The sequence below is a fragment of the Acipenser ruthenus genome, chromosome 2 (assembly GCF_902713425.1).
Source record: "Acipenser ruthenus chromosome 2, fAciRut3.2 maternal haplotype, whole genome shotgun sequence".
NCBI classification, from domain to species: domain Eukaryota; kingdom Metazoa; phylum Chordata; class Actinopteri; order Acipenseriformes; family Acipenseridae; genus Acipenser; species Acipenser ruthenus.
Genome location: NC_081190.1, coordinates 54,952,944 through 55,097,122, shown reverse-complemented (window position 1 = coordinate 55,097,122; position 144,179 = coordinate 54,952,944). Strand labels below are relative to the sequence as shown.

Below are 144,179 nucleotides of genomic sequence, written 5' to 3'. Positions count from 1 at the left end.
AGGAATAGAATTAAATTTAAAACCAATATATGGCATCATAAGTCCAATAATGACTCCTTGTAGAATATATTAAAAGAATAAAGATGTTCAAATGTCTCCTTGGCCATTGACCAAATGGGGGAGTGCGAACATATTCTGCCGAATTCATTTTGATATAATATAGACAAAGTAATTGTAATATTTTAGATTTTTCATATTTTGATACATCTTAAAGCACATGTAACTAGCTAAGCAAGACATTTGCAGTCTCTCATATCTTGGCGTCCGGGCAGAGCGCCAAAGTTACCAGGTGTCTAATCAAGACGTGTGGAGGAGTGGAGACACCATGTGAAAACAGACCACAAACAAAGGACTAGTTTGAAACGGTTTCTAACAGATTAGGTTAAGATAGTCTGTAAAATACTTAAATGTGACGCACTATAGAATGTGATAGATTTGGGCAAGTTTCCCCCCTTACCAGGAGGTGTGTTGAAGGTGTGTGATAGCAGGGTGGATCCATACTGATTGGAAGAGAGTATGAGAAATGGGGTGGAAATGCTAATATATTCATAGTATTTAATGTAATGTTTTTGTTTGAATCATCAGTCAATTCTTTGATTTGACTCCAAGGGCATGCTGTGTTATGATACAAACGTATACATTAGGGCATGCTGTGACCTGCGCGTCTTTGCTTGCTTATATTAACATTGTTTTCTTTTATACATACAAGGTATTTTTTATTTTAAAAAAATCATTTACCAGATTTATTTCCCTACAGTACAGTCATTCATTTTAATGAGGGGTTTTACAAGACACAACCAATGAATGTTCATTATCAAATGAAAAAACATGTCTGTGGTTCTTTTTGTTCTTCACAAAAAATGAATTTTTCAATTTGATTTAAATTGTATCTTTCTAAAAACCCTATATTAAAATACAATCTTTTTTCTTTTTTTTTCAATCAATGCTCTATCTCTAATCTCACCATGTAAAGTATTACACATTTTACCCTCACCAGGAATCAATTATCTCTGACAATTTTCAGGTATTTCTTCACAGTATTAAGGTTAGTTTTACCCATAGCTACTAGATCTACGTTAGAAAGTGCATATATTAGTATTAGTGTAACAGTGTTCTTAATAGGGAAATCTCATGCATTTTCGTGGCATGGTCTTACAAACTTACAGTGCATCATTTATCATGTGTGCGAAACATGTCTACTGATTTGAATATATGACAATCAGCATTCACAGGAATAGAATTACTGTAATCTAACGAATAGATTCAGTCTAATTCACTTACAGATCCTTGTGACAAACAATATACAGCAACACAGACCACATCTATCATGTTTTTGTGGGAGGTATGTAAAATACCCACCCCCATATTTTTTTGTTAAAACAGTACATTTATTCAAGTTATGTTGGGTGAATTGCAAAAGCTTTTATAAGTGTGGTTTGCTGGAGGACAGTGCAACTGCATCAGTAGAGGGAGCCACAGGATTGCGTAACAACTACTGCTCCGATCAGTAGTGTAGGCTGTCGGTAATAAGAGAGACACTGATAATATTGCGCTGTACTAAAGCAATGCATTTTATGATTTTCAGGTAAGCAAACCGGCCCTGATTAATCGCTGTTATCGTTGAAGTTGTTAGGAACATGTGAAGTAATAGAAATTCGGTTTATTTGAATAAATAAATGTTTACACACACACAATATTCTTGCCGCATGGAAGACCGCATGGTTCTTATTAGCCTGCACTTAGATTGCATGAATGATAAAAGGCCTTCCTTTTCGTTTGCTTGTCTGTGTTTGTTTTGCCAGTTTATTTTAAATCCTTAATGAATATGTTCTAATGTGATTAATTGCATCATTATAGAGTTTGTGGTTATCTAGAATGTTCGCCGATTAGAACTAAGACGTTTGTGTTGAAACTGAAAGTAAAGTGTAACAACTACTGCTCCGATCAGTAGTGTAGGCTGTCGGTAATAAGAGAGACACTGATAATATTGCGCTGTACTAAAGCAATGCATTTTATGATTTTCAGAAATAAACGAAGAACATTCTTTTCTACAACACGTTTGAGTCGTCTTGATTTCAAGTGTGTAACAAATATTGGCGAGCCAGCCAGGAGAAGAAAGACGCGTGAGTAAAAAAAAAAAAAAAAAAAAAAAAAAAACACGTTTCTTTTCTTTTAACGCGAACCTGGGAAACAAAGCAGAACTGCGTGACAATCTGTTGCTGAGAGTACACCATGGAACTGGAAAAACTACAGGATAGGGTGAGTGAAAGCCTCATCCATTTGCAATTTAACCAGTTAAAGGATGTGTGTATTAAGGGGAAGATTGCTGCAGAAAATGACATAATGAATGGGAATAACAGGCGTGCATTGATGAGAATAATAAACACGGCGCTGGATGATACAGTAGAACAGGAGGAACAGGACTGTGCTCAACAGTATCTTTTGGATTTGCTTGCATTCATCAGTGAAATTAAACAACAGGATGGGTCATGTCAGGGAAACACAGGAGATAACACAGAGGCTGAAATTGCTCAATTAAAGGAATTGAAAATACAGTATTCTAAAATGCAGAAGTCTTTCCAGGCATCTACTCAAGCCATGGAGGATGAAATTAAATACTTAAGTGAAAAACTAAAAATAAATGAACAGAGCACAGCTGAATCCCTGTCTAGACTGACACAACCCAACAAAGGGAGAGTTCCAGAAGTGACCATTAGGAGGGATTTCAAGATCTCTGGCCAGATTGGGGAAAGGGGCCAAAAAGACAAACTCTCATATACAAATTTGATGCACCAGGTTGACACAGGCCTGCAGAAAGGCCACACTGAAGTAGAAATCGTTGAAGCTGTGGTGAAAGCTATTAGCCCTGGACTTAATCTTCGAGACATGCTGGAAATTAAAAGTGACCTCACCCTTTCCCAACTCAAAATAATTCTAAAGGGTCATTTTAAGGAAGACGGCTCTGCTGACTTGTACCATCGTCTGGTCAGTATTTCGCAAGACAGTCGTGAATCTCCACAAAACTTCCTGTTTAGGGCAATTGAATTAAAAGAGAGACTCTTGTTTGCTTCCAAAGAAGTTGGGGCAGATGAACAGTACAGTGCAGAGCTCATTCAGAGGAAGTTCTTGAGGTCGGTGAACACGGGACTGTTAAGTGACCATATTAAGTTCCAGCTGAAACCCTACTTGGATGACCAGGCTGTAGCGGATGAGGTGCTTATTGAAAAATTGAATGAAGCAGCCAGCTTCGAATGGGAAAGACAGCAAAAACAGAAAAAAAAATCTATGCCATAAAATCACTAAAGTGAATGAATTGCAAACCGAAGTACAAATACATCAGCAGAGTGGTAACAGGACAGAGAATTCCAAGTCTCTTCAACAGGTTGCACAGGATAACTCCCCAAGCAGTGGCACGCCTCGACCGGAGAAAAGCAGGAAAGCAGTGGAAACGGACAAGAGGATGGATCCAGACCTTTATGACATAGTGATGCAGCTGAAGGAGGACATGGCAGAAATGAAAGAGATGGTCAGCCTCTCAGTGAAGCACAGCCACAGACCCAACCCCCAAAAGCGAGGATGCAGGGCTTGTCAAGACACAGGTGAGGGTGAGATGTGCAACCATTGCTTTAAATGTGGTCAGCAGGGCCATCTCTCCAGAGGCTGTAGAGCACAAAAACAGCAGGGAAACGAGGGAAGGTTGCCGTCACGGGACAGACAGTAACCTCTTTCGAACCAAAGTCCCATTGCTGCCAGTGGTGTGGAAAAAAAGAAAGTCACTCTCTGCAGTTTAAAAATGTTCAAGAACCCTATGCTGTGTTCTACTGTTCAGAAGTCTGCCAGGAGCAACACAAGGAAATGCACAAGAAAGTACGTAATGGCATTAGTCAATTAGAATCCATGGGGGCAGAAAAAGCAAAACAAGACAGTAAGAGCGAACTCACAGGGTCCTGCTACATAAGCCACATTACACCAAAATGTCAATCAAAGCTGCTAAACTTGATTGGGAGAAAATGTTTAATCTGGTGTTCCTTAGATGGCATTGCCACACAAGCACTATGGGACACAGGATCCCAGGTCTGCCTCATCAATGAGGAGTGGAGAAAGAAACACCTACCTGGCACCAAAATCAGAGCTGTGGAAGACATCCTAGGGCCTGGTACACTCACAGGGAAGGCAGTGAACCAGACAGAGATTCCATTTGATGGGTGGATTGAATTAAAATTCCAGCTCGGAATAGAAAGTAGGTCCCAACCGGAATTCAGAGTTCCTGTCCTTGTGTCCTGTGAGCCAGGTGTGGCAGAAGAACCAATCATTGGCTACAATGTGATTGAAGCACTAATCAACCTGGATATGGAGGCTGAACCGTCTGCAGACATCATCATTGACGCGATGAGTTCAGCCTTCTCTTGTGATTCTAAGAAAGCAGAGGCATTGATGAAGCTGATTAAAAGCAACGATCCTGACAGCAGTGTGTGTGCAGTTAGAGTGGGAAGACAGAGAGTAATTATCCCAGCAGGCCAGACCATTGGTGTCCGATGCTGTGTGCACACAGGGCCACTTTTAGGGAACCAGGAAGTGCTCTTCATACCGGATGAAAACCCGAGGTGGCCTGATGGACTAGCCATTGCGGAAACTCTTCTTTGTCTTCAGAAGGGCAGCTTGTCTAGAATAATAATTCCTGTTACGAATGATACATGTCATGATCTCAGGCTTAATCAACGCTCTCTATTAGGACACATCCAGCTGGTGAAAGCAGTTTATCCCGCTGCAGCCAAACCCGTAGAACCCGTTCTAAACCAGCCCTCAACATGTGAAAAGCAGCTGACCAACTGTAATAGTGTTTCAGAGACAGTCCATCAACAAGAGAACAAGGACAGCCCGACCCAAAAGAAGGACGACGGTGATACCTTGTGGGACCCTCCAGTTTCAGTGGCCCACCTGACGACAGAACAACAGCTGGTGGTAAGGAAAATGCTAAGAGAAGAATGTGGTGCATTTTCTAAGGATGATAAAGACATAGGCTGTATTCCCTCTCTACAGTTACAGATCAGACTGAAAGATGACACCCCAGTGAGGAAAACGTATATGTCTGTCCCCAAGCCACTACACAAGGAAGTTAAAGAGTACCTTGAAGACTTGCTGAACCGGGGGTGGATCACCAAATCAAAATCGCCGTATTCCTCACCAGTTGTGTGCGTGCGGAAGAAGGACGGGAGTCTACGGCTGTGCTGCGATTACCGTGAGCTTAATCAGAAGTCCATTCCAGATCGCCACCCTATTCCCCGAATTCAGGATATGCTAGACAGCTTGACAGGGAGCTCCTGGTTTTCAGTGCTTGACCAGGGGAAGGCTTACCACCAAGGGTTCCTGAAGGAGAAAAGCCGACCGCTGACAGCCTTCATAACTCCATGGGGACTGTACGAGTGGGTCCGAATCCCCTTCGGTCTCAGTTCTGCCCCTGCAGAGTTCCAGAGAAGTATGGAAGAGTGCTTAGCAGGGCTACGAGATGAGCTATGTCAACCATATCTTGATGACAACTTGGTCCATAGTAAGTCATTTGAAAACCATGTAATGGATGTACGCACAGTGTTACGTCGCTACCAGCAGCACGGGATCAAGCTGACAGCAAAGAAATGTGAAATCTTCAAACGGCAGGTCAGGTTCCTTGGCAAGATTGTGTCTGAAGATGGCTACTCCATGGATCCAGCTGAAGTTGCACCAGTGCAATCCCTGAAACAGCAGAAGCCAGCAACAGTGGGAGAGCTTAGAAAGATCTTAGGGTTCCTCTCATATTACCGTGCGTACATACAAAACTTCTCTCGGATAGCAAAACCACTCTACGACCTGTTATCAGCTGAGAAGACGGTTGGCAGTGGGTGGAAAGCAAAAGCATCGAAGAAGCAGAAGGGTCAAGGGCAGCTTTCTTCTCGTCAGCCAATTAAATGGATGGGAGAACACCAAGAGGCCCTCCATCACCTGATAGATTGTTTGTCTCATCCACCAGTTCTTGGATATCCTGATTTCAGAGAACCATTTATCCTGCACTGTGATGCTTCTCAAGAAGGACTCGGTGCAGTTCTGTATCAGCGGCAGAATGGCAAGCTGGTGGTCATCGCTTATGGCTCAAGAACACTGACCCTACCAGAAAAGAACTATCACATGCATTCCGGCAAACTGGAGTTTTCACCCCAGTCATTTGTCGTCTACACAGACAACAACCCACTCACCTATGTCCTCTCCACCGCTAGGCTAAACGCTACAGGGCACAGGTGGGTGGCGCAGCTGGCGGACTTTAACTTCACAATTAAGTATCGTCCAGGGAAGACAAACGCTGATGCCGACGGTCTGTCCCGCATGCCTTTAGACATTGAACAGTATATGCAGCAATGCTCACAAGAAGTCCACCCTGACGTTATAAGCAGTACCGTGCAGGCGATCCAAATACAACATGAGGAGCTAGTGCCATGGATGTGCCCTGTGACCCTCACAACTGCAGTAGTACAGGACGATAGTGTCAACTTACCATCTCCAGTTGCTGTGATAACCAAAGAAGCCATGAGAAAGGCTCAAGAAGATGACCCTGTAATCGGAACTGTGTTGCGGTTTAAAACCAAAAGACAGCGTCCGCCAGAAAGAGGAAAAAAGGGTGTGCCAGATAACACTGCAACACTAATGAGAGAGTGGAACAAACTGTCAATAGATGAGAATGGGATCCTTCACCGGAGAACAGACTCACGATCCCAGTTGGTTCTGCCAAAGAAATTCCACCAGGACATTTACAAGCAGCTTCATGAAGACATGGGACACCTGGGGGTGGAACGAACCATACAGTTAGTAAGGGACCGATTCTACTGGCCACACATGCAGAGAGATGTGGAGCATTATGTTACCAAAGTATGCTCTTGTCTCAAGCAAAAACGACCGAATAAACCAACCAGAGCACCACTATCAAACATTGTCACCACCTATCCATTTGAGATGATCTCTGTTGACTTTCTGCATCTGGAAAAGTGCAAGGGGGGGTACGAATACATCTTAGTTGTGATGGACCATTTCACACGCTTTGCACAAGCCTATGCAACCACGAATAAATCTGCACAAACAGCAGCAGAGAAAATCTTCAATGACTTTGTGCTGAAATTTGGTTTTCCCACGAAGTTGCATCATGATATGGGGAGAGAGTTTGAGAATCAACTGTTTTCTAGGCTTGGGAAGTACTGCGGAGTCAGAGGTTCACACACTACCCCATATCACCCCCAGGGCAATGGCCAAGTGGAACGGAACAACAGAACGCTCCTGAGTATGCTGAGGACCCTCCCGGAAGATGCCAAAGCCGATTGGAAGGGTTCTCTTGCTAAAGTGGTGCATGCTTATAACTGTACACGTAGTGAGGCCACAGGATTTTCACCCTTCTATTTATTATTTGGCAGAGCACCCAGGCTTCCCATTGATCTCATGTTTGGACTCTCATCAGCGGAAAAGGGAGACACACATGAAGATTACGTGGAGAAGTGGAAGAGGAGAATGCAAGAAGCATATCAGTTAGCGTCCAAAACAGCACTGAGAGAAGTTGGAAGAGGCAAGGAATATTATGACAGAAAAGCTTATGGTGCAGAGCTACTCCCTGGGAACAGAGTCCTGGTCAGAAATTTGAGTGGGAGAGGTGGGCCTGGTAAGCTTCGATCCTATTGGGAAGAGAGAGTTCATATTGTTACCCAAAAGAAACACCAGGACACGCCAGTTTACGAAGTTATACCTGAGATTGGCATTGGTAGACCCAGAATGCTGCATAGAAACATGCTGCTACCTTGCGATTTCCTGCCTGTTGATGAGCCCCTCCCAAGTAGAACTAAGAAAAAATCACAGAACCGGAACAAGGCCGGTAAGAAGACACAACCAGCCCCACAGCAGGCTGTAAGTGGAGCTGAGAGTGACTTGGAAGAGGAGGATGATCAGTGGGGATTTATGATCACACCAGAACAGCACATCACCCCCAACCAGGCCAGCCATCAGCTAAATCCTGATGCAGAGGAGTTTGAACCCTACCCAGCTTCAACAGAAACTGGTTCGCATACAGTCATGGACACAGAGGATCGCGGGACACCTGCCGATTTCAGAATAGAACCAGGCCAAACTGTTGAGGAGGTGGACATACCTGATCCAGGAGCAGGTTCAAATGACCACAGTGACTTAGAAGAAGAAATTTATTCTCCCCCCAGAAGAACATACCCCAGAAGAGGAAGACGACCGCCCAAAACACTGACTTATGACAGTCTGGGGCAGCCCAAGATTGTGCCAAGAAACTTTTGACATGGACTGAGATATGGACTGTGACCAATTTCTGACATTGACTTGAACTACGGACTGTGACCAGTTTATAGACTATACTGTACTATTGACTCCACTGCACTATGGACTGTTGAACTGTTGAAAACTGTATAGGACAGTTAAATGTTAAGATTGTTTAATGAAGGGGTTAAATACTGTTAATGCAAAGGGGGTCAAGTGAAAAGAAATACCATACACCCTTTATAATGGATCAAGGTCAGTAAAGCACGTAGTAGTAGGCCGCATCAGACAGCAAGAGCGATGGTTGGGTTCATGTTCAGGTAAAAGGTAAAGGAGACCCACCTATGATCCGTTATTCTGTGATTCAAGGTTGAAGTGTAAATCACTTACCTTTTGTGGACATAATTCCCTGCATAAAGTGGCAGAGGAAACAACTAGATATCATAGTGCACGATGTTTCTAGGTGTTCGAAAACAAGAACTGTTGTAACATAGGAGGTGTCCAATAACCACCACTGAATCACCCCAGTCTGAGGACTGATAGTGTTATGGGAAATTTATCGAATGTCGAGTCGACATTAATTAAGTAGGGGAGAGTGTGGGAGGTATGTAAAATACCCACCCCCATATTTTTTTGTTAAAACAGTACATTTATTCAAGTTATGTTGGGTGAATTGCAAAAGCTTTTATAAGTGTGGTTTGCTGGAGGACAGTGCAACTGCATCAGTAGAGGGAGCCACAGGATTGCGTAACAACTACTGCTCCGATCAGTAGTGTAGGCTGTCGGTAATAAGAGAGACACTGATAATATTGCGCTGTACTAAAGCAATGCATTTTATGATTTTCAGGTAAGCAAACCGGCCCTGATTAATCGCTGTTATCGTTGAAGTTGTTAGGAACATGTGAAGTAATAGAAATTCGGTTTATTTGAATAAATAAATGTTTACACACACACAATATTCTTGCCGCATGGAAGACCGCATGGTTCTTATTAGCCTGCACTTAGATTGCATGAATGATAAAAGGCCTTCCTTTTCGTTTGCTTGTCTGTGTTTGTTTTGCCAGTTTATTTTAAATCCTTAATGAATATGTTCTAATGTGATTAATTGCATCATTATAGAGTTTGTGGTTATCTAGAATGTTCGCCGATTAGAACTAAGACGTTTGTGTTGAAACTGAAAGTAAAGCGTAACAACTACTGCTCCGATCAGTAGTGTAGGCTGTCGGTAATAAGAGAGACACTGATAATATTGCGCTGTACTAAAGCAATGCATTTTATGATTTTCAGAAATAAACGAAGAACATTCTTTTCTACAACACGTTTGAGTCGTCTTGATTTCAAGTGTGTAACATTTTCTTGACATGAGATTTATACTGACAGATCTACTATTTTAGACACAGTACACATACCAATATCTGTCACCGCTTCAGGTAGTCCTGAAGTATCAGTGAGCCATTCTTATATAACGGTGAGAGTTACATCTTACAAATTTCAGTTCACTTTAAAACAACAATGTTTCATTGATTATAGACTTCTCCTAAGTCAACAACAATGGAGCGCCATTTGTGCCAAAACTATCCCGCTGTTAGTTTGTCAATTTGTTTGTCAATTAGTTTGTCAATTCATGAATTTGTCAATTTGTTTGTCAATTTGTTTGTCAATTCGTGAATTTGTCAGTTTGTTTGTCAATTCATGAATTGGTCAATTTGTCCAGCAATTCGTCCATACATTTGTCAATTCATACAGTAATTCATAAACGTATTTGTTAACTCATCTAATAACTCATTAATTAATTTGTCAATTAAATAATACGAATGGCTGTATGGACGTGCAAATTTCCAATCAACCAGACAAACTTCCCAACAAACAGACAAACTTCCAACTGTCAATCTTGCACTGTGCCGAAAACACTGCAGCCTTTCTGTGCCGTTCTGATTTTCAGCATGCAGCCGAGTTGTTTGAGATACTCTGCTTTTACAAGTAAGAGCTGGGTTTCTGGGTCAAGCTAAGTTTACCATTAAAATGTACACCTAGGGGCAGACCAAATCAAACCCCAAGAGTGTTTATGCGATAATATCGCTAGTTTCCATATCGCATTTTCTTTATCACGAAACCAAAACTAGCCATTTCCAATCCGTGAAATCAGCAGAGAAGTTTCCACGACGTCTGCAGCATCGTGCTGCATTGTTCCGCGCATGAGTTGTCTTTTCTTCTTGAGAGTAACACAGTATCCTCCTCGGGGCCAGGCCTGGCCGTATCCCCGCTGTCGAGTGACCCAGCCGCGCTCTCCTCCTCGGGGCTAGGTACTGCTGTATCCCCATTGTCAAGTGGAGCCGCCGGGCAAACGTGACCACTGCGGTGAGTCGGTTTGTGTGCATTCGGTGTACTCTCTCTCTCTCCTTCACTTCTTTCTCATTAGAAATTGTGATATTTTTTGTCTGAATAAAACATCACCCATCGCGGCTTCGGCCTCTGTCCCCCCCTGGTACACGCTCCACGCTGACCAGGTGTGTGTGTTGACCACGCGGTTAGGGTACGCACTTTGCGTAGCGGCTTCTCCGGTGCTGCGGTACCGTGGTGCACACATAGCCCGTGATTCTATCTCGGTGCGCAAGTGTGCAACGCAGGTTGCATATTTTCCAACGCCCCAGCGTAGGGCACGATAGCGTAACACGCTACATGGTGTACGTAGTGCCCCAGTACGCAGTGTACGCAGTGCTCGGTATTCACGCAGGTGCTAGTACCCCTACCTTTCTAATGCAGTTACGCACAGTGCGCACGGTACACGGTTCACGCAGTGTATGGTACCCACTGTGCAAGGCGTTTGGAACGTTCGAGGCAAGCAGTGCGGTGCACGTTGCGCTCATTGCGTAAGTACTGCTCTACTAGCGCATAGCTCGTGGTGCGGCACGGTAATACCAGTACGCACGGAGCTCAGCTCAAGTGCTGCACGCGGTGTACATAGTACACGGTGCAGGCGTAGTTGGTTGTGCACTAGTGCCCATACGCTGCGTAGTATTAGTACCTGTGGGTCAAACGCAGTAAAAGCAGTGCTTAGTGCTATACACAAGCCAGATGTCCTGTCTCAGGACTCCCTGCCTAGCATCCCGAATGCAGTACACAGTGTGCTTGGGACGCACGGGTTATTGCGTAAGCACTGCTCAACCTAGTTGCCCTCTGCCTGTAGACGGTGCTCCACTCCGCAGTAGGCTACGCGCTGCCCTGGTCGTGTGACTGCACGTAGTCCAGGCTAGACATCCCTGTCCAGTTACTACGCTGTGTTTACTCTTTTTCTGTGTAACAGCCTACATCGCTTTGCAATTGCAGTCTGCTGAAAGCCTTACAGCAATCGCTGTTTGGTGTTTTCCTCTGCTATTGCAGTTTAAAAGAAAAAGAGATGCGTGATCCTCCATCGGGCCCCGGCTCTGCCGTGCCCCGCTGTGGAGTTGACTCTGCTGGACTGCCTCAGCCCACCCTCTCGGTGTGCTTAAAAAATTAAGTTCACCCGCGTTGCCGTGGTGTCTGCTTTATTACCCTCACAGCTTGCTGTTGTGTGCGTGTATGTGTGGTTTTATGTCACTGCGTTGCAGTTTTAGGGATAAAAAACGATACAAGCGCAATTCCTCCACCGGGACCTAGCTCAGCTGCGCCCCGCTGTTGAGTTGCATACGCCGGCTTGCTTCAGCCCACATACTTGGTGGGCTGGAAAAACAAAACAAAATCAGTTACCCGCGTTGCCGTGGTGACTGATATTTTTACCCGCACAGCTTGCTGTGGTGTGTGTGCGCATTCGTTTCTTTACTGCCCTGCAGTTAGAAATAAATCTAATAAAGCGTGATTCTTCCAAGGGAACCCAGCTCTGCTGTGTCCCGCTGTTGAGTTGAATGAGATGCAGGCGTCTGCCATACTCGCCAGGCTGTCTGGCCAGGCGAATGGTTTATCATACTGGATTGAAAGAACACGGATTCCACGTTCCTATTCGTCCAGCGCACAGGAAGTATCTCCGCTTCGCCTTACAGGGGAGCGTCCTGAGTTTTCTGTGCTGTGATTCAACCTCTCCTTAGCCCCCGCACGTTTCAAACTGCACGGATGCCATCCTAGCTCCCTTGAGGCTGCAAGTGATCAATGTGATGAATTAGCTGAATGACTGGTTGATCTGCTCAGTCGCAGGAAGGAGCAGTGGCCCACACAGTGCAAGCCTACCTGTCGGACGACAGTGTAGCTGCCATTTGCAACTGTCTGGCCCTGTTTACAGTACAATTGGTGTTTTGTTAAAAACTATTGGATCTGATGGCCTCGGCTTCATCACCCTCCCAACTAGGGTTACTCCACAAGCGCCCGATCCAAGTGTGGATCAGTGCCTTCGGTTGCACCCCAAGCGCGACAGACACCGTCAGATGACCGTGTCTCACCTATGCTGGGAAGCCATACGCTGGTGGAGGCAAGCCTCTCATCTGAGCGAAGGCGCAAGCATAGGAGTGATACACAACTGTCAATTGGTGATGACAGACGCACCCAACTGGGGGGGCGGTCTGGGCAGGTAGAGGAGTTCGTGGACCCTTGTTGGATCGCTGGACATCCCTGCACATAAATGCGTGGGAGCTGAAAGCAGCCCACGAGTGGCCCAAAGCGTTTTTGTACGCCTATACCGATGCTCCTGGCTTTTCTAGAAAAAGTCTGGTTAGAGAAAGCGTCAGTTCTCTTAGTGGCTCCCAAGTGGCCCAGGAGAATGTGGTTTTCGACCCTGTGCCAGCTGTTGCACGGCCAGCCCTGGGAGATTCCACTTCGTTGGATCTCCCCAGCCAGACGAAAGGCTCTCTTTGACACCCGGAACCAGGCAGGCTCCAGTTATGGGTCTGGCCCCTGTAAGGGACCGCTGGCTAGCCCTAGGGCTATCGGACGCAGTTGTGGGTATGATGCAGAGCGCTAGGGAACTCCACTACGTCTTGTATACCTATAAGTGGAAGTATTTTCAAGCTTGGTGTCTGGCTAGGAGCCATGACCCCATCACTTGCCTATGCCAGTCATATCGCAGTTCGTGCAAGAACTGCTTGATGCTGGAAGATCACCTTCCACCTTGAAGGTGTATTTAGCGGGTATCTCTGCTTGCCATGCCCCAGTAGATTCTATGTCTCCGGGTGCGCATTTTTGGCTACCCATTTCCTTAAAAGGCACGGCGATTACGCCCTCCTAGGAGGACTGTTCTCCCCGAATGCAGCCTTAATTTTGTACTAGAGGTTCTCACGAAGGCCCCGTTTGAGCCCTTAAACTCCATTGAGCTGAAGTACCTGTCTATGACGACAGCCTTCCTCTTAGCTATCACCTCCGTTAAGCGGATCAGTGAGCTGCATGCGCTGTCTGTGCACAGCTCCTGCATGCGCGTGTGGGAGGATGGAAGCAGAGTGTCGCTGCGCACCAACCCCACTTTCCTCCCCAAGGTGATTACAGCTTTTCACATTAACCAGTCTGTGGAACTGGAGTCTTTTCATCCACCTCCGTTTGCTTCAATGGAGGATGAGAGATTGAATTTCCTCTGCCCAGTGCGGGCATTGAGATGTTACGTGCTTAGGACAAGAGCGCTGCGTCAGTCTGACCAGCTCTTTGTCTGTCACGGAACACGGACCCTAGGACAGCCCCTCTCTAAGCAGCGTCTGTCACACTGGATTGTGGACACAGTCTCGACTGTGTATAATGGTGCTGGCTTGCCCCACCTGGTAGGGTAGCTGCACACTCAACTAGAGGGCTGGCTACATCTTGGGCCCTTTTCAAAGGTGCCTCGATGTCTGACATTTTTACTGGGGCTAGCTGGGCTACGCCGCATACTTTCTCCAGGTTTACCGTATTAATGTGGTAGACCTTGCCTTGTCTTCTGTAGGCACAAGGGTCCTTGATGTTTCATTTAAGGGTGCAACAAACACAACATATATTATGATAATAATAGGAATAATACATATATTAATATTTGATACTGTAAATTATGAATTTTAAATTATGTGTGCAAGTGTTTGATATATGACGTCAGTGGAGCGTCTTGAGGCGTGTACTGTTTTTTTTTTGCAAATATCAGGATGCTTAGTGTTATTTTTTTACTATTTGCTTAATACACGATAGCTTTCGACATGTTCGAAATTGACTATAAAATCTGGTCCTGCGAAAGGAGGGGATTTAGCTTATAAATGGCATTCCTGTCCTAGATGAGATTGTCAAAATCTCTATTAGAAATACAGTCAATGGTATTTTCTCATTTAAGCAAGTATAAATTGTACTTTTTATATCACATGCTTATGTAGTGCCAATCAATGTATAGTCATGTTCAGGGGGGTTTAGAGCTCAAAATTAATAGAATGGTGGAGTTCAACATCTTATTGACACTGTCTGTCATGTAAGCAGGTATTTCCTATGATCTATTTTTAAACATAGTTCTGTTCAAATGTTCATTTATTTACAATGTTTTGGTTGTGCAGATGTTTTCATAATGTAGCTGAATAAATCTATGACTTAAATTGAATTGTTTGTCCTTTCATTATAATATTTATCTGAAACAAAAACACATTGGAAATGTGAAAAAAATGCCAAGTTATCAAAAGCGCCCAGCCATTTAAAGTGGAGATAACAAAAACACAAGCCAAGTTTCAAGAAACCATTGAGGCAACCTTACCGAGCACAAAGCAAATAGGCAGAACTGTAAAACCGATGTTTTTGCCCCAATTGTTTCTTCTAACTTGTGTCAGAAACACAAGCTAAGTTAGAAGAAACAACTGGGGCAACCTTGGCCAGCACCAAGCAAATAGGCACAACTGTAAAACTGTGTTGAACACTGACTCTGCAGAAACTCTCTCTCCAGGACCATTCTTGCATCTGCCTTTACGGTAATGCCCAGTGATTTGAGTGCTGGGACAGCGCCAGTCAGAGATGGGAAAGTTTTAACACCAGTGTCCAGGAATATTATCTGTTTCTTTCAGTAACTTGATTACCTCTTGTTTTCACTGTCTCTGCAGCTCGGGGGAGTTTCCCTTTATAAGTGACATCCCTTTGCTTCCAGGCCAGGTAGAAAAACGGTTTATTTTACTTAAAGTCTGATTATGATCGAGCGAGGTGGTGCTGCAGAATCCTTCGGTTTAGGGGTTAATGCTCGATGTGCTCTTTCCAGTTCAATATTTAAATCTCCCGGCAGTTTCAGAGTAGATTGGATTAAGGTTTTCAAGAGCATGTCCTTTGATTTTGATTCTTCTGAAACTCCAAAGATTCTACATTCTGTTTTCCAGCTCAGTGTTTTTTGCCGTTAGGGAGATTTTGTGTTGTAATAAGTAAAGCACGGCCCTGTCTTGTCGGGTGATTGAGTCTTCTGTGTCTCCCATACGTGTTTCAACCTCTGTCAATCTTTTGTCCATCTACTTCATTTAGCCCTTTATTTCTCCTATCGACGATTCTACTCGTGATAATGTAGATTTTGTCTCTTGAAACGAGGTTCATTTTCCTTTCTAAATCGTTTCAGTTGAAGAAATATGTCTATTTCTCTGTGACAGAGAGCATATGAATCCTAGTCAACAATCTCCCTCCCAAACCTGTGAGGGCACGGTATAACAGGAACAGTGTGCCCCAGACTGGATCAGTCGGAAGTCAGCCATCCAAAAAGGGTGCGAAGCCACAATACTAGAAGTCAGCGCCTTACTGCAGTAGGCAATGTGTCAGTCGTGGATTGGAGGAGACGTTACTATTTAGCCCTTAGCGGTCCATTTATTCAGCGCGTCTCAGGCGCGTCGGGTCCAATTTATTTTCACACGCACTGTTTATTTTACACGCACTGTTTAAAAGTATTTAAAAGTATTTTTTTTCTCAGTAAAACAGGTTTAAAAGGCACTGCATATCAACACCCCTTGTTTGCTGTATTTTTCACATACCTCTTCATAGTCGTGCATACTGATAAATCATCTCCTGATCATTTGTCATTATTTTATTACTATAACATCTCAAAAAGCTCTGCAAATATCTTTGAGCGCTGGATGCGGAAGCAGCTATCTTGTTTGTTTTTTTTTTTTGCTTCTCTCGGCTCCTATCTGTCTCACTCGGCCATTGAATGGTTTTCTTGGCTTTTTCCGGAGAAAAAACGACTAGGACCTGTGCTTTACGTCTTTTTGGACCCTGTCCGACATCAGACCGGAAAGGGAAAATTGTACTGTCGGACCTGGTCCGACATAGGACCGCTAGGGGTTAAAAGCCCTTAATAATGCTTTGTTATTTACCATTGAACTGTTGTTGGACTGTTGTTTCTAAGCACGGTATCACCTCTACACCTGTGCACTACAAACCACTTTGCCACACTCTCCCATAGATTTCCCCTGGTTTTCCACTCCTTGTTTCTCTTAATTTTGTTTTCCTTGAGTCACTCATTTTAAAATAAATACGTGTTACACATTTATTTAAAAATAATAATAACAACACAGGTAAGTAATGTTATAAACACATTTTTTATTATTTATCTGCTTTGCTTGTTTTTTTTCACACAATTTACAGTACCGCTGTTTGTTATCTATAAGATGAAATGCGGTAGGTCCATGGGAAAAAAAAAAAAAAAAATCATAATGTAGTGTAAAATGTAATTGTCCATAACTGTAGGCAGATATTGTCTTTAAAAATACATTTAAAAACAATTGTAATTGTACTGATACAGTTCTTAAATTGGTGAGGAATCAAAAATAACTTTTTATATCTCCTTATTTCACAATCAAACAAGAACTCCGATCAAATGCATATCAGTGTCAATCATCTGTAAGAATCCCCATATTAACCAGTTATCATGAGTAAAGAAGTAGCTGGTGTCACAGATAGCCTTGGCATAGAACCTGTGTGCTGTAGATCACTGGAACCCTTTGCATGGCAGGTCTCAGTTACTATGGTGAGCAGTTCTTCAGCTGACCCAGATTCAGTTACAATGAGTCTGCCCACTGATGATGTGCAAAAGAGAAAATGTTGGGGACCAAGTGATGTGAAAAATAGTGAATTCTGGCCCACTCCTGTATTCTGGATGGAGGGAGTGCCTCCTAAAATTACCCTCTGTGAGCAACATGAAATGTATCAAGGAAACAGTGATAGAGCCAGGACTATTGTCCATGGTAAAGAACTAACTCTGAACAGAGCAGTTGAACGCAATACTTTTTTAACGTGTGAATGTGACAAGTGTAGCTGTGATAAAGGCCAAGGTGAATTACCCCTGACCAGGTTCAAACCCTGCCCAGCCTGTAGTCACTTAGTCAGACACTGCTGCATTCTGTTTGAATGTAATAGTCCTGAAGGGATGTCATTTTCACACTTGAATGTAGACCCACGGGATGTAAAGAGAATTTAATGCGTGGGTTGTGACAGTGGTCATCCAGTGACATGGGCTCATATGGGAAAGTTAGAATGTGAGGAGGGTGTTCCTGCCAAACGTGTACAAGTGTCTTGCAGGTATCAAGTGAAGACCCTGGTTGCCCACACCTCTGGTGTAAAACGCTGGATGCACAGGCCTGTCGTGGTGTTCGCAGAACCAGACCGAGCTGAGCCTGGCGCAGAGTTTGAATCCTGTTGGGAACGTGCTGAGTTATTAGAGATGGATTGGATGATTTAAACTGGCCTGTATTGATTGAAATAATATGATATACTCTTTGTCAATAATTATAGTAATACTGTATATGTTCCTTTCAAAAAGATCTGTAGACTCAGTAGAAAACAATGGGTAGCTGTTGTGTGCAGTCTGTAAAAGCACCTGCTGGAAGGAGTCAAACTTGGCAGGCTCTTATCATAAGACCTTGTTAGCATATTCCAGTTTATGAGAAAAAGTAGACAATTTCTTTCATTGCTTTCAGATAACAGAAGGTAGGCGTATTAGAAAATGCTTATGGTAGTGTCTCATACTAATCAACACCAAAAATTCGCAAAAGGCTAGGATGTCTTAACACTTGCTTCAACTGGATTTTGTATGAACAGAGAAAGGGCTCAGACTTAATTCAGTAAAATAATATTAGCAAATGTTATACAGAAGTAACTGAATTAGAAATACATGTTATAAAATCATTTAAAGTTAAACTGCTATACAAATAACATTATTATTTTTGAAAGAACATATTACAGTTAAAAACGAAAGAAGTTCAGTACTAACTGACACTGTCAGAATATTGTAATAATTGTACTATGTATTAAATAATATAAAACCAGCATAAATAATATTGCAGCAAATTATGAACAGGTTACAATGATTTTAACTAAGAAAACTGAACAAGTGTAGGAAAAAAAAGCTTGTTTATGTGCCTTTGTTATTAGTGCACATACACTCGTGGAAGCCGGTCAGACTATTGCACGTGGAAGTATGTAACCTTGAAAGAAGCAGGCATCTGGGGGAACTAAACACGGAGGCTAGGTATTGCAAATTAGTAAAAACAAAAGGGTAACGCTTTCTAGACAGAATGATATTTGAAACTAAAAATACCTATTTGATTTTATTTGATTGTGTTGTTACTAAGCATAGAGGTTTTAAATAAAGTATTTTGATCTAATAAGAGTGACAAAACTCTCTGAAGAGAAATAATGTTTTAAGTGTTTTGATCTAATAAGAAATAGAATATTTAAACTAACAAGTGTTTTTGCATGTAAGGCTCTGCTGTAATTCAAATAGACTGTAAAAGCAGTAGCGAACATTTAATTTAATCAGTTTAGGAATTAGTTCAGTTTCTCCAACTAAACAAAAAATCTTTGACATTACAATATACATTAAATTAAAGAATATAAATGTTTAGTTTATATAAAGGTTTTACTGCAATAAAAAGCAGGAACTGTTAAGTTGGAATATTATACAAATTAGTGTAAACCGTGTTCAATAATTTTAGTACACAAAAAACCTACAGAAAATAGCCTTGCCTTTATCTGCTTGCAAGCAGAGCGGTGCCAGATATGGAAGGTTCTTTTTGGCAGTCACAGTGAGTTTTACTTGTAGTCCGCAGTTTTGAATCCAAGGTCTTTCTATGATAAAACCTGGCAGTCGTACCGAGCATTCCACGAATTGGGGGAGTTGTGTCCAGTGTCAGTTCTTATCAAATAAGTAGCGACTTTCTTTGAGAGAAAACTGACTTCATGCTGTGAATTTGGAGAAGTTCTTACAATGGTGTTTCATATTAATCATATTAACTGACCACTGTGTGCTTATTCAAAGGCAGTCTTTGAATAAATAAATATAATACAAATAATAATAAACAGGGCATATATATATATATATATATATATATATATATATATATATATATATATATATATATTACTCATTTCTAGAGCGGATTGGTGATGTCAAGCAGTAGGTAAATATTTAGCAAGTTCAAGCAAAAATGCACATAATACGCCAAGTAAATATAATTATAATGCATTAGTTTGAGTATATATAAATCATAAGCTTATCACATTTAATTAATACGTTTAGCATTTCAATTATGCATCTTGTCTTAACACCTTCACAAAAAATAGACCTCAGCCTATTTCCTCAGAAACCCGCTTCTAGCGAGTGATATTGCAAGACCAGACCACACCCTGACCTTTTGACTGGTAAAAATACACTGCCTAGATGGCCATTACGGGGTAGAAGTTCATTTTTCAGAGAAAATGGGTAGTTAGAAAAAGTCCCCAGCTCTTGCCTAGTTTACATAAATTAAAGGTGTTGCTGCTTCACCGAAAAGGTATTGAAAGAAAAGACAGCTACAGTTCATTTTTCCGAGAAACTGCTGCTAGTGACCTGAAAGCATAGGTTTATGTTTAATTGTAGAAAATGCAGTATGCAACTATACTTTATGAGAAACTATTTAACAACAAGCAAGCAAGTTCTTCTCTTCAGGTCAAGAGGGACCCCATCTTTTTCTATTCTCCTCTTGTCCCTCAAACAGTAAAACTGGTCCCGGGCACCCAGTATCTTTCATCACAGGTAGGGTGAGCTCTCTCTGGTTGGAACCTCTAATGTACTGCAACTCCCTCAGTAAGCTCCCTACACTGCAGGCATACCATGCTTCCCATGGCTCTCCAGACTACTGTCTGTTTACACCCGAGGCAGGTTGCTCTTATTATTTCCTTTGCACTGAAATTAAACACTGGCTCTCCTGAGCTAACCTCAGTATAAACACAACATCTTCCAGGGGAACAAACTGTACAAGCTCTCTTTTTAAATTTTTCCTGTCTTTGTTGGCACTTGTCACAACTATAATCTGGGTGTCTTGGAGACGCTTGTTTATTCCTGGAATTTATCACTCTCAAACCAAATCTTGTGGAATCCCCTGCAGGACAGTTATGGAAAGTCCTGTACTTGTCCATCTCAGTCTGCTCACATAAATATACTAATCTGGGCACACCATGGGCCATTTTAATGTCTCTAACATAATATGGACGCCTCCATGTCTGCCACTTTCCACATCTCTGTGCTGTATTCACTGTCAGTGGGTATTTGCAACAACAGATTAGACAAGGAGCCTACCTGAACACCAGTATTTATTTTATGTATTCTCCACACCTTGCCAGGCTCAAGGGTTTTGATCAGCTCCGTGGCAGTGTCACTCTCTGCGGGATGTCTCTCTGTTTCTGACACACATGTCTTCTGTAGTTCCTGTTGTATTGATGATAGTTTTTTTTTCAGGTACTCATTTTGAGTCTGGAGTTCACTGATTTGAGCACTCTTGTTATTTAATGCTGTTTTGTATTCCTGTTTAATTTTGATGATCTCATCTCTGATTGACAAAGTAGAGTCAGTTTCAGCTATCCTGGCCAGGATGCTTTCTTTAAATTCCGCCTCCAGAGATGAAAGACATTCTTTGATGGAATTAAATTTAGGGGATTGTGGTGAATCAAACCTAATTGTATTGTTCTGGGTGCCACTTTCTGGCACTTTCTTTGTCTTTGCTGGTGTGTTCATTTCTGAGCTTTGTGCTTCTGTGGGGTTGTTGTTTGTTCCCACTTCTTCTTTTAGAAGTTTTTCAAACACATCCAGGCTGCTCTCGCTGTCCTAGATCATCACGGTGCCATTGTGGTAAGTATTGGCTGTGAACATGACGGTGTCCAGATCATTGTCTTCATACACCGTCAGTTGTCTCCCGTTATATATTCCCCTTTTTAGAATTAGTAAAATCATATTTGTGTCTCCCTTTTTCGCGTAATCTACTATTAGTGTCTCTGGCATTTCTTTTAAGATCTTTTGGTTAAAGGCCAGGTATTTGGGGTATAATGTAGGAAGGGGTGTGGTTAGACCGCAGGTCTCAAAACTAGAAGCCATAAGAAAGTGGCCAAAGCCAGTGAATAAAAAACTGATATGGGCATTTCTAGGGTTGATGGGATGTTATAGAAGGTTCATCCTGAACTTTGCGACAGCGACAGCCCCTTTATCAGACATGACCAGAGCTAGAGGACCCAATATGGTGAAATGGGATGAGAAGGCTGAGATAACCTTCACCACATTAAAGGATGGTACCATTTTAACTGTTCCTGATTTTAATAAGGAGTTTGTGGTTCAAACCGATGCCTCAGAGGTGGGTCTGGGGGCAGTTTTATCCCAGTGTGTCAATGGCATAGAACACCCAGTATTGTTTTTAAGCAGGAAACTAGAGCCCCGAGAGAAGAATTATGCTATGATAGAAAAAGAGTGTTTGGCAATCAAATGGGCCCTAAAAGCCTTGAAATATTACCTGTTGGTGAGAAAATTCACACTGGTTAGCGACCACGCTCTGCTCACGTAGATGCACAGGTCCAAAGGCAGAAATGCCAGGGTGATGAGGTGGTTCCTCAGTTTGCAGCCCTTTAATTTGAATTGGAACACCGGGCTGGTAAAGCCATGGGGAACGCAGATGGGTTGTCAAGTGTACGTAGCTTCTTGGTAATGGTCGCTCGACCCACAAGGTCTGAGCTGGGGGGAGGATATGTCAGGTGCTGGATGGGCGCTATGTCAGGGCAGGGATTTTTCAAAATCGTATCCTTACACCCAGAGTTAAGCACTACAAGTCACAAAATGGCCACCCTAGAAAAACTACATTCCTCATAATCCCTAGCGGTTCCACAGGGAGGGGACCAACACACCTGCAGAGAGTTAAAGTAATGGGCTGCCTATTGTGACAAAGTGGGGGGGAAGTTTTGTCACAGACTGTCGAACCACAGTCTTCTAGTGTAAATAATTGATTTCTTTGACAACGCAAGTTTGGTTGAACGAGACGGCGCTCGTATGTTTATTATCAGTCTTTGTTTCGGCAGGTTGTTCAAACACTGACATACATATGACTTTTCCAAACAAAATAAATTCAAACAAAACAAACGCCTACCTCCTTCATGGAGGTCTACCTAAACTTGTTAGAGACTAAACTGAGTTCTCGGACGGCTAAGCCATTTACTGAGTCATAAACCTAATGTAATTGTTTCTACAAGAGAATTACAATCGAAAACAATACTTTCCTCAGTAACACGCCAGGTCTGTGTGCAGGACTGAGCCTTGTCAAAAAGCCCTGCCAGTTTAAATACCTGTGCTAATTGCCAACAGGTGCCTAATCAAATCTGGCACTTGTTCAATTAGAACCTGTCTTTCAACCTGGGAAGTGTACTTCAGTAGGCCACGGACACTGAACTACATTTCTCTTAGAATCCAGGGTTAAATTGTACAAATCGGGGCCGAATGTATATCCCATCCATTACCTTGCCCCGTACTTTGTTACACTATATAAAGGACAAGCCTGACTCAGCATATTGGAGAGGTAGTAGAAGGAATGTGTTGTGGACAACAAACTGTATTCTAAATTCTAAATACTGAAACTTACTGAAAGAATCTCCACTAAACCCAGGAAGCTCCCATTATTCGTAATGAAGAGCTTGTCAGATGAGCCTTGGAAAGCCAGGTTATTTTTAGAGAGATAAGCATTATTTTCATGAGCCTCTGTAAAATGTTCTCCCAGTGCTTTGTCTCTTGTTTAATGACACGCTGAAGTTCCATATCGATGCAGTTATTCAGTTTTATTCTTTGCTCTGCCTCGACCTACGTTCGGTAGGAATTGAAATGACTAGGCGACTTTTCATGACGGACGAGAATCTGACAAGTGCTTCCAGTCATTTGACCCCATTTATAAGCTTTCTGTTTAAAAATGCCATAGAAAAATTATGATTCTGCTCATCCAGAGGAAAATCTATCTCCTTTACTTTGGGCCATAAAGCAGGATCAGAAACTGCATCACTAATGCCTGTAATAGGAATCGTCTCATGCTCCCTCTAGAGGAAAAAAAATACTTAAGGGACAATTGCTTATTCGGACGTTATCGCACATGCTATTATACGGGCAGCAGTAAGTTACACTGAACTCTTTGAAAAGTTGTTTTTTTGTTTGTTTGTTTATTTTTTTAACTCATGGCGCGGTGCGCCCCAACCACGGAGCCCTGGGCGACTGCCCACGTCGCCCCAACTCTAATTAAACATGAATAGGACAGCTAATCCAAAACAGAAAGATAGGAGACCCAAAAATGGAAATGGTACCAAGTACACTAAAGATAAGACAGAAGACATATTATTTAATTTATCAAGTAAAGCTTTAACCACATCCCAAAAAGCAGTATTGAGTAAAGATAAACTGGCTACCGAAATTAAAGGAGTGGGAGAGAGGCATGAGATTAGCAGAATATTTTTTCAGTGAAAATATCTCAGATTCAGAGGGTAATTATGAGCATGGGATTAAGGTTAATAGTACAAGCACTTGGACTCCTCCGGATGGAAGAGATAAATGGTTAGATATGTATATTGAAGTAGTTAAACAAGAAATTATAGTAGGACTAAAGAAAAAACTTAATTTAACCAATATTGAAGAACAAGCGTGACTGAGTTGTTAAATGAAGATGAAGTGTAAGACCAGCAAAGAAAGGTTCAGGAATAGCAATAATGAACACAGATGACTATAGGAAATCTGTAGAATGTGAATTTAATAATACAGATACATATAAAGAAGTTAAAAGCAATAAGATCAATAAATCAGTAAAAGAGGTTAAGGAAATTGCGGCAAGACTATACAATAAAGGCATTATATATCAAATAACAAAAAATGCATCAGCCACATAATGCAAGAACAGGCCGTAGCAAGAGGAAATCCTAAAATGCACAAAGAAAATCACCTTATGCGAATGATAGTCAGCACGATTGATAATCCAACACACATAATAGCTAAAACAGCAGAAAAACAACTTGCACCTGTACAGCAATAAAAAGTGGTTTATTGTGTACAGGTGCAAGAGTGATGCAGTGTGTAATTAACAGACAGAGAGGTTTATAATCTAGTTGGAAATGATTTATTTTTATAATCCAGGTCTGGTGACCAAATAATAATCCCCGGCAATACACAACAATGTGTAGGGCACGGAGTAAATAATAACGGGGTTGCAGTCTCAAAAAATAAACACAAATATCCATCCCACAATATACTAACACGGTCACCAGTCCTGGGTGCATGCTGTAGTGCTCGTGGTGGGTGATACAGGTTTATAAGTGACAGTAGTGCAGTGCTGTTCCAGGTTTTGTGCTGGCCCTTGGCGACGGCTCCGGAACGTGTTAGCCGTCTAATAATAACAAACATGAACAATTATAGACAAAACAAACAAACACTCACGATACTTTTTATCACTGGTTCTCTCACAGGTCCTTTCAGGTTCAACTCATAAACCAAAAAGTGAAGGAACAAATTGCATCTCTCTGTCCCCTTTTATGCTGTCACACCTGACCCCTTGGTAAACGAGTGCAGCCGTCCCTCCAATCTGCGACTGCCACATCGTTTCCCTTCCGGATCAATGAGTTAATGTACCGGAGTTCCGCCCCCTTTCTAGCTGGCCGACTTCCCTTGAACCCTGGGAAAGAACTGTCGGGCCAGCCCGTCCAAGGTACTCTGTTCTCACTGCTTAGCGCCCTCACAGGTCGGGAGGGAGATTTACTACCAAGAATCATTGTATTTCTGTCATATCCCACTGCTCAGAGTGGAGTCGAAGGAACACTCGGCTGAATCTACCTTTTCCATTACTCCACCCTTCTGGGAAAAATAATCCGCATTTTGGTGTTCTTAATAATAATATTATTAATAATAATAATAATAATAATAATAATAATAATAATAATAATAATAATAATAATAAATAATGTCAGTTGACAATTATGCTTAATAGGAAATTAAAGTAAACAGAAATCTGGAAAATGGACCAGAATCAAAATTCATTCATCTCAAAGGTTGTCTTGGGTATTGAGTTAAGTTTTTAAGTAAAATTTTCTTGACTTAACTGTGAGTTACAATCAGCCCACCACCTATTTTCCAACCCCACTGAATCTAATCATTCGGACAGATGAACTCTTATCAGTGTACTAGCTTGTGCCCTTGGTATTCTTTTCTGGTTTACCTTGCAGGGAAAATTCTTATTATAATTGAATGTACTAGGTAAAATGACATTTCAAAATGTAAACTATAGGAATGAGATGATGTGATGTTAATTAAGTTGGTCTTTCCATTCCTTCCCCCCAAAACAGCCTAGACCTACTTCAAAGGACTAGATACTGGTAATAGGGTTGTACAGATGTAAACTGGAGAATGGGTTAGATTACCTGCTGTGCTGACTTGCACTCTTGTCTAAACAAACAAAGCTGGTTCTTATCTTTCCATTAAGAACGTCTGTCTGGAAGACAATATACACTTTTTTCCTATAAAGGGTTAGGAAGTGCGACACCTGGTGGATATGAGGTGTCATGACTCTCTCCCATGAAATGACTAAAAATGATTGCAAACGTGGTTTGAAGAATGAGTAACAATTTAACTGATTAAATTGGTTTTAGAATCATTTTAATAACTAATCTTGTGGATGCAAGTTTAAGAGTTATTTTAAGTATGTTTTCACAATAAAATTGAAATGATTATTGTGTTTTAATGAAGTTTAAAGTAAAAATAATTCTTAAATTATTTTCCTTTAATTATTGTATAACGTAGTAATTTAATAAGGAGAATGAAACTGAAATTTGTATCCTTCAATGATCAATATAACTGGTTATATAAAAAATGAAGTTTTATTCTATAGATTCTATGTTAATGACGCACATTGCTTGTGTAAAAGGAAGTGTCATTCAAAGTCTGGAAGCCAGTTCAGGCATAAACTTCCTGTGTTGACCCGGAAGTGATGGGATCACCAAAGTAAACTCCCTTTCGGCGTTATATTTAAAGACAAACAAGCATTAAATCGCTCTCTTTTGTTCCTGGAAAACATCGCCATGAAGTGACCTCAGAATGGCAACACTAGATGACAGATAGTTTAACCATCTATTTCAATGCTCTGACAAGGGTGCCGCTACCTTTCCCTGTGGGTGTGGTTCAGTAAGCTTCACTGCACAGCGGGAGGAGGGAAAAAAAAAGATTTCCTGCCTACACTGATCAGCGGCCGTTTCCAGTGGGTTAAGTTATGAAGGTTTTTTCTATTTAAAAACCTTCTTAGGGGCTCCCGAGTGGTGCATCCATTAAAGGCGCTCCACGTGGAGTGCAGGATGCGCACTAAAGTCTGGACGTCTGACGTTTGAATCCAGGCTATTCCACAGCCGACCGTGGACAGGAACCCCCAGGGGGCGACGCACAATTGGCCGAGTGTCACCCGGGGAGGGAGGATTAGGTCGGTCAGGGTGTCCTCAGCTCGCCGCGCACCAGTGACCCCTGTAGTCTGGCCGGGCGCCTGCGGGCTTGTCTGTAAGTTGCCCGAGAGCTGCGTTGTCCTCCGATGCTGTAGCTCTTGGGTGGCTGCATGGTGAGTCTGCAGTGTGAAAAAAAGCGGTCGGCTGACGGCACACGCTTCGGAGGACAGTTTGTGTTCGTCTTCGCCCTCCCGAGTCAGCGTAGGGGTGGTAGCGGCGAGCTGAGCTTAAAAAAATAATTGGCCATTCTAAATTGGGAGAAAATAATAAAAATAATTGGCAACGACTAAATCTGTAAAAAAATAAAAAACAAAAAAACCTTCTTTATGACAGTGGTACCACAACAACTACAGTAACAGGTGATCAGCTGTACTGTCTGCATGCAGCGGATGGTCTGGATGAGGTCACTGACTCCAGTCCGGACAAGGCCACGCTCGAATACACCGTTGTGTATGTACCAATGCTGATGCTGTGGGAGGGTTTCACCCTCTCCTGAACGTCAAGGAGTCCTGAGGGGATGATTCTGTAGCATTTACTGCTGCGGACAATAAGCAAACCTCTAAAGGGTTCCCCTTTTATGAGGTGGTCTGGAACCTGTAACTGAAAATGATGGTACCGCGATAAACACAGGAGATCAGCAGTGGACGGTTCAGATGACATCACTGACTCCTGCCCTGATGACAACTCGCTGGAATACACCATGGTGTATGTACCAATGCTGACGCGTTTCACCCTCTCCTGAACGTCATATACCGAGTCCTGATGGGACGATCCTGTAGCATCTAATGATGCAGAGGATAAGGAAACATCTAAAGGGTTCCACTTCCATGAGGTGGTCTGGAGACCCAACCAGCTAGCTATATGGAGAAATCGTCTGGATACATGTATGCTGATGCTGGGATGAGAAGATTTCACCTCTCGCAACGTAAGGACACAGTCTTAAAAAGGTACCAAATAGGTGAGTATGGGTCTGGTACTATCAAATAAATACAAATTATAGAAGGCGTTTTGAGGGCTCCTGAGTGGCGCATCCAGTAAAGGCACTCGCGTAGAGTGCAGGATGCAGGTGATCAATAAACAGACAGACAATTATACAGGTGCACTGTTGTTTAATGGTTGTATTTTGTAATCCAAATTCCTGATGGCGAACAACAGTAAATAATAACAATGTCAATGAGAAGCAATACAGCTGTGTGTAGCTCATCTGTAATCCGCGGGTTGACCCTGAAATAATAACAGTCCCGTTTCAGTTCACCCACACGTAACACATACACAAACACAAACACCAGTCCACAGTGCGTGCTCTAGTGCTCGTGGTGAAAATACAGTGCTTTAGTGCGAACAAAGTGCAGTGTTGTCCAGGTTTGTGCTGGCCTTTAGCAACAACACCTGGATCGTATTTAGCTGTCTCAATAAACACAAACAGTATGATTTTGACACGACAATAAACAAATCAAAACACTCACGATTTTCTCCACACAAAACACAGGTCCTTCCAGGTCGTTCTCTAACCAAAACAAAGGAACAGATTGCGTCGCTCCGTCCGCTACTTATACTGTCACTCATGACCCCTTGTTAAACGATTGCTGATTTCAGACAAATGCTGCGATGAACCAGGTTTCAGTGAACCCAGACATCTTCTTGAAGTTTCATTTCTGCAAGTAAATTGATTTATTGTCATCCTGTAGTACAGTAGATTAGATTATCTTGAAATATCCCTTCTTCATAGACAGACATTTTTTATGCCAGTCCCTCAACAAACCCATCTGTAGAAAAAAACTGTACCACTTCAGAAGTCCACATCCACCCTAGCTGTTGCCCGCAAGGGTCATAGAAAAGCATGGCACCATCAGAAATTTTTTAACTTTATGGGTGAACCTTTCGAAAATTCTTGGTCCTAGCTGCTAGACCAATAGCCAGATCTAAACATATGAGGATGTTTTCCTTAACATCTTAAGGTGTAAGTTCTTAACAGCCTAAACTGAAGTTCTTTCTGACTGAGGGTGGCAAAGGGTTGAATAAAATATAATGTACTGTTTCTTGCACAGTGGTATGAAAAATATAACTATGTATGTATGTATGTATGTATGTATGTAAGTGAGTCAGCGCTTTGCTAAGCATAACAAGGACATCGTCCTTTGGCTGTGTGCCGAGAACATCTTGTGATACTTTGTTTCCTTTTAAGATGAATATACATTCTGCTGCACATGTCTTGTTTGTGCACCAGTATATATATTTTTGTTGAATGTGTATGTGTCAGAGAATCATTTACAAACTGCCTAATAAATTCTGCTTAATAAAGCTGTATTGTTTCTTATTGGCTCTCGGAGAATTTGTATTTAAATTTTGGGTCCCTACAGTGGATTGACACCTATCTGGAGAAGATTGCACCATCTCCACATGTAAAAGGTATGTTAACAACTATAAGGTAGGTCACCGAATATCAATACAAGCTTGGGGGAAGCCTGTCCGTGGCCGGGCAGACATCTGTACCAACTAGTTTATACTAAGGGTTACGGGGTATACATTTGACACTAATGTCACGGCTTCTGACGAAGAACAGCACAGTAGGAGGAGTTATCAGATGAAAACATCACATTCACAGCAGACACACAAATCAAACTGCTGTAATTGCCCCTCTCAAGTGGATCCCTCTAAGCACTTAGTAGGAAGGCTCCCCTGTTCCATAGGAAGGAGGTGAGACAGCTGATCTATACTGCTCTGCAGCTGTGAGAGGTGCTTTCCCCAGTGTGGGATCCTTTTAGGCATTAGTGATTATATTTCCCTTTGGAAGGAAAGCCACTTTCAGCAGGGCCAGGGGTGTGTATCTTTCTATGGCCATAATAATGAAATGGGTAAGTTTACTTCCTGATATTCGTACCTCTACCCCACTTTCTACAAAGCAGGCAAAATATATATTCACCCATATGGTCCTGGAACTGGAATTGACCAGGCTACCCCACAAGATAAATAGCCAACAATACTGAAAACAATTTACACCAGCGACAGACATGTCTGCACAGGTCTGGTTATGAGTTTTAGAAGAGATTCGATCTATGCTCTCATCCTTCCATAAGGTATCTTTAAAAAAAATAAAAGAGAGGAGTAGAGTAATACCTCTGTTCTCCATCAAGACCTATCACTACCAACTCATGGGCTGTTTTCTTGGGGATCTCTATAGGTGAAGTATTCACTAAGTATAGATGAAGTACATTCACAAGGCACAGGCATACAGACATGTCTTTGGAGGACAAGCCTCTCTCAAAAAACAAGAGAAGGGAAGGAAAAACCGTGGAGCCTGTTATGAAGACTTGTTACTTTTGTCTTCCAGGACAGAGGCTTATTGGTCTACAGGGAAATGTTGCATCTCCACAGCATATTCTTGGCTTTCTGCGAATCCAATTCTATACACTTGCAGGAAGAGTGTATTTTAGAGTGTATTTCACATAGGACAGTATGGTCACAAACCATCAGCTGTCAAGCCTCTTCTAGATAGGGGCCAGGCCAACAGCACAATTATTTCAGCAGTCTCTGGACACTAGCAGCAGTAATCTCCTTGGTAAGAAGCAAAACCACAGGTGACATGCATAGGTGTCCCTTTTTTCTTTTAACTATATCGTCCCAGTTTCTCTCAATATCAAGCTTTCTTTGGGAGCCACAACAGGAACCACAAGGTGACAACTTCCATGGAGCAGATTTATCGGAGGAATAGTTCCTACAACTAACACCTTCACTAAGATCACCCTGACTTCCAGCAATCTGCCGTGCGCTGAAAACCATTTAACCAGTTCAAACAAGGACATACTTCAATCAATAAGCACCACAATCCACACAGCCTACTTGCTGGACTCAACAATAGCATGATATGCTCTGCACAGAATAACAGATCTGCCAGGTGCTACAATGCTACAGGGCGTATTCAACTACTAGTTTACTAGTATTTTTTTTCTCTCTCTCACTACAGAGGAACACCATCTACCACTTTAATGGCTCCAGTTTTCAGTGAGGATCAGCCATGGCACACAATCCAATCCATTTCTTTGTCGACTGGCATATGTAGGCATACTCGTCCCTGACAATAGGCCAACTATATTTGGATAGTAAAATATGTGAGGGAACCAGTCTTGTTCTTAGCTCCTCACTAGGCTTAAATGGATTTCTGAGATCCTGGAAATAGCAGAAGCGGTGCTCTGCACCTACAGTGGAGCAGCAATGTGCTGTCCAGAACAACAGGATGATGTTTCCACAATACTTTGTAGTTGAGGATAGCTGCCTGAAGACTGAAGGGCAACTACTAAAGAGTTATAGTTATCTGAACAAGTACAAACCCTACTTGGTCAAGAAAAAAAAACAACACATTTTAAATTAAAGGCAGGTGAATGGAAAGAAGTCATCCTCGGGTGTGATCCAAAATCGTGCCCGACTTGAAGTCTTTCTATCTACATTTATTATCATACCTCAGCTACCTGTTTCTACCTACCCTCAATCAATGAAAACCCTGCAAACTCCAACACACTACATAGCTGGTAATGTCACTTTGTAGGTCCCACCCTAGGGGGTGCTAGAGTGTTTGGTGGGGCTACCACCTAAGACCCCAAGGAAACACATCTTGCCTTAGGTTACCACAGTTCAGACCCTGGCTACAGGAAAGAAAAATGGCAATGCATTTCTAGTGACTGTGATCTCAGTAGAGAGATCAAACAACCAGGGCAGAACTGTCTCCAAACAGACGTTCTGCATCAAGTCCTGTTGCAGCCTTGGAAGGAAACCATTTTCAGTCTCCTTCAAAACCCACGGGGTAAGGTATGGTTACTATGGGGGCAAAACTAAAATATGCCCAATACAGGACATTTGCCACGCTGCTACCTGGGCTGCCTCTGAGACCTTTTTTAGCATCACAGCTTTAATGTGTCTTGTTTTCAGCCTACTTTACTCAATGTATTCTGTGTCTTCCTCATCTAACTAACTAGTGTTTGCAGGCAAGAGATTTTCAAACAATGCAGACGTAAGTTTTATTTACTTACAGAAGCGTTAAATGTTGGGTACCATTATTATTCCAGTGTATTGTCACAAGAGGCGTTTCATCCAGGCATTAGGATACTGAGTCCAGACACTCAAAGCAAGCTCAAATCCAGACCAGAGCAACAGAAACCAGTAGCACTCAGAATGATTGCTAACACCATTAACATGTAGGGAAGCACAACAAATTGAAATTACTTTTGAAGTTACTTTAAATTCAGACTTTTACCCTATATTTTAATATTAATAGTTTTATAAAGCAGTTTTATAAAGCATTAGCATCCTATGCTTATTATACCATAAAGTAACAGATTAAAGACAAGCATTTAGTAAACTTTAACCACTGTTTAATCAAACTAAAAGCAAAATACACCATGTCTATATGTAAAAGGACTACTTTGTTCACCCTGTTGACTATTGTACTCTGCGTTGTGTTTCTTTTTTTTAACGATGATGGCACAAAAACATGCGTTTTCAGTATCACCATTGTTTTTATTCTGCATTGAAAATGAAAAGAAAAGAAAATTGCATTTCAGTCTGGTTACTGCATCTGCATCCACCTTCCTCTGAGACTTCAAAGACAGGAAAGGGAACAAGCAAAACAAAAAAAAAAAATGTTTTTGTACTAACTTTACATTGTCACACATCCATCAAAAGTATATAAGAAAATATATGCAACATTAATGCTACATAGCATTTTAAATTCAGTTATACAAGATTTACAAAAACCAATATCGTATTTAGCTTAATTTGTGAAAAATAATTAAACTGTAATGCTGTACCTGCATTGAAAATGAAAAGAAAATTGCATTTCAGTCTGGTTACTGCATCTGCATCCACCTATTCAGTAATTAAAAGAAACTAATTACTCAAGATATAGAGCCCATACAACAAAAATACAACACTTAACAGCATTTAAACAGCCTCTCTTTTCTTTACATTGAATAGCTATACAGTGGTTTCGTAATGGAGGTTACGTAGTGGAAAAAGGCTGCACTCACACGCACATGTGGGTAGGCCACGGGAGACAAAAATAATAACTTTTAAAACTTTCTTTGCGTCACAATAAACACATTTTTACAACTTACATTTTTATCACATTCATATTATTGTCTAATATTCTGATTCATATGTCCAAAGTGATATACAGTTTTCAGGGATTTTTCTTTATTAAGCATGCTACAAACTTTTTATTTATTTTTATTTTACCAAAACATTAATTAACACCAAACATCCTCTCAACATACTTTTTCATTACCCAAAGTTATTATGTTTATAATGTTGTCCTTCTTTGTTAACAAATGTGCATTTTGAGTGATTTTTATGCAATTTAATAGACAACAGCAAAACAACGTACCTTCCTCTGAGACTTCAAAGACAGGAAAGGAAAAACGATTGCGTTTCAGTACCATTCCTTACATTTGGACTATACCAAAATAACCAAAATGTCATTGTTCCGCTGTTTGTTTATTTTATTTTTTTTCCTAAACAGACTGATCATACAGCTCCATAATAATTAGAAAATTCAAGTCAGAAAATGTTTATTTCCTTAGAAATAATTACTACACTGTATGTTATACAATTCACATTACCCATTACTTGTATAATGGTACTGTCCATTACTCTGAAGCCTTGCGAGGAAAAAATTGTCTGACTTTTTAAAGTGACAGCAACAGCCTAATGAAAATCTAGTGAAACCACTATACTACTGTTACACTCACCCCCACTGACTTTCACTAGATTATTCATTGGGGTAGAACTTCTACACTATAGAACCCTCCAAACCATAACCAAACCAAAGCATATTTCTTTTTTTTTTTCAAAGTATTAATGCAGAGATAGTAAAGATGCATGGCATGTGTGACAAGAGTAAAAAAAAAAAAAAAAAGAAAACCCAAAATAAAAACACTGTGAAAACATTTCACCCCAAGTAATTACATGAACCAATGAAAAACATATAGTCTCTAAACTAACACAGTGCGAAAAAAATAATTGTAACTCCATTATAAGTTACTTCAGCCAAAGGGCTATCCTAAATAAGGATTACGGTGAAAAGGGGGTAGCTAGTCCCCAAAACACCCATAGAAAAATATGCCATATACATATTCGTAAATACAATTCGCAACCTGTGTTTATCTGGCATTGTCCTATTTAAAAGACAATATTTACTTAAAGAAATTTAGTGATCCATAACAAAAATAATATATATATATATATATATATATATATATATATATATATATATATATATATATATATATATATATATATAATTTTTTTTTTTTTAAGAGGAAAATGAGACCAGAAATCATCGACTTACTACTAGAATGATCACTCAAAATAATTCTATTCTTAATTATTCTACCGAATCTGGTACGAATGACATCCCCACTCCTAGTGTCCGAGATGTTATCAACCATAGTGGCACCATTATTAAAAGAAGCTTTAGAGGATGATGCTACTGAACCATTCCTAACCCCCTCATCAGCTACCCCATGGTTTATACACAGAGACGATACCCACACTACTACGATTTATAGAATCTGTGTCCAATATTTGCAATGAATCCTGAGACTCTTCTACTTCACTGGTCAAATCCAAATAGGATGCATCCATTGGAAGCTCTTCCTCCATGTATTCCTCATCTACACTCGTCTGACAAGGCAAGCAGTTCCCCCTCTCACTTGATGCTAGGTCTTTTCTCAGAGAACTCAGCTCGGCAACATCATGTGAGGATTGACCTCCATCCTGGTTCTCCTCTGCAACCTCAGAAAGTGTCTTTGGCAGTCCTGCAATCCACACACCAGTTCTTTCTTCCATCCCTTCAGATTCACTTGCCTGCACAGATGACTCGGTACATCGGCTTCCCTCAGAATCAGACATCTGTTCATCCGATTCATTACAGGTTGGCAAAGGCAGAAAATTCACAGGCATAATTAAATTTCTATGAACAGTCTTAACAACTCCTGTACTAGTATTTTGAATCCTGTAAGTATGCAAAGCAGCATTTTTGCTCACTACAAGGAACACTGTACTCTCCCAGTGATCAGCCAGTTTCTTTTTGCCCCGTTCCTCCTTGTTGGCCAACAAAACTCTGTCTCCGACTTCCACAGATTGGCCCTTTGATTTCCGATTGTAAAAGTCTGCCTGATGCTTCTGTTGTTTTTCGGCATGTTGTTGTGCCAGGAGTATTGCCTCTTTCAACACCTCTCTCAGTGACTTCACATAGGCGTCCAGATCCACAACATCTTCATCTAGTAAAACACTGTCAAACATAACGTCAACTGGCAACCGTGGCGTCCTGCCAAACATCAGAAAGAATGGGGGAAATCCAGTTGTTTCATGGATCGTACAGTTATACACAAACATTAGACTTCTCAACATTTGTGGCCACTTAGTTTTAGATCTAGGGGGTAAAGCACGAACCATGTTGCCCAAAGTGCGATTAAAGCGTTCTACATGCCCATTACCCATGGGATGATAAGGGGTGGTGCGAGACTTCTCAACCCCTGCCACTTTCAACATCTCAGCAATTAACCGACTTTCAAAATTTGCGCCCTGGTCGGAATGTATGCATCCCGGAAACCCATAAACACATAAAAAATTATTCCACAACACACGTGCCACAGTTTTAGCAGATTGATTAGGACATGGATAAGCATTAGCAAGCTTTGTAAAATGGTCAGTTACTACCAACACATCAATAGACTTGTTATTGGCATCCTCGGCAGTCCAAAAATCAATGCAAACTATCTCCAATGGCGCTGATGTAACAACTGACACCAGAGAAGCTTTCGCTTCAGGTGCTTTACTAACAACACACCTCTTGCAGTGTTGAACATACTCTTTAACATCCCGCTCTAGGGTGTCCCAGTAAAAACGCCACACAGTCCCTTGTTGCCCCTGGTGATCAGCTTCATCGTGTACTCCCTTCAACACCATTCCCTTCAATGCAGAAGGAATCACATACTGGAAAGATTTCTTTTTAGTTACAGGGTTCTTAGACACCCGGTACAGTACTCCTAAGCGAGTAGTCAGTTTCCCCCATTGTCTCAAGGTTCTCAAAGTTTCCTTAGACTCATAAACACGTTCCCGTCTAGATGGTCTACGGCGTCTTTCCACAAAATATCTGACCCTATCTAATGCAGTGTCCTGACATTGCTTGTCATACAACTCCTGATGGGAGAGCACAGGGAGTGGGCTCTGTCCCAATGATGTCCAACTTTGTAACTGCTGAACATGTGAAACTGCCCGGACATTCGCACCAGTGTTCCAGTGACTAGGCGCATTCAGCACCGTAGAAACATCCTGACGAGAGACTTGCCCACCTTCCAAATAATTACTTGGGTTATTCACACACACTGGGACCCTCTGTGTCACTGCAGACTGTCCCTCAACACCGGCTACTTGGTCATCAGTTATCTCAGTGGACCAACGGAACATGTCTTGCACCACATCAACAGCAAGTCCTTTGGCCTCCTCTAGTAAGGCTCTGTATGGTGTTCTTGTCAGGCGATGTAGAATTCTGGAGTTGACAAACGGTTCTCTACTGAGAGCATCAGTCACCACATTTTTAGGACCTGGAATGTATTGAATGTCAAAGTCATGGGGCGCTAATTTAGCCACCCACCTCTGTTCACATGCATCAAGCTTTGGTTTCGTCAATATGTATTTTAGTGGATTGTTATCAGTCCACACTGTAAACCGATGCCCTCTCAACCAATGGCTGAACTTATCACCGATAGCCCACTTCATAGCTAAAAACTCAAGTCGATGAGCAGGATATTTGGATTGTGCATAATTCAGTGATTTACTAGCGAAGGCAATCGGTCTAGCTCTGTCAGAATTCGGCTGCACTTGTGACAGAACTGCACCAAGACCACTCGTGGATGCATCTACAGATAGCAAAAATGGCTTGGTGAAATCAGGATGAGCCAACAATACATTGTCAACTAAGGCAGTCTTGAGATGGCTAAATGCTTGCCTGCATTCCTGAGACCAATCCTCAGGAACAAGTCGTCTGCATACAACAGGACGCTTCCCACCTTTTCCTCTCCGGGGTCTCTTTTGACCTGCAGTCAGATTAAACAACGGTTTAGCTATAACTGAGCAGTTTTCAATAAAATGCTGATAATATACAATCATGCCTAAAAAAGATCAGACTTTCTTTGCCGATGGTGTTGCACCGTCAGACTCCATTAAATCTAACTCAGAGACTTCCACAATGGCCTTCACTTTGTCTGGATCACTCGCTACACCCTCTTGAGTAATAATGTGGCCCAAGAATTTAACAGACCTTTGCATTAAATGACACTTTTTGGGAGCCAATTTTAAATTATGGTCCCTTAGACGCCGGAACACCATTTCCAGTCTCTGTAGACCTTCCTCCTCATTCTTAGCAAACACCAACAAATCATCCAAATAACAGAGAAGACTCTGAAAGTTCTGGTCACCAAAGATAGTCAACATCATTCTCATGAAAGTAGCAGGGCTGTTGCACAAACCCTGCGGAAGACGGTTATATTCATGTAGGCCAAGAGGTGTGGTAAATGCAGTGTATTTCTTGTCCTCCTCATACAGTGGCACATTGTAGTATCCCGAGGTCAGGTCCATTGTGCAAAAAAAAACGTTCCCTCCAAGGGAAGCAAGAACATCAGCTTGGTGAGGCAGAGGGTGGGCATCCTTAACAGTACGAGCATTGAGCCACCTAAAGTCAGTACATATTCTCACATCACCATTCTTTTTCCACACCAGAACTAATGGTGAAGCATATTCACTACAAGACTTCCTGATTATCTCTTTCTCTTCCATCTCATCCAAAGTTTCTTTCAGCTTTTGGTAATGAGCTGGAGACAATCTACGATATGGCAACAGAAAAGGACGATCATCAGTTAATCGAATTCGGTGACAAAAGTCGCGTGCCTCACCACAATCTAACTGGTGTCTTGAAAAGATACTCTCATAGCGCTCAATTAAATCCACCAGCTTGGTCTTCCAGAATGGTGAGACCTGACAACTCTCTATAGGCAAGTCTCCCAACCCTAGATCTGGCAACCTGCTATTACCTCCCATTACCGGAGCGCCAATTGTACTTAGAGCAGTCAGACTGCCATGTGTGCTACTACTACATCAATTTTTGACACTACCCAGTTTCCCCACATTTTGATAACATGAACTTGCAGCAACTGACAAGCTCTCTTGCTCCTCGTGGAAACCTTCAAGTGCAATGCAAGGATATACATCAGCCAGTTTAGCATTTCTGCGCAAGGTTATCGGTTTAGCAGTGGGATTGATAACCTTAACAGGGAGCCACCCATCCCCCCAAAGAGGCGTGACCACACGACCTACCAATATATTTCTAGGCATACAGCGAGACATGCTTGGTTCAATAATAACAGTACTGCCCATAGATTATAGTAGACTTTGGTGGTAACCGTCCCCGAACGAGATGTTCTTGCATGGGTTGAAGAGTTACTGCCCTTTTTAATTTGACTGTACCAACTTTATCAGGAATTGAATCCCCCCTCCACCTTTCCAGGTTGGACAACAGACGTAGAAATTGGCTGTTGTCATTCGGGTCTGCAGCATCAGGTTTCCCTATCACTCTCCAATACCCCTCATTACTCTTGAACTGTCTAATCAGAGATTTAATAACATTAGTACCCAAAATGAGCTGATCAACTTGCCCTTCAACAACTAAAATGGGCACACTGAACTTAAACCCATACACTTCCAAATTGAGTTCACACATACCAATAGGGCTTGTCTGCTTCCCACCACATCCTACCAGAACAACATTTGAAGGAGCTAGAAAAGCATTGCTAACCAACCCTGCTTCCTTAAGTCGAGGCACGACCTCAGCACTCAGAGTTGTAGCCATAGATCCACTATCTAGCATCCCTTGTAATTCTAACGAGTCCTGAACCTTAACAGTAGTGTAAAATAGACTGTCATTCTGATTAATTCTCATGGTGTTCTGTACAACAACCTTGTTACCTTTCGGTAGTGTCTCACAATAACATACTACTGTTACATATATACAATACAATTCACCTTTCTATAGTGCCTTTCATCCCAGGAGTCCCAAAGCACTTCATACACACACAAAAAAAGAGTCTCATACAACATGTAATAAAATTTAAATTGAGACAAAAATGAGGTCTTAATTGCAAAATAAAAAAAGATAAAAATAAGATCAAAAGCTAGTTTGTAAAAAAAAAAGTTATAAAATCAGTATAACTGTAAAATTAGAAAAACTAAGATACAAATCCTTAACTTAAAAAAGCTAATTTATAAATATGGGTTTTTAGCCCTTCCTCCAGTTTTTATTTTATTAACCTTGGGAATAATCAACAATCCCACAGTCCATGATCTAAGATTGTGATTAGGAATGAGAGGGCCAGCAGTTTCTGTAAATAATTAGGCGGCAGTCCATTCAAGACCTTGAAATCATCTCTAAATTAAACATGAGCCAGTGCAAGAAGGTTAACATGGAGGTCATATGTTCACTTTTCTTAGTTCTAGTCAGAACTCTAGCAGCAGCATTCTGAACAAGCTGCAAGCGAGACAAAGCATGGTTTGGAGTATCAGAAAACAGAACATTGCAATAATCAATCCTAGATGACACAAAGGCATGCACTAGTCTTTCAGAATCAGTTACAGAGATAATAATAATAATATCTTTATATAGCACCTTTCATAGTGACCACCATCACAAAGCACTTTACAGAGGTAGGCTGTGAACTGTGCATTATATGCAGTGACTTAAAATAGGCCACTGATGTAACATCTCATCTGTAGGATGGAGCACAAGGAGGTTAAGTGACTTGCTCAGGGTCAGTCAGTGGTAGAGGTGGGATTTGAACCAGTGACCTTCTGCTTACAAGCCCTGGACTTTAACCACACTGCCTCCTAATAGGTTTTGTAGTATTTTTGTAATAGTTTTGTAATATTTCTTGGGTGACAAAAAGATGATTTAGTAATGTAATAAGATCTCAAAGGAAAGATGAGGGTCAAATATGATACCCACATTTATCATTTCTAGTTTTAATTCTGAAGAGACTGCTAATGTCCAGCCCAAGTCAGTCAGCATTATTTATGTGGATCTGTGAGCCCAGTAGCTTAAATCTCAGTTTTAACCAAATTCAACATAAAAAAAAAAAACGTGGAGACATCCAACACTTAATGATGGCAAAACAAGAAGCTATAATAGGCCCATGACAAAAATTTTATTACACATTTATGATAATTCTTAACCAGTTTGTTACATCTGGTTAAGAATTATCATAAAAAATCTGCCGTGTATATTTCCTTCAGCTCAGATTGCATACACAATGCTTGACTATAGCTTTTTTCAGATCAGTCCAAAGCATTTCTATTGGATTGAGAGCTGGTGATTGCGAAGGCCATTCCAGAACTTTTCTCTTTTCTTCAAGCTGATTTAGCCATATGCCGAGTCGTTGTCATGTTAGAAGATCTGCTGACCAGCCTACGAGCAGATGGTATCATTGTACTTGTAGAATGTTTTGATACATGACTGCATTCATTCAATCTTCAATCACATGAATGTCTCAAATCCCTGAACTGCTAAAACACCCCCATATCATGATCGAACCATGCTTCTAAATCTTTCTTTAAATCCTTGGCTGCTAAGCTTGTTTTTTTTTTTTTTTTTTAGCTGCTTGGACAATTCTCCTACCTGCTGTACCTGTAATTTTCTTTGGACGTCCACTTCTTTCAAGCGTTTGTTGAATTTGTTCTTTGGTACTTCTTGATTATTGCTTCAATTGTGGATTTGTAGTATTCCATATTTCTTTGATACTATTTTGAAGCCATTTCCTTTGTTGTAGTTTGCTACAAGTGCTTTTCTCAAACGTGAATCCAACTACTTTGTCTTGACCATCATCTGTAACCAAAATGTTCAACAGATGTTGGAAATAATTACCTCTTTCTGGCTTTTGACTTTATAATGCAGTTTAGTTACTGTGTAATGGTTTTCAATCAATTAATATTTAAAATTCGTTGTTATATTTTTACAGACTTTTAATGTAAAGGTGCCAATACTTTTGGCATAAACAAATATTTTAAATTGCTTTTTTTAAGATTATTTGTGAAATTACCAGAAATTGTGTATTTTGGTCTTTGTCATTAGTACCTGATGTTCTCTAATATAGCGTTTACTTAACATGTTTTCTTGAATTATCTTGTATTAAGTGCAGCGTGCCAATACTTTTGTCTGAGATTGCATGTTATCTAAGCTGTCTGAATAATGTTCAGTTTAAATACATTTTAGTTAATCCAAACAGTGTACTTCTCTTTACTAGTAACAAAAAAAATGAATCTATGTCATCTTTAGAACAATGGATATTGAAACATAGTGGAATTGACTTCCTAATTTTTGGTGTCACTGTGTATCAGAGCAAAAACAATGATGCTGTTATGAGACCACAGAGGAAAGTAGATCATATAGTCCTGACGGCAAACAGTCAAATTAGGTCAGAAGATGAACTCAAAGTAGGTCACCAGACTGCATTTTAGCATTGACCCTAACTGACAAAGCTGTGACTTGGAATACCAGCATATGTAACAGTGGCAGTCACTTCTAACACTTACACATCATTTTAAGGAAAACAAGAACAATTGGGTATTCATAAAATGTTCCACTGTTTTTAATTAAGGCCTATCAACATACTCTTGCTCACCGATTGTATAATTAGGATGCATGTCAACATAGATGTAAATGGTAACATGTAGTTACCATTTACTATGTGCTTTTAGCACATTCGGTGATTGTTAGGACAGAACATACGTTAACAACATGCAAGTTATTCTAACAAAGCCATTTACTTCCAAATCTACTGGAATGTAACAAGTGCAAGTGTTAAAATAACGTCAAGGCACAAGTACATATTGCTATCGAGACCAGTCGCAGAAACACAGAAGCCTTTTTAAACAGTTCTCACAGTCCATCAGCAATGAGACCCGTTTCTTGGTTTTATAATGTATTAACGATACACAAGTGTAATAATAACCATTCGATCAATAGCCCTTAAAGGGTCCATGTAAAAATGACATTTTATTTTTTACTCAACAAAACTTAACTCATAAGAACATTTACAGAGAGGCCATTCCGTCCATCAAATTTTAGTTTGGTTCCTAGGATCTGATTGATCTCAATTATTTGTTAAATCGGTTCTTTTATAAAAAATAAAAAAAAACAGTAACACTTATGAACCAGCAAGGACCCATTTCTCATTGAACAGCTTCTGCCAGGAGCCCCATTGTTTGTTTCTAGTTTTAAATCATTATAGCAGTTATTCTACTTGTACTTCAGAATCCATCTTTGATGCAATAAACCTCTTCATGTGCAGTATATCATTTTTTTTTTATTATAACAAATGTTTTAGTTTCAACTTTTAAAATAGAACCTAGAAGTCCTTTGAGGGTTTTTTTTGTATTATTATTTCAAAGTTTTGCTAAGGTTTGTATATCCAACTCCAACACAGGTCATCAGAACTTTCTCGCCACCCTTTCCATCCTCTTCTGGCTTTTGTGTTTCTATCTTAAACATGGTTTGGAAAAAACTTCTCAAATGTCGAAGGAATTCAATCCTGAAAGAGAAACAAAAGGCAACGTTTATAAAAAAAAAAAAAAACAACAACAATACTTGCATTTTAGCTCTGTGGGGTTTGAGTCATTTCAGATTGTATTAAAGGGGGGGAAAAAAAGTTGCCCTGGTCAGTCGGACCCCTAATGTCAAGACCGAAGAAAAATTAAGTAAATAGATACCCTGACTGCAAGTCATTTTCAACACTATCAAACACATTATCACTACTAGAGCCAAAATCAAACATTTCATTTGAGCTTTAAGTTTGGTCTTAAAGATTTTAACTGAAATACAATTTTATGAAGTTATAATGGTATAGTTCTGACATTAAAAAGTCATAGATTCACTGCACTGAGAATTAATTACATTAGTTATGTTGATCAAAAAATACATACTTATTCAGATTAACCTATAAAAACACATAAACTAATGTATATTTATTTCAAATGTATACACACACACACACACACACATCGTAGTCTGTCGCATATCTGCCCGTCACATATCGCCCTAACCAATCTCTTGAGCAACGTTAGTTTATTATTGAACAGAGAAGTTTAGTTCAGAGATTGTAGCTCCTACCAAAGTTTTTGTACACAGTGTTGTATGTGCTCCATACACAACCATTGCTGAAAGTGTCACGCGAGCTGTTCAGTGTGTTGACGCGGTAAGTAAATAAATCCTGTTCGCCTGCGGGGCGTATCAGCTTCAACCTCTGTCTCGCTCTCCTGCCGTGTCACTCAGCAGCGAATGCACGCACCCACACAGCAGACGGCTACTCTGTCACAAGCATTAATACCCTGTATCTTTCTAAACAAGGGATTTAGGAGAGCTCCCTAATAAAAGCTAATCTCAATCAAAAAACTGTCACAACTCCTCCTCCTCCTCCACCACTCGCACACAAGCACACACACATAGTCCTCTGCAGCCATGCAATCTAACTAACCCCATTCACTCCCGGCTGCGCAAGTGGTTTTAAGGTTATATTTTTTATTTTATTTTTTACTGTAACTTTAATATGTTTCAATTGCTGTTATCCCCTTATTTGTCCATCTTATAAGATGTTTTCATTTTTTCAGTTCTTCCATAAATGCAACAGAGTGACTCTGTATTTTATATGTCACACGCAGGAACAACATTTCTGAGTTTAATTTATGTTAAATGGAGCAGAATATATGCTATTAAAATTGAACAAAAATGGTTCCAAGGATTAGCAATAAAAGTCAATGTCTGTCTTCAGCGCAGGGGGCTATATCTTCGCAGGCTTGAATCTAGGCTGCTGGTTTATAAAAAGAAAAAGAAAAAACATTCTGAATAAATAAATAGTTAAGTTAAACTGTGTTTCTTTCTGTGGCCAATAATTAGCTTTATATATGCATCCTAAGCAAAATTACACAATATACTACACTTTGACCTTGACTTCAGTTTAGTGGCCTTGGTGCGTGTAGCAGGGCAGAAGCCCTGTACATAAGGAGGGTGTTTCTATGATTACTAATTGTAAACACTTTGTTTATGTAAACAATGTTGTGTTTATATAATTGTGGGAATGTGTATAAATGTTTAATGGGATGCCTGACGCTGTGTGTGGAGCAGCCTGACTGCTGCGTTTGGTTACGGGGAGAAGCAGAGTGTGTTTACCAGCTGCTAATTCCGAGCTAGCCTCAGGGCTGCTGAAAAGCCACAGGGGTCAGAGTGATGCTGCTGTAAAACCAACCAGACCATCTGTGCTGCAGAAGGACTGGTTTAATGAAACCAAGCAACCAACTCCCATGACGGCCGTGCGCATTATCCGAGGTCAGGGTCGGGGTTGGGTGGTCTGCCCGATGGACAGGGAGTTAATTTTGGGATAGTAGAGCCCATCCAGTGTATCAGACAGGTGTGTAAGTAGGTCCTCCATTATTAGCAGAGTAGCACTCGCCAAGTTCACGGCACCTTTTGTTTGTAGTTTTTGTACTGTGTTTTTATTTTGCCTTTTGTACGCCGGGCCATATGTCCCACGTGAGCTACCATTGTTGGTAGCGTCACGTGAGGTTCCTGTGAGTCTGTGTATCTGTTGACATCTGTATGGAAATAAAACCTGTGCGCCTGCCAATCCCAACCTTCCAAGTCACTGAATACACACAACCACCTCTCCACTGTTGGTGCCCTCTACAAATTTATTGAACTAAAGGACATTTTGACCTTGCTACCAACATGTGTATACGGTTTGCTTGTTTACAATGACGCAAGTGCGGATATGATTTGCTGTAGGAGGGTGCCTGCAATGGATGCTGTCTAAAGCATGCACTTGGAAGCTTTGTGTATTATGACTGGGCGCATTGTGCAACTCAAGAGTCTCATCCAATCACAGGGCTGAAGGGAACTCAAATTTCAATACACTATGTTTGTGGAGGTTCATATTCAACCGCAGATCCAGCTGCTTTGTAATGGAGTGATCTATGTGAATTCAGACACAGCAGAAGTCCAAAGAGGTGCACATAATTACATTTACATCTATTTTCTGTATAAATCTGTAGAGTTCCCTTAAGAACAGGCAACTTGAGTTCATGCGTCTTTTGAAAAAGAACCTACAGTTGTAAACATGATACAACCATTCATTATTGATTGTTAGCACATAGAAATGTCTAATAGTTTCCGTGCACGCCCTTCTTGGATCAGAAACTTTCTGTTCAATATTACACAATTGTGCTCAATCCAAGTTTTAATGACTGTATGTCATTTTTACATAATAATCTACAGAAGTGCTGATCATTTCTCATGTATCTACAGGAGTGCTTTTTCATTTGTGATGAAATTTCATTTGCACATAGATACACAGTATAGAAAAACCTAGGATGCTGTATTACTGCAAATGAACAGAAGGGAGACTAAACCTAAGTCCAAATGTATTGCTAAAAGGTAGTGCTACAACTAAGGCTGGAAGAGTTTAAATGGTAAACTAAATTAAAAAATATTTCCGTTTTACATTTTAAATTATACGTATACCCCTTCCCCTCCTCAATAAATGAAAAATCTAAACATTTCCATTGTTATTTGTACATCCTCTGCACCTTAGACTTGCCCCACCCATCCTCCAGTCCACCATGCGTAATCTTTAGCATTCAGAAAAGACTGGTAGAACGCAGATTGCAAGTGTAATATGTATAGATGTCGTGTGGGTCGGTAGATAGAAGCAAGTAATATGCCCAGTTTGTTCAAACTTGCTAAGGTATGCAGAGGTTCCACGGGTGTAATGCTCAAATCATCTCCAGCTGAAACATCCTCACTACCAGCTAGATGAAGACTCGGCCTAAGTGCGTCAGCCCAGGATAACACAATTTGCACGCCATCGCTTTTGTGATCCGGTAGTAGTGGCAGAGATGATTGTGATTGACTGGTTTACCAGTTCGATTTGTGGAAGGACAAGGATTTAGGTCACCACCTGTTTTTTATTGAAATTGCATCAAACCCAGACATCGAAGCTTCATCAGATCGCATTGAGGACAAAGGTGCTCCGGCAGTGAAGCACGGACGTGAGGATCCGAAGTCAGCTTTGTGTTTTGTACTCGGAAGAAACACACAGAATGCGCCATCCTTGCCAAGTCTGAACGATTGTGAATTTGAACAGTACTTAACTGAACCTGATCCTGATAATCACAGTAACCCTCTTAACTGGTGGGCACTGAGCAGTACAAGATACCAGCAACTGGCTTAACTGGCAAGCAAATAACTTACTGTTCCAGCCACTTCTATACCAGTGGAGAGGATTTTTTCGATTGCTTGGCATATGCTACAAAACGCAGAAAATCTTTGGATCCAGAAAACAGACAAGCTAGTCTTCTTACAGAAAAACAGGAGTAGAAGATTTTACCACTGAACTGGCTTGGATTTGTTTGGAAATTTTAATTTGATTCACTTTTAGTTGACATTTGCCGTAATTTTTTTTTTGTTTTTTGAAGATGACGAGGAGCCGGAATAAAAGGCTGCTTGAATTTATAGATTCACGTGCCTTCACGTGCATTATTTCTGTAAAATAACTTAACGAATGATGAAGTTCAGAATGGCCCAGCTATACTGAAAAAAAAGAATATATTAGTTGATTCCTGAATAAGCTGAGGTAATTTTATATCAGAAAAAAAATTGCACTTGTACTTATAAAGAGTACTTATTAAATATTGATGTTATGAATCGTTTAACCTTTTAATCGTTTAACGGATATTTAAACACTTTACACATATATTAATTTAAAATGTAGATTTACAGCCTTAGCTACGACAAGAAAAGCTCCAACAATTCAGGCCCAAGTAATACTACACCCATACATGACAATGTAGTTCATTGGTTCAATACGATTGCATGCATGGGTAAATCTTAATTGCTGTTACCATAGTATAGCATTGGTTACCAAATTAATTCTATATGGATTATCAGGTCAGTACTGATTTGGCAATTAGGAGATACCTGTTTGGTTTCCCTGAGCTAGAATCTCTGGCATGGGGACATTAAGCATAAAGGGGTACTAAGCTTTTTTTATTGGGAGTACCATTGCTATCCATATACAACCTTGATGCACAAGCCGCCTCTCCCCCTTCTCACATTAATGGCTGTGATCGTCATGTTGTCTTTGTGAAGGCACTGCCAATCTTCAGTTATCATAGTACTGTACTTTTGAAGTACACAGCACCAGTACCATGATAACCGAAAATGGACAGTTCACGCTCGCTGGCTCTGCTGTAGAATTCCTCCTCCTCTTGAAACCATGCAACATGCACTGTGTGCAGAATCATAAACAGTTACGGAAACACCCATGCAAATATCAGTCTGACTATTTCTGTGCCATTCAAATCAGTCACGTGCCACAGGAGTGGCATGTTTGAGCCACTGTCCAGAAGTACAGCAACATTTTGTACATCTACTTGTGCCAAAAAAAAAGTTTGAATACTGTAAATAACTTGTTTAAAACAAAACTACTTTGAGAATAAAGTAGGCTAACCCACTGCAGCCGCTTGTGTCGTTGACAGTTTCCTTCAAAACCATTATCACTTCACAAAAAGATCTTCCTCAGACACTTTGCTTAAGCTGCAATTATCATCGCTTGATTTAAAACCATGCTTGCAGAAGAAAAATGCAAAAGCAAAGTGGCGGTCATGATGGTGATTGAAGGTAGAAGTGGATGGAATATTCAAGTCTGAGGCTCGTAGGTGGGAAAGCTGAGCAGTATTGAGACTTGTTTTGTACAGGACATTAGATAAAAAGGTGTTCATATGAAAATGGCCTTTCCCTTCACTTTCTTCATAGGAACACAAGCATAGCGTTATCCGTTGTATACTGCAATTTTGATAACTGGGGTGTAGAACAACAGAAAACCACAAAACCAGTATACCGGCTCATCCCTACTCCAAACGCAATACAGACTTCCAAAAAACAATCTTTATAGAGTGGGAAGTTTTGAAAATGCCCCCGTGACTTAAATGTCCCTGCTTTGAAATTATAATTAGATAATTATAATTCTGCATCAGCCCTCGGGTATCTTGGCTGCTCTTGTTGACTGCTATCATTATAAGTGCAGCAGCACCACTATAGTCAAGTTGTGTCAAAGCTCCTATTATAAACACAATTTGAGAAGAATAACTCAAAAGTAGTTGAAAGAATGAAATTCGGTGAACAGTCATCCTGATTGTCTCTAAAATTGGATCAGTGCTTAACTATGTTGTGTACATTTTAAGTAACACAGTATAAATGAAGTATATACACAATCGTAAAATAATGTATTAAAGCTGGTGTTGCTGACAGTGACACTAAAGCATACTCACTGACAATGTAAGGGATAATGAAGCATACAGTTGCCATTAAATATGCATGTGTAACAGGGGAGATCTGTGCTGACTGTCTGGCGCCTGCGTGGTACTGCAGGAAGGGGGCAGCATCCTTGTAGATCCACCTGTCAGTCATGGCAGTGACACGGGGAGGTGGCTTTCCCTCTCTGAGTGGCGGGCCTTGGGGGGGGGGGGGGGATTGCTGACCCTGTAAGATAACGCTCTGTTGTTCCCTCAGCCTGCCCCTCCAAGATGAAACGAGCCAGCTGGCAGAAGTTCTGCTGCCGGACCGAGCACGGCCGGAGAAGAAAGAGTACAACAAACTAATTAAAAAGAAAAGGATTTTTTTAAGAAAAACTTGGGCAGAACCCCGAACAGTACAAGCAGGTTGAGGGAACGGGTGAGTGGAGGACAGAGACCCGGGCCATGCGGATAGCAACGGTCGGGGTAACGCTGCTGAGTGCAGCACCTTTATTTTGTAGTTTTATTACAGTGTTTTATTTTCCCTTTTTCTTTCGCCTTTTGTTTTCATTATTCTTTTGAGCACCTGTGAGTACAAAACATTGGACTACCTGTATTGGTATTACTGTGGACCTGACTACCGTTTTCGGTATTCAGGCCACAGACAACAGCGCCCTCTGCGGGCTAAAGAGCAAATAAAGCCTGAAAAAAAGAAAATAATTTATTTGTTGCAAATAAATCTTCTGCCTCCTGTGTGTCAGTGAATTGCCCACCACCGTTCCACAGCATGATATGTTCTGGAAGTATTGAGAAGGTATGCGTTTAATAATTGTTTATAAAAAAAAAAATGTGTGTGTGTCCGACTACTTTTAGTTATCCTGGCGATGTTTTAGGATTGTGTACATGCAGGCAGTTTGAACCGATGTACATTACGGCTTATTTATTATCACCACACTGTAGTTGGGTTAAGTTTACACTTTTATAAAGTAAAAAAAGACTGCTGATCTGCCATTTATATAAAAAAGCTAACATAAAAGTTAAGCACAACAGTAATACCATAGTTAATGCTTACATGTTATACTTGTACTATGTTCCTGGGTGTCTCGATTAATTTTCACCAAGTTCGCCATGGTGGCAAAGGTTTTGAAAAACGTACTTGTGTAAGACTATGCCAGCATGATTACTTTGAACATGTGCTGGTAGATGAATCAATACATAAAGCCCTGCGCAGATACAAAAAATTGTATCCGCAAGACTTTAACTTGATCCGATATGCGATTCGCACTCCTCCTGATATATCCATCTGCAAAAGTGCACACAAATTGCAAAAATATGTTTGAAGGTGTTGTGACTGTGGGGAATAATGGGCTTGTATTAAGCGTGTGTTGTCTGTTGAGCTGCCTGCTGTCACGGAGCATGCCTGGTCTCTGTGTCTGTTCTCTCTCTCTCTTTTATGAGTGTGTGGCCAGTTTGCCTGCATGTGTATGCAAAAACAAAACAAAAAAAGGCAAATTTGGATAGCCTAGCTGTATTTTTGTAAATGTTTTATTGCAGTTATTTCACTATTTTAGTAACTATAGATTGTTAGTAATTTAACATAATTTCCAAAAGCAAGTAACTAACTTCCATTTATAAATCAGGAAGACATCTAAGGTCCCTTTTTTTTTTTAAACAACAATTTTACATGAACAGCAGCTCAGTAAAGAACACTGACATGCCTCAGAACTAATAACATTTTACGTTACAAAAAAGAAACCACTCAAGTCAATAATACTTTCGGTAGCCACAAAGCTGAGCTACAGCAATAGAAGACAGCCACCTATAGCCTATGCCTACCATCGGCTCTGAATCGTGATCCCAATTCAGTTTCATTTGTATGTTTTAATAAGTTTGATGTACCTGTTTTATGGCTACTGAAAGCAGAATTTCTTGCATGAGACACAGGTGACGTATCCAGCCACAGTGTGTCAGTTTTCATCGACAAGTAATCGGAATATTTTCCAAATTGATGACTTGCCTTTCTCATTTTCCTTTAAGCTGTATTCACCTGTGATTAATTTCTTGTAAATTTGGTTATACATATTAAAAAAAGAGTTTGAAAACATTTTCGTTCAGAAGCAAAGTCAACTAAGGAAAGTGTAAACAGGTGACTGTGTCAGCTGACAATCATGTCACATGTTTATACTCACTGTACTCTGGGCTCGCAGTGGGAAAAGAAACTGGTGGCTTGACAAGGCAAGATAAACACAAGCTGAACTTTTATCAGCTGAATGTTAATAATTACATCTGCATTCGATCCGCCATCCGCAAAGATGTAAAACAATACACCTGCGGATATGAAGCAGATATCCGCGGATTTGCCGGGCTTTATCAATACAGACTTTGTTTAATTTTATTTTGCCCAATGAAAGCAATTTAGCTTGATTACATAACGTACGCACCAATGCTGGTTCTAGTTAGAAACAAAAACATGACTGTGATAGTCACAGTCGCTGTTTGCTCTCTCAGTAATATGCTGAAATATAGTTTGGAAATAGTAACAGTATGGTTCAAAGAAGATTCGGAAGAGGCTGTGGTCCAGCGGTTAAAGAAAAGGGCTTGTAATCAGGAGGTCCCAGTTTCAAATCCCGGCTCAGCCACTGACTCACTGTGTGACCCGGAGCAAGTCACTTAACCTCCTTGTGCTGCGTCTTTTGGGTGAGACGTTGTTGTATGTTCACACACCCTAGCCTCTGTAAGTCGCTTTGGATAAAGGCATCTGCTACATAAACAAATAATAAAAAGAGGAACAATTACTAAAAGACTAAACACATTTATTATTTTTAAAAAGGAGGATTCATCTTGCTACGATTTGAGTTTTAATGTCTGAATCAGTGCAATATTACTGTTAGTAGTGCCAGGTGAAAAAACACGGTAAAAAAAATCGCCGTCGTGCTGTACAATCCTACTTAGTATTACAAGCTTGTGTAACTAGAGCTGCGGCTGGTCAGGGTGGCATTTAACATACACTTAGTGTTCCGCGTTTCCGGTTTATTGTGAATTTTACAGAAATTACAGTGGAGAATGGTAGAGATATTTACACATGTGGGTTCAGGGTCGGGTTGCAGGTCTGTCTTATTAAGGCAAGTCAGAACGCGGGTAAGAAGACGGTGCTGCAGCGGGTTGCAGGTTTAAGAACATAAGAAAGTTTACAAACAAGGAGGCGGCCATTCGGCCCATCTTGCTCGTTTGGTTTTTAGTACCTTATTGATCCCAGAATCTCATCAAGCAGCTTCTTGAAGGATCCCAGGGTGTCAGCTTCAACAACATTACTGGGGAGTTGGTTCCAGACCCTCAGAAAGTTGGTCGGACCCACGCAGGACTCCAACACAAGCCATCGGAGACCCATAGCAACATTTGTTTTTTTTATACCACCATACATTGTTTCCAATGCCAGTGTTAGCTCTCAAAATAGCCCTAAAGAAATTGAAGACTCCATGGTGCTATGCTGCATTCAGCATTTCAGAAGCAGCCTTTTGCACTTTTGTGACAGTGTTGAAAGGGTTAAGAAAATGCCACACATAGAAACTCTGTTTACAGAATGGAATTTCAAGGGCCAAGGTGGAACTTTGGATCCTGCAGTGAGCCAAAATTGTTGAAAAATAACTTACGTGTATGGAGAGAGTGGGCCCAAAAGGACTTTGGAAACATCCTGCTGTCCAAGGGTCATGTACAACAAAGCCAAGCTCTGATTTATTGAATCCACACAGCCGCCCTGCAAACACAAATTGTTAGCGGTTACAAGCTCAGACCAGTCAGTTCAAGTTCATGCAAAGTATAAGAGCATTTATTTAATAAACAAAAATGTTCAAACCTGTAATAAACTCAAGTTTTGGCTATCCCTTAAATCAGTTAAACACTGATGATGGACTAGCCGAAACGTGTCTCGACTTGACTATTTTACACTTTTGTGAAGCAAGGTTTTTTTATAGTTTGTACTCAGTTCAATGTAATTTTGACTTTATAATTATTTTAACCCCCTAAGAACAGCTCACTGCAGTAAAAGTGGAGCCAAGCATGGTAAAGCACTATACAAGGATACAATCCAATGCAAAGCAAGTGAGGAAAAAGCATGGTAAACTGAACAAAGTTTTGCTATCCCAGTTGCCCAGTGGTTTACCCATGTTGCTGAAATCAGGGATGGAAATCAGAATCCTATTGCATAGCAGTTTGATCCATTCCTGGTTTTACTATGTTAAGACACACCTGTGCTTGTTACCTATACACTGGGTGAAACTGCTATGCAATACGAGTCTTACTTCCATCCCTGTTGAATGGATACAGATTGGTATCCAAAGAGAGACAAGCTTCTGCACCAGCACCAGACTACGAATTCTGTTAACTTCTCACCTCCCGAGGTCACACCAAACATTTCAAACAGAAGCAGCTGCAGCAAACTTGCTATTATGAACCGCCTCCAAAGCCTCCTTCCCATATTCAATACCTTGACCAATCTTTAAAATGTTTTAAGAGGCAACACAGAACACCTGATTGACCAATCTTTAAAATGTTTTAAGAGGCAACACAGATCACCTGAGCCCAATTTTAAATCTAGGGTAAATGCTTTCAGTTGTTTCAGTTAAGTATATTATCAAATAATATACTTACTACACGTGTGGATTAGGTCTCATAAAATCAATCTGTTTACTCAGTTACCCAATGTCTTCACATCCACATTGAAGCCCAGTGATGTTGAATTCTAAAATAATTGATTTTTTTTTAACCTTTAAAAGGAATGCATCTTTAATTCTAAGTATCTAAGCTCAGGTTATCCGTTTTGTTATTTTATTTGTTACAAGACTGTTCACTGCAGCCTAATCTACGTACTGTTGCCTCTGTAACTCCAGGTAGATAAGGACAGGTAACGCTTAAAATCTGCTAACATACAAATAAAACCACCACCCAAACTCAAACATCTGCATGTGGTTTTTATTAAATTAAATGCTGACCTTTGGAAAAGTCCCTAAAATCTGCAGTCTCAACTTACACCTTAATTTACAATCAGGTTTTCCCCTTTGCCTGCAAATCTATATTATTACAAATACTCCCAATTCAATTCAAGAAAAAAGTTGTATTTCTAAGATGTAGTTTAAATTTAACATTTACTGAATGTCTCCTTTTCAAAGAAAACACATATTTGCCAAGTGCTTTGAAAATGCGTTTGAAAAATAACATTAGATACATTTGTTAAAAACAGACTTTAAAAGTTTTTAAAGTTAAATGTTTAGACCACAAGAAGGCCCTGATCACTGAATTAATATTATTTTTTTTTTATTATTTTTTTTTAAAGCGGCGACTCCTTACTTTTAGTTAGATTAGAGTATACTTTAAATGCAGGAAACTGAAGCGGAACAGACACTTCCCTGATGTAAATGTTAATATTTTACAAATATATGTTTTTTTTTGTTTAATATCTGAAACAAAAACATTTCGGAAATGTGAAAAAACAGCAAGTTATCAAAAGTTCCCAGCCATTTAAAGTGGAGACATCACTTTTATCGCTTTTACAGTTGTGCCTATTTGCTTGGTGCTGGCCAAGGTTGCCCCAATTGTTTCTTCTAACATATATATGCATGTTAAAGTTATGTGTGCAAAAGTATGTATGTTCAATGAAAGTGTCACTCATATCAACTACATTTTTTTCATATTAAAAATGTGTTTGTTACACATGAATAAAATACATTAATTTTTTTTTAAGTTTGCAATATAAACCCTGTGTGGGAATTGACCCCAAGCCATGCTTTCAATGCAGTTTGCAATGCAGACGCCCTAGCTTTCACACCACACAGTTTGTACTTCCATTTCACAACATATGCAAGTAGTATAGCGGTAAAAGTTAGAGTTTAACAAGTAATGAGACCAACAAGATTTTGTAAATAATGATTATGTATGATCCCGACTGTATTGAAAGCTTTCATCTGATTTTGCAAACTATCATAAGCTTGATCTGTTCATTTAGTATATTGTAACGTTTTCATGTTTAAGAAGTAGTACACAGGGTGTTGAATTCTCAAAATGTTTGTTTTATTTGAAACTACAGATAATTCCTGTTCGGGGCCGGTTCTTTTATATATAACCTCCCGTTGTTTCCCACCGCTGTCCAGCTCATCAACCAGTGAACAGCAACACACATTCTCCCCACTCATTCACTCCCTCCCCCTTCCCATGTTAAGCAACTGCATGACCCGTTCCCCTTACAATACATGAGACAAACTGAACAGACAACAAGTCCTGCAACAAAGCAATTGTCTGGGTCGTTACAACATATTTTTTAATTTGAAAGTAAAAATATGAAAGCATGACGATATTTATGTACAAAAATCTTCACTAAATATACAATTGAACAAGAACTGTTGAGTATTTATTTTCGTTTCATACAGTATTAAATGGCAATGTTTATCTTGTAGTGAAAAATATAAATAAAATGTCAAGATAAAAGAAAGAAATGTCTATGTACTGACTTATGTATTAATTTATTTACTATTAATGTATTCATTTATGTTTCTTTTACCAAATATAGACTATCCTTCAGCATTAGCTAATTCTCAGAAACTAGCACTCCTTTTTGTTCAGTTGGGACAACAAATAGCGTTACTCTCATCGACCAGTATCGAGAGGAAACCGTACTTCCTTGCACCAATAGGGACCACAATGAGCATTACAGACAGGAAACCAACATTTTTCAGAGATCAAGATCAGAATCTCAGAATGATGATGACGAAAAAAATCTCCAAACTCTCCAATTAACAAAGTCCTGAGAATCTCAGCAGGCTGGTTTCATCTTTCAAAAAAATACTGCTTGTTTTCTCAACTAATCATGTAGCACTGATGACAGTGTAACACAACACACTTGCAAATGGAAGGTTATAGTTTCATCAAATCCCACGCATGCCAGACCTTTTTTATACTTCTATAAAAAAATATTTTTTGCAGACAAATGTTCCATTTTAAAACCAAAATAAATAATTAAATATAAATGATAGACGTCACAATAAGTGTGTTCCCTAGTAGGTTTCCATGTTGACAAAACAAGTTATTTGTCATTAAAACTTGGATGTCCTGTAATATACATATGCGTGGATAAAAGTGCCTGGGGTCTGCAAAAAAAAAAAATACACTGGGAGAAAAAGACGACATTTTTACCTTACTTTAGCGACTTATTTCTCTTACTGTATGAAATGTATTGACTTTTTTTCTACATTTCACCTAAGAGTGTTGGGAACTACATATTAAAAGTGAAATGGTGCTCTTGGCTGATTTACGATTCTTAAACTATCCTTGCTGTTTAGTCTACTGTTCCTCTCAATTAGTATCATCTGTTTTGGTGCGTCTTCATAGCAATTCTCATCCATTTCTCAAGCACTTGCAAGCCTCAAAAGCCAGCACAGCACGTCGACCCAATTACATGAGATGCTGCTAAAACAGGTATCTTATTGCTGTGAGTATAATCTGGAATTGGATAGTGCCAAGCCAGGCTTGAGAAATAAACAATGCATACATAAAACTTTGGAAAATCAAAAACAATGCATTCACCAACACACATTACACACTAAAAACTGTCAATGAATGTACTGTATGGAGGATTATTGAACAATAACAGGACTTTATCAATAAAGGCGATAGAGCCGATCAATAAAGAACCAGCTGTGATCCTGAAACTAAAGGCAGTGTACGATGTAAGTGCACTGTTTTTGTGGTAGCTTAACGGCAATAGTTTATTACAATCCTAAACATTTTAAACCAAATACAAATATATTTGTTTAATAATAATAATAATAATAATAATAATAATAATAATAATAATAAATAATTACTCAAATGATGAACAAAAACATTAATTACTTAGTATGACATGTTCAACTGTAAAAAACTGAAAAAAGGTTTAATCATTTAGTCCAGAGCTTTCCAAGCCCTATTGATTACAAAGGGGGGTCTTCTAGAGCCATAGTAACAAAACTGATCACGAACAAAAACATTAAAGTTTAAGATTCATAGTAACTGCTTCAGTAGTTTTCTGCTCACTAAATATTACAACACAAAATCGCTCAGCAATCTACTCAACCCAAGACTACAGATGTTCTTTTTTCAAGCCCATTAAAATGGAATACTTCAAGAGCCATATTGTGGCAGTCAACCATTTCATGGACAGCTTCAATTACATTAAAATACATCCCTGAAACTTGCCTTAGAAATAACCATAATTTTTTAATTGAAACCTGTAATTATTTAAATTTACACAATCTTTTAAAAACACCAGTTTAGGTATACAGTACCGTCAAACTGTCAGAATAATTGTGTGCATGTTTGGCTTAAATTTTAGGCTGTTTCTATGAAAGCTTGTATTATTTATTTTATTCATGTTACCACTTGACTCCAGCTAAGTTCAAAACAACCTATAATACAAATTACACTATCATAACAACTCTGATTTGCCCATGTACATTACCATGCACATCATCATTTGAAAGAGACATCTACAAAAAAATCAATTACAAAAAAATAAAAAACAGTACTATTTTTTGATTACACAGACTTGAAACAGAATAAAAAAGTAAAACATAAGACATTTCATGTAAGTACTGTACGATAAGTACTCTGGACAAATCACTAACCTGTACAGGGTCCAGTCCCAACTTGTTTGGATTTGTGACCGTCTACTGTAGAACTATTGATATTGAAACTTATGTTTCTGAAAAAAAGTTGGTGCCACTGTATGCTGTATACGTGATAAACATGCATACACATGTAAATATGTAATAGCTTGCTGAATTAATTTTTTAAAGTGCTTAAGAGATTTGAACCCAACACGATCATGAAATCTGAACGAAATGGGAGAAAATACATTTTGGCAAGATGCCTCATCACATTTCAGTCTGAACACTTGAACGGGTCAAGTTTACAAAACAATCACCAAAGCTTAGTTTAATCTTACCAACATAAATCCATAAAAAAAAGAAAGAAAAACGAAAAACCACACAACAGTGGTTGGTACTTACTTCAAACACAGCTCGAGCACTGTGCCTGCAACAGCAATGACGCAACAGCCTGTTTACTACATGTTCTGGGCTTGATGGTTTTTTTTTTTTTTTCACTGGTATTAATTAACTAAAGTCCAAATAAATCAGTGGGGGTATGCCCATGAACAAAGTTACTGCAGGTTAGAATCATCACTATCTGTTTCAAATATAACCTTCTGTCACCCTCCTCTCTCTCTTCTTCCCAAGCAGAAGGGAGAGTGTTAACATGCTACGCAATCAACCATTAAAAACAACACTCAGCAACCAGACGAAACATTTCGTTTTTTGGAACCAACAAGATTCACATGGTTTACAAAAGGTTGACTTCTGAGGAAAGGAAAAAAAAAAGGGGGGGGGGGGAGGCGTATAATGGAGCCTACTCAAACTGTTAAGGACTATTTTGCAGTGACGGAAATATCTGAATACCATCTGCATTAGACCATAACTAACTGTCAGTAAGCAGACAAGCCTCAGAACATTGGGTGGTTCTGGGTACGATCCCAAGACTAGAATGACTCAGCCTGGATTCAAATCTAAAACTAGATAATAGACAACTGCTCATATCTGCATTTCATTTTATTTCGTATTTGCGAAAAACAAGGGGCTCTACGTATTTGTATCAAAGTTGGCCCACTCTCTGTTACAACTGGGTGTAAAAGTTACCTTCTGTATGCAAAAAGTACAAGAAGATTATTGTACTAAATCTACTGTGCGACTCAATTGCTTATCTGAAAACAAAATGTCTAACCCAGATATTACATTTTGATATCAACAGCTGTGGTTCCATGTTTTAAGCACACAGCTACAGCTGCGTTGTTATTCCTTAGGCATTTATAAAACAAGTTTAACAGTGAAATAAAACCATCACCACAACTGCAATTAAAGCTACCAGTAACAAATTACATAACCAGAATCTACATCCACAGTATGGGCATATACATTTGTAAGTGTAACATACAGACATGTCAACAAAATATGCATATTTTATTCAATGGAAAAGCTTGAAAAGCCAGCAAATTATCATACTGAAAGATGCTTTTCACCACACCCATCAATTCTCAGGACACGATCACATGCCGGTCACTATATGCAGTACTGGATTTCATCATAAAATGTCTCCTTAATACAAATACCATCTGATAGTGGTTTCACTAAACAAGAATTATATGAAGCTCTTTTGAAAAAACAGCAAATGTATAGATCAGGGAGGAAACTTTCACTTAATAAAGCAAGTCCCAAATTACTGTACAAACTAAAGCAAATGGATGCCTAATCCAGACTTGGTTTTACTGCATTGGTCAAAAGCTTATGGACTTTCAAGGATTATTAACTGTGCCTACGCCAACTGTTCACATATTTCCACTGACAGTTGATACCAACACCTCTCAAAACTGAAAATAACCCATTAAGACACTGAGGCTTGGCAAACTACACTTTCTGAAACGCCACAAGCAATCCGTGATGTCAAAGACAAGTTAAAAAAGAAAGTTGTTTCTTAACAATACAAGCTAATTTAAATGTTATGTGCCACTAGAAATTCGTTTTTGTAAACAAATATTACCTTCATGGTAGCATTATCTAAGGGGCATGTCAAATCAGATCAAATGGTTTGTAAACATGAAGTAAAATGGAAAATGTGAAAAAGACTGTGTACCAACTACAGTCTTAAGGCATGTGTTCTGTATAGTTGATATGGCCAGAGTTTAAAGCAGCAGTCACCTGACCTCAATATGGCAGGCATATTACATCACAGGTCAACGTGAAGGGTGCCATTCGATTTTGCCCACAGTTTCCACTGCACTCAAAACCTGAAGTTTCCTTCGTAGATGGTTTATGACAAGGGTGTCCAATCATAGTCATGGAGGGCCATTCCACTCCAGGTTTAACAGGTAAAATGAGACCATCAACTACTTTAGGGTCTGGATGGAGGTTTAACTGGTTCTATCAAAGACCAAGGCTTGAAAGGCCAACTTTTGCCAACCGTGGTTTACAAGATTGATACACTCATACAAGGGATATTTAATTAATATTAAAAGGCTTACTCTGTAGATTTCTTCAAGTAGTAGCTTGGCACAGTTCTTGCCAAGTTCCTCTGGGAGGATGGGTGTCCCTTGTCCCGGAGGGTTGGAGGCCATTTCAGCGCTAAGGAAGGTCCCATTCGTTGTCTCTGCTATTAATGAAAGACCAAATCCTGGGGACCTGAAAATGTCAACAGTTCAACTAACACCACAATGAAGAAAATATTTACTAGTTTTATTAAAAAAATTATAATAAACAATCACAAAAGCAGCATCTCTGGGTTTTAATCAATTAATCTATCTTCTAGACCTAAACTTTAATGCAAAAGTTTTTAATTTACAGATTGCTCTGATAGATCAATTAAAGTCAAACAAGATTTAACCCCCAAATCATAATTTGTTCATGATTAAAAAAAAAAAAAAAAAAAAAGATATATGATAGTTATGTTTCTGAAAAACTCATACGAAAATGAGGATTGAGTAAAGCACTTTGAGAACCTAGCACATTGCAACACAAATAACACACACCCCCTACCTCAGCTGTATAGTAAGTATACTTACTTTCCTGAATTTGCTCCTTTCATGTGGTCTGTGTAAATGTATATGTCTGGTATAAACTGGTTCAAAATGCTTCTGGCAGAATCTACAATTCTGTTCGCAATCTGTGGGGAGACTCTTACTGAAAATCTGTGATAAATTGTCAAGGAGCCGCTTCTTTGTGTAATTTCTCAAAAACAGTACTAGGTGGCAATAGGTACACCATAAACTCTACATTTATAGGAGCATAAAACTTTGAGAAAAGTTCCCTATTCAGGTTGTGTGTGCTGCTAATTGTTATAAAATGGTTTGGTTGCCATTCTCTGATGGTGTGTCCCATTAATATAAAGTTATTTTGAATGGATTTTTGCATACAGTAAAACTGTATAAACTTGGTTCCATAGTACTACTAAATGGAAAGGGTAATGCAATGGTAACAGCTGTAACCGGCACAGCTTGCCACGTGGGACAGATTGTTCATTCAAATCTTTAAAGCATTTGCAGATGATTACCAATTCTTACCCCCTTTTATTGTGCCGACAATCTTTTGGCTCAATTGTTTTTTTATGTTAATTCAGAAAATGAAAATATTTTCAATATAGTGCTGTGCTGTATGTAAACTGCTTCTTCATGGTCTGATTGCAGATCACTTAAGGAACTTTGAAATGCCAACATATCCCAAATTAAAGAAACAAAACAGAGTTTCAACACCTAAACCTCCTTTAAAATCAACAGTCTTGGGACAGTAAGTGAAATAAACAAGTTAGAAAAAGGATACGCCATGCCTCGAATGCGCTTGACTTTGCCAGGGTCTGTTAACTGCACTGGCTTTATAAACCTCCTCACGGGACAGGAGAAGACAACCTCCCCCCCACCACCAGGGGGCATTCCTCTCCTCAGAACCTGAACAGACAACAAATTAAAACAAGCATTAGTTTGATTTACCACACAAACACATTATCAAGGTTTTGTCTTTGAAGGCGAGACAACGTTTAAACCAGTGGTTTTCAAAGTTTTTGGGCCGCTGGCATGTTCACAAAAAAAATGTCAGTTTTGCATCTATACTTTTAAATTCCAAAAACTTTTAAATAAACGTTTAGTTAATTAAATATGTCTTAAAACAGTATCTCATTTACAGTAACTCGTTATAGCACCTACAATGTAACTGCAGCAACTAGGAGAACAACAAAGAAGGCCTTCTAATCAGTTCAGTATTTATCGCTCTTATGATAAGCTTTTCTAATCTCTCAGTTTTAAGACTATGGTTCACAACATAATACAGTGGAACGATCACAGTACTACCATGCGTAATTGTTGGGCAGTTTTGCCATGAGTGAAATCTGTAACAATAAAGCCGAAACGAAAATGATTTTATTTGCTTCAAAATCACTTCAAACTTGTTAATAGACTAGCAAGCACTGGCAAAATCAGCTCAGTTTTATACAGTGCAAAACGTTTTAATGTTTTGTTTCTGGACTTTGCGATACCTGCACGATGCCTGCATTAATGGTCGTATCTACAACTTATCGACAATAACAATCAACCATTTTGTTACAGACTTTCTACAAGTTTGACACAAACCCTCTGGGTTTCTGATTGCATCATCAATTCCACATTTTTTTAAATCCATTGTCCGGTCTACTTTTAATGTTTTCATATCCAATTTGATATCTGACATTATTTCTCTTGTCCAGCACTTCTTTAATCTGTTCTGTATACTAGTGTGACAGAGGGCGGGATCACTACGAGTACTGTATGCAGCCCTCTAATTTAAAAAATAAAGTATCCGCCCGTTATATGCTATAGCCTAGGTTAAGATGTGCGCTGTAATTAAAAAATAAATACAAATTTAATTAAACAAAAAAAAACCCTGAACCTTCCAACACCCCCTCCCCCTTCCCCCTTCCCCCTTTTCCCAGGACATCTGGTAGCCCTATTCACATCACAGCACTGACAACGATATACTTTGAAAAATAAAGGCTATATATTTCCACTAATTAAACTTCCATAAGCTTGCAGCTTTATTTTTCAAATTGTATAATTGTTAGTGCCATGATACATATAATTAAACAAGCCCTAAGCACAGGTCTAAAAAGAATGTTACTTTTAAACAAAGGACTGTAGTCGCCCCATGAAGGAAACCTTTCATTTTCATAGCAAAATTACTGTAATTTGTTTAATTCTAGATAGTTGCCCACAAAACCGAACATTTCCCAATACTGATACACATCTGTGGCAGGTTACACCCGCCGATGTGCGTATTTTATGTTTTATGTGGTGTGTTATTGTTTGTATGTATGTATGTATGTATGTATGCATGCATGCATTTGGGCACCGTGGCTTTAGGTCAGCAGGGAAGGGTTAATCCCTACCAAAGGAGCTCACATGCAGACTGTGCTGGGGCCTGACTGAATGATTAGCAATCGAGTCCCGGCACAGCTGCATAAAAGAGGCATGGATCACTCACTCGGGGCTGGGTGTTCAGAGGAGAGAACGTGAGAGAGACGGGAGAAATAAATTAAAAAGAAAAAACAATTGCTGGAAGGACCAGCACGATACTTATTTTGGGGTTTGGTGTTAGTGTTTTGTGTTTGCAAGTTGTTTTGTTTAAACCTTTATTTTGCTCAGTGAGCTGTTCTGTGAAACTGTTTTGTCGCAGTACTGTGTCCATTCTCTTCCTTGTCCGACGTCATTCCTGTCACAATATCAATATACGATCACAGGTAAAGTTTGTAGGTATGTGTGAAAAATAGTATTTGACAATAAAATTTTGTGGCAACTAGGCTTGTTTCAGATTTATCCCACATTAATTATTAAATGTCTTTTCACATTATAGCACAAATATAAGTCTGTTTGTATTTTAGAATCCCCTGGATCTGTCTGTTTGACGTTGAGAATGCAGGCACTGCCCACAAGTGTACTAGGAAAATGTGAGCCGTCTCAGTAAACTGACCAGACGTCCCGTTTTGGACAGGATAGACCCACTTTTGGAAGACTGGTCCCAGTGTCCCCAGAACTAATTTGTGTTATAAAAATATTTAAAAATTCAGAATTTTAAATTTTAAAAACACAAGTGTTTTGTTTGTCATTAATAATACTGTTTGTAATTATTTGGACGGCTAACACAATCCAGAGCTGTCGCCAAAAGGCCAGCATTAAACCCCGATCAACAACACTGCATTTTTGTTTAACACTAAAGAACTGTATTCACCACGAGCACTAGAGCACGCACTGTGGACTGCGTTTGTGTTTGTGCATGTGTACGTGTGGGTGAACTGAAAAGGGACTGTTATTTCGGGGCCAACCCGCGGATTACAAATAAGCAATACACACCGCTGTATTGCTTCATTACCATTGTTATTATTTACTGTTTTGCCATCAGGCCAGTGGATTTAAAAAAAAACAAAAAACATTGCACCTGGATTATAATTGTCTGTCTGCTTATTGATCACCTGCACACTGCTAACCACTTTGCCACAGTATGTTATTAAACTAAAATAATAAAGTAATAGACAAACTAAACATTAATAAACTAACTGTCAAACTAAGTTTGTTGTTATGCAACTTGAAGTTTTCCTAGCAACTGTTCACTACGTGGTGAATTTGGTTATTGTTGAGTTTTATAACTAGGTTCAATAATGTGTTAAAATTGAAAAATAAAAGCCTTTATTTTACGCCAAGGTATCTTAGGTCAGGGTTTCCCAATCCTGGTCCTGGGTCCTTACTGGTCTTCTGTTTCTCATTCCAGCTGAGTTCTCAACTACTTAAATGAACCCTTAATTGAACTATTCATTAGTTTAATAAGACATTTTAATTGTTTTTAGCTCGTAAAACAGTTGGAGATCAAGTTAACTATACAATTTTATAAGTAACTTGAAAAATCGGCAACTTAATTAGCTGAGAACAATTAAAAAGGTCTAATTAAGCACATTATTAGTTCAAGTAAGGGTTTTATTAATTGAGAACTCAGTTGGAGTGAAAACCAGAAGACGCCTTAGGTAACTTTTTTGTACTTCTTGTAATGTTTAAAAAAAACTTCCAATGCGTTTTTAGCAATGAAAATATAGCAAGTTATGACGAGGAATAAAATAAAACTCTACTGTCTCAAAAGTTTTCTATAGCTCTTTAAACACATAGTGGTAAAAAGCGTCAAAGAATACTTGGCTGTGGAGTTACACCTCTGGCAAAACCGCTTGACTGTAAAGGGGTTAAATATATATTTTTTCTTTGCCTGCTTATTTCTATATCTTTAAAGTGGCTGTAGCTCACATAGCTAAGGCCGTGTATAAAATCGCGATTTCACGGGTTGCACGGAAATCGTGAAATTAGCCCAATACTGCGATTTCTACAATATTCTTAAGAACTAAAAAATAATTTTTGTATTTCATACAAAAAAAAAAAAAAACACATTAACAAAACTGTACAGCTCTGTGTCTGTGTGTAATATTCACCATGCACAGAGTTGTGCAGTGATTATGTCACGTCACTATATGCAATATACGCAGGAAATTAAAATACTGCATGCTGTAAACAAGAAAATGGATGTCTCTAAAGGCAAAATATGTGTCTGCAGATCACGTAAAGCAGTATCAAGCAGGAGTTTTACACAGCGATGGAGGTAAGCTCTTGTGTATGTCCTGCAACGTTACTGTAGATCACTACCGAAACTCGTCTGTTGACAGGCATTTAGATTCACTGAAAGAGAAAGGCGGAAATCCAGAGCAGTACTGCGACTGCTTTACACAAAGAAACAAAAAACAGTGACTTCCATATTCCAAAAGTCCACTTATTAAATTTTGACCTGACTGAGGCATTTGTTTGCTCAAATATCCCTTTTGAAAAATTGGAAAACCAAAAGTTACGGAAATTCTTCAGACAGTGTAGCAAATGGTGGAGTGATTCCTTCATCAGCCCAGCTGAGACGTGAATACTTACCTAAGTTGCCGAGTATCACAAGCAGGAGATTATGGAATTGGTAAAACAGTCTGGTTGAGTCAACTGACGAACAAGATCAGTATGGGTTACACATTTTATTTGTTTTGCAAGACCTAAATGGTGAACATGCACCTGACATACTGGAACCGAAAGCTGGCCTTGCAGATACACTTTACCTACAGGCTGTTAATTACAACACCGTTGATGTTAATTTTGATGGAAATTTGCTGTTTAAAAAAATAAATAAATAATAATCTGTACACGTAATTTATAACATATTTCCGAAATACGATACCTACAACCACTTTAATTTGGCATATAAATATATAGCGAGCTATTTATTTGTAAAGTTTAAAGCGCTGCTTCCTGTCACACCCATAGTGTACGAGTCTCATCCCCTATTCCATGATAAGCATAATAAATACTTGATTACTGCAAATACTTTTCTACTTTGCTAAATAAAATACATGTAGACCTCACCTTTAATTCAAGGCCTTCTCCATCAATTCCAAACCTCTTCATTAAGGGTATGGCTGTGGCTTTGAGAGTGTCAACCTGCACAGGGGTAAAGACAACAGGATTGGCAAGTATTATAAAAAAAACATTCAAATAAAAAAAAAAAACAGGCCATTTTCAAATACAGTCAACACTTGTTAATACGGATTTCAAGAAACCAGCAAAAAAAAAAAAGTCTCATCAGCAGTTTGTGTGATCAGGATCCTAAAGCCAAATTGCCTGTCAGTTTTTATTGAAGTCACAGTAACACTAAAATCAAATTTCAATTACACACAACAATAAAAAGTAGAATACATTATAAAATTCTGTGCGTTTTATTGAAAATATACGTCTAAGTGAACTTTTAAAAGTATACATTGCAAATGAACTGCAGTTGAAACCTGCATGTCCCGCTTAACCACAAAAGCAAGCCGCTTTCAACATCAGGGTATTGAGTAAATCAGAAACACTGACGACTTGCATCCGCAGTTTACTGCTCATAAAGGCCACACCACAAGCGATGCGACATGGGAAAATGAGCAGCGATGAGAAAATGAACAGAACCTATACTTGAGAAGTATCTTTCACACCCCAGGCGGCACGACAGGCGACGCGGGGGCAACACTAAAATAGTCTTGAATCCTATTTTTTGTGATTTTTTTCACGCAACAACTAATGAATTAAGCAATTGCAGAACAGCTTCAATGCACGTGGTCCACCAGGTTGAAGCAGTATCCAAAATGACAGAGAAAAGAATGCCGTGGAAAAACACCCAGAGCTTTATGACAAAGACCATCGCAATTATATAAGATAGAGAGGGAAGGTAATATATGGGAGTCCATTTTGAAGGAACTGGTTATGCCTGGTATGTATGATTTATTGCCATATATGTTAAAATACCATCAGAAAAAAAAAAGTGTTGATACATATGTACCAGTCTTTGATCATAGTTTTATTTACTTTATATACTTTTATACTATCTCCACACAGCACTCTTACAGGACAGGTTTACCACACTGCACTGTCTCAGACTGTTGCATAACTGAAGGGCAGAGGATGATAATAATAATAATAATAATAAATTATTATTTTGTATTAATAATCATTGCTAATTCCAAACAGATAATCAGTACATCCCTACTAAGACATGAAAGTAATTAAATAAGGATTGAAATGTGTGAAATGCTTAGCTTGCTTTATGTAAAGGAGCAAGGTGGTAGTTGCTGTGTAGTGATAATTCTTAACTGGCATTAGGCTGAACAGTTGCAAGGCAACTGCACATTACTGCTGAGTTGGCGATTTGAGCAATGCATATGAAAGTTCTGAGGTATACCAGTATTATTAAATACATATTACATATACAATAAATTAAATGCAATTTTGCTTTGGGACCACTAGGAGCTACCTAGAAAGATTCATTCTGAATGTGACAATGCAATATTTTTCTGCTTTAATAAATATTATGTTTAACTTTGAAATATTTACCATCAAATGCTGTGAAAAGCATGTTTTATTCATGACAAATACAACCCTCGTTATAACCATTTACGGCATTAGTATATTTTCATTATAACCACCAGATGGCTCCACATTGCTATTTCTACAGTAGAATATGACAGAATATTTTTTTTGGTTTCAATCAAGACTTGCTCATGACAATGTGTTGTATGGTCATACATCTGACAGATTTTAATTCCACACACCATGTTCACATGTAGCATTTTTTTATCCACTTGAGTGATCAAAATTCTAGCCACATCAACTTTCCTGATCACTCTTAAAGCACAAATAGAGGAAACTGGCCTTTTGACATCAGTAGAAACTGAAGCAAAGCTTTGAATTGATTACTGAATTATTAAATCTGTGGTACTTATATACAAAAATATTTGTCTTGTGAAGTCTGATCATCTCCTGTCTTCCCCCACTGTGTCAAATCTAGGCCAAGCCCTGCAGTCTCAATCTAACTCAGAAGGAGGTATTATCATCTTTCTTTTGTTTAGGCAGCAACAGGAGGAAGATGATAGGACAACACAATTTAGACAAGGCTACATTTCTATTTTTCCTCTCACTAAAGGGATACAAGGTTACTTGATCCCCACAAGCCACTGTGCAATGAAGCATAGCAATAAAGTCAGTTACACTGCAATTCTGCTGGGATGGGGGTGGATCCTTTCAGATTCAAATGATTCTACTGTTTTAATGTTACCTAAAATATGGAAGACAAACAATCTTTGAGACAAACAGTGTCTCCTTTAAACAGTGCAATAACACATGTAGGCATCAGCTACAGAGCACTTAATTATCCAAGGTGGTGGCTGCCTTAGAAATTTGCTGCCCAGTATTTGTAGCATAAACCTGCCAGGTTTTAGTGCTCTGCAATATTACAAAGTGGCTTGTCGACTTCATAAGCACACTCTACATTTGGGCAATGCCTGGTGACAAAAGCCAGTCTGGTTTGGTAGCATACACTACATAACCTCTGTAGTAAGAAAAAATTGTAACTTGTGAAAGAAGAAAACAGCAGCATGTGCAGAGACAGGGGCTGCTAGCTCCCAGAAATCAAGGCGTTAATAAACTCATTTTTGCTGCAAGCAAATTAATCTTGCGTATTACACAGTCAGGACAGACACCATGTTTTAGAGAGAAGTCTGTCTGGCAATATTCATAGTAAACGAGAGTACTAGAATCACTCAGACACAGCATATTTCTGACAAACCAACCAGGATAAGTCAACACTAACACCGCCATTGCCGCTTTTTGAACGGCTTTTGCAATTCAAATTTAAATATCTCCGCGTAATGTGAATATCTCGTGCATGTCCGTTCTTAAGTGTTACTAAATACTTGAATTAAATACCCATACGGTCTTTCTGCTGCAGAATCATAAAAATGAGTATGTTATAAGCACTTGCTTCTTCAACCGCCAGACCCTGCAGCTTATGCAGCATGTTGAAATCAATACAATATAGCCGACAATTTAGTCTGGGCTTTGTAATAAAATCAACGTCACTGTGAAATAACGTATTATAATCCTGTTGAGTGCTCGAAACGCTGATGAAAGTCATTCTACACATCATATATTATTATTTACACTACATGTAAATGCAAATTTTTTTAATTTTTTTTTTTTAAATGTGCGTGTTCCAAGCGCTCTGCTCAAATCGGTGACCATCGGGACTGATGCTAAATGAAAGTCAGAGACTGTTGCATTTTACAACACAACGAAGTACGGTGTGGATATACTGGATAAAATGGCATGGCTGTATTCTGTCGCAGGTGGCCTGTGTGTTTTTTATAATGTTTTGGAACTGGCAGCCATCAACACTTTGGTTTTGTACAGGGAGTGCATCGGCAACACAATCACTCGGAGGGACATCATTTTGCAGCTAGCCCTGGAGCTACGGCAGAAACATTTTGATAAGAGACACGAAAGCCAGCTGGCAAATGCCCCTCAACCTTCAGCTAGCGCTGCGCCCACTGGACAATGCCAAGTTGCCAAATGCAATAAAAACAGACAAACATGTCTGCACCCGTTGTGAAAAGGCAAGTCTGTGGCAAAAGCACTGGTACAGTTGAAAAGCATGTTTTCTGCATAGATTGGACTTAAAAAGCTGTAATAGAACTCTGAACAGACAGTCAGCCTTTGAACTCTGTTCCACTCAAAGCGATTTCACGTTGCAGAAGTTATGTTATATTTTTGTTTTATGCTATTCTTATAACTAGTTATTTATGTTTTATAGTTTTATATGTGCATACAGCTTCATCTGTTTACACAGAAGTTTTTTGCTTAGTTTATTTTATTAGTTTTTCATGTTTATGTATGTGCTCTTTTTGAAAAAAATAAGAAAAAAGTTATATTGTCAATGTAAATACGGTGTTTCTGCTCTGAAAATGTTATGTATGATGTTCAGAAATAGAAATATTAAGTTGTATCCGATTGTTTTTCATTTTCATATCGAAGCCGCTTTAAAATGGAGCCGCACATGCGGCTGTTGTATGTAGTCCGAAATCTCTGCGGTTCTAGTGTTGAAGGAATTGGCATCTCTGCATATCAGTCAATTCAACTTCTATCAGTATAACTGGCTTACTGAAGGGTCTTTCTGGTCATTGGTTACACCTCTCAGAACAGCTTTGAGTGGGTTCTTCATGAAAGGAGCCAGTGCCAGCAATGCTTCCAAGTAGTAGCCAATGGAGCGCTGGAGATTGCAGTCATGTTCCACTGGTCCTCCATAGAGCAGGCCTGGCTGGAAGTACAGTGTTGTGCCTGAAAGCAGAAGAGACATGGAAATTCAGAGCCATCGCCCCAAAAGTGGACACCAGAGTATACCTGAAAAACACATGGCCTAGCCTCAGACAACCAGCACAGACTAACTGTTTTATTTATATGTTTAATTATTCCATAAGGAAAAAAGCAGGGAAACAACGTCCTAAAAGAAGCCAATAATGCACAAAGACGCACTGTCGTGAAAGAATTACACCGGTTCCTGATTTTACTGTTAGAGCTGTGTAATAATTTTAAGTCAAAGCAAGTTCCTGATGGGAACTGTTTGTCAGCATCTTAAACGGAATTCCACATCCAGTTGGGATAGTGCTCCGGAAACCCAGCCAACACACCTTTGGTCATGCTTTGTCAGCTTTGGAGCATAAGCAATTTCTCATCCTTATTTAAATTAATATTCAGCCAGGGTTCTCCCCAGGCCTTTTCAGCCGGGCGGGCCATCTGGCGAAGTGGCTGTCGCCGCATGGCTGAAACAACCTACTGTGCCTTTAACAATAAGGAGTGATTGCGCTTCTAGCAGACTACATCACTTGCACGTTGCTTGGTGGAAAAAAAAAAATCTTGGAACCACATGACAGCTGTGTTACGTCTTGACACATTTAACCAATCATAGAGTTGAAGGGGCAGGTTATCAGTGTTAAGCACTTCGAGAGGCTAAAACGTTAAAAATGATTGCTACAAAAATAACCAATTCTTTTCAAAGTAAAAACAGTGACGATGAATGCAGGGGGTCAAAATAAGCCGGCGATCGGCACAATCCACTGCCTAATATTATATTTGCGCCGGCTACTTTATTAAACATATTAAGATTATTTCATTATCATTCAGTCCATTTGTTGTCGTATTATTGTACTGTAAGGTGATATAGTACATAATAAGCTATACATATGCACCAAAAAAAAGTATTCCTATCATGATATCGTAAAAATATGTACCCAGGTGCTTGAGAGATATTGGGGGTTCACGTATAGAGGCTGTATGACTAAGAAGAAAGGCATGCTGGGATATTTATTTCTTATATCAGCTAAACTTGTCAGCTGATATACAAATGCTTAAGTGCAGAGGTGCTGGATTATACACTCCGGTTTCATGCAACAGTTATGATGTTGACCAAACGTGTGCATGTACTGTTGTGAAAAACAAATGGTTAAAAATGAACAGTTGCATTAAAAAAAATGTAGAACAGTGAAAAACAAAAATGGACATGAAAACTTAACAAAGAAAACAATTTAAATGAAGCAATAAGCTCAATAATTAAGCTAAAAGAAGTGAAAAGGTTACTTTTTTTGTGAACTCCAATAAACCTATGTTATCTTTCTCCAGTCAAATCGTAGAGTGCCTAAATAAGCACGGTAATTTACCATAATAAAAAAGTGATGATAAAGAAAATGTAGAACATAAAAAACGCAACCAGATATAGTCACCGAAAGACAACACATTATTCAAATTCTTTGTTGTATTATATATTTAATAGGGATGTGCACGACAAATATTTTGACTATCGATAATTCCACAGCTGTTGAGGTCGACTAATCGAATAGTCGCCCCCCCCCCCCCCCGCCTCCCATTCAAAATGAGACGTACATTAAATGCGAAATAATGCAAAGTGACAATTATTGCAATTGCAATAAATTCTGAACTTTATTTTAAAATACTTAGCTAACACAACAACTTTAACAACTTTGTTAAATAAACATTAGGCTATGTAAAAAATACCTTCCTATTAGGAAACATACAGAAATGCCATAACAGCAGCAATAACATAAGCATACCGTCAACTCTCGTGTGAGACTCTCGTATTTTGCAAGCAAGTGTTATTTTTTTTACCGATATTGTCACAAGCTTTTCCGTTAATTACAATTTCAAATGAACTATAAAGGTTGTGACAATTAAAAAAAAAAAAAAAAAAAAGTATAATTTTTATTCAATTATTAATTTAATTTTCATTCAATAATAGTTTAGCAATGTGAGCTGCGAGGCAAATGCCTTAACATTAGCATCCTTGTGGCAATAATGTTTTCCGGTCATAACAGCGAAATACAAAATGCATTAGACTATCTAGCTAGCTAATTTATACAATCCACTTAACTAAACGATTTACTTTTCCTACGTTTTCAAACCACACACAACATATAGACTACCGGTCTACGTTAAATCAAATCGGCAACATACCTGTGCGTTCGAGTTCCAGTGAATAAAAAATAAATAGCCTGTATCGGCAACAGCTTGCTATGTATGTAGCTATCTTAATAATATTAATAAATAAATGAATGAACAAAAAGGCCTGAGTGGCATTAACGCACTAGCCTTCCATGGAAGCAAAAAAATCCTAACTAAAACTTTAGGAATAGTTAGGCTAGCAATGTCCATTATTATCATCATGTTCACTTATTCTTGTTTAATCAGCATGTCCATCAGGTCCGGCAATACTGCAGCAGACGGTGCTCAGGCAGAGTTGTTTGTTTTTGTTTCAACTTCAGAGCCTCAGTAGCTATTGCACTGTGATGAAAATGCGACACAAGACGGCTGGCCGCACCGACTACATTATGTATGGCACCAAGTTTAAAGCCATCGTTGAAGGCGAGCTGCAGAGTGTGTGCAAAGCACAAATTCGAGTCCCATTCAACAAACTCCGAAGATGATGTTGCTGGCATTGTTGTGAACACAGGCAGTGATTTCCCCCCTAGTTAAACCCGAATGGTCTACAGCGGTGTTTAACACATTTGCGAGATTCTCTGCTGTATGCCTCTCTGGCGTGGCGCGAGTCTGTAGAACTACGTTTTTCATTTCCCAATCCTCAATGAAATGACAGGTTATTATGACGTACGACTCGGTATTCGGTGCAGTCCACGCATCTGTAGTAATCACCACCTTCTCAGCCTTTGACAAGTTTCTGCGGACAGACGCTGCTGAATCGGCATGCATTTTTTTCGAGTCGAGTTCCACAAATTTCATCAACTCCCGAAATCCCTCACCTTCAACAAAACTTATGGGAAGCATGTCCTTTGCCACCATATTAGCAATAAGGGCTGATGTTTTTCAGCACGTACGACGTTGTCACACTGACGAGGCCTCACCGCAAAGGATGCAATGGCGGTTTGTTGCGGTCCTCTTTTCTTTTCTGTCGTTGCTAGCGTCACAGAAGGGTGTTTGGCTTTTAAGTGGGTTAACATACCAGTTGTAGATTTGTGGTAGTTTAATTGCACTGCACATATTTTACACTTAACAGTGTTTTCATTTACTTTGTCAGAGTATTTCTATGCAGAACTTTTCTGTGAGTAAGCCATCGTTAGCCGAGGTACGTTCTAGTTTAGCCAATCACAGACAAGAAATAACAAATCCCACCCTCCAGTCAATCTTCATTACCGCTACATAGAGAGCCAATCAGCAGTACAGGCTTTAAAATAAAATCAATATATACATTTTTTTTTTTTTTTTAGCTTTCGAATGTTGGATTCACTTGTCGATAGGTGCCATCGTTATCGAATAGTCGAATGTTCGACTATTCGGTCTCACCCCTAATATTTAAGGTAAAAGGCAAGCTTATTTTTCCGTTAAAAGTGCTCCCGGCTATAATATTCTGCCGCCCGGCTGTACAGAATTCCTGGGGAGAACCCTGACAGCAAATAAGATGTTACCTAGATTTTATCCATAGGACTATCACAGAAATTTCCAAAAGCCATTTGGTGATAGACCTAAACTGTAGAACTGTTTCCCATTTACAATGCTAATCTGCGGAATGGGGGGGGGGGGGTTTAGGGAGTGGTCAAAAACAAAAGGGGGGAGGGAATCACTCATTTAACAACGGAAGGTTCACAATTCTTTTTTTCCTGCTGTGGTAAAAACGTGACAACATTTACTTATCAAATGAGATGTTTATCCATCTGTCTTCTCAAACATATGTCACACTTTTTTTAAAATGTTATCTAGAGAACAGAAAAAATAGGATGATTATCTATTCAGGAAAACCAAGATATATTGTACAAGAGGTCTAAATGGGTTTAAATTAAAAAAAATGGAAAGATTTGGGGAACCACTGCACTTATGAGGGGATAAGTATCCATTTAGTGATGCTAAGACAGTGGTAAAAAAACAGGCAACCAATGACTACCCTTAGTTATACAAAAACCTGTATGAATGTAAATAACCTGTTTCATTTATCTCAATCCTGGTGCCATTGGTTATCTTGTCCATCAGCCTTATGAAACTGGCTTCGAAATCTGCAACAAGAGGAAACAAAATACAGTAAATAAAACTCAACATTCTAAAAATAGAGGCTCTCAATTTATAATCTTTTGTATTTCATCTAGTTTTGAACCAGAGCCAGGACCCAATTGTCAAGCACACACTTATGGAATGCTACCCCTATTAGAAGGGAAACAGCTTTTATCTGTGTCCTCATATGTATTATCAAAACTGCCAACTTAAATCTGCAGTAACTTTTAGAAGCTGTTACATTTAAATGTTGTCTGAAAATACTCTGTGTCCACCCCCCCAATTACTGGCTATGCTAATTTAATAGATTCTGGGAAAACAATGACTTTGTCCTTGGTAGGTACTCATGATAAATGATACTTAAGGCTAGTGTACAATGAATTGCATTTTATTGCCAAGGGGCAGAAAACTCTAGGTTTAAAGCAATTGGGTATTACCAAACACCTTAACAACAAAGGTGTAAAGGATGAAAAATATATGTGTGCTTTGCAAAGGGCTTTGTTATTTATGTATTTATTTATTGCAAAGGGCTGCATTTTTTAAATGTGTAAAGTAAATGCAGTATTTTTTGTATAACCTTGCTTATAAATCAAGGGAAGTAATGTTAAAACTTTACAATGCATTAGTAAGACCTCATCTAGAATATTGTGTTCTGTTCTGGTCACCTTGTTTTAAAAAGGATATTGCTGCTCTAGAAAGAGTGCAAAGAGCAACCAGAATTATCCCGGGTTTAAAAGGAATGTCATATGCAGACAGGCTAAAAGAATTGAATCTATTCAGTCTTGAACAAAGAAGACTATGCGTGATCTGATTCAAGCATTCAAAATCCTAAAAAGGTATTGACAATGTCGACCCAGGGGACTTTTTTGACCTAAAATAAAAGAAACAAGGACCAGGGGTCACAAATGGAGATTAGATAAAGGGGCATTCAGAACAGAAAATAGGAGGCACTTTTTTACACAGAGAATTGTGAGGGTCTGGAACCAACTCCCCAGTAATGTTGTTGAAGCTGACACCCTGGGATCCTTCATGAAGCTGCTTGATGAGATTCTGGGATCAATAAGCTACTAACAACCTAACGAGCAAGATGGGCTGAATGGCCACCTCTCGTTTGTAAACTTTCTTATGTTCTTAACTAAACTATAAAGTAATTTTATGAGTCAAATGGCAGTACTTTGAAACATTTAGTGTCACCTAAAAAAAAAACACTGAATGAAGAGGTCTCTAAACCCCTCGTATTTTATGCTTATTCTTTCCTATTTGGTCAAAGAGCTTGCCAGGACTACTTCCAGCAGATCTTGGTTGCTAATCAAGGCTCTCAGGGATGCGGGTATCCGTGTCCTTTACGCACACATTGTCTGTCGGACTCTCCGTTTTGCAGTTGTCTGCATCCCTGGGCTACGTGTCAGTACTTGGTCATATGACCTGTGTTAGAAGATGATTGGATTTTTTTAGACTACAGAGGTTCATAGGATGTGCTTTTAGAGCAGCAGTTATCGGTCTTGCAGTGTATTTGACACTTTTAGGGCGTGGGTAAATCAATTGACCAGATTGCTTACATACCAATTAGTCTGGCTGCTTAACATTGTATTGTACCTACACATGGCAGTTTGAAATGAATACACATGAAAAACACTAATTCACAGAATTGTTTCCTAAACATTTTCTTTTATACTGCTTTTTCTTGAATTTCAATCCTTCAACCCCCTGTAAATTACTAAAAATTTATGAAGAGGAGAGATCTTTCTTATTTATTACTGAGAATGTTTAGTTGAGCTATAACCTCTTGGACTGGGACATCTGCATTTTGAAAAGACATGAAAGTGAGAAACTTAAATTTCAACCACTATCTCTAAAAGTAAGAGAATTTGAAAAACATAAAACAATAATACTTGGAGTGAGACTCATTTGATGCCTTTTATGGTTCTGGTTCAATTTCATTAACAGTTTTGTCACAGGATAAAATTGTGGCTATTTCACCCCCATGACATGTACACCCCATTGACAGGATTAAACATTTCCTCTGATTAACTGGAGTCAAACTGCAGAGTTAACTGAACAATTATACTTGGCGAACTACCAGTTCCTTCTGAAAACTCCCTTAAGTTCTTTAGAAGCCTTAAGTCCTATGAATTTTTATTTGTAATTTGATTAATTTAGCAGACAATGCAAACGTGCTAAAGATACTTTCAGATTTAAGTTAATTGTTGTAAGAAATGGCTAAGCTGCTTCCTTGCTGTAGTTTATGGCACATCTGTAAGCTTTACCAACATCATCATACAAAAGTTAATTAATATTTGTAACACGATGTATAAGTTATGAAGCAGAATGTCACGTTGTAAGATACAGAGACAATATAAGCTCTTCCCACTACTGTTTGTAGAATCCAGTATGACTTTATATTTTATCTTGATGTGTCTTATGATTTAGACCGATTGCATAAGGAGGGACGGCACGGGCTAAAATGTAATAATTAAATTACAACTCCTCGCAAGTCAATATTGCCATATGTGTGTCTCAGGCCAGTTTTCTTGTGCTTACACTGTTACAGTGAAACGCATTCGTTGATGGCAAGGAAACCACTATGTATTCACCAGAGCAATTTTTACCGTTATTATTAACCTTGCTTACTGAGCCTTTTCTATTAACAATATTGATTTTAAGAGTTATTAACAAAGTTAGAATAAATTAGTGTGCACAAGCACGAGACCTAGCACTAAAATGAATAGCACTGAAGCACTGCGTAGTATTTTTTTTTTTTAAGTGAGCAAAAAAGTCACACCCAAAAACCGTAAGATATATACATATATATACTCACCTCGTAGTCCAGGATTATCATCCTTGGATCGGATCTTTCGAATTTTGACAGGTTTACCACTGAGAGTTGATAGAACCAGTCTCTGTCTGAAGAAATTGCAACCCTCGTAGCTTACACAACTGCTCGCCATGTTGTTACACTGGAGCTCTCTATCCGCGTCCACGTGTTTTGGAACAGGAAATACAAAAAAACGGGTCAAAGGTTACAAAGCTACAGGCAGCACAGAGGGATGATTTGTTGTTGTTGTTGTTGGTTTGAATGTCGTTTTCAACTGCACGTAGCCTACTCTGTATTTGAATTCAGAGACATCTACTTCGGTAAATTGTAACAAACATGAAAATAGTATACGGTGCTTTGCATAAGTATTCACCCCCCTTGGACATTTCCACATTTTGTAGTGTTACAACCTGGAATTAAAATGGATTTAATTAGGATTTTTTGTCACTGATCTACACAAAATAGTCCATAATGTCGAAGTGGGGGGAAAAAATCTACATATTTTTCAAAATTATTTACAAATAAAAAACTGAAAAGTCTTGATTGCATAAGTATTCATCCCCTTGCTGTGACACCCCTAAATAAGCTCTGGTGCAACCAATTGCCTTCAGAAGTCACATAATTGTTATTATTATTATTATTATTATTATTATTATTATTATTATTATTTATTTCTTAGCAGACGCCCTTATCCAGGGCGACTTACAATCGTAAGCAAATACATTTCAAGTATCACAGTATAAGTAATAATACAATTAAGAGCAATTAGTTGAATGGAGTCCACCTGTGTGCAATTAAAGTGTCACATGATCTCAGATTAAATACACCTGTTTCTGGAAGGCCCCAGAGTTTGTTAGAGAGCATATCTAAACAAACAGCATCATGAAGACCAAGGAGCTATCAAAACAAGTCCGGGATAAAGTTCTGGAGAAGCACCAATCAGAGATGGGTTATAAAAAAATATCCCAAACTTTGAACATCCCTGGAGCACCGTTAAATCCATTATTAAAAAATGGAAAGAATATGGCACAACCGCGACTCTACATAGAGAAGGCCGTCTACCAAAACTCAGTGACCAGGTAAGGAGGGCATTAGTCAGAGAAGCAACCAAGAAGCCAATGGTAACTCTGAAGGAGCTGGAGAGATCCACAGCTGAGATGGGAGAAACCGTCCATGGGACAACTATAACCCGGACGTTTGGATTTTGCCAAAAGGCATGTGGGAGACACAGCAAACATGTGGAAAAAGGTTCTCTGGTCTGATGAGACCAAAATTGAACTTTTTGGCCTTAGCGCAAAATGCTATGTGTGGCGCAAAGCCAACACTGCTCATCACCCTGAGAACACCATCCCCACAGTGAAGCATGGTGGTGGCAGCATCATGTTATGGGGTTGCTTTTCATCGGCAGGGACTGGGAAACTCGTCAGGATTGAGGGCAAGATGGATGGAGCCAAATACAGGGAAATTCTAGAGGAAAACCTGTTTCAGTCTGCAAGAGACCTGGGACTGGGGCGGAGGTTCACCTTCCAGCAGGACAATGACCCTAAACACACAGCCAAAGCTACACTGGAGTGGTTTAAAAACAAGAACCTGAATGTCTTAGAATGGCCCAGACCTCAATCCGATTGAGAATCTGTGCCAAGACTTTAAAATTGCTGTTCACCAACGGTCTCCATCCAACTTGACAGAGCTTGAGCACTTTTGCCAAGAAGAATGGGCAAAAATTGCAGGACCCAGATGTGCAAAGCTGGTAGAGACTTACCCAAAAAGACTCACAGCTGTAATTGCTGCCAAAGGTGCTTCTACCAAGTATTGACTCAGGGGGGTGAATACTTATGCAACCAACAAATGTCGTTTGTTTTTTTTGTTTAATTAACTTTTGTGTCACAATAAAAAATATTTTGCACCTTCAAAGTGTTAAGTATGTTGTGTAAATCAAATGGTAAAAATCCCAATTAAATCCATTTTAATTCCAGGTTGTAACACTACAAAATGTGGAAAAGTCCAAGGGGGGTGAATACTTATGCAAGGCACTGTAAATGTATAATGGGTATATACTCCTTATATCACATAGCAGTACTAAAAAAAATACTACCAGTATAAAACGTAATAACATTTGTGTTGCAGATATTTCATTTGCATTTTTTTTCATTTCAGTTTTTTCAGAAAAGAAATAGTGCTATGTAGTACCTGTTTTTACTGAACTGTCACCCTTTGGAAGGTGGCGTTGCCACACGAAGTGCTCCACCAATGTGGTCCATAGGAGACATTGTTTTCCGTCATTCAGGTGTTTCAATCCGCACAAAATCTTATGGGTTTGAAATAAAACCAAATCACCAGTAGAGGGCACGATTATCTTTTTGAAACACTCCATTTCACAAACTTATTGAAAGCTGTTAAAATAAGGTGACCAAATTTTGTTAACCAAATCCGGGGAAACACATAACAAATTGTACTCGCCATGATGGATTCAAGTGGAATAGAGATAGATAGATCAGCAGTGGGGGAAGAAAAGGAGGTCTGATTTGGAGAGCTTGAGTTTAAGATGATGAGAGTGCATCCAGGAGGAGGTGGCTGAGAGACAGGTAGAGATAGGGTAGGAAATGTCAAAGTCAGAGGTGGGAAAGGAGAGGAAGATCTGGGCATCATCAACATAGAAGTGATACAAGAAGCCGTGGGAAGAGATGAGGGGACCCAGGGAGCGGGTGTAGAGAGAAAACAGGAGGGGTCCCAGGACTGAGCCTTGGGTGACACCTGTCGAAAGAGAGCAAGAGGCAGAGAGTGAGGCATGCCAGGGCACCCTGTATATGCGATCGGAGAGGTAGGAGGAGAACCAGGCAAGAGCAGTGCTGGAGAGTCCCAGGTCAGCTAGGGAGGAAAGGAGAATAGAGTGGTCGACTGTGTCAAAGGCAGCAGAGAGGTTGAGGGAGGTGGCACGAGCAGAGAGTAGACAGTTTGTGACGGAGACAAAAGCAGTTTCAGTGGAGTGTGCCGGGCAAAAACCAGACTGGAGGGGGTCGAGCAGAGAATGTGTTGACAGGAAAGCAGAGAGCTGGCGGTAAAGCAGAGAGCTGGCAGGAAAGCAGAGTGCTGTACCATCTAGATCAGGGGTCTCCAACCCTGGTCCTGGAGAGCTACAGGGTCTTCTGGTTTTCAAGGGGTGAAAGTATACAGCGGCCATTTGTATGTATCGTACATGAGTAAGTCAAACTTTACATTTTTTCCATAAATCTGGAAAACCGCATATCCATTTGTGATGAATCTTGTCATTAATGTTTAGCAAATGTTAGAGAGTATTATATTCTGGAGATACATGGGGGTGTCTGTCTAGCTTTATTCTGCAAATGATAATTACTATGTTTTTATTTATCCATTCTGTCTCATCAACTGATACACAATTTTTTTCAGGATCATAAGAGAGGCCAGATTTTCTTTGGCTGTTGGCTGTAGGGTCACACTTCTTTGGTAAGAAAAAACTTTATTACCGGTTTAAAACTATGGAGACTGAATTATATCAGAGGCGCCAGGTGGTGTATTTATCAGATTTTACATGGTGACATTAGGATTCATGGTACAGTATACTACAGTCCAGTCCTCATAACGACTCCAATAGTACTTAAGTTATATTAAACGTGTTGGAATGTAGAATACTTTTGACTGTATCAGGAGTTAATCTATAACCTGGTCAAATGTGCTTATTGATACAGTGTTGATATGACAAATCTTCTCATTTTACTGAGTAATGCTAGTACAATGCAATATTGTAGTATAGTACTATAGAATACTGATCTTTGTACTGAACACCTACAACACCTAGTAAAACCAAAGAAAGCTGTAAATAAATACACACATTGCAGTGCTCTGTATACTGTATTGTAATACTTTACTTTTTATTCGTATCATCTCAATTCTGTACTGCAACTTACTTACATGTAAACTGTCTAATCTTACGGTTTTATTTTCCAAAAGTCATATGAAGTGGCGTGAGGTGTCCTCGGCTCACTGCTCACTACGCACCAGCGACCCCTGTAGTCTGGCCGGGCGCCTGTGGGCTTGCCTGTAAGCTGTCCAGAGCTGCGTTGTCCTCCGACGCTGTAGCTCTGAGATGGCTGCAAGGTGAGTCTCCAGTGTGAAAAGAAGCGGTCGGCTGACGGCACACGCTTCTGAGGACAGCGTGTGTTCGTCTTCGCCGCTCCCGAGTTAGCGCGGGGGCGGTAGCGGTGAGGTGAGCCTAAAAATAATTGGATATGCCAAATTGGGAGAAAATAATAAAAATACGGTAATTGGCGAATACTAAATTAAAAAAATATATATAATAATAATAATCCTGGTTATCTTCTCTATAGTCAGTTACCTTAAAATGTTTGTAGCCAGTGACTTGGTCTACTCGCATGCTTTGGTGATGTCATCGTTATCAGTGGTAGTTGACTTCAAAGGAAACAATTTAAAGCTAACAAAGTCATTTGTTCTCTGAGAGACACTAGCTGTCTTTTCTGCACTCAGTGCACTGTATAAAGAATTACACAGAGGGCTAGACTAGAGTGCAAACAGAATGTCAAGATATTCTGTTAAAATATTGATTTTAAATAAGCAACAGCAAAAAATCTAATAAGGTCAATGTGGCAGGGCAGGGCCCTGCTTGTAAATAGTGTTTGGTTTGTGTATTGGTGGTGGTGGTTGGCAGGGATGGGGTTAATTCCTATCCCTGCCAAATATATGTGAGAATGTGGCTGTTCCATGCTATAAAAATGAAGCTAGAAGCGCCATTAGGGGAAAGGTTTTTGCTGCCACATGGAGAGAGACAAACACTCCTATATTTAAAATAAAACTCACGTGATAGTGGAAGACTTGGATGAGGGATTTTCTTTCGTGGATGTCTTTGTGTTCGCGACTTGTTGTCCACAGCCCAAGAGGGGGGAGTCCGAGCTACCTGCTGCTCCCGCCTCCACCGCAAGAAGGCGACTACCTGGGATTTGTTGTTTCTACAAGCGGCAGTTTCGCTGCCAGAAATTCTGTGGCCAGAGCCCAAGAGGAGGGAGCTACTGGCTACAGAGAAGATGGGGAGGTCAGGAGACGGCCACCACCACAGCCACGGCCACCACCCCTGTGCCACAGCCCAGCGCCTGGGGGTTGGAGCCCTCGACCTGGGCTACTAGACACCCTTCTTGTCTGGACCTGTGGTCGCTGGACCTGACTCCTAGGTCGCGGCACCACCAGGCAAGGTTGGCCGTCTGGTCTCCTGCTCTGCTCCCCCTGGTAGCCCAGCTATCGCTGCATGGTCACCTGGGCTCGCACCTCTGCCTCGAGGTGCAGCTGACTGTTCGCCTGCCAGCGCTCCCGATGCCCCATCCACTGCGCCCAGGTCCCCTGTCACTGGGTCTCGGTCCTGCAATGAAGGGGCCGGACTGTTGGCCAACCCTCCCTCAAGGATGAGAGAAAGGACAGTACGGGACTGGAGGGAGGGTGGTTGTGTTTTAGGGGAGGGGGAGGTGGCCATTGGGGCCATGTGTGCTGCGCAGGACTCTGCCTGTAAATAGTGTTTGGTTTGTGTATTGGTGGTGGTGGTTGTCGGGGATGGGGTTAATTCCTGTCCCTGCCAAATATATGTGAGAATGTGTCTGTTCCCAAATTAGATACTTGGTGCTAATTGGGAACAGCCACATGATATAAAAACGGAGCTAGAAACTCCATTAGGGGAGAGGTTTTTGCTGCCACATGGAGAGAGACAAACGCCCTTATATTTAAAATAAAACTTATAGTGATAATGGAAGACTTGGGGAGGGATCTTTTGTGGATGTCTATGTTTGCGACTTGTTTTTGTTTACCCTTTTTATTTTGCTATGTGAGCAGGGTTTTAATTTAATTTTGTTTAATAAATGCGCACCCCAACACTTAAAACCACAGTTACTGTCTCTGAGTCTCAATAACCCTTTGCCATCCTGTCAAATTGCCAACATATGTAAAATATAGAAACAGGATAATCTTAACTGTGCAAAATACAAGATTTATTTAATTGATGATTTGTTTTCATGAGTGTGATTCTTACAAATAGAAAGGTTTACATGTAAAGTATGAATGATATAGGGACCACTACAGCTATTAATTGAGAAAATGCCATGATCATTCAGATACAGTCCTTCCAAAATTTAAAATCATAAAAAAAATCTTCTTTGGTTTACCTTGCTTGACCAGGTACCTCAAAAGTTAATGCTACTTGTTGGTCACAGGTAACAGTAATTTGAAGTGATCGGCAAAACCGGGATTTGATCTCTTGGTTAGGCATAAGAATACTATATAATTCAATCATATATTGAGTTGCATGTAAAATATAACAATATATGGTTGTGGCAATTCAAAAAAAAAATATATATATATACTGCCCTGAGCCTCCAGGTGGCGTTATCCCACTTCTAGCACCAAATGTGGCAAGGATGACAGAGGTTGAGACTCAGAGGCAGTTTGAAAGTTCAAAAATAAAGTTTTTTTTAATAAACAAAAATACAAAATAAACAGGCACAAGGGCCAAACAAAAAGGTTCAAAACACAAAAAACACATAAAACAAAACTTACAACAAAATAAGACTTCCAGGCTGGGCGTTGCCTTCACTGGTTACCAAACAAAAAAACAGCACACACAGAAAAACCACTTGCTTCCTCTTTCTAGAACTCTCTCCCCAGCCAGGGCCTCTCCTCTGGCTTTTATCCCCTGTGGCTGGAGCCCAATTAATCAATACTTGCTGATTATTCAATTAGGGCTCCAGCCACATTCTCACATGTTTTCCTGGCAGGGAGGAACTTAACCCCCTCCCTGCCAGTCCCAACCATGTTCATAAAGATGGGGCAGTCCCCCGTCACATATCCTCCCCCTTGTGCCAAGCACAACATGGCCTAAATGGCCACCTCCCCCCTCAGTCTCAGTCCCGGAAGAGGGAGAAGCACAGTGTCCATGGGGGTGGCCATGGTGGGAGGTCCGGCACCCCCCAATTCTTCATGGCCGGCAGCTCCCCTCCGTGGGGCTCCGGCCACAGTGTAGCGACCCCAGGCGAAGCAGGATCCCTGGCAACCCCAGGCGAAGCAGGATCCCCGAAAACCCCAGGCAACGGCAGCAGCAGCGGACCCTCGGGAGGCGGAGGCGGGAACGGCGGCCCGGCTCCCTCTGGTGGGACCCCCTGGCCCCTCTGGCGACGCTGGACCCTCTGAACCCCCTGGCGGCGCGGGACCCTCTGGCGGCGCTGGACCCTCTGGCCCCTCTGGTGCCCGGGACGGTAGATCTACCCCAGGTGACGACGGACCAGCAGCGACCCCAGGCGATGCGGACCGGCAGGCAACCCCAGGCGATGCGGACCGGCAGGCAACCCCAGGCGATGGCGAGGTGACATCCCTGAGCGAAGTGGTCGGAGAATCCTTGGGCGGTGCTGTGCAGGCATCCTTGGGCGGTGCTGTGCAGGCATCCTTGGGAGGTGCTGTGCAGGCATCCTTGGGCGGTGCTGGTGGGAACAGCCTGTATTCTTCCCCTGCGGGTCCCTTCAGCCCTGGGCCTGTGGGCTTCCCCTTCTTGGGCCATGGACGCACTGACTCCTCCCGCTCGGGCCGTGGACACACCGACTCCTCCCGCTCGGGCTGTGGACGTTCGGGCTCCTCCCTCTTGGGCTGTGGACGTTCGGGCTCCTCCCTCTCGGGCGACGGCAGCGGCTCCCCCTCTCCTTCTGGCTCTCGGGACGGCGGCTCCTCCCCCTCTGGCTCTCGGGACGGCGGCTCCACCCCCTCTGGCTCTCGGGATGGCGGCTCCACCCCCTCTGGCTCTCGGGACGGCGGCTCCACCCCCTCTGGCTCTCGGGATGGCGGCTCCTCCCCCTCTGGTTCTCGGGACGGCGGCTCCACCCCTTCTGGCTCTCGGGACGGCGGCTCCTCCCCTTCTGGCTCTCGGGATGACGGCTCCACCCCCTCTGGCTCTCGGGACGGCAGCTCAACCTCCTCTCCAGACTCCTCCTCGTCTGGCTCCCAGTCGAGCTCTTGACACGCGTCCTCTTCATGCCCGTACTGGCAGCAGTGAGCGCACAACTCCTCTACTTCCATGACGGGACCTCCAGGAGGGAAACCGGGCAGTGCCGTCTCTACCACTCTTCCCACCTCTCCCCATCTCGATGCCACAGCGTGCGGATGGCTATGGGAAGGTCATGGGGGAGGTCTGCTTCAGGGTGCACCAGCCACTCCCAGATCTCCCACGATGGTGGTGAAGGTGGTGATGTTGGAAGTGGTGGGGTGGCTGCCGAGGACGGGGTTTCCAGCTGCTCCTGGTCCGAGTTGTGGGGGCATCCTGCCCAGCTGTGGCCATCCGCCTCACAGCGCCCACAACAGTCAGCTGGTGGCCCATCTGGACAGGACCTCCACCGATGATCCTCCTTCCCGGACCAGGAACACCACGGGAAGAGGCTCGCTGGGTCCTCCCACAGGGTTTGGGGTGGTGGTGGCAGCTGCTGTTGTTGTTACTTCTGTCGCTGCCTCTGTCTGCTCTTCTTGCCTATTTTTTTTTTCCCCCCAAAAAAACTCCCAAAATTTAAAAAAAAAACAACAAAAAAAACCAAAACAAAACAAAAATACTGCCCTGAGCCTCCAGGTGGCGTTATCCCACTGCTAGCACCAAATGTGGAAAGGATGACAGAGGTTGAGACTCAGAGGCAGTTTGAAAGTTCAAAAATAAAGTTTTTTTTAATAAACAAAAATACAAAATAAACGGGCCAAAAAAAAGGTTCAAAACACAAAAAACACATAAAACAAAATTTACAACAAAATAAGACTTCCAGGCTGGGCGTTGCCTTCACTGGTTACCAAACAAAAAACCAGCACACACAGAAAAACCACTTGCTTCCTCTTTCTAGAACTCTTTCCCCAGCCAGGCCCTCTCCCTGGCTTTTATCCCCTGTGGCTGGAGCCCAATTAATCAGTAATTGCTGATTATTCAATTAGGGCTCCAGCCACATTCTCACATGTTTTCCTGGCAGGGAGGAATTTAACCCCCTCCCTGCCAGTCCCAACCACGTTCATAAAGACGGGGCAGTCCCCCGTCACAATGGTACATAAACATGTTTTTAAATTCACCAGGGGTGTGTTTTAGGTATTTGATGTGCCCATAAATGTAATTAATGCAGCAAGGTCACATGCTAGCATGCCATTCCACCTGCAAGCATCTTATCCAGAAGATCTGTGCTCCTTTGCTTTTTTTACCTGCAAAGTTCAGAATCCATAATGGCAGTGTATTGCATAACATAACTCCATTATTCTCATCCCCCTTCAAAGTTGGTTATTAAAGGGTATATAAGGACCTTTTTATTTTATTGTGTTACATGTTTCCCATTGCGTCCGCCATTACAGCTCAGTTCAATGGGGTACTGTGGCAAAGTGGTTAATAGTGTGCAGGTGCAGGTGCAGGTGATTTGTAATCTAGGTGCAAAGGTTTGTTTTTATTTGTTTTTGTCCAGTGCCAGTACATAATAATGCTGGTAAGTAATATAGTGTGTAAATTAGTGATTGTGGTACAATACAAGTTACTGTGAGACAAGTGAAGTGCTGTTCCGGGTTTGTGCTGGCCTCTGGCGACAGCTCCGGAATGTGTTAGCTGTCTAGTGATACAAGTAACAAATAGACAGTACAAAACAAAACACTCACAATTATTTCCACAACAAGCACAGGTCCTTCCGGGTCACTTTAAAATAAACAAAACGAAGGCACAGATAACATCGCTTCAACCTCTGTTTATACCATCAGTCATGACCCCTTGGTAAACGATTGCAGCCACTCCTCCACTCCGCAGCTGCCACATCATTTCCCTTCCGGGTCAATCAGTTAGTGTACCGAAGCTCCATCTCTTCTACATGACCGACTTCCTTTTAACCCTCGGAACGAAGTGTCAGGCCAAGTAGTCCAGAGTACTCTGTTCCTGTTACTTAGCACCCTCACAGGTCGGGAGGGAGATTTACCACCAAGAATCATTGTCTTTCTGTCACAGGTACTCACACATTTGAAACGTCTGTATCTCCCTTTCACATGGACCTGCATGGACCACTGCATTTCCCATCCTCCTGCTCACTGGTAAATCCATCAGTTACATATGTGAGCAGGAGGATGATGGGAAATGTAGTTTAAGTGATCCATGCAGGTCCATGTGAAGCCATCTTGGAGGCAGTGGAATGCAATTTAAAAGTTAAAAAAGTGGTCAAAATGTAAAAAAATAAAAAATAAATAAACTTAAAACAGGTGTAGCAACACATGGAAATATGTAACACAAGAAAATAAAAAGGTCCTTATATACCCATTAACTGATCTGGGTCAAGGCACCAATGTCCGCTCTAGTGCACTGATACTGTAAGGATTATTGCCCACACTGTCAAACAGATAACACAGCAATAACGATCCATGATGTGGTACAGAACAGAGAAGCCATAGCACTTGTTATGTTTTGTTTTTTTAAGTCGCTTTTCTGGCATTGGTTTAGAGGCAGATCTCAAACCCCAGGGCACTAAAGCAGACACTTTGAAACAGACTTCAAAAGGTAGAAGTGTAAAAAGTTCTGTTATCATACAGTCCCAGTGATAAAATTATAGGCTACATTCTAAGTCTACCTAGAAAATATATAATTACTTAAAATTGTGTATCAACGATACAAGGTAATGATACAACGTACATATTGCAATTGTCAATTTTATAATAATTTAAAATACTGTATATAGTTCTATATTCTCTTACATTTTAGTGTTGCCTTTCACTTGAGACACTGGGTTATGCGGGTCTACAGTACCTTGCATTGAATATGAAGCACTTCATGCGACTCGGCATCGGCGAGCGAACCTTACAAAAGGCTTCACTTTTCATTTTAATTTTCAGACGTCATTTCAGAGAATAATGGAGCTGTCTTTGTTTTAAAATGTGCTGTACAGATGAAGGACAAGCAAGCGTACTAAGTTAGTCTTATACTTCATAGTACGAAGTTAGTCCCACCTGAACAGGATCATCTCACATCCGATTTGGTACGCTGCAATCATGATCTTGTTTAGTCCGATTTAGCGGATGATTCACCTGTGGTGATTATAGTCTGGTATACTGCAATTGGGATTAACAAGTGTACTAACTAACAAGTGGACTAAACATGCTTAATCCACTAGTTAGACTATCAAGTGGACTAACTTTGGTACGCTGCAATCGACCCACTGTGAACAGGATGGCTTTGCAGGTGGTGACGTCAGACCAGAAACCGAAACCACAACCAGGAATGGCGGGCAAACTGCGACGCTATGGCGCTCAGGTTTTTATTAAATAATAAAACAAAAGATTTAAACAAAACACTTTCAAACAAAAAGGCACGTTGGCCAAACAAATAAGTAAGTAAGTAAGTAAGTAAGTAAGTAAGTAAGTAAGTATCGTGCTGGCTTAGCAATTGTTATCTTTCTATTTCTGTTATTATTTTATTATTATTATTATATTTTATTTCTTAGCAGACGCCCTTATCCAGGGCGACTTACAATTGTTACAAGATATCACATTATTTTTTTTTACATACAATTACCCATTTATACAGTTAGGTTTTTACTGGAGCAATCTAGGTAAAGTACCTTGCTCAAGGGTACAGCAGCAGTGTTCCCCCACCTGGGATTGAAGGTGTTACCTCCTTTCTCCACTCCAAACACACTAACCAAAGCAGCCAAACTGCAGATCTTTTATAGCTGTGACCGAGGGACTAACTAGCCGTCAATTATTATATTATCCCTCAGTCACATTTGGCATGGGTTTAATAAGGATGCGTGACTGTCAGCTAGTTAAATAATCAGTAGCTGATTAGTCACGCATCCTCACAAGGTTTTTACACACAATAATACAAAACAATACCATGGTGGACGACATCTCGCTCGTCCGGCTAAACAATAAATCAAATACAAAATAATGTTGGCTTTCGCCGTCATATATAAATATAAATCATATAATACAAATAAAACAAACAAAACAGCACACAAATATCCCCGCCACACATACATAAATAAATAAATATGCACAGGGAGGGCACCCAGTCACACACACACCTAAAAAAATACAAATACAAGCTATATGGGTCTAAAACGTAAAAAAAGGCCTGAAACAGAATATGGTTTAACAGGTGTTGATATATCACCGGCATATGTTATAAGTTACATTTTGTAATACAGAATTATCACAAAATACAGGAGACCGAGCTGGTACTTGCACTCACTTTAAAAGTCAGAATTGTTTTAAAATAGTTTAAACTTTGTTTCAATGTTGTTGTTTCTGCTTTTCCAAAACAAAGTGAGGATAACAGTTTTAATTCACTGTAGGGTATTCATTCTACAGCTGAAGCTACAATAGGCTAACAAATTATTCACGGAACTTGGTAAACAATTATTTCTCTTCATTTTATTTTAGAGGCAGAGTTTGTTTAAAACCATTTCAAGAACTGAGGAACACTAGGCATATATGCAGTGATGTGAACATTCAGAACATAAAGCACTTAATCATAAAAATATATATAATGGAAACAAAGTAGTCTGTTAAATGTTTCAAGAGATCGTCCAGAGAACTAAATAAAGAGAAAGGATTTGAAAAGGAACAAGCGTGTCTCTCCTGTTTTCTGTCTCCTGTGAAATGCTACATATTACCCTCCACCTTCTTCTGTAGTGTTACAAGATGACGAAAAAACGTTTGCAGTCACTGCCATCTACAGTATTTTCTAGACCTACAGTTTCACATAATTAATCAGCGGGGAGAGAGATCAATTTTTATAGGGTGATCTATGAAATTTAGTCCAATGGGGGATGGACCAAATTTTGCAAGACAACTGCAGTGAGTATGCATCATGGAACCCACTCAGAGGTGGAGGGTAATATGTAGCATTTCACAGGAGACAGAAAACAGGAGAGACACGCTTGTTCCTTTTCAAATCCTTTCTCTTTATTTAGTTCTCTGGACGCTCTCTCAGCACCCAGACCAGAGCTCTGTCAACAACACGTTGGCTCCACGCTGACTCAACAAACTCACCGACTCTTACAGCTGGTGAGCTACTCAACAAAAAAGATGGTGGCGCCCACAGCTAGCATTAAACTGTGCTACAAAAAGTACAAATGGACTCTGGAAGTAGAGAACGAGACCGCAGATTGACTTAAAAGCAATACATGTTAAAAAAAACAAACATTTTTTTAAAAAAACATACATTTTTTAAATTTATAAAATAGTGCAAACTCCAAAAAAGTAACTACATGCACGCTCGACATAGCACCCAGTCTGACTGTCCGACCTTATTCATGTAGCCCCGGTGTAGTGTTATTTTTAGGTATGTGGTAAAAGTGGTAGCCCATGCCTAAACAACTTCCGCTAAGAAAGCAGGGAAGCGCCCATTCAAATCTGGTACTTTATTTTTAGCCTTTTACATCATTTTTAATGTAATTTATCATATTTTTTCCACCATTAAGAAAATAGTATGCAAATATTTATCATATGCAATACATTGGGTCTTGTACATTTTATTACTTGTGCAACTCATTTTGTCTTGTGTGAATTGTTTTTTCTTTTTAGAGAAATTGATTGTCCGTTTCCCGTTTGAGTTTGCAAAAAAATAATGTATAATTAATGGTAAATGTACCTCTGTTTGACAATAGGAAAACACCCATCAGATCGCAATTGATTGCATCTGTACCATAATCTGACAACATACCGCTTTCTGGCATTACACACATCACATTGACGATGTACCACATTCTAACACTACAGCGGTAAAATATTGTACAAATAAACAGTAATACAGCATGTTTAATTAATCAGCTATTGGTGGTTTTGTAATATTCTATTTAGATTCTACAGCTGCAAGCCAATATAAACAAATACTGTTATCTACAATGGAAATTATAGCTGCAGCTTCCATCACAGAATCTTCTTTATCAGATACAGTACTACCATTTTTTTCTCCACTTAAAACCTCACAGACTGCTGCAGCAGCAACTACAATAACGTCCATCTTTATTCAGTAAAGCGTTCCTAAATACCCTGGGAATGTTTAACAGTGCCGCTGGGTTTAGGTATTCACTTTATCCTTGGTGTGAACTGTGAACCTGGAAGGGTACGTTCTGTTCGGAGTAGTATTGATAGAGATCTTCAACAACAACATAATATTTGATCAAAACCCTTTGATTAAGTATTTTCTCGAAATGCACTGCATTTCATATGTTTATGTTTTTTTAGATTTTAGAAATGTGATCAAATATGCTGTTGTTCAGCATATCTATCAATACTAGTAAGAACAGAACGTACCTTGCATTTTGTAATGGATATATATATATATATATATATATATATATATATATATATATATATATATATATATATATATAATTAACCACACGTCTAGTTTCACAAATACTGCTAATGTGTTCATCACTAGAAGAGTATGCAACAATATACCGTACTTTCAGGCCAAATACATTGAATTTTAAGCAATTTCAAGGGCGGCCAGTTGATTTTGCGTAACCTCGTGATGTCTTATAAATCTCATCTATAACAATATTACTAGTTTTGAAATGTAATGTTGAGTGATACAAGAAAATAATAAAGAGAGTAGGAACCAATGTAAAAACTGTTGGTCTGAATAAGCGTTTCCTGAAACTGTTACACACGCTGTTACAACGTAACCCAACGAATGAGCCATTTTTGTATTGTTTTTGCAATTGCATTGCCAGCAATCCGATAATAACGAAGAGTTTCGTGTGACATGCAAAAGCTGCATTTGGCTAAAAAAATTTTTAATTATTCTTTTGACTCTCTCGTTTTTATTTATTTATTTTGTATTTTCTGCATGCTGCGACCATATAATACAAACTCGCTTGCTCTACTAAACGAACCAAAAAGCCCAGTACCCTATTCTGTGTGATTTTATGTTTTCCATTGTGGGAAATGTTGCGTTTTTTTACACGTTCCACCCGACTCTGAAAAATGAATACTTTTAATAATTAGTTCTGCTGATCTACTCTGAGCAGACTGCAGCACTGCCTCTTCTTGGAATGCAAGCTTTCTCCCCTCCTCCTTCGGCGGCGCAGTCAGCATTCGAACAGTTCCGATTCAGTCCGAGACACAAGCCACTGCTCTACAAATACAATCTGAAGGAAACGCATCATTAATTGTCTTAATTTAAACATCATGGTTTTACGCGTCATATTTCGTGCTGTCATCATGGGACCCCCGGGCTCCGGGAAAGGCACGGTGTCGGAGCGGATTATGAAAAGTTTTGGAATGAAACACCTTTCCAGTGGGGACGTTTTAAGGACCAACATGAAAGCAAAAACAGGTACGATGTGACGGAGGGACACTTAGTTCTCACTTGAATCTTGCTGATCAATAACTGATCAATACAAACACATGTGTCATATTAATTACAATTAACTGCTTTTGGGTCATCTGACAATACTTGGTTCACTTATGCCCTGTCAACAACACAGCACTAATGACAATCATGAACACGTGAAAGAAACTGAATGTGCCTGCTGCTGGAATAAATTAGATACTTTCATGTTGTATCTACCCATGTTTGAGAATACAAGCATTCGGGTTGCATAACAGTCCTAAGAAAGTGTGACTCGTCTCGAATAGCAATTTTTTGATGAGCGCATCTCATTTTCTGGCGATTGTTGTATTATCAGTAAATGTACATTTTTAGAACACCAAAATCTTTTCGTCTTCGGCTTGGGTTGATTAAAAAAATGCACTTCTTTACACTAAAACGATCTTAAGAAGATCCGCTTTTGAAATGTAAGTGAGTAAATCGGATGGTTTGATAACTGTATTTAAAATCATAGGTCTCGCTTTTGCACGAAGGAATGAAAACTAAATAAACATGGTCAATAGGTAGAATTTTACACAGTTGTGTTTTTTGTATAACTGAGTGTTTAAAGTTGTGGGTGAACATACGCTAAATGTATATTTATTAATATTGTATGAAACTGAACAGTAACGTGCAGAGGACATTAAAAGGGCATGGACTCAGTGAGAAAAAGGGCACTTTTCAAGCATCGCATGACTGAGAAAAAGGGCACTTTTGGGGCATAAGGGCAGAGGCTTAAGCCCACCCAGTAACCCCCCCCCGGTGTACGTCACTGAAACTGAAGACGATCCTTAACAGAAATGAAAGCTATCTTAAATACTCAATTATATAAATCGTACATAAAACTATAACAAAAACTGTACAATTAGTTTTCATCTTTTATGTAGCGAGACTAGTTAAAATTGTCCAGGGGCCCATTTTACAAAAGCGATTTGCGATGATCGCCAATTTTAACAGGAAACCTGCAACTCAAGCCGCAAGTAGCAATTCTAATCGCATATCCTGTTTTAGGACTTACCATGGCGCTCATATTACTAGCTCGCTTTGGAACTACACTGTATTGAGCGGATTTCTCAGGTAAAACATTCTGATGACAATATGAACTTGTCTCTGTATGTTATAGTCGTATTTTATAACCCCCACCCCCCCACATTGGGCTGACACGGAGAGGTATAACTGCAGTATACACAAAATATTATTTAATTTGTTTTTGGATATACCGGTTAAGAAAAGGTTTAAATAATTACAAAACAACATTATTTATTTAATGGCGTGTAACCCAAAGTTATGAGGGTGAAAAATAACCGTAACTGAGGCAAGGTCAAGTTGTAAAAACAAACACGGTTTATTTATTAAATATAATCGTATACTAAAAGTACCGATTTATTTAGTATGATAATAGCATTAGCGGGCAGATTGCATTAATTTAAACTGGTGACAATGCAGCGCAGCAATTATTACGTAAATATTATTATTATTATTATTATTATTATTATTATTATTATTACACTATGTAACACAATTTTTGTTCCTGGGTAGTAAGTGTTATTTCCTAATTGCTTATGCCTCAAAAGTATAGAAAATGGCTATTATTCCCCACAAACTTTGCTTTTGTGACCAGGATAGTGATATTTTGAAATTTACCTATTTCCAATGAGAAAACGGGTGAATTTGTGTCTTTTCGTTCACATAAAGTCAGAAAAAAACAAAATATGAATCCAAATTAACATGTATTTATACTAAAGTAATACAAAATGACTACAAAAGATTTAGAAGTGAGTAGTTTTTCGAGATTTACGATTATACTGTAAATCACTTTCACGAATCAGCCCCCAAATGTAGTCTCCCATCATGTTCTCGTTATACTGTCCTTGGTAGTGGCGTTCAATGTCCAGTATATCCTGGTGGAAGCGCTCGCCTTGCTCCTCCGAGTACGCTCCCATGTTCTCCTTGAATTTATCAAGATGAGCATCAAGGATATGGACTTTGAGGGACATCCTACAGTCCATTGTCCCGTAGTTCTTCACCAGTCTCAACCAGCTCCGCATAGTTTTCGGCCTTGTGATTGCCCAGGAAGCCCCGAACCACTGCGACAAAGCTGTTCCAAGCCGCTTTCTCCTTACTAGTGAGCTTCTTGGGGAATTCATTGCACTCCAGGATCTTCTATATCTGTGGTCCAACGAAGACACCGGCTTTGACCTTTGCCTCAGACAGCTTAGGGAAGAAGTCTTGAAGGTACTTGAAGGCTGCCGACTCCTTATCTAGAGCTCTGACAAATTGTTTCATAAGGCCCAATTTGATGTGTAGTGGTGGCATCAGCACCTTCCGGGGGTCCACCAGTGGCTCCCACTTGACGTTGTTCCTCCCCACAGAGAACTCGGTCCGCTGTGGCCAGTCCCGCCTGTGGTAGTGCGCCTTGGTGTCCCTGCTGTCCCAAAGGCAAAGATAGCAGGGAAACTTGGTAAAACCGCCTTGGAGACCCATCAGGAATGCCACCATTTTGAAGTCTCCTATGACCTCCCAGCCATACTCATCATACTTCAAGGCGTCCAGCAAGGTCTTGGTGCTGTTGTAATCCTCTTTGAGGTGCACGGAGTGAGCCAGGGGAAGAGACGGGTACTTGTTACCATTATGGAGCAGCACGGCTTTGAGGCTCCTGGATGAGCTGTCAATGAAGAGGCGCCACTCATTCTGGTTACAGGCGATTCCGATTGCCTCGAACAGACTGGTCACATTGTGGCAGAAGCAGAGCCCATCTTGACGGGTGAAGAAGCTGGAAAAAGGTTGGTGACGCTTCCTCTGATCTGCGACTTGCACACTTTCATCCAACAAGTTCCACTGCTTGAGCCTAGACGTCAAAAGCTTGGCAATGGACTTGGTGAGACCAAGATCTCTAATCAAGTCGTTGAGGTCTTTTTGGTTGGGGTAGTATGGGTTTCTCTCCTCAGCTCCATATCTGAAATTGTCATCTGGATCTACAACGTCTTCCTCGCTCTCTGACTTGCTGCTCTCTTCTAAAGACGGCTGCTCTCTCTCCGGAGGAGTGGGTACGGGGAGCTCATGGCAGTGTGGCACCGGGGCGATGGATGAAGGAAGGTCCAGATACATGATAGCAGGTGCATTCTTGCCAGTCCGACATTTGGAAGGGTCCACCATGCAGAAGTAGCAGTTGCTTGAGTGGTCAGTGGGTTCCCACCAAATTCTTGGGATAGCGAACTTCATGGCTCTCTTTTCCCCTCTGTACCATCCTACAAAAATACATTTATTTCACCCATGACTAATGTGTAAGAGATTCTCGCAACATTTTTCATATATGATATATTTTTTTCATGCTGTTTCAAGTTTCATGCTGAGTGGTTATGCCGCATGTGAACAGGAGCAGTTTAAAGTTTTGGGAGGAAAAATGACGACAATAATAATAATAAAAAAACTAGAGTTGCCAGTAACTTTACGGCTTCCAGTACCAGTACCACTAACAGTACCAAACAGTTTAGCAAATAGTGCAGAATGCCATTTTTACATAGTAACTATGACCCTACGTGCACTAAGTGCACTAAATAAGGAGTTATAAGGCAGTTTTACATTTGACCTCTAGGAGAGGTCAGAGGTCACGGGCAATGACATTTTTTTATAGAGCATACATGGGTTACTATATATGTTCCATAGTAACCATAACCCTATCTGCACTCTATAAGGAGTTATAAGCCAGTTTTACATTTGACCTTTAGGAGAGGTCACCCAACTTGGCCGCCATGTTTTTTATTGTAGCAACTTCCCTTTAACACCCTTTAAAGACACCCACACTACGATCATATGTGCCATTGGATTTGTTTCAATTGAACTAGCAGTTTGGGAGAAGAAGATCTTTGTAGTTTGTGATTATGATGTCTGCACTGTGTGATTTTGACGTCATGCAGCGTGGCCAACTGTACAATCTTTCAGCACTCTGCAATAAGTGGTTTTTCGAAAGACGAATTTTTACATTTAGGCAAAATGTTTTTTTTCAGTCCAATATGGCGGGCAAACCATGTGACTTACGACATATGTTCATTAGCATCCCATAATCATCTACCAACCTACCGAATCTGGTGAGTTTTCGAGCAAGTTTTGGCAGAAAGAATAATAATAATAATAATAATAATAATAATAATAATAATCAGCAATAATAATAGGCTACCCAGCCCTATGGGCCTGGAAGCCTTATATAATATATATATATATATATATATATATATATATATATATATATATATATATATATATATATATATATATACATATATATATATATATATATATATATATATATATATATATATATATATACAGGGTTCTCCCCAGGCCTTTTCAGTCAGACGGGCCACCCGGCAAAGTGGCTGTCGCCGCCCGGCTGAAAAAACCTAATCCGCCCGTCTTGCAGATGCTACTGTGCCTTAACAATAAGGATTGATTGTACTTCTAGCAGATTAGATCAGTTGCGCGTTGCTGGGTGAAAAAAAAAATCTTGCAACCACATGTCAGCTGTGTTACGTCTTGACACAACATTTAACCAATTAGAGAGTTGAAGGGGTGGGTGTTAAGCACTTCGAGAGGCTAAAACGTTAAAAAAATAACCAAAAACAGTGACAATGAATGCAGGGGGTCAAAATAAGCCAGTGATCGGCACAATCCACCGCCTAATACTATATTTGTACCGGCTACTTTATTAAAAACATATTAAGATTATTTTCGGGTATTATCATTCAGTCAATTTTTTTGTCGTATTATTGTACTGTAAGGTGATATAGTACATCATAGCTACACATATGCACCAAAAAAAAAAGCGTAACAATATGTACCCAGGTGCTTGTGAAAGATATTGGGGGTTCATTTATAGATGCTGTACACCTTTAAGAAGAAAGGTGTGATGGGATATCAGCTGTTGTCAGCTGACAAATACTTAAGTGCAGAGGTGCTGGATGATTACACTGCGGTTTCATGCATAAATAATTATGCCAAACAAAATTGCCGTACCACAAAAACACAAGTTCAATGCTTCACCATTTGAAATGAAACATTCAGAATTATTGTGGATGGAGCTACTGATGGCAATAAAAAGCAAACATCCATAACAACATTTGCTAAAGATTTGGCCGAACAGGGCGTAATCATGTTATCCCTGTGAGGACAGTGCATGTGAATCGTGAATGCTGCAGTTTTGAAATCGATGTAAGATTATCCCAATACTGTGCTGACCCATAAAACAATAACAGCGAGGCAGGAAAAAATTTAAGAAAATTGTACTGCAGCTGTTTACCACAGACTCGTGGACCCCATTCCCCAATCTTCCCATAGGTGGAAGCCGTTTTTCACTTGAAATTGTTCTGTAAGCTTTTGGACCGAACGGCCGTTATGTTTAGTACAGTTTTTATTTGTATGTTGGAACTACTGCACTAAAGTATAGGACCTCTGAGACACACTTCAAACAGGTAGGCGTTTCCACGGAAAAAGAGCACTTAATATGTTAGCACATCATATTTTATTTTATTTTCAGATAAGATAAGGCTCATTACGCTCTTGGGCTGTCCAGTATTGCCCAATACCGCCCACCCTGTCAGGGCTTATTGCTTACTTAGTACTGGGATGTAATATGAACCCCCTAGTTAACTTATTAAAAGGTAGCAAAACTCCCTAACTAAAAGGTCTGCATTTGTCTAAAGACCACAATGGTCATGGATTCTGCTTTTAAATGTTTGCACAAGGAATCATAATTATTTAACCTGTTGCATGTTGCAGTTTTTTTAAATATTGTGGGGTTTTTTTTGTGAAAGGAAAAATATTATTTGACTTTCAGTTAAACTAAGATTCTATATATGTGCTTAAAATAGCAGAATTGCTCCAGCCTAATTTTCTACCTGTAAAGGAACAGGTGCCCACAGGCCATGAGCCATCAGCTGCAGGGTTCATGTCCATGTCCAGGCTTGTACTTAAACATCTGCTTGGAGTGAAACTGCACTACGGTACAGGAAGTAGGAACTCATTTTACTTCTATAGTGGAGTTTTCCAAATATATGCATATTAAAAAAAACACAAGTAAGCAAACAACCAAAAGATTTTCAGCAGAAGGGATACCTGTGACATTGCTAATGCTAATAACAGATAAGGGTTTTAAAACATTGGCACCTCAAAACATTGGTTAGCACTAAAGATAGCTCTGGTTTCTTAATGTCTGACAACTGTGAGAATAAATGGCAATTCTAAAGGTTTCAGGAAGTCTTTCTTTAGAAACCAGTGAGAACTGAATTAGAATCAACTCTTCAACACTGAATACTAATTGGCTAACATGTCAACAGTACTGGACTAGAACAGTGTAGTGTATTAACAAGAAGGGCAAGTAAAGTAAGACCAACATGGTTTTTCACTTGATTAGAAGAAATCATTTTGGTTGTGTAGCTGGAAAGAATCGGAGAAGAAAAAACAGTTTCAGCAAATGTATTGTATTGGTAAAAAATAAATCTGATTTTAGCAGGTAATCCTGTATCATTGTGCCTTTTTTGCTAAGGAAGCTGTTTGGTTTAATACTTTCTTGAAGGCTGGCCAGACTGGGGAACCCTGTTTTGGAGCTCAGTCCGCCCCCATTTATTTTGGAATGAAACATTTTAGATTTTTTAAACTAGCGTGCAAAAAATTGTTTAAAACTAAAGTGGTATAGGCTGCCACCTGCAACTAAGGGCCAGCTTTTAGCTGGAGTAAAGAGTTTTGTGAAAATAGAAACTCACACAATGAACGTAGTTAATTTCCATTTTGATTCATAACTGATAGTGTCTTAATCAAACCCTAATTCTTTGCTTATTGCATTTATTTAAAGTGTCATAGAATGCTTTTCCCAGCTATTACTAAAAAGAACCTATCCCTATATAACTTTGTTTTATAGTGTGTGGGTGCTCACTCAGCACCAGAAATGGTGAAGTACCATAGATCTGCTCTTGTGTTCATTTGACAAGCGTAGGTAATCTTGTTATAAGTAAATACACACCGTCAGTCTATTCAGTTGATCTAATTGGTTATTAAAACCACTTAAAAATGCTATCCTTTCTTTTGAATATATGCATAACCATGGTACACAAAGGGTCCTATTTAATTATCTAAACGCAATGTGTTTATTCAATTATGCCTTAGTTCAACGATTGAATTGGCCCCCTCCTTTTTATTTATTTATGATAGGTGTTAAAGCTCACCAGATGTACTATAGTTTGACATAAAGTGATTGTAAAACAGTTGAGAGAGTTTTAATGTGATGAAAGGTTAGCATTGGAAAGCACTTGCAGTATTTACCTTGTTAGGTGTACCCTTTAATACTTTGTCTGCTGGGAATTCAAAGGTTGTACGGTGTCAAGATAATGATGTTGTGGTAAAATAGCTGAAAAGGGTGAAAAACAGGAATTAAGTAAGCAAGACCATGGAGTCAGTTTCAGTTCAAACAGTGGAAGATACTAATAAATCCATCTAAAACTTAGAAACCTGCACAGGCATCCCTTCAGTGTAATGTCTTTAGTGACATATATAAACCATGTGAGAACACCAGCATGATTAATATTAAAGGGTGTATTTTGATCCACCACTGTGTTGATCATTAAGATGGACCTCTCTATCTCACTTGTTGTTTTGATTCTTGGGTACCAGTGCATTGCCTTGAAACTTAATTAAGCATTTAAAAGCAAGGTGAGAACCTCAGATGCAGTTTTCAGTGTGTTCGCATTTCACACTTCAAAGCCATAACAGATAATGCAGTGTTTCCCACAATGCACAGTGGGGGTTAACACTTCAAAAGGTTATAGATTCATTGCTGTTTTTAAAATTAGTAACCAGCGCTCCAGATAAGCTGCGTACTGGGTGTTTTTACGCATTGAAAAAATATGAATTACGCATGATATTTAAATTTAATGCGTATCAAATATGTATAGCAATTTTTCTGCACAGCTTGAGTTTACATGTTATCAAGCTTATTGTACTTTGTTGATTCTCGTCGTCACAGGGGTCAATTGTTAATATACTGCATGCGGTAGCTACAGAATGGGTCATACTGGGTTTTGGCTGGTGTGTGTTGCCAGCCTTATTATTTATGAAGCAAAAAAAAGCTTTCATTAACTGTGGAGCTGTGTTGGGTTGTTATTCTACTGCACTGCATCAGCACTACACCAGCGCACTGGAAACCACTTGGTCACAGCACATGGGGCCCTATTTCCGTACGTGACTAAGGGGTTTAAGCGTGCACAGTCATTTAGATGGGTGACTTCTGTGTGCGATTTTCAAACATGTAATTTTATGTGATTCCAGGCATTTAGTCGTCCGTCTATTTTAAGTTATTCCCATGCAATTTCCAAAGCATTTACACATCTATTATTAGGCTTTTAGGAATTTCCTAGTTACACCTGCTTCTAATTGGTGTTACATCCGTCGCTAGTTTAAAACAGGGGTTCCCAAACTTTTTTTCCTGAGGCCCACCTGTTCAGCTCCATTAGGCACTGCGGCCCACTATTAGCACTCCTTGGGAAAATGTCAAATTAAAAACATTTTATATGTTTAAATTTGTAACATTATAAATAAACCTAATCCAAACTGTCCTTTATTCATATGAATAAATATTGTGAAAGATGGAAATCACATAGAATATGCTGTGAGTGGAAATAAAAAAATAAAAAATAAAACACTTTAATTTTTGTAAATAAAATAAATTGCAAAAACTAAACACTTTTTTTTTATCATACCTTTAAATTAGGTATCTTTGTATAATTGAACATTTTAGAAATGCAGTTATTTTTCTTGGTCATCAAACAAGAAAAAAGTGCATGTCTCTTATTATTCTGATTCATAAATACCTGATCAGGAATCACTTTGAGTAAAACCAGTACAATGTGCACGACAACATAACTTAAATCCAAATTTCTGAACACTGTAACTAAAACGTCCAGCCATTACCTCTCATGCTGAACTGACAAAAAAGACGAATGCTCACGTGACAGGCTAGCTGCAGGGATGATGTCAGGCCAGAAAGAATCACACAGACGGACAGTACTGGGGTTGAAACTGAAAACTCAATGGCTGCACTCAGTAGGTTTAATGAAACAAATAAAAGGTTTTAAACAGAAAACAGGACACTTGAGGCCAAAATAAATAGACAATTAACACTAAACAAACAGTGGACAGCACACAACCCAGAGTAAAACGTGCATCTATATATACTTTTGTGCCGGGATTCAATTACTAGGCCTAATTAATCATTCACTTGAATCCCAGCACGTCAACTAATGTGCAACCCCGTGCTCACACATTAAATACTTTAAATGCACATGCCTAAATACAATTATACATTTTAAACACTCGTACTCATTACCCACATTATACCCCGTGTACCAACTACAATACACCAACATTTACACACTACATGCAACATATAACACACAAATGCACACAGGGGCGGGGCACATTGCCACAGCACAATACAGAGGGAAACGAGAGCCTTGCAGAAGTTACTTTTTTCGCCACTACTCTCTACAACCAAATACTTGTACAACACCAAAAAAAAAAAACCAGCTGTGCCACTTAACCAAAAGAAAACTTATGAAAATAAAAACATCTGCAGCAAAATTTGAATCAGTCAAAAAACTTTTTTAAAAACAAAATTATTATTATTTTCCAACAAAACATATTCTAGCGTTATTTTAAGACGACTGTAAACAAACCAGTAATTAATAAAATATCAGTACATCCAAACATTTTAATAAATCAATTACCGGTATGTAACAAGATTTATGAGTTTGATTAATAACTTGATTTAGTTACTATTGAAACATATATCAAAGTACTCAATATTTTAAATGTTAATAGCTAATTAGTCACAAAAACATATTCATCATTGAATTTTTAAATGAATGTTATCAAGTACAAAAGTTAGTATGAAAATGTTTCTACAAAAGAAAAAAACCCATTCCAGCACCTCAAAACTGAGCCCACAATACAAATGCATTCAAACTCCTGTAGCTGACTTTTTTGTCCTTTTATACTTTGCAAAACGTATTCTTTATTAGTATTTTCTACATATTGAAATTTTATAAAATACTCAACACACTGTTTACATCCGCCAGCAGAGCAATCACATGACCTTAACACTGCCCTATTGTCAGAGCTCTTGCTTTACATCCCGCCAACAGGTAGGCAATCTGTTAGCTCTGATTCGTGAATTTCTGCTTTGAGTGACAGTCCACCAAGACTCCCTTGCTACAATTTGTTTTTTTACAGTTACATCTGCCACCGGTGCCTGTTTTTTGCTATCAGTAGAACAAAATACATAGAATGTCATTGCTCCCGCGGCCCACCCAGGACTGAAGACCGCAGTTTGGGAACTCCTGGTTTAAAAGATAGACAATTCACTACCCTTTTAAAAGCTAGAGTGGCAGATTCTTGTGGTTTGCGGTGGAGGAGGACTTTTTTGGACCTAGCAGATGATCCGATTATTAGTCGCTTTCGACTAAATACACTATTGGATTTATGTGAGGAGTTATCAGAGGATTTGGAGAACTCCACAATGCGCAGCTTTGCCGTTCCTGTGGCAGTGACGATAACCACTTGTGGCAAAGTGCCCACCCCTTTATATTTATTCATGTATGTATTATTATTATTTTTATTATTATTATTATTATTGTAATTATTAGTATTGTAGTTTTATGCAGGCAGACGAAGCCGTCCGTCTTAGTTATTATTTTGAAATGATGGTGAAAAAGCCGTGTGTTTTGTTTATTGCATTTAATTATTTAAAAACCCTGTGCAGCCGGTGACCATCTCCCAATATAATTAATTGACGAATTGTTGCTAATCGGGAGATGGTCACCTGTATAAAAACCAGCAGCTTTTCTGCACTCGAGAAGAGAGTGTTCAAGTAAGGAACGGGAGTTAAGGAGAGAAAAGCTAAAACAACTGCTATTTGTTAGCACAATTGTTTGTTTGTTTGTTTGTTTTGTTTGGCCAACGTGCCCTTTTGTTTCTGTCTTTTGTTCTGTTTAAATATTTTGTTTTATTATTTAAATAAACGCGCTGAGCGCCAGCTGCGCTACAATTTGCCTAGCACTTCTTTGTTTATGATTTACTCTTTCCTGGTCTGTGACGTCATTGGAACCACTCTGCCACATATGGTGTCCTGCGTGGGATAAACGCCTCCAGGAGCCGGACCAGGAAAGCAAAGTGCGTTTTTTTTATTTTGTTTTTTTCGAAAAGTGTTTTTTTTTTTTTTTTTATTGGAGGGAAAAAAAAAATCAATAATTAAGTAAGGATGGGAAGGAAAAGGGGAAAGGAGAGGAATGGCCAGCCCCCACAACAGAGGGACAGAGGAAGCGAGAGGGTGGACCCTAATCTCCGGCCATGGGATCTTGCATGGTGGGTGCAGAGGGAGGACTCCACGGAGGAGGAGGAGGAGCAGTGGTGCATATACTGCCATCAATTTGGGCATGAGGAGGAGAGCTGCTCAGAGGTCGACAGGGACACAGACAAGGAAAGGGATGAGCCCGAGGTCCTGTTATGTTCAGCACCCAAGTGGATGGAGAATGAGCATCCACAGCCCAAGAGGGGCCATTGGGACAGCTATTTCGACTTGGTCGAGACCATGAGCTGGTGCTCTTCCTGCGGTGAGGGGGGCCACTCAGTTATCAACTGCCCCTGCCCCGGAGAGGAGGAGGAGGGACGACCAGAAGGCAGCTGGGAGGCCTACCTCAACGCTCTCGAGGCCCAGAACCTGTGTCCGCCTGCATAAAACTACAATACTAATAATTACAACAAATAATAATAATAATAATACATACATGAATAAATATAAAGGGGTGGGCACTTTGCCACACCACTGAGCTAAGATTTCAAAGTATGGAGGAACAGTGACTGAAGGGACTGCGTGTGAATAAATATATATGCTCTCCAGAAACTACAGAGTTGTCACAAACAAAAGAATAATTGTATACAATTGTGGGGTCACAGGCAGCTGGAAACGGGCAGCTGTCCAGATAATCTGCGTACGTGCCGTTTTTACACATAAAAAAATCCAAAATACGCACCAAATTTTAATGTCTAAAAATACGCATAGCAATTTTGCTGCACAGTTTGTCTGCCTCCCCTAAAAATCCCACTAACAACTGCATCTCTCTTCAGTTACTAGGAAACTGTATACTAGAAAAAAACAACCAACAAACATTATCCAATTTCTGGCTAGCCCTGTCTTTGCAGCCAGTCACGGTAAGAATAAGAACATTTCTAAGCTACACAGGTTATTTATTTTTTTTAAATGTAGTCGTAGCCAATGATTTTTTTACCCGATTTTTCTCCCCAATTTAGAATTGTTAATTGTGTTCTTATTAATCCTTGTTCACTGCTGCAACCCCCCGACAACTCGGGAAACGGCGGCTGACACACATGTCCTCCAAAACGTGTCCCTGTCAAGACGTCTTTTTTCGCACTGCGGAGCCACAGTGAAGCCCTCAAACCTATAGTACTGGAGGACAACACAGATCTGAATGGCTCCACTGCAGACCCGCAGGCGCCCTATCAGCCTCAGGGGTTGCTGGTGCACTGTGAACCGTGGATTGCCCTGCCGACCTAAGCCCTCCCTACCCGGGCGGCACTCTGTCAATTGTGCGCTGCCCCCTAGGAACCCCCGGTTACGGTCTATAGGGTGCATCCTGCACTCTACGTGGAGCGCCTTTACTGGATGCGCCTCTCGGGAGCCCCCTAAGCTACACAGGTTGAAGGGTAAACGCCCCAGTCCAGCTACATATCCAACTGGAACCATCATCAGAGGCAACCGCTAAAAAAACGGTGCCTATAATATAAAATGAACTGTTTTATAACTTTTGCATTTTGCATTAATGCATTTCCTTATTGATATTTATCTGTATGGCTTTATATTGAAGTTTTAACATGTTCACTGAGTTTAAGAATTTAATGTTAATCTATTAGTAATGTAATTCATTTGCAGTCAGTGTAATGCCTCGAAAAAATTGCGCTGAGCCGATAAAGAACCTTGTAGAAAACACGTGCAGTAGTTCAAAGTAACATTACAATTAAAGATTGTACAGATTGTACAGTATTTATCGAGACTACTCATGACTTCAAGGTAATGTTGCATTTTACCCCCTGAAAATATGTTTTACGTACAGTGTTCAAATTAGAGGGTAAGTTACTCCCAGACCCAAAACCTTATCTGGAGCGCTGGTCGTGGGATCTGTTGAAACTTTGCCTTGCGGGAAGGTTTTATATGTGAAGAACTGCATCAGGTATTCAGTATTTATACATCCTCAGACAGAAAATGATGTTTTTGAGGTTTTTTTCCCCCTCCAAAACCAGAGACACTCTCCAGTTGTATGGGGTTTGCAGCCATTTATTGTAAAGCACACTGCTCGTGTTTCTTTTTTTTTTTCAAAAAACACAAATGACAATTACAAACGCCTAAGGAACTCAATTTGCCCCGTCTACTCATTACCATCCTAATTGATATTCTGCCTAGTCAATCAGCATGTTCGTGACTACAGGTTTTGAAAATCCTACATTGACAAGTCTAAATCCAATGTTACCTGTAGAAGAGAATTTTGTCATCTAGACTAGCATACATGATTTAGATGCTTAAACCTCAAATTAAAATGGGGGCTATACCAGCCCTGACTACACCTGCCTTTTGTCAATTTAGTCACATACAAAAATAGGACCCATAGTGTTTAAACTGGAGAGGAAATTACTCAATGACCCAAAACCTTATCTGGAGCGCTGTTAGTAACATAACAGAACAACCTTGAAATATCCCCTTCAGGTGAAATTCCTTAGAAGCATGCCTGTCAAACACAGCCTGGCATAATGAACAGGTATACCTCGTTGCTATTGTAATCAAGCTGAAGATACAGTAGTACAGTATGTAGCAATACAAATGTGACGGTAAGGTAGTCTACCTGAAACAAACCCAAGACAAACAAGTGTACAACCCTATACTATACTATATATATATATATATATATATATATATATATATATATATATATATATATATATATATATATATATAAGTTATTCTGTGTTCCTGTGCTTCTTTGGTCTAATTGTGAATGGTGGTTTAATGAACGATATGAGTTGAAAATTATTAAATACCAGTAATAACAAAGGAAGAGTGACTCAACTTCAGAATGGTAAGGAGCCTGTTCGACAAATAAATAGCCCAAAAGTGCTCATTAAAGCAGTTCTCCTAATGGCCTATATTGAAATCCATTGCTGTGTTAACTTAACATGTTCCTGTCAATTTCCATTTGAAACTGTGTGATACTGATTCCATCTTGCCTCTGCTTGCCTTCACAGAAGTAGGGCTTCTGGTCAAGTCTTACATCGACCAAGGTCAGCTTGTGCCAGATGATGTCATCACTCGGCTGATCCTGCATGACCTGAAGGGTCTGGAGCAATGCAGCTCGCTGCTGGATGGTAGGAACATTTGCTTGTTTTTTGTTTTGTTTTACAGAGTTCATTTTTCTAATATTTGCAATCATTTGGGTTTTATATTCCATTTGAAGTCTGCATTGATTCACAGGGCTCAGACCCCCCCGCCCCCGCCCGAAACTGTGAATGTCACCTGTGTGTCACAGATAAGGAAGAAAGTATACAAAACATAGTTTGATGTGGGATGGGGGTATCCAGATAATAGGAACCTAATACAAAAAAAAGTCGTTAACATAACATTATGAAATTAGGGCTGGTTCACCTTGACAATTATACTGGGGATGTACAAATAATGGCATCAGATGTTGACACCAAAGTAATATTACCGGTATTAGTAGATTGCTTTCCTATTTAGGCTCACTGGGTACTTTCTGTGTAGCATACAAAACCCACCATCCATCTAGCAGTAGCACTTTTAACTACCATTTTTTATGCCTCGGATTACTTATATTTAAGTAGTTCCGAAAGGGATTGAGATTGAAGAAAACTGATTGGCAAAGAGGAAAACCACATTTTCAAAAGATCCTTTTGAAGAATGTTTAGCATTAAAGCAGATTATCAAGGGTCTAGGAGCAGTCACTAATAACATTGCATATGTTTACATCAAAGACCAGCCTCTCAAAAGGCTATCGGGTCTAGTGACTTGACTACATGTTTCAGCTACAACCACCTGACATCATAAAATTCCTACTGAATTGCTCAATAGGCACATTTTTGTAATGCATTACTTTTATGCAATGTTTATTTTTTTAATAGCATTTTAGTAATCTATGTATTATGCCTACATTTTGGTTTGGTGAAAGTCTAGAGGCATATGTGTCAGGTTTGTGTAGAGGGGCTAGGGACAAAATAGAAAGGGGAGGCTGTTCCTGAAACATCAGTCTCTGGTCCCACGGTACCCTGCTGTGCATATCTGTTATGGATGACCTGTTACACCATGGGACATCCTCTGCATTGTGTTGTGTAGAATAAAACTAGTCTTGCATTAGTGGTTCAAATGCCTTGATTGTAATGGTGTAATGTATCCATGTGGGTCATTCCATAAGATTGGATTTAACACCCTCCATAATATTGGATTTGACACCCTACCCTCAGCTAGGCAAATGTCATTGTATGGAATGGAATTTGTTTTCATGGTGTTAAAAGCAGGCTTGCCTATACCCTGGTGGAAATTTGATTTCAAACTCAGGAGTTGATTTTCAGCTGAACAGTTAATACAGTATATATAAATGCAGTAAATGTCATGCCTCCAGATTGCTTGGTTCATGTTGCTCCTTAAGCTTTATGATGTACCGATATTTATTCCTAGGAGTAACCTGAGGTGCTTTTTCATTGAAAGGTTTCCCACGGACAGTGACGCAAGCAGAATGTCTGGACAAAGTTTACAAGATAGACACTGTGCTAAACTTGAATGTGCCTTTCGAGACCATCAAAGAGCGACTTACCTCCCGGTGGATCCACCCAGCAAGTGGCAGAGTATATAACATCAACTTCAACCCTCCCAAAATCCCTGTAAGTTGTCTGTAACTGGCATTTTCTTTTATCTTGAAGTGGTTATAGACAGGGAAATATCTACTGCCAGCTAACGTTAGTCTCTAATAGTTTGGAGAGCAGCATCTTGCAGGTGTTACAAAGAAGCATCTCAAACTCGGTGTTTCAGCTGTGATCCCATCAGCACATTGCATTATTGGTGTATTACCCATTCACTAATTAGCACATCCCACCAATCTTATGTGCTGCTGTATTATTGTGGCCAGACAGTAATGAAAATAAGGGGGACAATGTTATGCCTTCCTTTTTTTTGGATGTAAAGGTTGATTGAAATTTGTACTGAATTTGAGTACTTTTGGTTTGGAGTAAGTTCTAAAATATTCATAAATAGCACATTTTTCTTAGTTTTTTCAGGAAAAATGCAAGTCAACTAATTCAAAATGCAAAATGTACCTGTCAGTTTTGAATTATAGTGCAATAAATACATTACAGACAACTGTGAAACCCTTGAAGACCGTAGCAATAGCTGGCAGTAGTCTATAGCTATTAAATAATTCCATGAAACGTATCTGGCCTGTACTTCGACTTTAATATGTATTTTTCATGATTGCAGTTTTGAATAGGAATGCTGTATTTTCATTTCAAAACATGGTCCAATATTAAACTAGGTCCAATAAAGTTTTCAGTTTGTTTTCCTTACTTTGTTTAACTTTCTAGGTCATTTCACCTAAGTAGTGTCTTGTCAGTTAATAGAGGAATCAGGTGCTTGTTTGGTAACAATTTCACTCTCAAGATGAAATGCCCAAGGAAGTGTAAGCAAGACATGTATTATATTCGAAACTGCACATTTGAGACCTGAACAGCAAATGGACGTGCATTACTGGTATTTATTTAGAATAATTTTGTTGGCTACAGACACTTGGAAGAGCTTCATTAAGATGTACTGACCGAAGCCCTGTGATGGTGCCCTGGGAGTTAGTTTAAGTTAGGGACTTCACCCCTACCCTGGAACAATCACCCTTTAATGGGTAGTTCAGAAGCTGCTTAGTCCTGTCTGCATACACTTCCACTTGTAGCTCTGAGTTGAAAGGGATATTGGCTTCTGAAACAATTGTGAAATAACAGGTTCACATTTAATAACGTTTGCAAGTGACAAAATGGACATACACAATATTGTGTAGTATGTACCCCAGCAAGATTATAAACACTCGCCTCTGTGTACAAATTATTTTAAAATGTCTTGAAATGAGGAGGGTGCCTTTACTACAGACACATTATTAGTGTATTCATCAGAAGGGCAGCTCAGCTAGGCAAAAAGGGTTAAGAGGAAGGGCATTGAAATTAAGAGCAAGTTTGGAATTAAATTTGACTTGCCATAAATGGAAAGGGACAACTACTACAAGGTAAAGGATCCTATTTAAAACTAGAACGTTTTTTTTATTTCCTTTATTGGCCTGTGGACTTTAGGCAAACAGAGATAAGATAAGGCTCGGTGTGACTTTTGTAGTTTTCAGAACTTTTATATTTTACTTGAGTTGGTGTCAACAACCAATTGGCATTGAACATTTATATAATCCATATACAGGGAAATACTAACCTTTTAACATTAAGTGCCAGTAGTCAATGTGTTTGTTCTGTCTTGGCTTGGAATAGGGTTTAGATGACGTTACTGGTGAGCCCTTGATACAGCGGAATGATGACAAACCGGAGACTGTCGCAAGGAGGTTAAAGTCCTACGAGATGCAGACCAGACCAGTCCTTGAGTATTACAGGTATGCTTGCATTTGCACGATTCTAATAAGGAAGGATTTATGTTGAAACCAGCTAGGCTGTTCATCACGTCATGTGACAGTGTACTGCATGGTAACCTATGCTGAACTGTGCGACATACTGCTGCTATATAGTATATTCAGTAGTATATCTGGAGTCTTTGAAACTCTTTTTTCTTGTAATCTAAGGAAATAGCCTGATGGAAGCTTGTTTTAGGTTGGCACACTTCTTTTTTTTTTTTTTTTTACTGCAGTAGGTTTTGTTGGTAGCTTAATAAAATATTTTTTTCAGACCTTGGGAAATATGTTTGTCAGTAGAACAGAAATGGCACGGTCTGTGATTACGTTGTAGGGTTATTTATTTTGTCAACGTAATTTAGGCTCATATTTTGGACAGAGTGAAGTAATACACATTCTAATGCACTGCATCTACTTCAGAAGCTGGTAGCTTCTATGTTTTCTACCCAGACTCCTCTCAAATCTTTTCTGGAAACCAGATACAACTAAGCTTTTATGCAGCTGCCCAACTCATTAAGTTAGTTCAGATAAGCTTTAAAACAGATGTGACTCCTTTTGAGAGCAGATTTAGGACAGTACTTTTCTGCTACTAAACTACTGCATACAGTATTTAAATTGAAGTACATGTCCTCTTTACTCTCACTTTAGCATTTGTCTAACACACAGAGTTTGTGATTTTAAAAGTGAATTTAGGACAGTGCTGTTTACTAAGAAGTATTTATATTTAAAAACTATATTTAATTGTTTCACTATAGCTTGGGTACTAACCCATAAAGACAACCCACTAAGGATGATGGTATTACATCAAACTTAGATGGTTACGGTTATTTTATTTTATTATTACATGGGGTGACCATGAAATTCAAAATACAAAGTTACAAAATGTTTTCCCTATCACCTTCCAGTGGAACAAAAATAAAATGAAATCCCAAGATTCAGTCTCATATTGTAGCAGGTCTGCTGTTGAAGTGAGACGTTTTGCTGTATATCATGTCATGCACTTTTACCATGAGAAAAGTAAAAATAATCTAAGTGTTGTTGTGACAGGGTGGTGAATAACAAATAACACACCGTACACTGGAGTACTCCCAAAAACGATCTGTGTTTATTTAAAGTTATTTACAAATCGCCTTGTGGAAGGATGGTGGGTAATTCACTGACACAGGGGAGACAGAAGGGTGAAACACCGCACAGGTGCCCAGTTTTATTGACGGTGGGTGCTTCCACATTTTAGCCCGCAGAGGGCGCTGTTGACCGTGGTCTGCCTACCAACGATGGTAGACAGGACCACAGCAATACCAGAGGTGGTACAAAGTTCAAGTGCGGGCGCACTCACAGGTGCTCAAAAGAATAAACAAAAGGTGAAAGGAAAAAGGAAAATTAATAAAACACAGTAATCAAACAACAAATAAAATGTGCTGCATTCGGCAGCGTCACCCCGACCGTCGCTACCTGCACGGCCCGGGTCCCCGTCCTACACTCGCTGCTCCCTCAGCCTGCTGTAAAAATACTTATGGGGTCTGCCCAAGGTTTTCTCTGCTAATTTTCTTTTCTTTTGGATTTCTTTCTCGGTCCTGGACCAGAGCTTCTGCACGCTCAGCACGTCTCGGAGGGCAGCCCTGAGGGAACAGCAGAATGTTATTTTATAGGGCCAGCAATCCCCCCCCCCCTCCCCCCCGAGACCCGCCTCTCAGCCACTCGGAGAGAAGGAAAGCCCACATAGCCTCTCTCCCACCTCTCCGTGTCACTGCCATGACCAACAGGCGGATTTTGAACAGCTGCTGCCCTCTTCCTGCAGCACTATGAATACATCAGAAGAGTCAGCACAGATCTCCCCCTGTTACATGCCCCTATACCAGCTATGGTGGGTTTGCAGTCCCAAACACAGAACAACACTTCGATAAAACAAACAAAATAGGCACAGGCTGATCACTATATCAAAGCATAAGGGGCCTATGAATAGGGCGAGTGGTGTCATGAACAAAATGAATGTCCAGACAGTACTATTCTCCCAAAATGTCTGTGTTTTATTCACAAATTATTAAAAAAATAGCCACCCCTCTACCAACGATGGTATCCTCCTCTGCAAAACACAACAAACAAACAGGTAACAAAACAAAACAGATCTCCGGCCGTCAGTTACGTTGTTGGCGCAAGGGGGCCATACTCTCGTAGCTGCGTGCCCTTTGTACTGCCCAACTCCTCCCTGCAATCACCATGGCGCCACTGTGTATCCAATCGCTGCCTGGCCCGCAGCTGATTGCACGGGAACCGACTTCCTGTTTCCGCCCACCATCGAGTCGACCCGTCTATGGGGAAGTGTACCACCAACCTTACACAGCACCCTTTCTGGTTGGTGGGGAGATTTACAGCTCCAATTCTTTCTGTCTTTATCACACATCTCACCCCTCAGAGTGATGCCAAAGGATCACTCGGCCAAATCTACATTTCCCAATGGTCCCCCCCTCCCTTGAAAAAAAAATCTGTGTTTTGGTGCTCCTTACCTGCACGATGTTTCACTGTATAGTGAAAGGGCTGCAACACCAAGTACCACCAAGTTATCCTGGCGTTGTTGTCATTCATCGTGTGTAACCACCTTAAAGGAGCATGATTAGTGACAAGAGAGAAAGAATGTCCCAACAAGTAATAGCAAACTGCGTGACAAGCCAATTTGATGGCTAAACACTCCTTCTCAATGACAGAGTAGTTAATCTCCCTAGGAGCCATTTTTTTGCTCAAATATATAATAGGGTGTTCCACTCTGTCAAATTGTTGGGACAGGACCGCCCCCAGACCAATGTGGGAGGCATCAGTCTGAAGGATGCTCTGAAATCTGGTGAAATCAGAGCGGGAGCGTGGCAGAGTCTCTTTTTAATCATATTGAATGCTTTGTGATACTGCGCTGTCCATTTAACTGTTTTTGGAGCAGTCTTTCGGGTGAGATCCACTAGGGAGTTGACTGGTGACATACTCGGGGATAAAGCGGCGGTAATAGCCGGCTAACCCCAATAGTGATCTCACCTGTGACTTGGTTCTCTGGACTTCGGAGGCGATCGGCTTCACCTAGCCATTACCCATAATATAGCCAAGATATTGGGTCTTGTGTTTGCCAAATGCACATTTGCCCAGATTAGCTGTTAGCCCTGCCTCCCTTAGAGACTGTAGGATGGCTGAAAGTCTAATAACACTATGTAACACAATTTTTGTTCCTGGGTAGTAAGTGTTATTTCCTAATTGCTTATGCCTCAAAAGTATAGAAAATGGCTATTATTCCCCACAAACTTTGCTTTTGTGACCAGGACAGTGATATTTTGAAATTTACCTATTTCCAATGAGAAAACGGGCAAATTTGTGTCTCTTCGTTCACAAGTCAGAAAAAAACAACATATGAATCCAAATTAACATGTATTTATACTAAAGTAATACAAAAAGATTTAGAAGTGAGTAGTCTTTTTGGTTGGGGTAGTATGGGTTTCTCTCCTCAGCTCCACCTCTGAAATTGTCATCTGGATCTACAACGTCTTCCTCGCTCTCTGACTTGCTGCTCTCTTCTGAAGACAGCTGCTCTCTCTCCGGAGGAGTGGGTACGGGGAGCTCATGGCAGTGTGGCACCGGGGCGATGGATGAAGGAAGGTCCGGATACGTGATAGCAGGTGCATTCTTGCCAGTCCGACGTTTGGAAGGGTCCACCATGCAGAAGTAGAAGTTGGTCAGTGGGTTCCCGCCAAATTCTTGGGATAGCGAACTTCATGGCTCTCTTTTCCCCTCTGTACCATCCTACAAAAATACATTTATTTCACCCATGACTAATGTGTAAGAGATTCTCGCAACATTGTTCATATATGATATATTTTTTCAATAACATTGAAAATTGTAAAACATTTTAAAATTAAAAACTTTTACAATTTTAAAAATTAACAAATTTTATAACATAAAATTCCGAGCAACAATTGTCCATCTTACCTTCCAGAGTTTTTTTGCAGTGCTCGCAGGTGAAATGAGGTGCCCAGGGTTTGTCTTGATCCCCGACAGGCATGCCGAAATATGCCTTGTAGGCCTCACACATCTTAGCAGATGCTTCCACTGAGTACTTTTTCGCTCTTGTCTTGATAAATTGGCCGCAGACATAGCAAAATGCGTCTGCCGGATGCTTGCAGCCTCTTGATGCCATCTCAGAAAAATGCAGATATGTATCCACTTAGGCAGCAGGAACTAAACTGAACTGGTGGGCTTAAGGCCCCTGTATTTATACTACTATTTATATTACTGGAAAGTTCTAGAAAGTTCTAGAAGTTACTCCAAGTTTACTCAGCACTGAATCTATCTGGAATGTTCTGGAAAATAGGTAAATTTCAAAATATCACTGTCCTGGTCACAAAAGCAAAGTTTGTGGGGAATAATAGCCATTTTCTATACTTTTGAGGCATAAGCAATTACGAAATAAAACTTACTACCCAGGAACAAAAAAAAAAAAAATTGTTACACAGTGTAATATGCTCCTTCCAGGTGCAGCTAAAAATCACCACGTCATTGATGTATACTGATGATTGGGAGCCTGGACCTGGTCTCTGAAAGGTGGCGGGACTCCATGCAACCCGAAGGGCATGATTAGGAAATAGAACAAGCCATCTGGGGTAGAGAAAGCAGTTTTCTCTCACGCTGTGAGTAAGTGGAATCTGCCAGTATCCCTTCGTCAGGTCCAAAGTCGTAATTAACTGCGCCTGTCCCAGTCGGTCAAGGAGCTCATCCACTCGGCATGGGATATGCACTTGGAGATGGCATTAAACTTTCTAAAGTCCACACAGAACCGAGTGCAGCCGTCCTTCTTGGGCATCGTCGCAGTCAGACTGCACCACTCGCTCCTGGAAGGTGCAACTCCAAGCTCGAGCATATCCCCTACCTCTTTGTGAATGGGACCCCTGCGGCTTTCCGGGATTCGGTACGGTCGCTCTCAGACTTTAAGACCTGCTCGAGAAATAATAGCATGTTGAATAACATTAGTTCTACCGAGCAAGTCAGAAAAAACATCACCAAACTTTTCCACAAACTTGTAGAGCTCGTCTTTCTGATCCGGAAGTAACTGTTTCCCCATTGGAATATTAGCTGTAGCTGGTGGGCTGACAGTGGGACCAAAATCCTTTTCTAAACTGTCATTAGCTATAAACAGAGCCTCCCTCTCATTCCAGGGTTTTAATAAGTTAATATTTTAAATGTTGGTCTTGATTTGGCAATCAGGTTGTCTAATTTCATAAAACACATTACCAATTCTTAATTCACCTCATATGGGCCCTGCCACTTAGCAGCTTGGATTCTGACGTAGGAAGTGTCTCCTGGCTGAAAAGTCTGAATCCGTGCTTGTTTCTTATACTGCTGCTCCTGGCAGTGCTGAGCTAGTTTTAAGTTCTCTTGGGCCAAACGGCCCAAGGCGGTCCTTTTAACATTATCACATATTTGACTATGATTTTGGATTTTTTTGTTTGCTCCTCCCACTGTTCTTTCACCAGATCAAGGATACCTTGGGGCTGCCTCCCGTATAGCAGCTGGAAGGGAGAGAGCCCAGTTGAGCGCTGCGGCATCTCTCTCATGGCAAACATTAGTTAGGGAAGTTTTGCCCAGTGTTTCTGTTCTCAGCACAAGGGGGCTCAGTAATGCTCTGTTTTGATTAGAGGGTGAGCATTAATTGCATTATTACAGAAATGTCATGCAGTCTAATTATTTAAACAGTGCTAAAATCAAAATAGCTAATTTATCATACTTACTGTATATAAGAGACAAGAACTAGTTATGTTCACACCAAACTGACTTTAATCCAAGTACAGTATCACATTAATTCAAATAATCAATATTCAGTTTAAAATAAATAATAATTTACTAATAACAATAGTTTGTACTTATCTGACAGGAAAAAAAAAACCCATCACATCACAAAAAGACATTAACCCTTTGAGTAGTGCGTTCTAAAATGCACTGCCGGTCCTACTGGAGTGAGTTTTTTTTTCTGTCTTCTGAATTTGCTTGATTATTCCGAGTACAATGTACAAACAAGCTGAAATGCATGCATGTATGTATGTAATGAATACTGACAAAATACATATCAGAGACTGCCTTTACCGTTTTTGTAATAGCTGTATCAAAATGAGGCCAGGAAACTGGTGGATGAACCAACGGTGCCACTACCCAAACTCAAGGTGGTGAAAATGTCGCTGGACGATGATCCCGAGGCATATTTAGTGGCATTCGAAAGGCAGGCAACTGCAGCCAAATGGACTTAGGATTGGTGGGCTACCCAGTTGGGCCCCAATTTGATCAGAGAGGCCCAGGTTCACCCTATATAACAGTTGCCCTTTTATATGAAATGTGGATATACTAGCTGCCCAGTGCCTTCAACATCCTTACCTTCAATAGACTGGATCTGACCCAAGTGTGCACCAGTGTGGAATTGTTTTTCTGGTCCCACACTAGGTCCGCCCTTTTGTCCCTCATGTCCGGTATATTGAGAGGGGCTGGAGTAGCCCAGTAACCTCGCCCTGTCAGTCACACTGCATACCGACTCCCTTTGTTTGGCATTTGCTACCAGCCGAGCTTTCTCCCACCAGACCCCAACCTCATCTCATTGATGTTCCCTCCCATTTTTTGATCCATATCTCTCTCTTTGTTTTTCTAGGACGAAAAGTGAGGGAAAACAAATTGGTTATAAGGGAAAATCTTGCCAATCGGTTCCCCTTTTCTTTTTTCTGTCACGTGTACTTGTGTGACCGGGGTTGCCATTAATTTCACCAATTCTGTATAGTTTGGTGTGGTAGCCTTTCCGCCACCCCCACTACCAGGTGCTGTTTTATCGGTCCCACTGATAAGTATACTTTTAGTACGGGGTATGCTGCCATGTCTCCATGGATACAGGAGATAGCTACCTGACACACCATCCAAGAGAGCTGAACGAATTAAGGTCTGCTCACACCCTGTGTCCACTAATGTGTGGGTTTTCACTTTCCCAATAACCACATCAACAATACAAGGCCCCTCCCGACCATTTCCCCATTGCTTACCCACTTCTGATGCCAAATAACACGTCGCCACATCACACTCCATTGCCGATGGGCATAGCCGGGCAATGTGTCCTGATTGTTGGCACCTAAAACAGACGGGGGGCAGAGGGAGCTGAGGCTACATAACTGTCCCGCTGCTGATAAGGCAGCAGGGCAGGGGCAGTGTATCTTCCCCAGCTGGGGGCTAACCTTTGCCTCCATGGTAGGGAGGCAAGGTTGCCCATTAGGGTCTGTGGTCTGGGGGGTCTTGGTCCGGTCACGGGTAGAGCTGCAGCTTCCAAGGTGTCGGGATTGTGGTGCTATATCCAGGCCTGGGTTTCGGCACCGACCACATGGCAAAACTGCTCGGTGACGATGGCCCCCGAATTTTGGGCGGGGCAAAGCCAGTGTACCATGTGGTCACACAATCGTTGTGCGACTACCCTGGGGTGTATATCTGCTAGTCTCTGGTACTCCATGAAGCACACTCTGTGTGTTTTCCCCCGTGATGTTCAGGCGCCGGAGAATGTCCTGCTTTACCAGGTTGTACTGGGCAGCTTCGGAATCCATCATGGCCTGGTAGGCTGCTTGGGCCTCCCCGATTAAACAGGGCCCTAATTGGCTAGCCCAGAATTGCTAAGGCAACAAGGCGGTGGTAGCCAATCGCTCAAACACGACCACGTATGCCTCCGGGTCATCCTCTGCCGTCATTTTCTGTGCCCTCACCTTCGGGGCCGCCATCACGGATCCTGTTGGTGCGCTTGGTATCATTGCGATCCCGACCCTCTCAATCGGAGCTGTGTACCTCTCCTCTCTCCTTCATCTCCCGTCTACTATCCAGTGCCTCCCGCAGCGCTGATAGTGTAGTGCGGTCCATCCCATCTGACACCACGTGTGACAAAGTGGTTTGCAGTGCGTACCTGTAGAGGTGATGCAATGCTGAAAAGAATGACAAACAGCAAAGTTCATGGCCCAAACAATCCTTTATTAATTTGTAATCCAGGTCGTTTGGTGACTGTAAATAATAGTAACTGGCAATACACAACTATGTGTACTGCACAGTTAAACCACGGGGTTCAGTCCCGAAATAGTAATAATAATACGAACACACACACACAGAACACAAACACGATCACAAGTCCAGAGTGAGTGCTATACGTTCAAGTGGTGAAATACAATTTATAGTGAACAGTAGTGCAGTGCATTGTTTTTCCTCCAATCGGAGATTGCCACATCGCCGTCCGTCTGGGGCAATGACTTGGTGTACTGTGGCTCCGCCCCCTTTCTAGATGGCCAACTTCCACCTTTACCTGGAATGAATTGCCAAACCATCCAGTCCGGGGCACACTGTTCCCTTTACACAGCGCCCTCACAGGTCGGGAGGGAGATCTATAATCCAAATTCATTCTTTCTCTGTCACACCGTGTTAAGTTGTATTCAGGTAATGTATCTTAACAGGAAGCACAGTTTGTTGCATTTACAGTTTAAGACCACCTAGTAGTGAAGATGAAGAGACAGAGTCTACTCTAATTCTGTTAGATCTAATCCTGTCACTACCTGCAGTAGCAGGAGTTTATGAACATCACCTGCAAACTTTACTGTTGCTGAGGTAAACATGATTACTATTTATTTTTATAGAAATAACTTTTATAATAAATAATAGAGCTAATCGGCTAATCATGTTCACATTCAAATGCATAGCTTTTTATTCCTGCTGAAATTTCTTAAATTATACAAAAAAATAATAATTTAATTGCACAAGAAAACTGGTTGGATTTTTCATGTTATAGACGTTTTCCAAAAAGAATTTAAAAAAATTAAAAATAACAGAAAAAGAGTGAATGTCAGGGAGCTCGGTTTTGAATGTTTAAGCCATCAGTGATTAATAAAAAAGAGTAAACTTCTGAAGTATTTAAAATAGGCTTTCAAATAAAAAAAGTCAACAAACCCTACAGATTTAGGCCTACTGTGTAAGAGACTTTAGAGAGTAAGTAGCAGGGTTCCGAAAAAAATAGTGTTACACGTCCTCGGTTGTTGCTACAATTGTTTAAATAACTTACTTGTCATTTATTTTTTATTAGTAACATCCTGACAACTTTTTACACTCAAAACTTTAAAGTCTGTATCAAAGCTCTTTTCAAAATGGCCGCTCTAGTGCACTGATAGTGTAAGGATTATTGCCCACATTGTCAAACAGGTAACACAGCAATAACGTAGTGATTTAGAGGACACTAGAGCGACCATTTTGAAAAGAGCTTTGAAACAGACTTTAAAGTTTTAACCTTTAGTGGTCCATTTATTCAGAGTGTCTCAGGCACGTCAGGTCCAATTTATTTTCACATGCGCAGTTTATTTTAGACGCGCTGTTTAAAAGTATTGTTTTTCACAGTAAAACAGGTTTAAAAGGCACTGCATATCAACAGAACACTCAGTACTGCATCTCCAGCCCCGCCCCACCCCTTGTTCGCTATATTTTTCAAATGCTTCTTAATAATAGTACATACCGATTAAATCATCTCTTGATCACTCGTTTTATCACCAAACTCCTCAATAATGCGATCCAAGTCGTTATTTATTACTATAACATCTAAAAAAAGCTCGGCAAATGTCTGTGATGTTCTTTGAGCGCTGGATGCGGAAGCAGCTATCTTGTTTGTTTATGTCCGTGTTATCTATGTGGTGTCGGGTCTATCAGTATTCATGAGATACACCGTTTTTTTTTCGGCTTCTCTCGGCTCGTATCGGTCTCACTCGGCCATTGAATGGTTTTCTCGGCTTTTTCCGGAGAAAAAACGACTAGAGACCTGTTTTTTGCGTCTTTTTGATGATGTCGGACCAGGTCCGACATAGGACCGCAAAAGGGTTACTTGTAAAAAATTGTCAGGATGTTACTAATAAAAAATAAATTACAGGTACATAATTTAAACAGTTGTAACAACACGTGGGTGCATGTAACGCCATATTTTTCGGAACCCCGTTACTTACTCTTTAAATTTAAGACTGGAGGATGTTGATTGGTAATTTGATGCAATCTTGTTTTCTACAGGAACAAAGGGGTTTTGGAGACCTTCACAGGAACAGAAACCAACAAGATCTGGCCTCAAATACACACCTTTCTCTGCAGTAAAACCTCAGGGTGACCAGAAGCCTGCAGCTGGCAAAGCTTGAAAAAACAGGCAGCTCTGAAGAAATAAGAGGAGGGAGGATTACTCCATGGTTTGAACAAACACAAAGGGACCACTCATTCCTTGAGGGAATACGATTATTTCATGGGGCCAAGTCCACACCTGTGTTGGCTGAAACTAGAACTAAACTTTTCCCTTTTAAATTGATCAAAACGTAGATCAAAATTATATTAACATATTACATTAATGATTTAAGAACTGATTTTTGTCTTTTGCTTGATGTCATAATCATGTATGTCTTAAGGATTCCTGTCTTAGTACGCACTAAAAACTAATGTACACCCACAGCCTGCATTAAAATGTATTTCTGATTACATAAATGCAATGTAGCACAAATGTATTCTGAAAAGAGATTACTTAACCAAAAAGTTTTGAGATAAAAGTGAAGTATACATTTCTGTAGTTATGTAGTAGCTTTAATACAACGGCCTACGTCACTATGCACATGTTAAAGTAAAAAGATGCTATACCCGCAAAATAAGTATTTTGTCTTGCACACTGTTAGTAGTTGATTTACAAGGAGCATACAATAACACACACTTTAATATTGTGAAAACAGAAAGCAAATGACCACAATCCAAGAAAAACAATCTTCATATGGGGCAAGTAACAATGCAATATCATACTTTTTTTTTTTTTTTTTTTAGTAAGTATTTAACTTGACCCCTTGTTGTTCTTAACCTTTAACCCGTCTTACTCTGTTGTCCGCTTGTAGACAAGCACTTTTTGGGGCTTTTTGGGGCTTTATTTTTCTTTTCTCTAATCTTAAATTGTTTTTAAGAATTCAAATAAAAGTTTTGGTTTTATGACCAAACAAGTTTATTTACTTTTTTAAAATTGGTATTATTGATATTTTATTCGTATTGCCGCATGGAAAGGTACAGTACAAAGTGCATCCAGCATTATTCTAGGGACACTAGAAACCCATAAGCTAAAAGCTTGACTAGTCTGTTTAGTGTCTAGTATTGACTATAAAACTGTTTGAGTACTTTATTTCATTTGCATTTTGTATTGCTCACTGTAATTTTGTAACCTGTTTTGACTGCAAAATGCATTCTTGTACAATGGGTCATCTTGATTACTGGTTGATCAGTACTGTACCACTAAATTTTGTACATAGCCACCTGAACTATAACCAAAAATAAACTATGTATGTGTTCTATGTTGTGTACTTATTGGAATTAAATACATAGTTCTAGGAGGCTGTGTGGTCCAGTGGTTAAAGACAAGGGCTTGTAACCAGAAGGTCCCAGGTTCAAGTCCCACCTCAGCCACTGACTCATTGTGTGACCTTGAGCAAGTTACCTCCTTGTGCTCCGTCTTTCGGGTGAGACGTAATTGTAAGTGACTCTGCAGCTGATGCATAGTTCACACACCCTAGTCTCCTTGGATAAAGTTGGATAAAGGCCTCTGCTAAATAAACAAATAATAATAATAGATCTTTCCAGACAGAAAATAGTGCAAAATTCAAGACAAAAACAATAAAATAAATGAAAACAAACCTGAGAAGTGTGTTGATTTAATAAAAAATACCTGTCTTTAATAAGTTGCCATAAAAATGTGTATCAACTGCACAAACCGCTACCTTTAACACAAATATTACAGTATAGTCTGATATTTATTTAGTCCAGTATTTCTTTGTGAAAGGTAAATTCACCTGCTATAGAACTGATTGGTCTGTTCAGACTTTAGTTGAACTAATCTGAGACCAGCACCCCAGCAGGTCTGAGCTGAACCATATATATTTGTAATTAATTTCAAGGGAACCATCCATTAAATAAAATAAACCCAAACTGTGTGCTAAAGAGTGTAAAATCAACAATAGAAAGTTTCCCCTGATTACTAAACCCTTTCTACAAATGGAAAACAAATAAAATAATTCTCATATTTCTTTAAAACAAAAACATATTTTGAGGAAAATGCCTTAGATACCACTGAAGCCAGTTTGTATATAACATTTTTCAAGTCTAGTTAAAATGGTTGGGTGGAACCCTGATAAAGATGTAAAAAGCTGTCTTATCTAATAAGACAGAGACCTACTATTACAGGACACATGTATTAACACTGAGAGGTCTTTAAAATGGTGTGTTACACCCAGCTTGACCTGGGAGCAACTGAAATCCAAGACATATATAGTCAGCCACTGGCACTTTTGTTTTCTTAGCTGCTAGTTGTAGCCACCTGGCAATTAAGTGTGTGTGTATATACAGTACTGTGCAAAAGTTTTAGGCAGGTGTGAAAAAATGCTGTAAAGTAAGAATGCTTTCAAAAATAGACATGTTAATAGATTATATTTATCAATTAACTAAATGCAAAGTGAGTGAACAGAAGAAAAATCTAAATCAAATCCATATTTGGTGTGACCACCCTTTGCCTTCAAAACAGCATCAATTCTTCAAGGTACACTTGCACAAAGTCAGGGATTTTGTAGGCATATAGTCAGATGTATGATTAAACAATTATACCAAACAGGTGCTAATGATCATCAATTCAATATGTAGGTTGAAACACAATCATTAACTGAAACAGAAACAGCTGTGTAGGAGGAATAAAACTGGGTGAGGAACAGCCAAACTCAGCTAACAAGGTGAGGTTGCTGAAGACAGTTTACTGTCAAAAGTCATACACCATGGCAAGACTGAGCACAGCAACAAGACACAAGGTAGTTATACTGCATCAGCAAGGTCTCTCCCAGGCAGAAATTTCAAGGCAGACAGGGGTTTCCAGATGTGCTGTCCAAGCTCTTTTGAAGAAGCACAAAGAAACGGGCAACGTTGACCGTAGACGCAGTGGTCGGCCAAGGAAACTTACTGCAGCAGATGAAAGACACATCATGCTTACTTCCCTTCGCAATCGGAAGATGTCCAGCAGTGCCATCAGCTCAGAATTGGCAGAAAACAGTGGGACCCTGGTACACCCATCTACTGTCCGGAGAAGTCTGGTCAGATGTGGCCTTCACTTGCGGCCAAAAAGCCATACCTCCGACATGGAAACAAGGCCAAGCGACTCAACTATACACGAAAACACAGGAACTGGGGTGCAGAAAAATGGCAGCAGGTGCTCTGGACTGATGAGTCAAAATTTGAAATATTTGGCTGTAGCAGAAGGCAGTTTGTTTGCCGAAGGGCTGGAGAGTGGTACACGAATGAGTGTCTGCAGGCAACAGTGAAGCATGGTGGAGGTTCCTTGCAAGTTTGGGGCTGCATTTCTGCAAATGGAGTTGGGGATTTAGTCCGAATTAATGGTCTCCTCAATGCTGAGAAGTACAGGCAGATACTTATCCATCATGCAATACCATCAGGGAGGCATCTGATTGGCCCCAAATTTATTCTGCAGCATGACAACGACCCCAAACATACAGCAAAAGTCATTAAGAACTATCTTCAGCGTAAAGAAGAACAAGGAGTCCTGGAATTGATGGTATGGCCCCCACAGAGCCCTGATCTCAACATCATCGAGTCTGTCTGGGATTACATGAAGAGAGAGAAGCAACTGAGGCTGCCTAAATCCACAGAAGAACTGTGGTTAGTTCTCCAAGATGTTTGGGCCAACCTACCTGCCGAGTTCCTTCAAAAACTGTGTGCAAGTGTACCTAGAAGAATTGATGCTGTTTTGAAGGCAAAGGGTGGTCACACCAAATATTGATTTGATGTAGATTTTTCTTCTGTTCACTCACTTTGCATTTTGTTAATTGATAAATATAAACTATTAACATGTCTATTGTTGAAAGCATTCTTACTTTACAGCATTTTTTCACACCTGCATAAAACTTTTGCACAGTACTGTATATATATATATATATATATATATATATATATATATATATATATATTTGAGAGGAACGGTAGTTCCTCGCGCCAAGTTACAACAAAGCGCGAGAACTGCCAGTGACTATCTATAAAGCATGGATACTGGCACATGCAGGGTATATTGGCACAGCAAAAGTAAATCACCCAAAAGCACCATTCCACATTTCATTTGTAGTTTCCAACAAATAAGTCGCCAAAGTAAGGTAAAAAAAAATTATTCTTATTTTATTATTATTTCTTAGCAGACGCCCTTATCCAAGGCGACTTACAATTGTTACAAGATGTCACATTATTTTACATACAACTACCCATTTATACAGTTGGGTTTTTACTGGAGCAATCTAGGTAAAGTACCTTGCTCAAGGGTACAGCAGCAGTGTCCCCCACCTGGGATTGAACCCACGACCCTCTGGTCAAGAGTCCAGAGCCCTAACCACTACTCCACACTGCTAAATGAATACATAAGTGAATACATAGACATTTATGTATTTATTTATTTATCTTGATATTTATTTTTCACTATCATATAAACACTGTGTGACAGAAATATAATGAATCTTGGTTGTAAATCTCCCTCCTGACCTGCGAGGGCACTAAGTAGCAAGGACCGAGTTCTTTGGACGGGCTGGCCTGACAGTTCTTTCCCTGGGTTGGAAAGTCGGTCAGTCTGGAAGAAGGCGAGACTCTGTTGGTGGTCCCCGATAATATTCTTGTGCCACTAGTTTGTACACCAACATCCCACATACAGGGGGCATTGCTGTCACTTTGTATTTAAATTCCAGACCCACTGAGGTTATTATTATTATTTATTTCTTAGCAGACATCCTTATCCAGGGCGACTTACAATTGTTACATGATATCACATTATACATTATTTTTTACATACAATTACCCATTTATACAGTTGGGTTTTTACTGGAGCAATCTAGGTAAAGTACCTTGCTCAAGGGTACAGCAGCAGTGTCCCTCACCTGGGATTGAACCCATGACCCTCCGGTCAAGAGTCCAGAACCCTAACCACTACTCCACACTGCTGCCCATTGTTATTCCACCCTCTCAATTAATTATAGATTTACTTGATTTGTGCTTAAATTCCAATCATTTTGTGTTTGAAGGTCAATATTTTTCCCAGATAAAGGGTACAGAAATGGGTGCAGCATTTGTTCCCAATTATCCCAATTTGTACATGAGATTTTGGAAGGAGCTGTCGCCCATTGTGTTGCCCTCAAATGTGCCGCCAGGACACATCCGTTGCTGTCCTCCACCCTGGCAACCACCACACTGAGACCAGGTCAGTGCTTCTCAGGCCGGGAAGCATTTGAGTGGGGGGCAGGGTAAAGGCGGGTCAATTTGGGACTGCTTGGGACTGGATGCTTTGGGGGGGGGGGGGGCAATAGGGCTCGGGGGGATCACTATTTAGGAGCTATCTGCATGCAGCTCGGGGTCATGTTGTGGTTTTCATGTAGTTGTGTGGGAGTGTGTCCTGGAGCTGTCTGTCTGAGTTAAACCATTTAATAAGAGAGCGTTCATTTGCCTGCTGCTCCAACGCTTCAGTAAAAATAGCAGTTTTCACTGCTTTAAACTGTCGTCTCCATTTCTTCCTGCTGCCGACCAGATACGCCGCCTCTACAATATATAGCAGATTGTTAAGTATCTGGAATGTGAATTGAATGCATTGATTGCTAGATTACTATTTCTAGTAATCGGATAAGGTGTTAAATGACAATGAATATCGAGTAATAGGAAAAATCTTTTGTAGCAAAAGTTTTGCTTTTGTGGATGACAAAGAAGACTTACAAGCAATTATTTATTTCAGCTTTTTTTTTTGCAAAACTCCAAAAATGCTAAATCAAAAGTATCCATAGCCTTTGATGCTATGATAGTATTGTCTACAATGTGCTAGAGGTTTCAATATGATAATGCAGCACCAAATTCTAGAAAAGTCTAGAAAATGCTGGATTGTAGGTGAACATCCTTAGAGAGGGTTAGGCATAGGATGATTGCTGTCATTACCAATAAGTCAATATGGGAAAAAGTAAAGAGCTATCTGAAGACCTTAGGCAGAATTTTTTATTTTTTTATATATACTACTTCTGGGGCAATAATAACGGCAATACATTGCCTCAATATAGGTTGAACAATTTTGCTATTCCTGTAATGTTTGTGTGTGTGTGTGTGTGTGTGTGTGTGTGTTAGAAAGTGAAAAAAGAAGTGATATCTGAAACAAAAACACATTAGAAATGTGAAAAAACGGCAAGTTATCAAAAATGCCCCGCCCCTGTGCGTATTTTATGTTTTACGTTGCATGTGGTGTGTTAATGTTGGTGTATATGTATTGGTACATGGGATGTAATGGGGCTATGTAGCACAAGTGATTTAAAATATATAGTTGTATTTAGGCACGGGGATTGCACAATCACTTCACGTGCAGATAAAGTATGTAATAGTATGTGAGCATGGGGAGTGCACAAATTAGTTCATGTGCTGGGATTTAAGAGAATGATTAATTAGCTGTATATATAGAGTCAGTTTTCACGCACATGCGGTTGTGTGTTTGGGAGTGGAGAACGGGAGAGAGGAGAAAATAATTAAAAACTAAAAAAGCAAAATAAATGCTACTCGTGCGGGAGGACTCGCACAATACTTGTTTTGGGGTTGGTCCTCCGTTTGTTTGTCTGTCTATTTGTTTTGGCCCTTGTGCCCTTTTGTTTGTGTTTTGTTAAGTCAGTTTATTCTTTAATAAATACTGAGCGCAGCCATTGCGACTCAGCTTCACCCCATATTCATCCTTGTGACAGTGCCCAGCCATTTAAAGTTGATATCAAAAACACAAGCCAAGTTTCAAGAAACTACTGGGGCAACCTTGCCCAGCACAAAGCAAATAGGCACAACTGTAAAACTGATGGGGCCAAGGCTGCCCCAATTGTTTCTACTAACTTGGTTTGTGTTTTGCATGTGTTTCTTCTGCTTTTATTGTGCCTTGGCTTGTGTTTTTGATATCTCCATTTTAAATGGCTGGGCGTTTTTTCACATTTCCAATGTGTTTTTGTTTCAGATATACATATACGTGGATAAAAGTGCCTGGGGTCTGCAAAATCTGCAAAAAAAACGGGAGAAAAAGGAGAACATTTTTACCTTACTTTGGTGACTTATTTCTCTTACTGTATGACAGGCATTGACTTTTTTTTTTCTACATTTCACCTAAGTGTTGCGAACTACAAATTAAAAGTGAAATGGTGCTTTTGGCTGATTTATTTTTGCTGCACCAATACCCTGAAAACACGTAAACTATCCTCGCTGTATAGAGTCTGGCAGTTCTCACTGATAACTTGGCAAGAGGAACTACCATTCCTCTCAATAAATATGTGCAGTAAATTTGAATGTTTGGTACAAGAACACAATCTGGAATTCCACAAAACACTTGGCACCTATATAGATGCCAAAACAGGCCTACTATTAAACTTGTCTTGACTACCATATTTATTATCCTCCTCAGTCCAGGTTTGCTGAGAGAAAACAAAATCTGGCTGTGAAACATGTTATTTGCTTTATCAGACCAATATTTAAAGTAAATTGACAGCGGTCTACAATTGTTAAAAAGTCCTGTAAACCTGTGCTGGGGTTTTATAAACCAGATTGTTATTCAGTAAGATCTTGTAAATGTGTTCCTTCTCAATTCTTGATGGTCAACCCTAACCCTAACCCTTTGCAGTCCATTTATTAAGTGCGTGTCAGGCACGTCAGGTCCAATTTATTTTCACACGCGCAGTTAATTTTAGACGTGCTGTTTAAAAGTATTTTTTTTCCACAGGTTTAAAAGGCCCTGCATATCAACAAAGCACTCACTAGGCATATCCAGCCCCGCCCCACCCTTTCGTTTGCTATAGCTTTCACATATGCTAAGAAATAAATAATAATAATAATAATAGTCGTACATACCGATCAATCATCTCCCTATCACTCGTTTTATCACCAAATGCCTCAATAATGCGATCCAAGTCATTATTTTATTACTATAACATCTCAAAGAAGCTCTGCAAATGTCTGTGATATTCTCTGAGCGCTGATGCAGCAGCAGCCAGCTTGTTTCCTTATGGCCGCCGTTATCTGACGCCAGGGGCAAGTATGACTATTCATGAGATACGCCCTTTTTTTTCGGCTTGTCTCGGCTCCTGTCGCTCCCACTCGGCCATTGAATGGTTTTCTCGGCTTTTTCCAGAGAAAAAACAACTAGAAACCCGTTTCTGCGTCTTTTTGACAGGGTCCGACATTGGACCAGATCGGAATAATTGCAATGTCGGACCAGGTCCGACATAGGACCGCAAAGGGCTAAAATGACAAGGTATCAAATATTGTGGTAACAAACTACTATATTCACACTCACAGTATTTAATGCAGTTATGATAAATAATAACAAAGAAGATTATTCCCAGTAGACCACCAGTGCTTTATTCAACTTTGCATTGAACTTTATTTTAGAACATATTGTGGTAGGCACACATTGAAAGTAGCGATTATTCATATGCAGCAGCTTTTTTTTTTTTTAACTTAACATTTGAGAACCTTTTTATTGGCCATTTAGATAACTATTAAATGCATTTCAAGTTGTGTCCATTGTGAAGACATTACAGAAACAGCGCCATAACTTAGGCTGCAATGAAAAAAGTCTTCTCTGATTTCATAACCTCAACTATGAAGAGATTATAAGAATAAGCATCACTGTTGAATCATGACAACATTTTCCTATACTGTATATACCCTGACATTCCTAGTTTAACAAAATAACTAGCTGATTGGTTTAGGGTAGGAAACTGGCCAGCTTAGTAACTAGTGTATTTGTGGGAGAGGTGTTTTGCATACTATGCAACACTATTTAGAAATTCCATTTCAATATTGTTTTATGTGGCGTTTGCCATCATTTCTTCTGTTGCTTCAATATAGTGCTTGTTTGCTTGCAAACCTGTATTGATTTAACATGTGTCTTTGCTTCCTGGTTCTTGATACATAATGTGCTACTGTCACTTTTCAACTCGGCTGTTCCACCTACTTTGTAGTAGAGCATAGAAGCAGGTAGGTACACTGAGCTGAAAGGTTAGTGTCACATGACAGAACACAGACTGTAAACATTATAAAAAGCTAAGGGACTGTGCCAGTACCAAAACTCAGCATCTTATGTCAGTCAGATCAGCAATAACATGAGTGGATATACCCCAAGCCACTTTATACCAGCTCTATATATAGTAAAAAACTAAACGAACACAGTTTAATATTACACAATAATCCTTCAGTAAACCCCTGCTGCTTCACAGAGTAATGTACAAATAAATGTGACAGTCCAGCAATGTAAATATAAGAGCACTTTATTTTCAGTTTTCATTTTATAAAACTTAGTTTCCTGTTATTCCTGGGTAAATATTGGGGGTAATTAATGGGGGACAGACTCGGGTGCTTCTCTTGCTGTAAATGCAAACTACTGTAAACTGAGAGACCATACCATGGAAAGCTGGTAAAGTTAATCTGCATCAGTACCACAGTACTTTAAACAGCCTTGTGTTGCACTAAAAAAAAAAAAAAAATGTATTGATATAAATATAGATGCCAAAGTAAGTCACATGAAAAATGTATGCTTTTGTAAAAACCCAGAAATGTTTTGGAAACAAACTGAAATAAAGGGCCTTGTGTATATGGTAGTCACCGTTATCTCAACATAGAAGTGGATAATGTGTTAAATATTGTTCACTTTGTGACACACTTATTTAGCCCAAACTTTCATGACTACAAACATATCTGCATAATAACAGGGTTGAAAGGCAACTTTCTACAACATGACCACAAAAGGAGCACTTCTTACAACACTGAAACTAGGATTTTTCATTACTGAAAATAAAAAAAACATGAATACCAGTAACTAAACATAATTTTGAATCATAACATTCACCAAGTGAATCATAACATTCACTAGTAGTGTATCAAATCTGAAGCATTTGGTCTTTCAGAAAATCAAAAAAAAAGTCACATGACCACAAGAGATAAAGTAAAGTAGTTTCTGTAATCCTGCAATGATGAAATCTGAAACAGTTTCTGATATAGTAGGGGTTGAAAGTTAATGAACACTTTTTATTGTATCCTACAGCATGTGCTTAACATTCCTAAACATTAACAGAAACTGGAAATAGAACACTCTGTCTACATCATAGACCATTAGGGGACTGTAACACCTGTGAACAACAATGTAACGTTCTTTAGTGTTACTCTGAAAAATAACTTGGTGTGAATCACACTGTATGTAAAAATGACACTCACATAGATGGATCAGTGACCATTGTTTTCAAAATAAGGGAGTTATTTTTAAATAACAATAATTCAAAATCAAAGAAAAACCTTTAATTTCTGAATAGCTTCTAATGTTAGTCTTGTTTTGTGATGTTTAAAAATTGTTCTGTTCTGAAATTGCACTGATAAAAAAATGTAGTGGAGCAAAAAAGATGAACCAGTTTAAATATCCATAGTATGGTTCAATTGTGTAGAAAACAAAGTTACCAATAAATCTATGTGTGGTACCTAACTTTCATCTCTAAGAAAAAAAAAAAAAAACACACATTTTACAGTTATTGAGGGAGTGTAAAAGGATACATCTTGAAAGGGGAAACAGCTGTTTTTTTTACACAATTCTGCGCCATTAATCTGGAATTGCAGTGTACCTGCTGATGATAACATCATTACAAAGTTGCTTCTCTTTTCAGCAGACACAGTTTCTATGTCAACTATAATGACACAAGGTTATGAATTATGACTGCAGATTTCATCTGATGCTGCTCTGCACATGAACTGCAACCATTTGTTGCAAAGTTTCCTATGGAAGAGGGAAGACCATTTATTGGCAACATAAATGTTATATAATCTTCCTACTAGCACCAACACTATGCTATCTGGACCTACAGAAAGAGCAGCCTTTTTTAACTAACATACAAAGAACAAAGCAAAAAATATACAACAAAATACACTTTCCTCTTCAATACTTTTTAACAAATATAGTGCAACACTCATTCAGGCGCATACCAATTCCAATACAAAAATAGTTTCAATCTCTCCCATACCCCACGCTGTTTAAGGAAGCATTCCTCTGCATATTGCGGTGGAGCACAATTCTTTGGCTATGAAGTCTCCATCATTCGAGTTTCATCTGTATCCTCTTTTGCTCCTTTGTTTGGCACAACCCACAGGCCAGAATCTATGCAGCGCTTTACATAATATTCAGCAACCTACGGATTAAAGAGAAATGCTTAACAAAGTAACCGCACCCTGAAAATGCTAGATTATTATTATTATTATTATTTAGTCATTTAGCAGACACTTTTATCCAAAGAGACTTACACAGACTTGGGGGTGAATGATGCATCACAACTGCTGCTGCAGAGTCACATACAATAGGACCCTGGTTTCACGTCTCATCCGAAGGATGAAGCACAAGGAGGTTAAGTGACTTGCTCAGGGACACACACAGTGAGTCAGTGTTTGAGCTGGGATTGAACCTGGAACATGGTAACAAGCCCCTTTCTTTAACCACTGGACCACCAAGCCTCCTTGTGCAGGAGGTGCCTACTGTGCAGTGGACTCCCAAAATAGTAAATCTTATAATATAATTGAAACTGTATTTTAAACTGAGCAAAATATGTTGAACATTTTGAAACACTGACACAACAGGAAAACTAAATAACTGCAGTGAAAGACACAGCCCTCCAGAACTGTTCTTATTCCCTCAATTCAATTGCTATCATCAAAATCTGGAGGCATTGCTTCAATCTGCACACAACGGGTTGTGAGAAGCGATGCATGAACACCCCTTGCTGAAGCAAAAGGTGCAGTCTCTAAGATATTAAAATCATTTTCTGTATATTTTCAAGCTTCATGACCATTTCTATATTTTAAAGTGTTCCTTTAAGAGTAAGTAGCTACAATGTACATTTTTTTTAGTCATCTTATCTTTTAATGATATTTGCCATCATTCTGAGTGGTTCTGATACTCATATTGAGTTTTGTATTCAATTTTGGATATATTGTGTGCTTTGACCCAATTTTAGGAGCAATTCTTTAGTTGCAGTTAAGTAATAATGTACTTTTTTTGTTTGTTTAAATATTCAAACAGGCATGTTATAATGAAAACTAAACATTTTCTGTGAGGTACTATACTAACATACTGAATTACTATATATAAGAAATAGTCAAATAATCTTTTCACCCAATAATAATAATAATAATAATAATAATAATAATACAATGTTAACAGCAGCAATTCGCTCAAACCGCATCAGTGATTTTATTCTTTATATGTATAGTACCACAGTCTTTGCATTTGAATAAACAGATGTATTGGTCTTCAAGAGTGAGGCATGTGGCTAAACTTTGGTTACTTTGTTGTTACAAGACTGTGTGGTTTGTGGAGATTTTCTTATGTGTGTCTAATATTTGAGTGGATCCAGATATTTTACCTTAGGAAAAAGCTTAGCGCCCTGCATTGAGGGATGCACAATTTGACCCAACCAAATGTGCAATCAAAACATTCTAGAATACCATACTACAAAGAATGGCCAAAAGAAATAATTTCTGTTGATTAAAAAAATATGTTTTAGTAAACAGCAACTAAAAAGAAAGACAATTTGAGTTGAAAAAAAAATCTCTATTATATTTATTGTGTTGATGTAAAAGTGTTAAACCCCACAGGTGCTGTGTAAAAAATAACAACACATATAGATGTTTAATATAAATTGGTACTATAAGGCTTATTTTTGCAAAAATGCCTTTATGTTTTTTTTTTAAATGTGACTACAATGTTCAGTGTGCGTCTACATTATTTTTTGTCTTGGGCGCACACGTATGCCTAAGAAGAAAAGTTAGTATAGAGCCCTGCCTGATCACTCGATGACACTGTTGTTGTTTAACAGAAGGTTATATATAATGCATTACATTGCAACTAAAGGTGCAAGTTTAAGTGTCTGACTTACCTGTGGGTTCATATTACTTTGTACATTCTGCAGAATCTGCCTGTCTTGAAGCTGGAATGCTCTCTAAGTCAAACAAAAGGAGATGCTGTTGTATTTCAAATCTAATTCAAACCATGGTCCAGTTTTGCACATCATATACAACACTGATATAAAGTCATAGCCACTTTGAACCAGGTACCATTTCTTTCTTTCTTTCTTTCTTTCTTTTTTTTTTTTTTTAAACCTACTGGTGCCGACGATCCCATGACTTCCGTAGGATCCAGACAGCAGCGATTCATGGTCTTCTGATGCTGCATCTCCTCAGAAATCTCGCCACTGCAATGTTGTTTCACTCGCCACTTGAATGCTTCTAGTTCTGTTGTAAAGGCTTCCAAATAACCTTTCTCTCCTGCCTAAGTAAAATAAATCAAATATAATTCAGCCTTAGTTATTAAAGCTGCAGTCTTGCCTAGACCAATCTGAAGCCTGCCCATGTACTGTGTCACATGACTTCTTATCATTACACCTTTACAGATCAACATTATAGAGCAGTGGTCCTCAAAGCTGTGCCCATGCTAGCGACGCCGACTTTACCTGTGCAGTCGCAGAGGAACTAAAGTCATTACTATGTAGGTTAAAACTCTGCGTGGTGCCATTTGTTAAAAACACAATGTTATTTTATTTTAGTAGTTGGTTAAATGTCAAGTAAAGATATATTATCCTACCTTCAGCCTTATACGAAATACACAAACTGTATGTGCCTGTGGCCCGTTCTAGGTGACAACAATAATCTATGGCCAGAGGTTAAAGCAATGTGGTACAGACTATTTTTTTTGTTTATCTGACTTGGAGATAAATCTTTTTTTTTTTTTTTTTTATAAACAAGCCTTTTTCTGCTTAAACTGCAGTGGTTACAGAACAGACTTTAACTGGCGAGTAGATTAGCAGTATTGCTCAGCCTGCCCAGCATATTTACAGATACTGAACTCATAGCACAGACATTATCTTTCAGTTTAACAACAGCTGTGGATTTTGATGCAGTCCTTGTGACACCAGTCCCCTCTAGTGGTAGATCTCCTTAAAAAAAAAAAAAAATAATAAAAAAAAAAAAGTTGGGAAGATGAGGATCAAATTGAGACAGGAAAGATCAACTTTCTTACTTTTGCTTTCTGGAAGAACTGTCGAAAACAGCCCCTGGGGTCAACTTTATGGCTGTTGGCCATTTCGAGAATAAACTGCATGGCCATGGCTTGATGGGCCACCTGCTCCATCAGGGCTTCTTTCTACCAGACACAGAGAGAAAGAAAAATACTGTCAGAAACAAACCTGTTTACTCCTTCTGCAGTCCTGTCACAGGCTGAGGAAAGAGAATTCAAACCTGCAAAACTAATATTGTGTGTGACCATATATATATATATATATATATATATATATATATATATATATATACAGCTCTGGAAAAAATTAAGAGACCACTGCAAAATTATCAGTTTCTCTGGTTTTACTATTTATAGGTATGTGTTTGGGTAAAATGAAAATTTTTGTTTTATTCTATAAACTACTGACAACATTTCTCCCAAATTCCAAATAAAAATATTGTCATTTAGAGCATTTATTTGCAGAAAATGACAACTGGTCAAAATAACAAAAAAGATGCAGTGTTGTCAGACCTTGAATAATGCAAAGAAAATAAGTTCATCTTCATTTTTAAACAACACAATACTAATGTTTTAACTTAGGAAGAGTTCAGAAATCAATATTTGGTGGCATAACCCTGATTTTCAAGCATATTGGCATGCTCTCCACCAGTCTTTCACATTGAAGCCAAGTACAAGGTTGTTCTGGAAGAAAACTTGCTTCCTTCTGCTCTGACAATGTTCCCCAACTCTGAGGATTGGTTTTTCCAGCAGGACAATGCTCCATGCCACACAGCCAGGTCAATCAAGGTGTGGATGGAGGACCACCAGATCAAGACCCTGTCATGGCCAGCCCAATCTCTAGACCTGAACCCCATTGAAAACCTCTGGAATGTGATCAAGAGGAAGATGGATGGTCACAAGCCATCAAACAAAGCCGAGCTGCTTGAATTTTTGCGCCAGGAGTGGCATAAAGTCATCCAACATCAATGTGAAACACTGGTGGAGAGCATGACAAAATGCATGAAAGCTGTGCTTGAAAATCAGGGTTATGCCACCAAATATTGATTTCTGAACTCTTCCTAAGTTAAAACATTAGTATTGTGTTGTCTAAAAATGAATATGAACTTATTTTCTTTGCATTATTCAAGGTCTGACAACACTGCATCTTTTTTGTTATTCTGACCAGTTGTCATTTTCTGCAAATAAATGCTCTAAATGACAATATTTTTATTTGGAATTTGGAGAAATGTTGTCAGTAGTTTATAGAATAAAACAAAAATGTTCGTGTTACCCAAACACATACCTATAAATAGTAAAACCAGAGAAACTGATAATTTTGCAGTGGTCTCTTAATTTTTTCCAGAGCTGTATATATATATATATATATATATATATATATATATATATATATATATATATATATATACATACATATATACACTGCTGTGCAAAAGTCTTAGACATTTTGCACATTTTGGAGGGGTACTATACTACTATAGAATGAACCCGCACCATCTACAGAACGTCATGTCATGTATACATTTTAATTTTTTTTTTTTTTTACAATTCTTTTAGGATGTGATGGATTAGCTATTATAACACTTCATATTAGCTGCTCCTGTATAGTTTACTTTGAGTTGTTGTGATCACAAGTTTTTGAAGATTCTAATCAATTAAAGGATTGCTAAATAATAATACTAACAATAATATCTTTGCTTTTATATAGCGCCTTTCATGGTGGACCACCATCACAAAGCGCTTTACAGAGGTAGGCTGTGAACTATGCATTATATGCAGAGTGACTTACAATAGGACATTGATTTAACTTCTCATCTGCAGGATGGAGCAGAAGGACGTTAAGTGACTTGCTCAGGGTCACACAGTGAGTCAGTCAGTGGCAGCGGTGAGATTTGAACCGGTGACCTTCTGGTTACAAGCCCTGAACTGTAACCACTGGACCACACTGCCTCCTTGACAAGCTTGGTTTCTTCTCACCCAAACTAAGCTGTATTAATAACAGTCAAAGTTGTTATAATAGTGGAAAACACTAGTGGCGGCTTTGCGTAAATTGCTGATGCTCATAACGTCGATATATATTGTAACTCATATAACGCATATAACCACCACGTACATTTACACAGTATCTTATTGTGCCATCTCAAATCGCTTCAATTCTGATCAAATAAGCCTCAGCCCTGAGTAGCAATTATTAACCCTAAAATAAAACACTCTCAGCTAGGGAAATAATTGTGGCTTGTAAGATATTTGATGTATCTAGATTATATTGTCTTAGGCTGAACATCATCTACCATGTTCATCTAATTCATTTGAGTCTGCATCATAGAGATCAGATATGATATATTCAGCTTTATGGTTTTTCCTCAGTGTGCTAGCTATAAGCTCACAAACAAAATGAGTATCAACTGAATATGTTTAAAAGTCTGCAGCTTGATATATGAAACATTTCTTGATTTTATCAATCATTTGATTAGAAAAATAATATTTCAGAAGTTGCTACCTGCAAACAGATTTGGTCATGCATTTAGCCCACATGTACATCTATGACTGAGGCAAATCACAGATAATACCATTGGTTTGAATAGGTTCGCTCATGACAGACTATTCGATTACTTTATAATACATCACACGGTCAGGAGGCACTGCCTCATTAGTCAATAATTACTCAATAATGTGTAGATTTCAAATCAAGGAAGACAATTAAATGCTGAACCTTGGAGACGAGGCGAATTTGTCTTTGCATTTACTGTGTCAAAGTGAAGCTAAGTTTCCTAAAGAAAACTGGACTGTGTTACTGTTAATGTACTGTACCACTGCATAACCACATATACACCTGCTGAGTTTAACACAACAAAGTGTAAAGAATGACCTTATCTGCCTGCAGATGGAAGCACCACAGAAGGAGGTAATTGGAAGTCTCTTCACAGACAAGATGAGAGTGATCAGAGAGATACCTCTGGCTGTCATCCCATCTGTTTAGCATGCCTAGTGAAACACAAACAACACATCACTAGTTAGTGCCCGAATGCAGTCATAAACAAATAGCTGAATTCATTGTATAAGACTAAATGCATGCTAGTTACTTAAACTAAACCTCACTAGTTACCTCACAACTTACCAAAATGTTTGAGCTGTTCTTCATATTGCTGTACAAAGCTTTTGCTTCTATCCTCATCTGCTTCTTTGTTTCCACTTTGAATGTTTATAAAACTCTAGAAAAAAAAAAAAATCAGTAACATACATGAGATTGTGAAAACAAAATTATAGCTATCACTATGACAAATTGCAAAAAGGTAAGTACGACATACAGACAGGCACCTCTATATATTCCCAGATTCTATCAAAAAACCACAATTAGATAAGAATGTCTAGATATAGGATATACATGTAAGTGAGGTATACACACCCAATTCAGGCTAACTGGGTGGTGCTTTATGGAGTTTGGACAAATACAAGGCTACAATAACTGTAAAAGGCAAAAAATATCAATGCATCATCTGTGCTTCAATAAAATATCAAGTCACGTTTCAAATCCTGGAGCTCCATACCTTATCAAACACCTCTCTGCTGAAGGCATTGCTGAGCAAGTGGTTCTGCCTCTCACCCCATATTAGCATCTTCTCTTTTTGTCTCCACTCCTGCTCCGTCTGTCTGAGCTCAGAGGAATCGGCCTGGGCTTTGGCATGCTCCTGCTCTAGAGACTCTGAGTTGTGCAGTTCCAGGCTGCAGAGTTTTTGCTGGGCTTCTGCCAGGTGCCATTTGCACTCTATAGAGTTTTTTACACACTGCTTTTGACTTTTGAACATTAAATCCATTGAATCAGCATTCACCTAGAAGAAGAACATTTGTTGTAACACTGGTCTGCATATGGGCCCACTTCCACTACGCGCTACTTTTGAGTTATATTGCCTTTAATAATGCCTTTGAGTTGGAGAACATGGACCAGATTGGGTCGCATTTTGAGAAGCATGCAGACTTTCAAGATTACACCCTGTTTTTTTGTTTTTCCTGCACGCACGACTGCTGACAACGGAGATAAGCAAAGCAAGAGTCACAAAGTCTGGGAATGCTGTGTTTCAGAAATACCTAAGCAAGACCAATCTGTATGCATAGTGGGAGCATTCATGATTTGGGCTGAGGACAAGTAAGGGACCCGGCACAAACCATAAAATTCATGTAAGAGCAAACAGCTAGAAAGATTATCAGAGTTCAGAGTTAGGCACACGATACTAGTATTTTAGACATGGCACAATAAGATAGGAGGGGTTAACAGGACGCTGTCCCGAGCTGACTGGAGCACGAAGGAGACAGGGGAGGAGGGACCCCGGGTTTGAATTTGCCATATAAATGATGCCGTTTGAATGAATTCTTGTCTTCTGTGCTTGGAAGGAGCGTTCCCTGCATGCTTTGATTTGAAGACAAAGACTATTCTTTTTTTTCTTCTATAACAACCTGAAGAAGGCTTCACGAAAACACTTAGCTAACCATTCACATCAAAGGGAATATTTTTTAATTTCAAAGGAAATTTAAAAATCTTGCATCACTTTGTCTCTGGGGGGTGGGGGGTCCCAATCGCGAAAGTCGCACATTATGAGCTCCAGAGGGTTTGGTATCCGATAACTTGCTCTGGACACACCACGTTGAAAAGACCTGGGTTGAGAGGTCTCCACAGAGCTGCTCTGGCAATCATTCCTTATTGCCTTCGGTTGTGTCGGTATTCTTTCTTTGGCACAGCCTAGGGGTTCTGAAATGCACTTCCAAATTCCATTGTCATTATCAAGCCTCTCCAGGTTTAAAACTGCTGTTCAGCATCATCTGTGCTTGACATTAACTTGTTTTAGTTGTAATGAAAGTGTTGTTAAAATGTTTTTATCCTTTTTTTAATATATGTATATGTATTTGTATGTACACGTGTATGTATAGGTATAGGTATGTGTGTATAAAAATATATATATATTGTGACCATAGACGTGGGCTGGTCACGAATGGTAAATATGTGGGTCCTAGCATATTATGGTATACAGGACCGGGGCACTGGAAAGTGCCGGATTGAGCAGGGAAAGACTACATCTCCCAAGAGACAATGCGGGAGTTGTAGTTAATAGGGCCTACAAAAATGGCAGCCACCAAAGAAACTACAAGGGCTAGGAGTGCGTAGGGTTTAATTGAAATGTAAACCAGCACAGCTGCAGGTGTTTAAGAGGTGTTAGTTTTGTAAGTGGCTGGACTGGTTGACAATAAAAGGAAATTATCTCCTTTGTTCAGGGTCGAGCTGGGGGAGGCTTATGGTGGTTGCGGTTAGACTTTGTGGAGAAAGGAGAAATTAAAGAAAAGAGAAATACGGTGCAACGAGTTTAAAACTGGTAAGTAGCTTAGCTACCCAGTGGATAAGATAGATAAGGGGGGGGGGGAAGTCAGATCTCCAAACTGAGAAAGATATTGTTTAGTTTAGTTTTGTTTTGTTTGGTATAAATAAATATACAGGCACCGTACTGTTTTATTTCATTTCTGTGATTCTGTCTTACACCAAAGAAGACAGTGAAGACGGTCCTGCAAGTGACAGACTTACCCCGGTGTGTCACAATATACAGACGTGCTCAAATTTGTTGGTACCCTTACAGCTCATTGAAATAATGCTTCATTCCTCCTGAAAAGTGATGAAATTAAAAGCTATTTTATCATGTATACTTGCATGCCTTTGGTATGTCATAGAATAAAGCAAAGAAGCTGTCAAAAGAGATGAATTATTGCTTATTCTACAAAGATATTCTAAAATGGCCTGGACACATTTGTTGGTACCCCTTAGAAAAGATAATAAATAATTGGATTATGGAGATATTTCAAACTAATTAGTTTCTTTAATTAGTATCACACATGTCTCCAATCTTGTAATCAGTCATTCAGCCTATTTAAATGGAGAAAAGTAGTCACTGTGCTGTTTGGTACCATTGTGTGCACCACACTGAACATGGACCAGAGAAAGCAGTTGAAATTTGCAGTCAATTGAGCTGCAATTGCTCGCCTGTTTTGCCTTGCACTTTGAATTATTGCACGGATATCACAATCCTGGAGTATGCGCTTCCGCCCACTGTTGCCCTTTGCTGATGATGTCTTTCCCTCGGAGTTCCATGCCGACATCACCTTAGACACTGTTGCTCGTGAAACATCAGCAAGTTGAACTGTCTTGGTCACTGAAGCTCCTGCCAAACGCGCCCCAACAATCACCCCTCTTTTAAAGTCACTGAGGTCACCTCTTGCAGCCATGCTAGCCATAGTTATATGCAACCAGGCCTGTTCAGCATTTTTATACATGATCCTAAGCATGCTGGGATGTTATTTGCTTAATTAACACATGAGCCACACCTGTGTGGAAGCCCTTACTTTCAATATACTTGGTGTCCCTCATTTACCCAGGTGTTTCCATTTATTTGTCCACTACCGAGAGAGAGAGAGACATACACACCACAAGAGTGGGTATATCTAGCTGAGTGGATAACACTTACCGGGACTAGTTTTGAATGTGTCTTTGTTTACATTCAAATCCAGTGCTGTGTTGCTGAAATCCAGGACGGAGCTGCGTGTGGGTAGGTCAAAACAATACTGCCACCTATACGTGTTTTATAAGAACTTTAAAATGTCTGAAATAATTTCAAATTTCTATTGTTGTTTTATTTTGGATTTGGATATCCTTGAGAACGACTTTCGTCAAGAAATGCCAGTTACCGGTCTGCCTGCGAATGACTTATCCAAACAGCCTTTATGTAGCCATTTCATTGATACTGGTAACGGTAGGAAGCAACAGAGTTTAGTCAAGAAATGCCAGTTACCAATATGCCTGCGTCTGACTTATCTGAGCAGCCTGTAGCCTTCATTAAAATCGGTAAAGGTAGGTGTGACGGGGTGGCTGTGCGGTGACGTCAGGCCAGAAGCAGGAAGGAAAAACTAAATAAAAGGTTTTAACAAAAAGACTTGCTCACAGAGCGAAAATAAAAGTTTAAACAAAAATAAACACGAACACAAAAAATAAACAAAACCCAGATCATGCTGGGCAAACGCCTTCACTGACCCTATAAGTTTAATTTTTAAGTTTTGTTTTCTCTCTCGCTCCTTGCTCTCTCGTTCCTCCTCTCAAACACCCACACTGAGTATAAATACAATAATAAATCATAAAACACAAATACAAAATAACACAGGGGCGGAGGGGGAGACCCCATTCTAAAAATAAATAAACAAAACACTGTACAGGGCTCCTCGCCCTGCTACAGTAGGAAACAACAGAGAGGCTGTAAATTGACAGACTGAGCTCAAGGTTCTACGACGGTTGCAAAGAGGCCATAAACAGGGTTTGAAATGAATCCATATCAAAGCATAGTCTGTTGACAATGAAGGGTAAAATAATCCCTGAATTATTGACTGAATATAAAAAATCTAGAAAGGGGGTGGAGCTAATGTACATTAAAACATCGATCTGGAAGGGAAACGATGTGGCAGCCATGGATTGGAGGAGCGGTTGCACTCGTTAACCAAGGGGTCATGAATGACGGTACAAAAGGGGACGTAGTGAAGTGATCTGTTCCTTTGAATGGTTAATGCTGAACCGGAAGGAAAACCTGTATTGTTATTGTGAGTGTTTTGTTTGTGTGTCGTGTCTAAAGAATTGCTTGTTTGTTGTTATTAGACGGCGAACACGATCCGGAGCTGTCACCAAAGGCCAGCACTTACCTGGACATTACTGCACCAGTGTTCACGGTTAACTGTATTTGCACCACAAGCACTACAGCACTGTGGACTTGTGATTGTGTTACGTGTGGGTGTTTAAAGATCGGGACTATTATTTCGGGACCAACCCGTGGATTAAACGGAGCAATACACAGTGCTGTATTGCCTGTTATTATTATTTACTGTGTTTTTGTCATCAGACTTTGGAATATAAAAATAAAACACCATTGTACTTGGATTATTGTTGTCTGCCTGTTTATTAATCACCACAGCACTCCTGCACCTGCACACTGTTAACCACTTTGCCACAATATTTTATTGCTATTTATTTTAAATATATACTCGCCTCTTTTGGGGCTCGTGATTTACTGAGACATCCTCCTGCGGTGAATAAAAACCGTACACCACGAACTATATATTAACTGGTGAGCAATTTTTTCAATGGGCTTATCCATGTGCTCATTAATACCAGCAACAGAGGGCTTACCCCAGCGCAAGCTCTCAAACAGCAACACATCTACACTATTCTCTAGTGTGTACTTGATAAAGAAACCCCTTCAGAGCCCTCCACGTCCAGTGAAAATCAGGTAAATCCAAGAGAAACACTTGTTTCTAGCATCAAAACTACCTCGGCAACTGGCTCTCTGGTCTAATAACTCACTGACATAAACTAAGTAGAGAACGCCCCCCACAACAAGCAACACATAACTTCAGAACTCTGTCAGGAAAAAAAAAATGGCTCACCAGAGATTATAAAAAATACTGCATGGGTAAACTAGCATCCTACCCTTCAGGTATGCATTAAATTCTAATATGAAACACTACCCCATGTAATTGTTATTACTGAGTATGGTCTACTTAGGTCTCTCTGTATTAGTGCTTGCATTATTGAGATGTACCTGTGCTGGCCCTGCAGGCACAAAGTGAAAAAACTAAACTAAAATACACTTGCAAACTTACCATGTAAGGTACTAGTGTTTTTTTGTTGTTTTGTTTTGTTTTTTCAGAATGGTGCATACAGTCACTTTCTCAGTAATTTGTGCAGTCTTGGATAAAGACGCACATGCCAACCCAATACCTCCTATGTAATATCTGCTACTATTTTCATAACGACTGGGCCTAACTTGCAACAGGGATACAGTTGCATCTTATAAAATACAATTACTTGTTAGGGATGCTCTTTGCATCACGTGAGGGGTACATGCAAATGTGTGGTGCAAAAAAGCAGGTGTTTCCAATTTTTTGTCCAACTGTGTATTTTCTTTTAAAATATATATTTTCACACCAATATATACAAATTTAATGATGTACTTTGTTAAGGAAATGTTGTGTTTAGTGACCGCGCTTCTGAGTGACACCTTTGCTATGAAAGCAATTTGACAGCGTCAAAATACGCCGGGCTATGTCGCTTTCACGCGCACTGGAATATATGACAAATGACTGCCCTGGGAAAGCGCCAGAGCCGTCTAGTTTTGTCTTGATGACATTATTTATTTTTATTTTTGTATTTTTTTTTTTATAAACGCAGCGACAATCACTATATTATTCTAAATCCAAAATGAAATACAGTCAATCTTCATTCTGATGCCAAACAAAAATTAACACTTTAACCACATTATGACGAACAACTGGCAAAGAAATGTAACAATGTATTCTGTTTCCTACTATTATTGTGTTTGTTTATTCGACTTATTCGTTTTTGAACCTTGTGAACATGCAATACTGTCCTTCTGGTGTAATGTACTGTTTTCGAAAGTACAGTAGCACAGTATATTAATAACTACATTATTTTTAGATGCAAACTTCCCTTGCCCAGCCCCGATAGTTCCAGCATTTGGTGTGTTGTGAAAGCATGAAGAAGTTAATATTTATTGCACAGTACCGTACTGTACTAAAAAGTACCTGCTGATGTTGCTGGGAGGTACTGGCAGAACTGCCAGCTCCAAACCCCTCATCATCCGAGATCATACTGGCTCCGTCGTCACGCCACTTGCAGTACTCCATTATTATCTTTAAGAACTCTTCGTTGGGCATAGAGTGGTCCAAAACTATTCCTCTCCAAATGAGTTCATGGGTACATCAGACTGTTTTCGGAAAATGACATAAACTTCCAGTCTCCATGCTGCTGACTCACAAGCCCACCGCCCTAGGGCTGAATCACGTGACAGGTATGTTGTGATCACATGACACTGCAGCATCCCCACCAATCTTATGCAGTTGTAGTAGGATATAGAATATATTTGGTAGACGCAAAAACATATTTTGGGGAGACGGGACTACGGTAGGGTAGGATGCGCTGCGCTGCTGTATCTAAAACACTATAGTTTATGTAAACAGGAAAATGGTTTAAGTTTGTAATTTACCAACTTTTCATTTTGAAATTGAAACAGTACGTTACAGTAAAAGGGCATTTGTGCCTTGTGCAAATCAATATAGACATCAATAAAAACGAAATACCTTCCCAAGCACAT

The 144,179-nt window shown here is 39.8% G+C and overlaps 3 protein-coding genes across 5 annotated transcripts; 1 reads left to right on the top strand and 2 right to left on the bottom strand.

Moving 5' to 3' along the window:
• Window positions 1-42,036: 42,036 nt before the first annotated feature.
• LOC117409389 (RNA 3'-terminal phosphate cyclase-like protein) lies at window positions 42,037-76,871 on the bottom strand. The gene is made up of 9 exons (XM_034015369.3): window positions 76,695-76,871; window positions 73,810-73,881; window positions 69,471-69,646; window positions 65,369-65,443; window positions 60,732-60,856; window positions 59,978-60,103; window positions 59,441-59,597; window positions 51,993-52,096; window positions 42,037-42,590 (listed from the first exon to the last, which is right to left on the bottom strand). The coding sequence occupies exons 1-9, from the start codon at window positions 76,822-76,824 to the stop codon at window positions 42,440-42,442; spliced, it is 1,116 nt and encodes a 371-aa protein (XP_033871260.1). The 5' UTR covers window positions 76,825-76,871; the 3' UTR covers window positions 42,037-42,439.
• A 14,483-nt stretch (window positions 76,872-91,354) lies between these two features.
• On the top strand, window positions 91,355-121,543 carry LOC117408302 (GTP:AMP phosphotransferase AK3, mitochondrial-like). Of its 2 annotated transcripts, none has more exons than XM_058997232.1 (5): window positions 91,355-92,028; window positions 106,420-106,539; window positions 107,894-108,066; window positions 109,699-109,817; window positions 111,416-111,490. In XM_058997232.1, the coding sequence occupies exons 1-5, from the start codon at window positions 91,881-91,883 to the stop codon at window positions 111,453-111,455; spliced, it is 600 nt and encodes a 199-aa protein (XP_058853215.1). In that variant the 5' UTR covers window positions 91,355-91,880; the 3' UTR covers window positions 111,456-111,490. The 2 variants fall into 2 exon arrangements, with proteins under 2 accessions (XP_058853215.1, XP_033869080.1); XM_034013189.3 differs by lacking the exon at window positions 111,416-111,490 and adding an exon at window positions 119,904-121,543 and having other exon boundaries at window positions 91,357-92,028.
• A 7,652-nt stretch (window positions 121,544-129,195) lies between these two features.
• On the bottom strand, window positions 129,196-143,902 carry LOC117408487 (hsp90 co-chaperone Cdc37-like 1). 2 transcript variants are annotated; one of them, XM_034905949.2, is made up of 8 exons: window positions 143,611-143,902; window positions 137,538-137,819; window positions 137,108-137,201; window positions 136,859-136,974; window positions 133,993-134,115; window positions 133,081-133,245; window positions 132,854-132,916; window positions 129,196-131,113 (listed from the first exon to the last, which is right to left on the bottom strand). In XM_034905949.2, exons 1-8 carry the CDS (start codon window positions 143,740-143,742, stop codon window positions 131,006-131,008), a joined length of 1,083 nt encoding a protein of 360 aa, XP_034761840.2. In that variant the 5' UTR covers window positions 143,743-143,902; the 3' UTR covers window positions 129,196-131,005. The 2 variants fall into 2 exon arrangements, with proteins under 2 accessions (XP_034761840.2, XP_034761853.2); XM_034905962.2 differs by lacking the exon at window positions 132,854-132,916.
• Between the last annotated feature and the right edge of the window lie 277 nt (window positions 143,903-144,179).

Excerpts from the sequence above, each read along its gene's own strand:
- LOC117409389 (XM_034015369.3), bottom strand. The coding sequence starts at position 76,824 with ATGGCGAGCAGTTGTGTAAGCTACGAGGGTTGCAATTTCTTCAGACAG. Across the intron at positions 73,882-76,694 it reads TGATAATCCTGGACTACGAG|ATTTCGAAGCCAGTTTCATA; the intron begins GTGAGTATATAT and ends CTCTTGTTGCAG. Across the intron at positions 42,591-51,992 it reads GGCCCACTCTCTCCATACAC|GATTGAATTCCTTCGACATT; the intron begins GTAAGTTATTTT and ends TTTCTCTTTCAG.
- LOC117408302 (XM_034013189.3), top strand. The coding sequence starts at position 91,881 with ATGGTTTTACGCGTCATATTTCGTGCTGTCATCATGGGACCCCCGGGC. Across the intron at positions 106,540-107,893 it reads ATGCAGCTCGCTGCTGGATG|GTTTCCCACGGACAGTGACG; the intron begins GTAGGAACATTT and ends TTTCATTGAAAG. Across the intron at positions 109,818-119,903 it reads CCAGTCCTTGAGTATTACAG|GAACAAAGGGGTTTTGGAGA; the intron begins GTATGCTTGCAT and ends TGTTTTCTACAG.
- LOC117408487 (XM_034905949.2), bottom strand. The coding sequence starts at position 143,742 with ATGCCCAACGAAGAGTTCTTAAAGATAATAATGGAGTACTGCAAGTGG. Across the intron at positions 137,202-137,537 it reads GCAGAGAGGTGTTTGATAAG|AGTTTTATAAACATTCAAAG; the intron begins GTATGGAGCTCC and ends TTTTTTTTCTAG. Across the intron at positions 134,116-136,858 it reads TCCATCTGCAGGCAGATAAG|AAAGAAGCCCTGATGGAGCA; the intron begins GTCATTCTTTAC and ends TGTGTCTGGTAG.